General features: G+C 40.9%; 3 protein-coding genes and 1 long non-coding RNA gene across 6 annotated transcripts in view; 1 reads left to right on the top strand and 3 right to left on the bottom strand.

Annotated features, from left to right (window-relative positions):
• Nucleotides 1-16,267: 16,267 nt before the first annotated feature.
• Nucleotides 16,268-23,437, bottom strand: CYP7A1 (cytochrome P450 family 7 subfamily A member 1). Its single transcript, XM_076329669.1, has 6 exons — nt 23,306-23,437; nt 21,734-21,974; nt 20,454-21,067; nt 18,982-19,112; nt 17,847-18,022; nt 16,268-17,221 (listed from the first exon to the last, which is right to left on the bottom strand). The coding sequence occupies exons 1-6, from the start codon at nt 23,383-23,385 to the stop codon at nt 16,922-16,924; spliced, it is 1,542 nt and encodes a 513-aa protein (XP_076185784.1). The 5' UTR covers nt 23,386-23,437; the 3' UTR covers nt 16,268-16,921.
• A 15,808-nt stretch (nt 23,438-39,245) lies between these two features.
• On the top strand, nt 39,246-58,270 carry SDCBP (syndecan binding protein). Its single transcript, XM_076329668.1, has 9 exons — nt 39,246-39,367; nt 43,567-43,632; nt 49,683-49,761; nt 52,359-52,468; nt 52,788-52,946; nt 54,411-54,586; nt 55,840-56,011; nt 56,581-56,672; nt 57,552-58,270. Exons 2-9 carry the CDS (start codon nt 43,582-43,584, stop codon nt 57,604-57,606), a joined length of 894 nt encoding a protein of 297 aa, XP_076185783.1. The 5' UTR covers nt 39,246-39,367; nt 43,567-43,581; the 3' UTR covers nt 57,607-58,270.
• Nucleotides 58,271-61,833: 3,563 nt separating this feature from the next.
• NSMAF (neutral sphingomyelinase activation associated factor) lies at nt 61,834-102,877 on the bottom strand. Of its 2 annotated transcripts, XM_076329665.1 has the most exons (31): nt 102,796-102,877; nt 92,204-92,293; nt 92,027-92,105; nt 91,867-91,934; nt 91,741-91,777; nt 88,900-88,950; nt 86,016-86,087; nt 85,586-85,633; nt 85,437-85,489; nt 84,790-84,919; nt 83,743-83,814; nt 82,811-82,919; nt 80,171-80,347; nt 79,157-79,236; nt 77,620-77,710; nt 77,457-77,520; nt 77,287-77,338; nt 76,123-76,243; nt 75,687-75,818; nt 73,837-73,879; nt 73,228-73,391; nt 71,674-71,782; nt 70,227-70,285; nt 69,445-69,512; nt 67,687-67,754; nt 67,327-67,450; nt 66,662-66,745; nt 65,468-65,618; nt 64,958-65,060; nt 63,837-63,946; nt 61,834-62,209 (listed from the first exon to the last, which is right to left on the bottom strand). In XM_076329665.1, the coding sequence occupies exons 1-31, from the start codon at nt 102,846-102,848 to the stop codon at nt 62,115-62,117; spliced, it is 2,757 nt and encodes a 918-aa protein (XP_076185780.1). In that variant the 5' UTR covers nt 102,849-102,877; the 3' UTR covers nt 61,834-62,114. The 2 variants fall into 2 exon arrangements, with proteins under 2 accessions (XP_076185780.1, XP_076185782.1); XM_076329667.1 differs by lacking the exons at nt 70,227-70,285; nt 73,228-73,391; nt 73,837-73,879; ... (17 more) ...; nt 92,204-92,293; nt 102,796-102,877 and having other exon boundaries at nt 71,674-71,769.
• Nucleotides 102,878-142,424: 39,547 nt separating this feature from the next.
• Nucleotides 142,425-144,179, bottom strand: part of LOC143157378 (uncharacterized) — a 5,669-nt gene continuing 3,914 nt past the window's right edge. The window contains exons 3-4 of one of the 2 annotated variants that reach the window (XR_012994774.1): nt 143,766-143,980; nt 142,425-142,728 (exon numbers count right to left, since the gene is read on the bottom strand). This is a non-coding gene — a long non-coding RNA (uncharacterized LOC143157378). The remainder of the gene's footprint in view (nt 142,729-143,765; nt 143,981-144,179) is intronic. The other variant, XR_012994773.1, reaches the window with a different exon arrangement.

Genomic DNA, 144,179 nt, shown 5'->3' with positions numbered 1-144,179 from the left:
CTGACAATTCTTTGACATCCCCCCCCCCCCCCGCCCCCGCAAGGGACTCTTAATAATATATGAGGTTTACTTAGCTAGTGCTTTTTGTATTCCTGTTGTTGCAGAGCTCAACCTTTGGAATATAGTTCTGCCTGTTTTTTGTGGGGTTTTTGTAGTATCTCATGGTCCAAACTAAAAATAAAGCTTAGGTTGCACATATGATAAAGGTGTGGAGTAGGTCACAGTGTCAGCAAATAAGTGTGAGAAAACTAGAACCTTGAAAGAATTTTGGAAGAACCTTGATTCTCCATGTTTCTCCTCTAACCTGCACTGACCTCTTCCACACAGCAGTTTTTACTTATTATTTGCTCAGCTAAACATCACCTCATATGTGTACAGAAAGTCTCTTTAAGTTCTGTATCAGAAGCTTGAGCCTGCAATGCTTGATGCCTGTCTTCCCAAGCAGCTCCTTGGAGACTCTTTGCCTGCCTGTAGGGCACATGTGAGAATAATTAACTTAAGGTTTAATGCTCAGATCCTAAGCTTTTTGTGGCTGGTGCCATGTCTCTCAGTGTGTCTGCAATTCTTAAAAATAGTGGCTGCCTAGTGCTAGTTGCAATCTTCAGGCCCTACTGCAGTAAAACTTTGAAAAAATAAAATCAGTTTAATGACTACATTATTGGTTTCTCCAATTCTAGGTCCTAGTACCTGAACAAATTCTAACTCCTAGTGCCTTGACTGATACTGCAGTATCAGTCCCATGGATCTCCAAGTTGATGCATTGATGGATACAATCTGTAGCTTTGGTGTAAAGAAAATGTATGGAAGAGAAAAATATTTGTTTGCTCTTCCTTTCTCTTTTGAAGTGGCAGTTTAGCTGAACCCATAAAAAGTCAGAACATGTCAACCTGGCAAGGTCTGTTTGCTTAGTTGTCTGTATAGGCTTTATTACCCAATCGACTGCGCAAGAGAAGGTAGGCGTGACCTGGAGTTAGTGATTTCCAAATAGCTTTTACTCATGGCCAAGGCCACCAACAAACACGCATTTAATTTTATGAATTTTCTTAGAATAGTAGCATATGCAAGCTCAGATAGTGCTGCTGTCTTTGTACAAGCACAGTAACTCAGTACTTGTTAAATGCTGTTACAATAGGAGATATCTTTATTATGGAGAAAACTGCATTGTGCTAATAGACTTGTTTAAGTCTACTCTTAGATGAACAAATCGGTCTCTTTTCCATAGAGTAACAATGCGGTAGTCAATAATATGGATTTTTGTAATATATTCAGAAGAACTTGAAATTTTGTGTAGTAGCATTAGCATTGTTATAGAGAGCTTGTCTACAGTTATAAGGATATTTTAATTCCTGCAAGACAGGATAGAAAAATCTGTAACTATAGTATCAGATAGGAAAAATTTATTCAGATTAGGGTTTTATAGGTGAAACCAAGTAGGGGTTGCCAAAGCTGCTGGTCTGATGAAATCAGACTGATCTTCAAGAATGAACTATATTATGGTTTGTTCAGGATGTGGTTAGTATTTTGTCTAAATTCCCTCAGTGAAATATGGATGTAGATTCTGCCAATAGCTTGCACTTCATAACAACAGGAAAGTGTTAGGCTTTAAAAAGAAGCCTGAGTATATTAGAGATTTGAAAGCCAGACTTGAATGTTAGTTAAGCAATTGAGAAGCAGCTGCTAATATCAGTAGAGCCCAGTTTTCCTTTCTGGTTTGCCCTTATACAGAGCAGTTGATTATAAACATTTTGCAAGCTGGTCACAGCAAATGATTAGAGGGAGATTTTTTCTCCTTTATCTTGTCATTCTGAGGGAGGAACAGATTGTAATCTGTATCAGGTATTTCTGCTAGAAAAGCTTCAACAGATGTGACAATAAAAGACACTGCCTTCTTACTGGAGCTATCATAGCACTCACAGACTTGCAGTCTTCACTTCCCACGCAGGTGGCTGCCCTTTTCACAAATGTCATGTTTTTCCTTGTGTTCTTGCCTACTTGAGCATCTGTGACCGAAACTGAGGGAGTCTTCTGACAAGATATTTTCATTCTGTACTCTCAGGGTCTCATCTATTATGTTGTACCTCATCCGTTTTATTTGGTCTTCTGCAGCTAATGCTTCTGCTTGAGTAATGAGTTGCTTGGGTGGCTAATTAAGCTGATCATGTAGCAGTTTCTTTTCTGCTGAAAAATTACTTTCTTGAGGATAGATCATAATAGTTTGTATCCCAAGGATTCACCTTCTTTCTGAGAGCCATATTTTTGTGCCTATTTAAGAAATCATTTGGAAGACATGTATTAAAGTGGAAGAAAGGAAAACAACTCTTCCTCAACTCAGTAGTGGAAGATTGTCACATTTGATGCAAATGTCACTAATGCATTCTGCTTTCTACACTCTTTGCACTTCCTTTTTTTGCCATAGCTAAATTACGTTTTTCATATTAAAGACCTTGAATCTCTTTTGTGTTGTTTTTCTTGTGTTGCCGCTGCTCTGAAGGTATTGGTATCTGGATGATTCTCAGCCCTACTCTAGTCAGAATGAAGTCCTTTAATCCGTAGATAGAGGTAAAGGGCAAGATCTACACTGGAAGCATGAGCCTACTCCCTTAGTGAGCTAAAATACTGTGAACACAGGGGCTCTTTCTAGTGAAATACCATAGTGGACATAAGAAGTGAATGGTAACAGCAAAGGACCTTGGTTAGCATGAGAGGGGATGGTGGCTGGTTCTCACAGCAATATGTTATTATGGACTTCTTTTTTCCCCGTTGCCTTTCTGTCTTTTGTATGCTAGAATATGCCTCTCTCTTTCCTCACCATTTTTGACTAAGTGGACGATTATCACCTTTAACCTAAGTTCAGAGCACTTTGGCAGTATTGCCAACTTTCGTAGTTTCAGCCCAGTTATGGGATTTTATCTGTCGTTGCAGCTGATCTATCAACCCATGACATGCCAAAGACATCGCAACCTAGCTGTGGGAGAACTTCCCCTTTCTGTTGTTTCTTCTCTTATTTTTTTCTTGTTTCTCTGTTTCCTAAAGTAGAACAGTCAGACTGGATTGCTGCAGAAGTCAGCAGGAGTTTCTTCTCATTCTGTGAGCTCATGGGGTTTTCTAGATGAGGAAGTTAAAAGGAAAACAAACAAACAAAAGCTCCAGCAGCAAAAAGTGACTCTGCTTATGAACCTCTTCCTATGAGCACTGCATCAGTCCCCTTGAAGCTTTCCCTTCCCTGCTGCAGTACCAAGACTGAGATAAAAGAGGAGGGATGAATCATGGAATAATTTAGGTTGAAAGCTACCTCTTGTTCATCTGTACCCTAGGGTTCTTTCACCCTACTCTCCAGACTTAGTAAAGGACAAACAGATCAGGTTGCATTTAAACCCATGGAACAGGAAATCTGTGGAGTTGCAGGTGAGTGGAGTACAAAGTAATGAATTAGGCTTCACCAAGGGCAAGTCTTTCCTGACCAAGTTAGTGGCCTTCTGTGATGGAGTGACTACATCAGTGGACACAGGAAGACCTATGGATGTCGTCTCTCTGGACTTCTGTAAGGCCTTTGACACGGTTCCCCACAACATCCTTCTCTCTAAACTGCAGAGGTATGGATTTGGTGGGTGGACTGCCCAGTGAATGAGGAATTGGTTGGATGGTCGCATCCAGAGAGTAGTGGTCAACAACTCAATGTCCGGATGGAGATCAGTGATGAGTGGCATCCCTCAGGGGTCTGTATTGGGACCAGTACTGTTTAATATCTTCATCAATGACATAGACAGTGGGATCGAGTGCACCCTCAGCAAGTTTGCAGATGACACCAAGCTGAGTGGTGTGGTCGACAGGCCAGAGGGACAGGATGCCATCCAGAGGGACCTGGACAAGCTCGAGAAGTGGGCCCGTGTGAACCTCATGAGGTTCAACAAGGCCAAGTGCAAGGTCCTGCACCTGGGTTGGTGCAACCCCCGGGATCAATACAGGCTGGGGGATGAAGGGATTGAGAGCAGCCCTGACGAGAAGGACTTGGGGGTACTGGTGGATGAAAAGCTGGACATGAGCCAGCAATGTGCACTCGCAGCCCAGAAGGCCAATCGTATCCTGGGCTGCATCAAAAGAAGCGTGGCCAGCAGGTCGAGGGAGGTGATTCTGCCCCTCTACTCTGCTCTGGTGAGACCCCACCTGGAGTACTGCGTCCAGCTCTGGAGCCCTCAGCATAAGAAAGACACGGACCTGTTGGGGCAGGTCCAGAAGAGGGCCATGAAAATGATCAGGGGGATGGAACACCTCTCCTATGAAGAAAGGCTGAGAGAGTTGGGGTTGTTCAGCCTGGAGAGGAGAAGGCTTTGGGGAGACCTTATTGCAGCCTTTCAATACTTAAAGGGGGCTTATAAAAAAGATGGGGAAAAACTTTTTAGCAGGGCCTGTTGCAACAGGACAAGGGGGAATGGCTTTAAAGTAAAGGGGGGTAGATTTAGACTAGATAGAAGGAAGAAATTGTTTACGCTGAGGGTGGTGAAGCCCTGGAACAGATTGCCCATAGAGGTGGTGGATGCCCCATCCCTGGAAACATTCCAGGTCAGGTTGGACGGGGCTCTGAGCAACCTGATCTAGTTGAAGATGTCCCTGCCCACGGCAGGGGGGTTGGACTAGATGACCTTTAAAGGCCCTTTCCAACTCAAACCATTCTATGATTCTATGAATTCCCTGGCTGAGGAAAAACAGACAGATGTGATGCACGTGTCAGATGAAAAAATGGAGGTTTGTGGACTTGTTGGGACCATTGCCACCAGTGACAACTCTTAGAACAAGGACTTGATACACCTTATTTCACAAATGATGGAAATAGGTGTCGAGAAAGGGAAAGACCCCAAAGACTTAAACATAATCTTTGCCAAAAAAATCATAACTTTATAAGTTTTCGGAATATGACTCAGTTTTCAATTTTATATTAGTGAGGTGGTCATTTAGGGTAGAATGTAGTTCTTACCCAGAAGAGGTTTCCAGGTGTCTTCAGGTTTCTTTAGAATTCTTCCTTTGAATGATATGATTGATGTAATTTCTTTCTGAGGTTTGGGGGGGGAAAGTAATAATGGAGGTAGATTTGACTTGCACCAATGAGCCTAGCGAGACAGGCTCTTTTTCCTCCTGTGAGTAGAGATTATTCTCTATTGCTCTACATAAAACAAGCACATTAATAAAATTTTCATGTTTATAAGAAACATCTGCAGCATCAAACATAAATATGTAGAAGCTTATCAGAATAAGCAGCAAACAAAACAAAAAGGTAGTACAAAATGACAGTGTCTTTGATTTCTGATTAGGAATTTGGATAGGTTTTCTCTGTTATATTTTAAAGTAAACAAAAAAGATGCAACCCTGTGTCTGAAAATTTACTGTAAAGGGTTTGTGCAGTGTACATCTGACCAACTGATTTGAACAGTGTGGCTGTGATAGTCATGAGACACTGCATACCAAAATTTAATGTCAGCAGATGGGAACATCTCTGTAGTTTGATAGATCCATATTTGTGCATACAGCAATAGATAGACAATAATTCTTGGAATCTGCCCTGATATATCTCTTCTGTGATTTCAAGTTAATAGAAATACACAAAGCCACTTTCTGCCCTTATAGTAAAAGTTACAGAGGAGACTTTCAAGAGCAGTACACATTGGTTTCTCTTCCTACGGTGGAAGTTTTAGATTAAGTTCCTACTGATGTTGACGAGACTGGAAGCACTCCAGTGCCAAGTGTCTTGGGTAACTTTTACTGTGTAAGAACTCCAAAGAAGTGGCTGGTAAATGTTTTCAAAAGAAAATGCTATATGAGTCTACGTAGATTTCAATACATGAATGCATGGTAGGAGAAAGTTAACAGTTCTATGGTTAAAATGGAAAAAGCAGACATTTTAGTTACTAGGGAAGCTAGGAAAATAATTCATTTCAGAAAGAGTTGGATGATAGCCATTTAGCAGATCTGACCTAAGTAAAATGTATCAGAATCTTTCAGCAAACCAAAACATTGTGACAACCAGTATAGATCAAATGGAACAAAGTGCTATGCTTGCCATCTTTTAATCCTTTGACTTGAAGTAATTTTGAAATGAAAAAGCTTTTTCAATGAGAAGAAAACCAGAGATGTGTCCTTTTGAATACAGTGAAGGGAAAGAATTAATTTGCTTATTTCCAATCCAAGCGATTCAGGAAATACAAACCATATATAATTGTTTTGACTGACTACAATTCGCATTTTTTTCCACAAAAGTTGTTGGCCAAAGTGTTTTGCCAGATCTGTGCAATCTTGACTCCCTTGGCTTATGCATAAATTACATTATAACGATGCCTAAACCAAGAACACTGTCTCTCCAGGATCTCCTTTCAGAGGGTAATTGAGAGCAAAGTCTCCAGGGCAGGTTTATTATTTTACGTGATTGATAGCTATTGTTCCTGTAGAAATCTAAATCTGTTTTAAAAGCCGATGACCAAAACTCAATTCAAAGCCTGCATTTCTTTGGCAGTCCTCGAAACTCTGAGAATGGAATTCAGTTCAAAAACGAGGAAACTTAAATGTAGGTATCTACCTGTACGCATTTACGTGTGAGCAAGGTGGACAGCTCCCATTTTGGTCAGTGGAGGTTTAGGGCTTGATCGGGCTGCCATCCTACAGTCAGATCCCAGAAGCTTTTTGGTCTCTTATGATATCATGAAGTTGACAGATTTGATACTTGACTTATGGGATCCACATGCCTGTATGAAGTGAGCCTAGAGATTACATGGGATACCACAAGGCATTTCACATGGCTCTACATACCTGTGTGTGGATAAATGAGTCAAACCCCCTGTTAGTGCCATCATTTCAGTTTAGAGATTTATGTGGTTTACCCTAAAGTAGACATGCATACTTTGGCAGCTGCTGGTCTTCAGCTTGTGCTGACCAGATCTCCACTGGCTATATTAGGAGTTTTGAAACCTAGTTCGCATATGGACACCTATGGATAAGTTTCTTAATCTGTGAGCTGACTCTGTCAATCTCAAAATAGGACTTTAAACTTTTTTTTTATTTTATTTTCCCATAGTCTTTGGTGGCACAATTTAATATTTTATTTTTCAGACTATACCATAAATTATTTTCATCTATATATGTGGCACCCAATTATTTTCCTTTCTTTCTTGTATGCTGACCATATATTCATTGCAAAAATCTATATTACACTGAAGCTAGGAGCTTAAAGGCTGTAAACTAACAGTTACGAAAAACACTTGCCTCAAAAATATTTTAATTACCCCCCAAATAAGCATAACAAGCAATGAAAATTCTGTATTTCACAGAATCATGGAATAGTTTGGGTTGGAAGAGACCTCTAAAGGTCATCTAGTCCAACCCTGTGCCGTGGGCAGGGACATCTTCAACTAGATCAGGTTGCTCAGAGCCCCGTCCAACCTGACCTGGAATGTTTCCAGGGATGGGGCATCCACCACCTCTCTGGGCAACCTGTGCCAGTGTTTCACCACCCTCAGCGTCAAAAATTTCTTCTTTGTATCTAGTCTAAGATAGTTTCCTATTTCCTTAGTTCCTTCTTGTTGCCCAGCATGTTTTTGACAATACATAAATTGTAATAATGGTTCTATAGTGCTGGTGATAGCTGCATGTGTGTTTTATTTGGCAGGCTCAAAATACATCATTTTCTGTACGTTTTCATTGGTAGTCCTCTGCACAAAGGTTCAAGGCTGATTGACGGCGCAGTTTGGTGTACTGATCTTTAGCAATAGTCATAGTATTGGAACACCTTAATAAATGCTGTTCAAGGCCAGTTTCCAAGGCTGAACGTTGTCACCTAATAACTTTGATCAGAGTGGTAGCAAATATTTGCATAAGTACATGCATGTGGATTCAGTCTGCTGTATTTCATTTACAGCAGTAACTGTTTGAAATAGAGTCTGTCTGAGGTCTACTCTGGAAATTGAGGTTCATGGTTTCCACTAAGCCGGCACGCTTACTGGGCTCTCCTCCTCTTTGTCTGACTCCATCCTATCATATCACCCTTTCTGTCACTCCTTCCCTTAACCTTTTGTTCTCCCTTGCTCTTTTGTTACCTAATGCAAGCTTACTTCAGTCGTGATCGTGCCACATTCCTTTCTCTCTTGCTTCATAGCTTGCTGAACACACCACTTATAATAACAGTCTGGAGTGCTGCTTAAGTGCTGTTCTGGCTTCCCATCAATTGAATTTACACCTGCTTCACTCAAGTGATACTTCTTCCCAACGTCTTTAGCCAGGTCAAGTCTCAAAATCAACCTCATCCTCACCCTTGGCCACCCATCAGCAATCTCTGTCACAGTCAGTGGTGCTCCCCTTTTAAAATGTTCCCTCTTGGCTTCTGCATAACTGCTGTTAAGATACAGCCCTTCCTAGCCATCCTCCTAACAAAATACTCATCCAAGTGCTCCCTTCTTGCTCTCTATCACTGTAGCAATTTTCTAGTGCTCTCTTGTCCTACTACATCCATTTGTATTTTTGCTGCAAAGGTCGTTTATGTATACTGTGATCCCTTCTCCCTTGCCACCTTCTCCTGCATCCTTTTTAGCACTAAAGATAGACTTTTTTCACTTTCAAGGAGCTTCATAGCTTAAACCTCGCCTGTCATCTGGTATTAACTGTCTAGTTCTCATGGTTTAGATCTGATCAGATCAAGATGCTTTAGTGTCAGTGATAAACTTGACATTAACCAACCTGTTGGTCTCTTCAGACCACTAGCTGGCATGCTGGGAACGCTGCCTCGTTGTTTACTTGCTCTCTTCTAGATGGATGGTTTTCACCTTCTCTTGTTCTTAGATTGTGACCTCCTTGGGAGAAGCATGGTGATTTTGTTCTGTGTTTGTATGATTCTTACAACAAAGTCCTAATCTGTGTGGAAATAATATCAATAATAAACAACAATAGTAAAAATGTTCTTAGCAGGGAGGCCAAAGAATGAGCATGTAACTTTTGCCATCATTTAGCTTTAGAAACCACTCCTGAGGTGAGATTGGGCTGGCCCTTCAGCTCTGCCTGCGCCAGGAGCCTCAGCAGCTAGCTTGGGTCTTCTGAATTGCAGCCAGGCATCTACCTTCTGGTATTGCAATGCCTCCACTAGGAACCTGATGTCAGCCATCTGCAGATAGCCCTGCAGTGTAGCATACCTCTGTATAATCTGTATCCAGCACCCGTAGCATCTGGTTATGGTTTCTGCAGATTCTGCAGAATTCCTAATACTTCACCATATCACCAGATTTCAGGAAAAGTCCTTTGACTATAGTCTCTTTACAGACTCAGGAGAATCTCTTCCAACTCCAGACTTGAACTTCAATGGGCAACAGTTGTTTTGGTCTGTTTACATAGGTTTGCTGTGTCTGAATAATGCCTGTAAGAAGCTAATGTACCAGGTGTATGAGGCACAGTTAACAGAACCCATATAATTGACTGTTGCTTGCGTCTTTAATGGTTTCCCTTGTCATTTTTAACATCAGCTTTTAATCCTCATAAGGATATTATTCCTTGTTCTAAGTTCTTACATCTGGGAAGTAAAATATCCATAGCCATGAAATGAGTCAGTTCAATGTGGAGGATGTATTTTTAGAGAGCCCCCGCCTTGACTGTTTGCCTTCGCTTCCTTGGGCAGAGCAGCCGAGCTGAAATGTCGCGTAAAGCAGAGAAGTAGTCTTTCCCACAGTGTAAGGAGCAATTATCATTAAAGAAGGGAGCAGAGCTGAGGTCACGGTAGGTCAGCAAGGCCCAGATCTCCTCTCGCCCGCTGATGCAACCCTTTGGGCAATGTTCCTCACCCTGTGCTTCAAACCAATCGTGCAAGCTCGTGGTGGTGAGTGATAAAGCTTTCGCAGGCACCAAATGTTTGTATCTGTCCACAATTCTCTTGCAGGCTCTGATTTGCCTTTTGAGGCGCTCCATGCGATATAGGCCGGACGTCTGTATGGAACACGGGCTGAGAAGAGACATGGGAGCTGGCACAGATCTCTATAAACCGAGCAAAAGGTGAGACTGGCCACGATGCAGCTGGCACAGGCATGTCAGAGGGGTGTCAAGGACTGGGCCCCGCGCTCCTGCCAGCAAGCACTTCCCACAGGGTGTTCGCCAGCAGCTAACACGAGGATGGAGGCCTCCCAAAGCCCTCCAGAACCTTACAGAAAATCAGTCATTTTCTTGAAAAGTGCTGAGCACTTGTAGGTTGAGCATCTCTGAGAACAAGTCCATTACTTGGGAGCCTTATACAGATCCCGAGGAAGCTCCACTCGTGCTTGCCGTACTCCTGTGTACTTCCATCGGCACCTGTGGGGCATTATTCAGAAGAGAAACCTAGGGTCAAGTGGACCGCTAGCCTGACCTTTTCCAGCCTATGGTCTTTAACGACGTTCTTGTGGGTGTTTATATGTCTCAAGTCTGCAGTTACTGAAGACTGTGAGACATCTAATCCCCTTCCAATCAACTATTACACAAATGTTACTGAGAAATAATTACATGGTTCCTCACGCTGAAGAGTTCTCAAAACAAGAGTGATTCAGTCAGCCAAGGTGTTTTAATCTTTCAAAATCTCTATGGGATCCTGCTATCTGAGGAGATGAATTTCAGAAATTACTGTTACCTTTAAAAAGATAAGTAGGGTCTGTAGAATCTTATTTATTTGTGAATTATGTAAACCGAACTTTTAATTTAAAAAATCTGTGTCTCTTTAGTGAATTGCTCTGAAGTGACCTCTCTCTCTTTTCATGACACGTGGACCCCTGAAGATCATTTGATTTGAAGTGTGTCCCACGGAGTTGTCTGTCTTGGCAGAAAACAAATTAAAGTCAACAACAGTTAGCAAGCTGGGTATTTACACTGACAGCAGTCCATTTAATAGTATGTAACCTTTTTACTGTTTAATTCTAAGGTTATTATGAGGCAATGACTGCTTTTACCACCAAACCTCCTGTATGCAGCTACCTAAAGAGGGACAGACTGCGGGCATAATTATGTTCAAGCCTTCTCTGTGTGCTGCTTAACTCTGTTGACCTTATTGTGGTGTAAATGAGAGCAGATCTTGGCCTTATCTTCAGGCTGCTGACGTGTGACTTTAGTACTCTGTGCAGTTCATAAATGGCAAATACCTATTTACGCTGCTACAGCTATCCATTTACACCAAGACCATGAACAATATCTTTTGAAGCACCCTATTGACAACTAAGGTATAGTTATCACTAAAATTTATTTTATGCTTTCAGGAAAAAATATCCCATGACTTTTCCTCTTTTTGCTTTCTTTTTTTTTTCTGCAGAAACTTGCATGAAAGGTCTTGTTATGAACACTAGTTTATCCTGATATTTCTACAGTAAAATCCAAAAACAGTTTAAAAGCTTTAGGTAGGACTTGAAAATCTTTGTTCAAAACCACAGTCACCAAAACCACTGTTGACAAGTTGAAGAGTGGCTGCCTGAACTTAGCGGCAGCTCTGTTAAAAGGTGCCTACAGTTCTGCTTCTGTTTGAGTCCAGAAGTGCTGCAGTTTTGACTGAGAAGAGCAGCACTTTGCACGTAGCTTTGACCCTCAAGCCCATCAGGATCCATAGACCAGGAGGTCCTCTCCCTCTGCCATTGGGGAGCTCCTCAAAGCAAGCCTCGCAGGTCAACTCCCCACACAATGCAGTGGCAGCTTCTTCCTTTTAAAATTTGGCTAGGATGGTTTTAGCTTCATTCTGTCAAGCAGTTCCAGGTTGAACCTTAACCTTGAGAAAATCACCAGTGTGCTGCAGCTCACAAGGGCCCCCTCCACGCTGCATCCTCCTGCTCCCAAGCCTGCCACTGCTGCCTCCAAGTGTGGCTGCTGCTGCTTCATGCTCAAGTTGCTGGAAAGGAGCTGGTTCAGCCTGCTGGAGGCAGATTACTCTGTCCAGGGTAGTTTTACATGACCCTTACCATCCAGCAAAAGCTTATCTGGGGTAGTTTGTCTGTGGATGAATCCCAGCTGGTGAACAACTGCTATGGCCAGCATGGTTTCAGAAATGTAAAACTGTCTTGTTTTCTGATAAGGTGTCTTGTTTCATTGGTAAGGTCATCATGTCAACTCCAAGAACCTCCTGATGAGGTAAAGATTTCTTTTAGCCTGAAAACTGTAAAACATTTTCACTACCTAGATTCCATCTGCTCAGCCAAAATGCCTCCTTCTGCTGGGTTATGAGCCACCTGCTTTCACTCAGCTGCCTGTGTCTTGCTCATAATCCCAAGATCACTGTGCAGAAGCACCTGGCTAGCCCCATGCAGAGCTCATCTGGGTCCAAAAAAGCTTGAGCACTTAAACTCCTTGGTGTGCCTAATCTATAAGATGCTTGTGCCTCCCTCAGGAGGTACCCCTCGCTCTTACTCACCCTTTACAGGACAACCACAAGGTTAGAGGGGTGTGGGAGAGACTGGACTTAGCTCCCTCCTCTACCTCAGGGACTTCAATCCCATGTCAACATTGAATCTTTTCTCAGCTAAGAGAGCACTTTAGCTATAAGGGTACTGTCAGGGAGTCATGCAAATCGTCTTGTTGAATCTATTCTGTTTTTCAGAGAAAACAGGCTACAGTTTCCCTGAGAAAAGGAGTGAATGCCTGAGCTAATCTAACGGTTAAGGTTCTCACCTGGGGGGTGAGGTCTTTGCCCCCCTTCTGCCTATCTCTCTTCATGCATTTTACCTAGTAAGTACGTAATGTGAAATACTCACACAACCCATGGCAGAGGCTGCCTCCTTCCCACCAGCCTGGATCTGCCCAATATTTTTCTAACCGCTCTTATGGTCTTTAGTCTTACTTTTTTTGGTCTCCTGTCTTAAGAAAAGTACTGCTATTAGGAGACGCAGCAAAGAGAATTGCCTTATTATAACCTTGTGATGTCCATGATCCTGGCAAGGCAGATGACTATCGATTGCTGAAGTATTTGATTACATTAGCTGAGGCATAGCAGCCACAGACTTTGTACTCTTTTCTCCCCTCACTTGTGTCTTTGTGACCCCCGGAACAGGGGTTTAACTGAGGTTAGAAAATTAGCAGCCATGGCAGCAAACCGAAATACTTTTATATAGCCCAATATAAAAAAAGAAATCCCTATCGCAAACTGTTCAAACTGTTCATCCGTATGTCTTTTGTCACAAAGTGGAAGCATGCTCAGGAGGTTATACTGCATCTTTTCAGCTGCATCACACTAGTTCAACATTAAAAAGTGGCATCACTCCGCAGAGTCCTCTGAAGATGTGCTGATATACTGTTCATGTTACAGGAGTTCAGAACTGGGCAGAAAGAGCTGGTTGCCTCTGTTGTTTTATACTTCTTCCCCACTGAATATCAATCCATAGGTTATGGGTCCAGCCGTCCATTGAGAATAGCTACCCCAGCAACAGAGGAGGGATGGGGGGCTGAGTGGCGAGGGCCGCACTCCCGCAGGAGTTTGGGCAGGAGCACCTGAGCCACCCCTGCGGGACCCTGTGGACAGTCTGGCAACAGTGCTGGCTTCTGCCAATTTACAATGGCTCTGCAGTTAAGGCATTGGACTTGGGTGGGATGGATACGGACCCTCGTGCCTGCCTCTGCTGTGGTTTGCTAGCCTGAGAATGGTCTCGCTGCCTCTGTTAGGAAATCTTTGAAGTAGCTCTCCAGGAGAGCAATGAGAGGTCTACTAAAGCTGGCCATTTAGAAGTATGCAGATCTGTATGGTTATTATTACAAGATAGTTGTGTTGCATGAACATTTGGGAGTTCTGGCCATTCCTTAGTCATATCTGCCCTAGCAGGAGTACCCCTCTTTTCCGTTGGACTTGGATTTATTAAGATTTCTTTGAAACTTTGTACTTTGCATATTGGAGTAAATAATTTTTAAAGCAAAGTTGTTCATCATGTGCATCAATATGTATTACACATTTTTAAAAAAATAGTTATTTTAATTGCAAACAGACTTTTAAGAGCATCAGTTTAGATCACTTCCATTAGAAATCTGTAAGGATTTATGCAAGTTGCAATGAAGCACTTTTTGTTCTAGAATGTCAACAATTTTAGCATTGACTTCAAAGCCAAACATAAATTTGTTAATAGCAGTCCAGCCTGACAGAACTTCACAATTTTTATTTGCTTGCTCTTCATCTTCTTGGTGTAAAACTGGCTGAAGGCTGTGGACAAAACCTAACATATTTGTAGCATTTATCTGGTACAGTCTGAACATTGAAGACTGATCTAATCCTCACTGAAAAAAACAATACGAAAAAGTAAACCTCAAACAGAAACTGAATCTTCTCCCTGTATACCTGCTGCAATGAAAAATGTGGCGTGGTTCCCCGTAGCTGAACTTCTAGTTAAAATGCTGAAGTCCCCATGAAGGGATTGAAGGACCAGAGAGGCCACACCAATACCTTTCCTAACACCCTCTGTAGATCTGCCCATGTGGCAAGTATCCAGAAGGAATGGAAAAGGAATATAACAAGGGGAAGATTTAGTAGCTGAGGGAAGAGTGGGTTTCAGAGTCCCAGGAAAGAAAACAGGCATCTGACCTAATGCACACACTGTCGGCATAGTGGGGCAGACTGGGTAATGAGATTAGGTCAGTCAAGCAAAGCCCTGAGAACGTAATTCCAGTGGACCAGGATTATCACACAGCAGGGGAAGGAGGAAGAAATGCCAAGTAGTCAATGCAAACATGGAGACGCTGGCTTTTGTATCTCCTGTGCTGTCTCGGAGAGCATCGACACTTGGGAATAAAGCCAGTAGCCTCCCCACGATGTTCAGAACTTGATTTTAATCTGCGGGGTGAATCCTGCGGTGTTTTTACCTTCCCCTCAGTTCTCTACTGTTGGTAGCCTTGGGTAGCTGAAAGTCAGATCAGCTCTAGAAGCTACTGAATACTTCAATTTCTCATAGACCAAGGGAGCTGAAAGAAAACATTAAACCACAGTCAGAGCAGTCTGGAGCAGTCAGTCTGAAGGAGACAAGAGGATGTAAAAGAAGGCTTAATTTTCCAGGGAACCTAGAATTAGTTTAGCAGTCGTCTTCCTATCTTTTGTTATCTGCTGTTGTAATTCTATGTTGAATTCCTTTTCATCAAGGAAGGGTATTTTGCTTAAAACATTACATAGCCTTGCTACCCTCAGAAACTGTTTTTTTAAGCAGGATTTGTTTAAGAAAGAGGGAGTAGATACTCTAATGGTAATAGTATGTGCCAGGGTACATGTAGCTATGGTAATGTCAGGCTTTCATGTGTTCTCTGAGTCACTGCTAACTTACATAGAATGTGCTATAATTTATATAAATCGTACAAAAATATAATTGACAGAAGTATGAAAACAAGCTGTACCTAAAGACTGGATACTTCCCTTACCAAGAGAATCAAAGTAATAATTCAAAACCACTTGCATTATACCTAATAGATTAATATTATACGTATTGCATATGGCAACGAACGGGTGTTCTCTGTTACCCTTTGAAAATGAGAAAAGGTTAAATAAAATTACAACGATAACACACAGGTAATAAATAATCACACACTACAGAATCTTTTTATTTACCTTTGAATATTTAGCACAGTGGATAGTGAGAAGAGAAATGGATACATATTTTAAAGCAGTTCTAGGACTCAATCCAAAATTCCATGTTTAGGAACTCTATCAGCTAGACTGGATGTCTTGCCAGAATGTGAAATTTGAAAATATCTAATAGTCCTGTATCTCATCTTCTGTGAGATGATGAGAGGTTTACTTTTGAGTCAAGAACAAAAGGTCAGTTCTTAGAAACATAAAAAAACAGGATAACAACAATATTTTAAGTCCATTTGTTCTTTTCATTGGCAGATGATAAGAAAGCTATTTCTTTCAGCCTGAAGTAGTTTCATTAAAAAATTGACTTTTCTGACATCTATCCATCCATCCATCATTTGCAGCAGAAAAGGACAGGGATATTACAGAGAACCAAATTATATTATCCCTGGAACAATTGTTCTTACAGACATGCCACCACTAAAAGTGAAATGTGTGGGCATACTACCCATGGTAACTTTAATGGAATTAGACTAGGAAGACTTAAGGAGTATGACCAATGGAGGCTTATGGAAATACAGAGTTCAGAGAATGGTGCAAAATCCAACCAGAACCACTGGTGAATATATGGTGGCTATTTATTTATCTCCATATTGGCGTTTGAGCTGGCTAGTTTAAAGCTGGCTTCGGTGGTTTGGGTGTAAATCTTTGAGAATGTTAAGACATTAAAATGACAAATAGTCTCGAGACGCATTTGGTTCAGCCAATATCATTTATTTTAATAGAGTTACAACTTTCTGAAGAGAAGTATATTACAATGAACGTAATACAAGTTTTGCAGTTTCACTAGAACGTGAACATTTTTGTAGATTTTCTTCAAGTCTTTTTCTTGTTTTTCATAAAACCATAAAGGTACTTCCCCAGGAAACTCTCCCCTCCCCACCGCAAATCTGCCTTTACACAACAAAATTTTTATTTCACCTGTGGGGAGAACCACCGTCCCCAACATTTCAATTATAAAGAAGAATAAGTTTTAACTGTAGTTGAATTTTGACAATTATTTTGAATTAGTTGATGAAATTCTAACTAACTCTGGGAAAGTATTTGCTGACAGAAAAAAAAAAAAGAACGACTGCACATGCACAATTCAGAATCTTAACTTGCATTTCGAAATGGTTGGTAAAAGGGGAAACATTTGTATCAACACAGGGCATTAAACCCACAGCATGCTGGTGCCGTAACGGTATACATTATGCATTTTCCATTAGACTGATGAATTAGCATCTTCATATAGATTTTCCCCCAAGACTTGCAACGTTTCATTTGCATATATATATAAAATATATATAAAGTATATGTTATATAGTGTACTTATATAGTACATAGTTTATATGTATAATATAAAATATATATTCATAGACATTTCAGTCTATACCTGAAATCGATGTCATTGGCTGGTTGCAAAATACCCAGTCCTGCACGGGATTGATCTAAAGAAGGACATTGCACATTATTGTCCACAAGCTCTATCTCAAAATATGAAAATATCAAAGCCAAAAATTGTTTAATTTCATGGACAGCAAATAATCTGCCAGGGCATTTTGCTATGCCTGTCCCAAATGGCATATAGTAATACTTTAACTTGCGACCGTTGCGGTAGAAGTCAGTCTTTTCTTCTCCATTCTCATTGAGAAAGCGATCATATTTGAATGTCTGTAATAAAACCCACAAAAGAGTTACTCGACATTTGAATACCTCCGAAGACTAGATAATGCCATTAAGACACAAGATGCAGGCTGGGAAAGAAGAGCCTCTAGCAGTAGGCGTTGTACCGTAGCACCAGGCCCTGTGGTGCTGTTTTGGAAAGGGTAGCCCCTGAGAAGCGCTGGTATGTGGGACATGATCCCAGGTTCTTTGCTGATAACTCTCCTTTTCTTTTCTGACCTCTTAAAATAAGGATGATAACCTGCATCCTTGTTCATGCAGCAGAACTGGAAGATTTCTCATTCTGTGCCTTTGGGAAAATATTATCCTTACCCTTGTCCTCCATCGAACCCTCCCATAATGGTGATCTTTCCTCACTGAGGAAGGCAGTAAGTAGAAGGCTGTCTTGGGCTGGCAGCACGCTTTTTGGTTACACTAAAACATGTTTTGCAAATAGTACTTGCACTGACTTTATTCTTTTTTTTGCCTATCATTACGGCTCCAGGTGTAAGAACAGACTGTCTGGAGTACAACAGAAAACCAGCTGTGGGGTCACCCCTGATAAATGCTCTACTAAAAGGCATGTTAGCTTCTGCTAGAGCTCAGAGTTTAATGCACTTTGATAAATACTTACCAAGGGATCAGCATAGATTTCTGGATCAAAATGCAACAGCTGAGGATAAAGAGCTACAATATCATCACTGCGAATGTTGTAAAAATTGTTCTCTAAGTGCAAAGTGAAATCCTCCTTGGCAACTCGGAAAGTCATAGACGCACTCGATAGCCTCATTGCCTCCTTGATGATGCTGTCTATAGGGAGAGGAAAAGGAATGATTACCATGGAAATAGAATGTGCATGTCCTTGTGGGAGGTCATGCATTTTGAACTATTTCAAACCCATTATCAAACCCTGCATCTATTAGAAGAAATATTTTAACAATAACTTTCTAAATGCCTAAGAAAGTATCTTTCTCATTGCCTTTTAGCATTATTATCCTTTCTGCAGATAACACAGAGAACATAATACACTTTCCCCTAGTAAAACAGTTACAGCTGGGGCAACAGAATATTTGAAAATGAGACACGTTTTCACTCTGAGGTAAAGAACAAACCAGTCAAAACTGGAAACATAACAAAAAAAAGAAACAGTGCAGTGATCAGGACTTTCTGGAACTTTAAGAGGTAGTGCATAGAAACCAGTACTCAGAAAAAGTAACTTGGGGTTTTTTTGCTTCAATATAAGCTGACTTTTTTTTTTTTTTTAAAGCAACAGCAGTTAAAGGGTGACATTTTCAAAACTCTCTGTAACTTGGACACTTTGAAAAATGTGCCAATATTTCAAATATTTGAAAAATATTAAGAAGAAATAAAAGTAATGGTATTAGAAGATATTGCTTCACATCATAAGAATTGGGATATAAAATTTGGCAACACCCTTTTATTTGATCTAAAGTCATTACCAAACAAAATATTGTTCTGAATTATCCATGGGTCTCCAATACTATGTTATGTAGCTGTGTAGCAGTATTGAGACATGCCATTACCCACAAAAAAAGTGCTATTCATGTGAATTTTGTTACTCTCAGTACCACCTGGGACGTTGGGATGACTGATTGTGTTGACTATTGCTAAGGAACATACAGTTTTTTGTTCTAGTGTTTGTTGGCTAATTCCATTGTAATCCTGTAGCAAGCATTTATATGGTAACAAAGAGAAGACTGTGAAAATTGTGGGGTGATTTCTGTTACTCCTGCATAAAATAATCATACCTAGTACTGGCATATTATCCAGCTGTTTTCGGTTCAAGGAAATATGTTTGCCACCTAAGCTGATCTTCTCTCCGGCACTTTCCAAAATACGTTGCACTTCTTTGGTAGCAGCTCTCATTGCTTCTGGACTCCTAAGATCAAAAAAGCAGAAGTATAATATAATTTTACACTTAAGAATGCTTTAAAAAGGGATTTTGCCATTAACTTTCTTCCTGACTAAAATTTAGTTTGTTAGCTGACAAGTACAACCTTCTAAAATGAAAATGTTGCGGCAAAACGCTGCAACCACATTTTTTCATGTCTTGGCAAAGGTACGATAGCTTCAAAAAAAGGAAAAGAACCCCAAGTATTTGATTCTGTCTCCAATGACAAGTGGGACAGAACTGATGTGCATAACTCAGGTAATAAACAGTAACATCACTAAAAAGCAATGCCAAGAATAAGAAATAAAACAATCAGTTGTAGATTAGGAAATAGCCCCACTGCAGGTAGAAAGTTTAGAAACAGGATCATAGATCAGTTTTATAACATCACTTATCCTGGATGATGTCCTATTATGTGGCAATATTCTGTCTAGCTAAAAAGAATCTTCCTAATACTAAGTGTCCACATAGCATCCTTCACTGTCTACACGTTCTTACAGACATGGAATATATGAGCTATGGGGAAATACATATAGATAATAATACAGGATGCAATAGTGTCTTGATGTAGGCACAATCAATCAGGGTGTTAAAAGACTCCAAGGCCAGAAGACCTAAAGCCAATGCATTCTTGGAATGAAAAGTACTAAAGAACCTCAGGTAATAGCATTGGCAGGTAGATATCAGGGTGCAAGCCACTGGCTAAATAAAAACCTCAGCAATTTAGATATATACTTAAGAGTTAGTCACGCTGAGGTAGATTATATTCCACAGAGGCCCACTCTAAAATGGACATTTAATAGTATTATCTGAACTGTGCACTCCTCTCATGAGTAACAAGCTCAGCAGCTGCAGTCTACACTGCAGCCTCAGAAGGATCTATCAACGTAGAAACTATTTTCTATTAAGTATCTGTGAAAACAATAATGAAGTTAAAGCTCATTTTGCCTGCTTTAGTGAGAAGGTCTAAAAATGTCTGATTATATTGGAAGCCTTCAGTACAATTAATGTTCTGACTGCAACCAGCACTTTTAATGTCATGTCATATAGGTTTACCCCAAAGCTTTCTTGACAAAGTATAGCATTGCCCTGGAGTGGGCTTTTTTGAAAACCTTCTGCAGAATTGCTCTGTGGTACCACTACTTGGTCTCAGACGAGTGAAGGGGGTTTCTGTGGAAGTCCAGAACAACATGCCATTTCTGTTGTAATCAGTAAGCTTTTTGACACTGATGAGGTATCAAGCAGTGGAAATTGCCTGTATTCATGAACTGGTTTCTGAAAGATAACAAACATTTTTCTTGTTTGGAAACAAGAAGCATTGGGACTTACTTAAGAAGATAGAACAAGCTCCAAAACGTGGCAGGAATGGTGTTGGCTTGTGAGGCCCAGAGCACCGCCACATGGGTCTTTGCTTTTTCCATGTCATCGAAGGTTGACAGAGTGTCATTCAGGAACATGCGGAGGGTGACAAGCTCAGAAAGGTTGTCCCTCTTCAGGAGGTTCTTGTGGAGGAGTGCCTCTCCCAGCTTCTCACGTGCACTGTGGGCACTCTTGAAGAGGTGGATAGGCAGCCCCGCCACGAGGGCTGGAAAGATCCTATCAAATTCCTTGAAGTTTTCGAGGGCATTTAGGATATGAGCTCTCTCAGTTTCCTGCTTTGATGATAGATTTTTGTCGTGATTTGAATTAAATTCTTTACCAAAAAGTGTTAAAAAGCCAGACTCAAACATCACCTGGCAACAGAACATATAAAGTCCTTCTGTCACCCAGGCATTAGACTGAAGTTTAGATGTTCTTGACTGCAGCATGACGTACTGTAGGTTTTCCATCATTGCTTCAATGAGGGCATCTAGGGCATTACCTTGAAGGGTTCTAATGAAAGTCTGATGAAAATTTTCAGTGGTGTTTCCCTCTGCTGGGTCAATGCTACCATGCCCAAAAGCCTGTGACAAAAAAAATTGTATGCATGATAAATAAGGCCTGCCATAACCTTGATGATAAAGTCTAACAGAAACTAAAGCCAAAGTATAACTTCATAGCTTACTAGAGGGAAGGGCTATTAATACTAGAACTGATACTTTCTCAGTGAACCATAGCAGTTAAGTAGGCAAATGAAAATAGATTCTAATAGATGCTTACAAATAAATGGACATGGTTACCTAGACCTTCATTCAACTCCCATTGACATCAACAGGAGACTTTTTGCTTACTTCAGTAACAGTTTGACTGAGCTCCTACTGTGTTGCATCATTTTTTAAGGCATTAGGACCAAATCTTCTGTAGTGGTGAGCACCTCCTGAAGAAGGTTTCAGCTTCAGCAAGCTATATGATAATTTTGCAGATGGTGCTAACTGTATTTTTTCTTTAGCAATTTGGGATACTACATGACTAAATAACGTCATTCTTAGAGAATCCAAATCACTGCGAATTTCCTTTCCATTAAGGAAAGGGAAAAAAAGACCCCAATGTTTTAAACCAATAGAAGTGCAGAAATGTGAACCCAATGATATTTCAAAGGCATAGTTATGCTATAGGGATTAACTGGGTACATCTGTCCTGACAGCAGATACTTTGCTTGTTAGATATTAAAACCATTTTTAAAGTGGTACCTTGGCAGAAGTAGCAAAATGGAACTTTTTCCAGTCCAAGTGTTTTCCCTGGCGTATCAATGCATGGTATGAAAAAGGGTCAGTGAGGAAATGAATGTATTTCCCTGCTACTTGGCAAGTGAAAATGTGGCCATGCTTCTTCTGCTTTTCTCTGAGGAATTCAAGGGGGTTGGCACTGAACTGCAAGGCACAGCCCAGGTATGGGAGGAACCCATTTTCAAGTGGTGGCTCACCTCGTCGCCTACAAAACACAAACAAAAGCTGAATTTAGAAGTATGTATAAAGATCTCTCCTCCAGGACTACCAGGTAAGTAAAATGATGATGCTAGGCTTTCTGTAATGTGAAAAATTGTAAAAAAAAAAACCCCAAGCAAATAGTATATTGACAAATAATTTTCTCCCCTTTAAGGAGTAAGCCTATTGTGAGGTCTATGGCATACAAGAAAGAATAACTTTAACAGCCTGTATTATAATAAACATAATAAACCACAGCTTGATGATGTCATTTTTCTTTTCCCTAGATCAGGAGTGTATTTTTCACTTGTTTAAATGCAGCATTGTTGCCACTAGCTAACATGCACAGTTATGCAATTGTCCCACAAATTAATAATCCATCCCACTAATATTGTCTGATACATTTTTGGGCAACGGTATTCACAATTCAATTTGAATACCAAGGGGAATAGCCTTTTGAGTGTAGAAAGCTTGTTGTGATTGGCATATCCCATTTGGACCAAATCCTGCTGAAAACAGTGGGAATTTTGCCATGATCTTCAGTAAGCATAAGAGTTAGTCTTTCAGGCATAGTGTCATTAAGCACATGCTTTAAGTTAAGCATGTGCTTAAAGTAAAGCATATGCTTAAACGGTATTTTTTATTCTCAGTCAGAAAACTACTTTCCTGCATAAGGACACCATAGCTGCTAAAATAACTTTCAGATAATACTTTAGCTTTTCTAGTAAATTCCTGATGGTTATTATCTGAAGTTAACTATTTTCACCTTTTTTATTAAACTTTTTCACGTAAAACAAGAAAATGACTGCTGAAAAAATACAAAATTACAATAGGTAAGCAAATTACTTGCTCCTTATGTAAATGTGCTAGTAGGATAAATGCTTTTAAGGAATATGTATTTGACATAGTAAGGTACAGGCATATTATCTGTATTAAACTGTGTAACTAGATATGATAGACTGATAATATAAAAATGTTTGTAAGTAGGTATTAAACTATAATTAGATATAAGTAGGTATTAGCTGTGATCACAATGCAGGTAAAACAATAGCCCAGTAGTTTAGGAAATCAGAACACGCATATTCATATTTTAATTACCTCATTTATGCATAGATTTGTATCTACAGCTATGTCTAGGCATTACCTCACTATTATTAAAAAGCCCATACACAAAAATTCTGTTGTAAAATAAATCTCTCAAAAGACCTAACTACAGTGTTGCCCATGCTATCCTGCACGATAGTCTTAAGATTACACTTCTTTTAGTTATGTACACAGTATATTTGACAGAAATAAAGGCTAGGTACACTGAGATGCATTTACAAACAGATTCCTTACCTCCTCCTCCTCCCTAGAAGAAACCAAAGCCCACAGCAGAGTATTATCACTGTTCCCCAGATCCATGATGCTATGAACATTTCTGGTAATGCCCAAAAACTTCCAAGTGGAAAACTGGTGACTACCAGTATGGCAGGAGAGGTGACTGAGAATGATACAGAAGACAGGTCACGATTTATATACAGTAGCTGCACCACTGTATCTAATGGCATTCAGTCAACCTAGCAAGCTATTGATTAACCATTTCTGGAGAGAGCCTGTTTTGTCTCTGTTCTGACATCTTTCTGCAGAGAGCTTCGCTGGATTGATGTAGACAGTTGCAGACATGGCCTTGAGCTGATGTCACATATCGGTAGCGGTTCCAAAGTAATCAAACAGCTGTAATAGTTGATAATTTGAAGGTCTGTCAGGTGTGTTTTGATCTATCCTGCAGATTTACCAATTGCAGTTTATAGTTCAAGTTTAGCAATATATGAAATGGCTACTGACAGGTGTCCCCAGGACTCAGACTGGGCTAAATGGTGGCTGCAGTTCGTGTTGTCCTTTATCTGCCACCCTGCTCATCCCCTCCCTTATCCTTCTTGTGGGACTGCCCTGGCTCTGAGGTAGCACCGCGAGAGGGAATGGTGGTGGGTTCGGCTGCAGGTAAAGGGATGGCTGCAGTGATGGACTTACTCTTTCTAACAACGTTTCTCTGGTAGAAAGGGAAAAATGGGCTTTCTATAATGCAGTGTGTGAAAGAAGAAAGCAGGATTTGACAACCATGTTTTTTTTCTTCAATGTCCTTGGATCACCTTTTACACTCCCATTTAAATCTTCTGCTTTCTACCTCTGCTCCAAGCTGTACAGCACCACTTCAGTTAACTTTGCTGCCTTGGAATATGGTCTCTGGTCCTGTTTCAGGAAAACCCTGAAAAATGTATTGAATTTTCAGCACCTAGAGGAGCAAGCCCCTTTTTTTTTCTCTAATTCAGTCCTTTCTGCTTAAATGTATCCCTAGGTACCCATTTTCTGTTATCATCCACATTGAGTTCTGCCATGCTGTGTCCATACATTGCTAAGTCCTTTCTAATGTGCTGTGTAGGCATATTCCTAGCCCTGAAGAGGTGCCACTTCAAGTATAAGTGCTGCAGAGTGGCCAGGAGAACAACAGGAGAGACAAATATTGCTAATTCAGGGGGAAAATGATCTAGGTGGGAGAAGGAGAGAAAGGAGTAAAGAAGACCTGTGTGGGAGAGAGGACTGGGTTAAGTGGGGGACCAGCTGCAAAGGGCCAAATGGGAGATTGGAACAAAAAGTCTACTAGCTGTGGGCTGGAGATAATCCAGGCATAAAGTAACTGCAGGAGGTATTGCAGCTGCCCAAAGGTCAGTGCTGGGAGTGCTCCTGGACGTGCTCCTATTTGGTAGAGAGCATGTCAAGCTTCTCCTTGCTGTTTTCCCTCAAGGCTAAGCTGTGGGGAGTAGGAGAACACTTTTAGTGCTCAGAAGAGGGAAAAGGGTAATCTGGGATGAATTTAGTGATCATTAAATAGAAATCCGCTCTTGTGTTCCAATTAAAGACTTCAAGAAAAGTTAAGGAAAAAGTCATGAGGGCTATGCTGCTTCTTGTTTGAAATGAGTAAGTACCATGACTAACTTGCATAGTGAGGGTTGTTGGATGGCCATTGAAAAAAAGGGAATGGCTATGTTATTTCTCTTATGATGCTAGTTTAATCACTTGAGATTAAACTTTTTTCCCTTTCTGTTGGTAACTTGTGAGAGTTCAAACTGTGGCTTGCCCCTAGCATCTGGCATTAAGCCATTGAGGAGGCAGCTCAGGTAGCATATAGTGATGTCTCATTAGTCATTCAGGGCCTAATATATTTCTAAGAGAGAAACTGATGGGTTTTAGTCACTTTTTCAGGCCCACTTTTGTACCAGTTTTTGTTGGTGTCCCTACAGCTGTATGATAAAACAGTAGAGATTTGGACTTTTCACCGAAGTCTGCCACTTCGAGCACTACACTGAAGGCATTGAGCTGCAAATCTGGTAGATGGGAATATTGTCCTGGCTTCAAACCAAGGAAGGCAGTGAGGCATGGGATAGCTCTGTGCAAATGCCATTGGGTTTGAGGCAATTTTTAAGTTTCTATATTGAAGAAAAAAACTTTTTACAGCATTGAGATTTGCCCTCACTTAATCTAATAGCCAACTCCTTTTGCGTGCCAGCTCAAGATCCAGTCCCCCACCCCATTTCCACTTAGGCACAGGTGTTTCTTACATTTTCCTAGAAAAAATGCTTTTTCATCAGCTGAATTTAGCCTGTTATAACAGAATTGCTTTATAAAATCCATGCTTTCCCATTTCCTACTTTTTTCCATTACGGGAAATTTCAGTTCTGGGTCTCTCATCTTTGACTACCTCCTACCTTCATCCTAAACAAGCGTGATCATTTTATTATGTTTGTGCCTAATTCTTATTGCATGTGTAGGTCTCAGCCTTTTTATGTCCAAGCAACACTGAATAAGAAAGTTGGAAGCTTCTGCCAGTTTTGTGTCTAATACACAGGAATAATGTTTAACCAGCAACAGGTACCTGTGGCTCCTCACACTCTCATGTGTTGCACCAGGTAGAGCTGCCAGTCACACCTGCCTTTTCCTTACATGCTTTGGGTAGTTGTGCTGCAGTGTGATGGTAACATCATTTATAAACGGCATCCTGCTGCCACAACAGGAGTAACTTCTCTAAAGCTGCCTGCCTTCTTTCTCTTTTCGATTTGTACATATATAATAGTACTAAAAGTGTAACCAGAAGTAGGCAGAGAACAGGAGCTGCTTGGCAGCCTACCTTAAATAATTGCTCTTTCTGTCAGGAAAATCAAATGTGCCCTCTCTTTTCCATTTAAGAGACCTTTATGTGGCAGCACCCTTGGTAAATAACTATTATGACAGAACAGAGTCACTCTCACATAGTTTGAGGTGCTTCCTAGTCCTAGATCATCTCCCACCTAATTTCTTAAACAGGCCAATCTATTGCCCCAAAGCCAGCCAGTACTATAGTAGGCTGCAGCCTGTGACATATGTCCTTGTGATAACCGTAAGCAGGAGAGTTGTCTGCCACAGATACTCCCCCAAATTCAGCAGATGAGCAGTATGATTCTCCTTTCACTTATAACAGTGGGCATTAGGCTTCCCTGATTTTTCAGCAGCACCAGTTGGGTGCCCTGATGTTCTGGATGTGGTATTTTGGCATTCTACAGTTTCAGACAGAGAGACACACGACATCTGGCTGGGTCCCATTTCCCACTGCCAAAGCTCAGGTGGTTGTCACCAATCTGTATAGCAGGGCTTGAAGATACCGTGTTGTCCCACTGATTGACAGATATTACATTTTCTACAGCACATTGTGTGTTGTGTAGGAGGTTGGTTCTCTTGCCCCAGTCCAAAAGAGCAACCCATAGGAGTTATGGATGCAGTCAGAAAAAACATACTGATTCGTTTTGCCTTGGCTTTGTGAAGCAGACTCCTGGCATAAATGGTAAGAAGAATATTAGTGCAAAGAACTGACATGATTTGGGCTCAAGACTCACCTCAGGCCAATGACACCAGCAGGAACAAAGCACCACGTATCTCTGAATGTATAAGCCTTTGTCATTGCAGGTTTAAATATGGGTGTTCATCTCTTAAGAACAGTGGAGAACCTCAGCAATGCATTGGATGGTAGTTAGAGAATGGAAAACATTTTAACAACTGTCATTTGATCTTTTGGTTAAGCCCTAGTGCATACTAAGCTAGAACCAGTCCAAAAAGAGCAACTCAAGAGAACACGGATGTAGGCAAAGCAGAGTGCTGACATTTTACTCAGTAAGATGTGTTTAGCACCCACTCCCCCCTCAGCCCAGCTGCCCACACTGGCTGCAAGGTCAGCAGAGATACGGCTCTGCTTGTGTCTTCAGGGCCAGGACTTGTGTCGAGACTGATGCAGAGTTACATTGCACCACTTTCCCCAAAAGGGCACCATGACATCTTTCACCTAGATATGCCCACTGGCTGTGGGCAGAGGCTGCCAGGACCACTGTCTATCACCTCTGCTCCAGCCGGTGAAGTGTGTTTGGTCATGGCCTCCATGGAGCCAATACTGTTCCCATAAAGCAAACAGGCCCAGCTTACTTCTGGAGAGGACCTGCAGTGATTCCTGAAGCCTAAGAGAAACCTTCTGGCTGGCTTCGTACAGCTGCTCAGAAACAACTCACTAACCATCGAACCCCAGATTCATCTCATATGTTGCAGCTTTATGGCTTTTATTAGTCATGACCCACGCATGGTATTTAAATAGACAATAATAGATAGGCCAAGCTGAGGTGAATCATTTTTTCCAGGGTTACTGATGGCTTCATAACTCGGGATCACTGGTGCGCAGAAGGATGTGATGGGGTTACGAGAGGCTGCTGATTACATTTGGCAGTAAATAGCAAATTTGCACACAGCTAACTATAAAACCTGTTTATTCACTGGAAGTAAATAAGAGGTAGACCCTATAAAGAAATGATTGACTTTCTTTCTCTTGCACATATTGCAAGAACTGGGTTAATATCTTTCGTCAACAGATGAAAAACAGCTCAGCAGTGCGAAGGCAGCCCTGCAGTTCACAGAGCAGGAGCAGTCTGACGTGCTACAGCCAGGAGATGCAATTGCAGCTATGAACCATTTCTGCAGCTGTGAAAAATGTAAAAGGTATGTCAGAAAGGTGGAGCAATATGAAAGGAAAACCTGAACAAAAAGTTGCACAGCGTAGCTGATTGTAACTCAGAACCTTTTGCAGCCAGAAAACTGCTAATAAATAATTATATGTCACCACCTACTGGTAAACCTCTTCGAATGGCACTTGTTTGTTGTGTTCTACAGCAGTCATTGAACTGTGCTAGTCAATATCTGTTTCTTGTTTCTATAAAACAAAAATGGTATTTGTTCTACATGCCTATGTATTTTTCTTTGTATTTACATACAAGTATAGCTTTTGTGAAAGCCATCATACTACTAGTTTCTGGGGAAGAGTGACTTAGGTTTGTTCAGAGCGTGGGTGTTTTGGAGGCTGTGGATTGCTGTCTGTGCTGATATGCTGGGTAAGACCGCTGAGGTTCCTGAGGGCCAAGCTGAAAACCTGGTTTTTCTGGGGTCACTGTGAATGTTGCTGTTGACTTCAACAGAATCAGGGTTTTACTATTCTCTAGCCATAAGAAGCAGCTATTTTTAGAGAGGAATGACGGCTGTTGTCACACAGGATCCTGTACTGAGGGGACAGTCCAGAAATTGAAGGTCCTTGTCCAGCATCAGTGTTGACTTGACACAGCCACCATACGTCTAGAAACCGGAAAGCATCAGCGATGCTCCAGGCACAGAGGAGAGAACGCTGGCTGCCGTGTCCGCTAGCAACCACAGACCTGACCTCCAACCACGGCATGCCATTGCCCAGCCTGCCTTCACTGCGGTTTCCAGAGATCAGCACTGGTTCCCGGCTGCGCTTTGGCAAAGACCTGCCCCCACAGGGAGCAGTTAACAGCAGACAAACCATTAAGTCCTGTGCCTCATCTCCATTGCACTTCAGTTTTTCCGTGCTTCCCCTTGAGGAAAAATTACTACTAGGAAATGGAATTACAGCACCTCTTGATTGCTGCCTCTTCTGCTCCCGTCTTATTTTCTCCACCATTTTAGAGCTCTGTTGAAAGAGCATAAACCAGCTGCTGTTATCAAGTGATCATGCCAGAAATGTAGCATCTTCCTCAGAGAGACTGCAATCCCAAAAATAAATCCAACAGATCCCTAACTGGATTTTCCCTGGTTTTCTTGGGTCAATGGAAAAGGTGGAAGTCTTGTATGCCTACATAAGAATAGAGTATCTAAATGCATACGAGTAAAATGATATTAAAGATGCTGTAGAGAATAACGCCAGTCAGTTTAATCATTTAATGATCTACACAATCTATAATAAATTCATGCTACTACAGTATCACTCTACAGCTCTATTTTAGCAACTGTCATGGTTGTTCAAAGGGCAGATTTTGTCTACATTGTAGTCTGCCTTCTGCAAAATTTGTGAGTCATCTGGCTCCAGGAAAATAGTGTGCTCAGATTTCTTTTTTATTATTATTATTTATTTTTCCGTAGATGTTTGAATGTAGTATGGTAGAGATACAACTCTTGTAATCTGATATCTTTGTGATATCTTTGACCCTGTCATTTTTTTTTCATTATGAAGCACTCTGCATATACAATGCCTTGTATTTGCATAAGGATAATCAACATTGGTGGGTTATAAAGTTGGACAGGCTTGGGAACTGGGTTTATTTTCATCCTGTTTCAGGACAATTGCCCCATAGCATTTAAATAATAGTTTGGACAGATGTTTCCTCTAATGACCAAGTTAGTATTTACATATTTATTTCAGAGTATCCTCTGAATGTGCTCGTATATCAAATAATGAACTTTGCTTGCTTACACGATATCAGTTCATTTTCTCTCTGGGATTTTCTTTGTTCTTTTGGAATGTCAATTCAAAATTTAGTAACCTTTCCATGAAAACCTGAACTTACAATGCCACTTTCTTCCTTTTAATATCAAGCATTATAAACTAAATCTCATTAACAAATACCATCCTTTCATTTGAATGAGAGTATTTTAATAACATGTTGCATTCTGGCATGACAGGTTTCCTTAAAACTGTAGAAGAGGGAACTACTAAACCTGTGGTTGCTGGTAACAATTGAGAATATTAAGATTTAAGTAAGTTACTTTTTTTCTAGGTATTGCAGAGAAGAAACTTTAAAGAAAGAGAGCAATTATGAAAGCGGAGACAAAAAGAACTGAGATGGGAACCCAAGCAGGGAAAGGAAATGGATGCAAAATAAACCATGAGGAGTTATTACTACTCACTCAGTGCAGCAAACTGCATCTTCTTAAAGCAATATTTTTTTTTAATATTCTGGAGTTGAATCGTATCATTTGACAACAAAACAGCAGCTTCTATATTATTCTATTACACCTAAAAGCCTAATTGCAGATACTCAAAACACTGAACAGGGAGAAATTAAATCTCAGACGTGATTACAAAAATAATGCAGCTCACTACTACCAAATAATTATTTGGAGAAAGAAAGTTAGGTAACAAGCCAGTAGAGGATTACTGCAGTACAATTGTCTGGATGAACATGACAAGCTATTCTGGGCTGCCCCAGCAGATGGAGCAGGGAATGTAACAGCACCTTCTGCCTCGCTTTGCTTTCCTTTGCTTTTCTTATGCTGCTGCTTTTTCTTTCTTTTTTTTTTCTTTTGGTTCTTAAAAAGAAGTGCACCGTCCCGTCTCCCACATACCATTGTAGCTTACTAGTTGCTCTTTTGCAACTCGTTGCATGGATTCATCTGTCTGAGTTAGCCATCCATTAAGTGTAGCTCTTAATTTATGTCCCCTACTTCATCATATTGACAACTCATTTTACATCTCCATTTAGAAGCCACAGAGATTGAGATGTTGGAAGGTCCCTATACATCCAAATTTATGTCAGCAGTAGCAAGTAGTGTGAGACAATAGAAGTGGATATGCAGAGTGAAATGGTGCTGAAGACCTGATGTCCACTCTATCCATATTTTTTTCTGTTTTTTCTTCTGTCTTCACACTAGTTCTCTGGCCCGATGAACTGAATACTCGCCAGCAGAACAGACTAGATATCGTCCTGTATTGCAAAGGTTTACACTCACCTAAAATCGAAAAATGCACTTTGTGAAGTCCAAGCCTCCCTCACCAAATGCAAACCAAAGCATTGTGAGAGGGAACATCTGGAAGGTTTGCTTTGCACTCCTGATCCAAACTAAAATGCTATGGTATGTATGTCCAAGTTTATTTCTACAAACATACGTAAGACCTTCCCCCTTTTTACTTACATACTCAAATAAGATACTATTGCATGTGTCTTGCTGGACATCTAAATCTCACGATTGTCAGGGAAAAGATAAAAAGTTGGCCAAGCAAGTCAAAACAAAGGCTCCAAATCAGCAAAGAGGCTCAACCACCAACAAGAAAGCATCAAACACTTTCACAGACACCTTGGCTGTTGGTTTAGCAGGCACCTTAAATGGAGACCAAAGGACAGTAAGAGAGAAGGGTTGTTTTGCTGTTCTCCCCTCCAAGGCAGCCGTCTAGATGAAATCAATCTGGTTTTAGCTTTAACAGACTGGAAGAGAGCTGTAAGGCTTTGGCGACATAATAGGAGAAGGCAGAGACTGGCTGGCCAGTTTGAAAAGGACTGGGCGGGCATGTAAGAAAATACTAAAAATAACCAGTGACACCAGTACTTATTCTGTGGGAAGGATAGCATCTTCAGAACCACTCTGCTGTTTACAGCTATTTCCATCTTCTCTGTGCAGGTGCTGGTATCCCTATGGTCCTGCAGCTTGGGTTTGTGCCAGTTCAGCAAACCTCACATCAGGTTGCTGAGAGGTTGGCTACGTGCTCCTTTCGCTCCTGAAGCGATCACCCTGTGCAGTGGCATCCTCCATCGCTGCAGTACGGAAAGAGATCAAAAGGTCTACCGCCTTACTGGCAGGATGCCATTTTGGCTGTGGCCAGCTTGGGACCTGTAGCCACAGTGGGGACTCTTCCTTCAGGCTATGGCCACTGCAGATCTAAGGGGAGACAGAGGCCAACAGGGAACCAGTAGTTGGAAACCATCAGTGAGTTCCCCTTGATGGTGATTTCAGTGGCTATTGTGGCCACTTTGGGATTGGAGAAATCTCCAGAAGTTTGGGGGAAATGGAGAAGCTGGATTAACAATGCCAGCTGGAAGGGATCCTCAGCCTGGAAACACTGGAGGCTGCCTCGTGGGCAGAGAGAAGTTATCATCACAGCTTTCCTGGGACAGTGTCTCTCTTGTTTCAGGATCCTCTATCACTTTTCCTTTGGATCTATATACAAACACAGGGATTGCTCTCTGAGAGCATCCTTGGTGGATTGCTGCTAGCCTGTTGCTTAGGTATGGGAAATTTTGCCTAGAACAGTTGTACATAAATGTCTTTTAATGTAAATCCAAGCTTCATTGGACTGTGCAAAATGCGAAGAACTAGATGAAGTGTGGTGCACACAGCTATGTGACTGGGCCACATTTTACTCTTCCAAGGGAAAATACACATGTGCTTCTACTACTAGAATTACTTGAATATTATATTTTCCCCATCTCTATGTGCTACTTTTTATATTACAGTATTTATTGGAGGATACAAGTGAAGAACTGAGAAGTGAGAGCTTTTCTATATTGCAGCAGAAATCTGCCAGTCATAGCTTCCATCCTTTTCTGTGATATATATTCCTCTTCATGATCATATTTCTATGCAGCAAAAGCTTTTCTCTTTTTTTTCTCTCTCTTTCTTCTTCTTTTTTTTTTTTTTTTTTTTTGCCAGAGAGGGAACTGTGGCAGTGAACAATGTCTTCATTGTGCAGAGGAAATAAAAAATAAGGCATGGTGTTGTAATAGATAAAATATATAAGCAACTTCAAAGTGTGAGGCTGCTCAACTGTCCAGATTAGATTAAAAAGAGATGAATATGGGACTACATAAACAAGCTGTCCAAAGCACAGCCTACTAGCTTTACATGTGAATCAGCCTTCTGGCCTGAGAAAATTGAATTGCAACTGAATGCAGACGGCTAATTTGAGAAACTATCTACCTGTGCTGATGTTTAACCAGTAATTCTGATTTTCCACTACCAGAATTGCTGTAATATTGCATTTTATCCATTTTTTCTATATGTTTTTATATTATTTTTTAACTTAAATAGGCAAAGACCAGAGATCTACCTCTTACAGCTTTGCTTTGCAGATAAAAAGACTTAATCCACAAGTAGAAAGACAAAAATGAAAAAAGAAATACAAAAAAAGAACATGGTAACGTGGGAAGAAAAACTGATGGATGAGGGATAACAGGTAGATGTTGCAGAGAACAGGAGCTGAGGAAGATAAAGACAAAACACAAGGCAAAAGACAGAAATATTGAAACAGCTGGAAAGTTTACAAATGGGAACAAATTATTGCTTTTCTTAACAAATTGACAAATATCGGTGCTCTTGTAGCCATATGGCTCAAGACTCTGATCTCATAAGTTAAACAGGTTTGGTGTAGTCAGAAATGCAGTGGCAGACTTGCTGAGTCAGTGTGGAGACAGCTCCCCAGAAAAGCGAGGGCGCTGTGCCAACGCCAACACGTGCCTTTGGACGAGCCGCCTTCTGACGGCTCGTGGCAATTCAAGTTCCCGCGACAGTCTCCCCCAGAATTTTCAGGTTGGTCTAAAGACTTCCAGTGGTGACAGGCGTGAAAAGGAAATTCTAATTATAACTGCTCAGCTGTGGTAGTTTGTGACTGAGGAATGATCTGGCACGGAGGGCAAGGAGGCTGAACTGCAAGAAGGGGTTAAACTGGCAGGAAGCAGGAATGCCAGAGACAGAACAGACTCCTCGCAAGGGAGTGAAGTTTTCCTTGGTGATAAGAAACAGCCTCAGCATTGTCTTGTAGCCATCCTGGAATGGGAGCGGTCAGGGGCCCAAGCTCAGGGGCCACCTTTGGCCAGCAGAGCTGGGCTGGAAGATGGACCCACGGTGTGGCAAGGTGCCCCATGCAACCGCTCTCAGGATTGGTGCTGGTGCAAGTGTATATAAGGAATCTGCTTGTGACACATCTTTGCAGACTCCATGTAGAACCGCGTATTGTGGTGGGACTCCGCCCAATGCATAGTTCATTAATTTTTTCTTTTATATTTAAGCGCACAGCTGTGTTTACTTCGCCTCGAGGGGTACCATAAAAACTCTCCAACAGACGCCACTGGTGAGCCTTGCTGAAGTGGTTGACATTGCTGTGAGCCCCAGCTCCCCTTCGCCTCTTCTGCCAGAGGTTAGTTACAGCCCCAGTAGCCAAGGCAGCACAAGAGAGGCACCCACCTCCATCCCACCACCCCAAGCCACAGGCCGGTGTCTGCTCAAATTTATCCTCAGTGGCCAGGCTCCCATCGAGGCATCAGAGCTCATGTTTTCTGGTGCCACTCTTGCCGCAACCACTTGTGCCCTGCGTTCGCAAAGTGCGAAGGAGAGGTGGCCGGGGTGTCCTCCTCGAGCATACTGTTTGCCTAATGATCTCAGTGGAGCTCCTTGGGCAGTGGCACTCAAGCCCATCTAAATTCCTGCTGCATTTTCACTTTCAGCTGACTCCCGTGTATCACTGTGACCCAGTAAAAGCAGAACACAGAGGTATGCTCCACCAGGCTATTTTATTTACGTATTTTGAGGGCAGAGGGATCTGTCTGTCTGTAGTCCTCCAGTCCGGCTTCATGCTTCATCTAGATCACAGAATGTCACCTAAATCAGAGACCGTAACCTCGCCCTGAATCAGACTATATCTAACATGAATGTATGAAATGTTGATTTAGAGACACTGGGAGAAAGGAAAAAACATTGAATCCCCGGGGAAGCAGTAAAACAGTAAAAATTACCGCTACTGTGAAATATACGCCTTTTTTCTACTATGCCTACCTTCTGTTTCTAGTCTTTACAACATGAAAACAAAGAATACAGATTTTTAAACATTGAAACATGTACGTCAGAGATAACAAAGAGCTCTTCAGGCTATTTAAGTCCTTTCCAGCGAAGTCCCACTTGTGGATTAGGCACAGGAAGAGCACAGTCACCCCTCCCGCCTGCCCACGTAGAGCACAAATCCACCCCTTCCTCGGCTCTCTTTCCTGCCTCCTCTCTCCTAGGACTGACTCAGGGGCGTGCATGAAGGAGCCTGTTGTCTGCAGGACCTCTGCTTCATCTGTTGTAAAGGTTGGAAGGTGTCTAATAAATAAGGAGGAGAGAGGAACATCTTACTGCTCACGCCCTGGGCCGGCAGGCTGCGGAGTTGGGTGCTGTTCCCACCTCTGCTGCAGAGCTCTCCTGCAGTGGCAAACAAGTCCTCTCACCAGGCTCTCCACAAGCAATTCCTGTGTTTTCCTCATTTTCCAGTTGCCCCACAGAGGCCCTAAAGTCTAACTTGCAGAAGAGTTGGGTGCACGCAACCGTGAGTGAAATCAGGAAGGTGGTGATTTAACAAAAAATCTCCTGTATTCTCACAAACATGAAACAAAAGTTCATAGAACTGAGGGCTCAGAATAATGCAGTATGAGCGTATTCCAATTAAGTGCCTGAATTCCCTGTCTGTAACCTGGGAATTATGATAGAAAATAAACAAGCCATTGTTTGCACAGCACTCGGACACTAGAGTGTTACTTAGAAAAGATGGTGACAACGTTAGTATTTCCATCTTTAGAGCAGAGTTTGAATAGCAGACAGGAAATCAGGCATGAAACTGCCAACTGAACAGTGGAAAATTATACACTCACCGAGTACTATCCACCCTGTGGGCTGAGGAGGGGACAATGAAAGTAATACGTTATATCGCCCTTAAAAGATGGGATCAAACATGTATGAACAGGGAGTCAGAAGAAAAGTGACCCAGGCAATTTTAATTCCAGCAGTTTCTAACGTTAAGTACCTTACTGGAGCAAAGCTCCTGTAATGTAATTTCTTCTGTACAACAGGGTTTTATGCTGAAATTCTTGTTTCTATATGCGAAGTCCAAAAGTTCTTGTTTACAAAGTCTAGAGGTGCTCAGTGCAATGCAGCACAGTTACTTAAGCTGTCTTTGGGCGGGTTTGTTCTAGAAATACAAACAATACGTCAGGACACTCCCTGCACTTGGCTTAGAGCAGGACCTGTTAACTCCCTCATAACTACCCCAGGTACAGAACCACTTTAATACAACTATTCTACTTCCAGTACTGACAGGGTGCTATCTTGCACAGTTTGTACATGTTTTGAGAGACCATTGATAACATCTCATTGTTGAATGGGTGGAGAGTTTCCTAAAGAACAAAAGCACAATTTGTTTCCAGCTTCGAAGGAGATGTGAATTTTTGGGTAACGACCATGTATTATTTTATTAAGGTTTTTGCAACTGCTGAGACTGATACCGATCAGTAGGTGGTTTCTATTAGTCTTTAAAAGTTGGCACAAGACTAGTAAAAAACCCACAAATAGTATATTGACAATGGAAAATTGCCATGGGTGTTCTAATTTAAACAAGCAAAATCTGGTAACTTGGCCATTTGTTCCACCTCTTTCAAACAATAGATAATCTTTTTGCAAATATCTCGGCAACTAATAAAGAGCCATTTTTTTGCGTGGTTGACCTCCACTCCTTAGAGCTCCCCAATCTCAGTGAAGTTCTTAGAAAGGTACAGCTGGTTCCTTCTGCTGCCCTCCTCCGAACTCGGGGGCACAGAATTATCTCCCTTGTCCCAGGTCCTCAGTTCATGTCACAGAGAGAGACTGAGGCGTGTGCCATCCCCTTCCAAGTTTTGGTTTTCCCGGGAAGGAAACTCAGACCTGTGGGTTAGACCGCAAGAGTAGCTGGAATCGCCTTTGGTCTGTGTGTTCGAAGGATGAGGGCCCTGAGACGTGCCAAACTGCGCTGGTTGCATAGATTAGACATAGCCATTTTCAAGCAATTATCTTTCTGTTTTTGCTATGTTTTGTTCCTACACTGAAATGAACAATAACTTTGAGACAGCTTTTCAGTACAACAAGGTTAATTTTCTCTGTCCAAAAGCTGTTTTTAGCAAGGATGCATCCTCATATTGTTCTTCAAAATTTTTATTGAAATTATGTTTCATGATACGTTTGGAGATGAAGATGATGAGATTCGCTTTTGTTACCAAGGTGGATGTCCCCAGGCGGACACGGTGCCAGAGCTACTGCCTGTAACCTGGATTTTGCTTGTTCTTAGATTACATATTGTTAATAGTGCACACAGAGTATGCCCAGCAAGTAACAGACTACATGAAGCCACTTTGTTTATGATGATGTCCTAGCGAAAATGAACGTCCATTACAGTCTCGTGGATAAAATCAGGAAGTGTGCATTGACAGTGCAGGTCTGACATTCACCAACAAACGCTGCTACCTTGATAGCAGGCTGTCTCAAAAGACCATGACAAGAGATAAAGTAATGCAGAAATAGCAAATAACAACCTAGCTTTCTGGAGAAAAGAGCAGTGTCTTCGCAATGAGAGGGGCATTCAACGTCAAGCCAAAAGAAAACATTCCCCTTCAGTTGTCAGCACCAGCGTCCAGCAGAATTGCACCACCTGGACAACTGTCAATCGCACACCTACAATTTCCATGCTATGTGGACACTACAGTGGTCTTGATTCTTCAGGGTGGGTACAGGGCTTCACCGCACTGAGCTCGTTGCAGGATGAAGAGTTACACCCTTGTTCTGAGCATGCAAAGTTTTAAACCTTTCACTGCACTTATGTTAAAAATCACTTTTGGCTACGCAGAAAATTTACCACTACAAAAGCAGTAATCATCTGCTGTTATTAAACCAGAGCTAGATTCCCTCCCTCCCTCCTGGTCCAGAAGGCGCCTAACACAGGGTTTTTATGAATTCATACCCTAAGCCCAAAATTGTACTTCACATATATTTGATGATCTGTAGTTGCATGACTCAGTGGCCAACAGTTCAGACGCTCATGCAGGAAGGTGCCAGGCCTGGCTGATCGTTGGATATGGAACGAGAAGCCTTCTGAGCAGCTGGAGAGAGGCTGTACCCCTGTATTCAGCACTGCTGCGGCTGCTACCCCAATCCTACACACCCCTGTGGTGCTCACCAAAGATGCTGGCAACTGGAGAGGATCAAGAAACTTATGAGGATTGGAAAAATATACCTTGCAACAAAATCTCTGTTTAGCTTAACTAAGGTTATAATTGCACAGGCAGCTCAAATGATGAAACAACCTGTTAGTGCCAGAAGGAAGGGAATCACCCTTCCCTCTCATTCCCATTTCTCCTTCCTCCTCCTCCTTTCTCCTGTTTCCAGCCACACCCTCCCTTCCCTTGCTCTCCCTGGCACTTGTGCTTGTGAGATCCTTTTGTTGCTGGTTTGGCTCACTAACCCAGCAGAAAAACGTTCGTGGTTTTTGGTGGATTTGATTTCTGTTGGACCAGCGAGTTAAGCTGTCCCATGGAAGAGCCTGACAACTGCTGGGACTGGCTGAGGACAGGAGAAAGAGACTGGAGGTAGGAGCAAACCTCCTGCCTCAGTGCTGGCGAACTGTTAAACTCTTTTAGTGAACACTCTGGTTTCTTAGCTGAAGAGAAGCTTTAGGGTGCTCAGCACATTTAATTATCTATATGATGAACAAGATTTGACAACAGGCAGCCTAGTGCAGAAGGATTTTAAGGACTGAAAATTGATGCTAGAGAAGTTCATGCTACAAATAAGGCAAATGTGGAATAATTACGGTAATTGAGTATGAAAACCTCTTTCTGAGCTTGTTACGGGACTTCCCTGTCACTGTATGCTTTACACCATGGTTTCTCCAGGGGAGCTTCTCCAGGGGATGTGCTCTGCGTCAGGTGGTGACGTGGTCACCCCGGCTCTGGCGTGTCGCAACTCGCCGACGCCTGGCCGGGAAACACACAAACCAAAGCTGATACAAAACAGCTAGCAGAGCGTGCTTTATTACGGGGGGGGGGGGGGGGGGGGGGAAGTTGGAAAATGAATAGAAAAGGATACTTTTTTCCTTCGTGAAGATGGCAGCTGTGAACCAGTAAAGGCAAATGATTGATGAAAAGGCAGTGCAAAAATGAAGAATGCCAGTGGCGAGCCATCGCACGAGTAAAGCAAGCGACCGGAGGGGAGCATTGCCGGCTGCGGTAGGGAGCGGGGACCGTTTCTAACGGAGCTGGGCCACGGCCGCCCGGCTTCCCGCCCCTCCGCCCCACAGCCGCCAGCGGAGGGCCCCGGCCCCGCGGCGCCTCCCTCCCCGCCCGCCGGGCCGGGCCCGGCCCACTCCCGCCGCCGCCGGAGCATGCGCGGGGCCGGGCCAGTTCCGCCGCCGCCTCTCCCTTCATAGAGGCGCTGCCGGGATTTACGGGAGCCTCCGCCGCCGCCCGCCTCCGCGCTGAGGGCCCCGAAGAACGGCAGCCGCCGCCTGAGTCGGAGGTAAAGAAGGGCTGGGGCCGGGGCCGGCTGATGGGGCCCCCTCCCCCGCGGCCCTTTGTTCGCGGGCCCGGGGCGGCGGCCCGTCCCCGGCGGCGTGAGGCGGGGAGGGGGGCTGCGAGCGCGGCGGCCGGACATGGCGGAGCGGGGAGGGGGCGTGGCGGGAGAGGCCGGTGCCGAGCCGGCTGCGGGGAGAGCCCGGAGGAAGCGGCGGCTTCGCTGTGCCGCTTGCGAGGGCAGCGTTTGTCCCCGCTGCCGCCGGGGAGCCATGTCGCGCTCCTGCGGGGCGGCGCTGCCCGCCGGCTCGGGCGGTGCATCGCCGGGCCGCGGGGCGACCGCTCCATGGAGCCGGCCGGGGGGGGGCGGCCGCTGCCGGGCGAGAGGCGCTGCCTCCCCGAGGGGTCCCTCCGGCCGCAGCCAGAGAAGTCAGCGAGTAAATAAACGCCTGTGTGTGTGTCTGTGTCCACGTTCTCCCGCGGTATTGGGTTTGGAGGTGTCTTCTGACCTCTCGATCAGGCTCCAGGGTCATTGCATAAGGACCGTACTTCTCGGCTGGTTCCTGTAAGGAGACTCGGGCTTTTGTAATACCTTCTTTTTAGACTGGCTAAACATTGCTGCAGGGGTGGAATGGATGTGAAGTGCCTTTTCGGGCAAGCGAGCCCTGCTTCAGGTCTGAAATGGAGGCAGCAGATTTCAGAGCTAAATGCATAATGAGAGCAATTGCTCAGAGGCTAATTAGATATGTATCAGAAGGGAAACACTGAGTTATTAGAGGAGAACGAGTGGTGCAAAACAGTTGCTCGGTTCCTGATGTCTCAGCCTGACCTCCAGGAAGTTTTGTCCTGGATCTGCTTTAAAGGTGGATTTTTGGGTTGATAGGTTTCTAACTCTTGGGGAAGTAGAAACCAATGTTTCAGTATAGGTGCTGGCTTTGTGGCCTGCTGTAATCTCTCTATGGACCACAGGCATATAACACTTGTGGTGGGTAGCTGTTTTGTTTTCTTTTTTTTTTTTTTTTTTTCCCCTCCTCTCCCCTAGTATCAGCTGCTGCTGCTTTCAGAGACGGTAGTTGCTACAGGCTGGCCAGGCTTGGGGTTGAGCTGGATCCCACACTGCCTTCGGCTCCTTAGTTTCTGACTTGGAGACTGTATCGGGAAGCCCATCTCTTCCCATCCATGCCACTGAGGGCAGTTTGGGATCACTCCCACCTGCAAGACTTCCTGCTGGCAGCCCCAGGGTGTCATGAGTGCCACCTTTCCATGGGTCTCTGGCCGGTGGCCTGGCACTTCCCTTTGGCAAACAGGATCTGCTTAGTGGGATGTGCTGACAGGTGCCGGCAGTTGGACTGCCCAGCCACGGGTACTGCGAAACGGGGAAAGGTCTTCACCACCGGGTTTTGTGGGTCCCTAGCTGAGTTACGGCTGTCCCTCCTGCCCCATGCTCTTCCTTTGGCTTGCACTTTTGTTTTCCTAAACACTTGTGTTCCTCACAAGATGTAGGAATATGGAAATGATCAAGGAAAATTTTCCTGGTGTCAGTGTAGATTTTTAAGAGAGAAAAGGAGGTGACTCACATTTTGTGGTAGGCATTCCCCAGTGCCCAAAGCCGTCACAGTGCTTGCTGAAACTCTTGTTTATACTGTGAATAACATTGCACAGAAGTCATGGACAAGATCTTCCTGCGATTGCTGGTGATTCCTGACAGTGGCAATTGTTATTAAAAGGTCGTATTTTAAAGTAAATACAGTATTTTTGCAGATCTTGCTTTACCTAACGAGGGTTACTTGCTACAACTGCCTGTGCAGAAATTGAAAATGCTGTATGCAGTTGGGAGCTCACTGAATGCAATTACAGTGGTGACAGTTATTCTGGCTATTTAGCTGGAAAACCAAAAATAGTAACTGGGGAGGTTACAACAAGGGAGCTAGCCCGGCAGCTCCTTGGTAGCTGTGACAAACGCTTGTGTTTGTGAGCCCTCAGATAGGGAGGGGAAGTGGCCGGGGGTTTGTAAAGTGGCAGGATAAGCTGCTGGAGTGTCGTCTTATGTGATCCTAGAATTAATACATGTTTAGCTTTGGTAATACTTTTCTACAGTAAGCAATATGCTCCTCTTTGTAAACTAGAGGAAGGTTGAGGTTGCCCGTCTGTGACAAATGTCACCAGTTATCGCGTGCAGAGCGAGACTGGTCTGTGGAGGAGAACTAAAGCTGGCCGATGTGTAAACACACTGGGGTTTGCGGCATGGAAGTCGGTCTCTGGAACCAGGGACCCAGCAGACCCTGTGCTGTGCTCCGCTGCTGTGTGGATGTCAGAGCTCACCATCTGCAAAATGCGGCTCCTGTGGCCCTCATCACCCTGAAACGGGGTGACTCCTTTGGGAATGCACCGTCCTTGGCCTGCCCTCTTTTCTTGCCTGCACACTGCCGGGGTGTGTGCTGACTTTGAATGTGTGCCAGTGCTTGGACTGCACCTGAATGTACTAGGGCAGCTGTAGCTTAGAAGTAGATGGCGAGTCTGACGCTGCGTGTGACTTGGCTGGTGTTAGCAGCAGAATGCAGCGTCCAGGCACCGCTTACCTGAGCGAGGGGTCTGCCGGGCTTGGGCTTGCATTTGCTCTTACCCATTTTGGATGAGCAAAAGCACTCGATTGTTTCGGGTCAATGCTGGATTAAAACAGAACTTTGAACTGGTTTTAAAGTGTATGTTTAACTTACAAAGCTTCCAGGCTTCAACTATGTTTGGCTTAGTTGCAACAATTAGTCAAAAATGTCAGTGGCAATCAGTTATTACAACACAACTGGCCACGTGTTCGCAGTTTAGATCTCTGTCACATTTAGGGCACACTTTTTTGAAGTTTTAATTGTAGTCTGACATGATACTGGAGCTGTCAGGCATTCTGCTGAACAAGTAGAAAAGCTGTTGATGACCTTAGTGTAATATGAAGAGACGTCTATTGTGTTACTGCAATATCACATTAGGCGTCAGTGTGTGTGTGTGGGTTTTTTTTTTTAAAAACCAACTTAATATCTGCATGTAGAGAAGCAGAAGCTCAAGGATTTGTGTAGTGTCACTTTTATTCTGGAATTATTGCTAAGTTGCTACACTAATAAGGGCCTCTAAACTGCTCTTTGGATGAGAAAATTAATCTCCAAGCTGAAAGCTTTTAATAGGGCTGCCTCATTAACTGTGTTCACAGTGCCTTGTATAATTTCCAAAACTGTATCACATTTTGTTGTCTTCTGTTTCTGTCCCTCTTCCTGCCCACCCCCCCACCCCCCCCTTAAAATGTTCCCATATGTTGGTGTGAAATGTTTTATTACGGTTTTGAAGACTTCAGCTGACCTCAGTGAGAATGTGAGTGAAGGAGCTCTGGAAAATGAGATTTCCCAAAGCCTCAGGTGCCCAGGTGTAGCGGAGCTGGGCGTCAGTGTGGTACCTTAGAAGATCATGTGAAGTGGGCTTTTTGGTTTTGCTTGTTTTCTTTTCCTTGGCTTTTTTTTTATTACTTCCTGATAAGTTGTCATGGGGCTCTCCCAACATCACATGAGAGCCAGCCTGAAGCCTCTGTGTTTTGAAACTCGCCACTGACTGAATCTGGCTGCTTTATGGTCTCTTGCTGCAATAATATGTTGCAAATGGACATGAACTGGGAAGCCAGTTCTCTTTAGTGGCTTCTTACTGGAACATCAGAACTGATGAAAGTCTTTAGATACTTGGGATAACAGAGTGAAAGCTTCTGCAGTTGTATATAAAATGCTGTCCCAGTTGGGAGGAGGAGTAGGAGGAGGGTGATTAGATTTTTTCCTCTTAACCCTCATTATCATTGCATCCTGGCCTCCTAAAGTCTGTCTTTGCAATACTTCTTGTGAAATGGTTTTCTCTCTATAGGCTTTCTCATTGTTGATACCTAAACTTTGACAACACTAAGTATATTAAATAAAGCCTATTATGCAAAGGCTATTATTGATAATAGATTAAATGGGTAGTCTTAATGGAATTATCAGCAGTGCCAGGTATCTGTAGTGCTAAGACTTGCAGGTCACAGATCAGCTGGCTTGCAGGTCACAGATCACTTATCTAATGCTTTGTGTCTGTTTTCTTTCTCTTTTTTTTTTTTTAAGTTGTAGTCCTAAGTAAATATCTCTGATTGTTAACTGTGTTGTTTGTTTGCTTCCCCCTTTTTTTTGTCTTCCCTCTACCCAGTGAGACTGCATCAAAATGTCTCTCTATCCTTCCTTGGAAGATCTGAAGGTGGACAAAGTTATTCAGGTATGGTGGGCTTTAATAAGATGAGTTTTGATGATAATAATGTATCTGATGATATTTAATCCAGAGAATGGGAGACTTTTATTGTAGGTGAGAGTTTGTTTTACCATCGCATTCTAAAAGGGGAAAGACAAACTGTTTACTTTGTAGCTTGATATAATATGATTAATGCTTATTTTACCACTGTTTGGTATATTTATTTTGTTTTATACATTAATTTATAGTAATTTGTCTTTAACGTGTTGATATGTTTGGTTTTTTTGAAGTATAGATACTTGGCCTTAAGTAGACAAACATAGTCAGTCTCTTCTCATACTTCAGCTCTGATGTGATGAATAGGTGTTGACTAAACTAATAAACCTGCTTTGTCTGATTTCTGGTGTCCAAACCTGTGGCAGAAAGCTTTCATGGTCAGTTGGGCACAAAAAAAGAGCACTGGCTCTTTTAACGTCATCTGGAATCACAGGCTTGTCCTCTAGCTATTTCATGGTAGTGACCAGTTGTCTCAGTGCTTCCAAGATTATCACATTTGTGTAAAACCCTTAATGCGTAAGAATACTGGTAGCTTTATTATTAGACAGGATGAGGATGAAAAAAAAATAAGTGAAACAAAAGAATGAAAACCATTTTAATGGATAAAAACTCCATGAGCGTTTGACATGAATGTATTTTACGAGGAGTTTCCTTGCTTTCTTCAGTATTTTACCTAGCTCCCATTTTTCTTTCCTAAACTTAAACTAAATTCCCTCCCAGTTAAGCAACAGCAATGAGTTATACTACGTTTTAAGGTGGCTGCTGCTTCTGTCCTTGTCCTTCTCATTGGGAAGCAATCAAGCAAACTGCACAGAACGGCTTATTAACTCTCCTGTGCTGTCCCAAAGTGGAGTGCCTCAGTCTCACCTGTGTTTGTATGTGTGGGGTGGGGCTCTTGAAGTTGTGGGTGCTGTGTTGGGATTTTTCCTTGTCCTATCTGCCCACCCCATTCTTCTTATCTTACTGAAGTCCTTTATCTACAGTTAGGTAATGCTGAACTGGAGGGGGAAAAAAAAAATAGCCTGGAGCCAAGAATGTGCTCCTTCAGCCTTTTAAAGACCAACTGCTGGAGTTTATGTATTACAATTAAAAATATTAAATGTGGTCTTTCTACTGTTTAACTTTTGTGACCACTAAATGAAGCAGTGAGGAAATGGAAGTAGGGTATCTCTATGCTGAGTCCTGTAAACCTTGAACCATAGATACACGAAGAGCAGCACAAAGGAACTCCAGCCAGTAAGGCAGCTTCATCAGGGGCCCGACTTAAATGCCTCTATGCAAACGCACGTAGCATGGGGAATAAACAAGAGGAGTTAGAGATGTGCGCACGCCTGCAGGGCTACGACCTTATTGGCATCACAGAGATGTGGTGGGATGGCTCCTATGACTGGAGTGTTGGGATGGAGGGATACAGGCTCTTTAGGAAGGACAGGCAGGCGAGATGAGGAGGGGGTGTCGCCCTCTATGTCAATGACCAGCTGGAGTGCATGGAGCTCTGCCTGGGGATGCATGAGGAGCCAACCAAGAGCTTGTGGGTCAGGATTAAAGGGAAGGCAGGGACAGGTGACATTACGGTGGGGGTCTGCTACAGGCTACCCGACCAGGAAGACCGAGCAGATGAGGCCCTCTATAGACAGGTAGGAGCAGCCTCATGCTCACAAGCCCTGGTCCTCATGGGGGACTTCAACCATCCTGACATCTGTTGGAGGGACAACACGGCAGGGCATAAGCAATCCGGGAGGTTCCTGGAATGCGTCGATGATAACTTCCTTCTCCAAGTGGTAGAGGAGCCAATGAGGAGAGGTGCTACGCTGGACCTTGTTCTCACCAACAAGGAGGGGCTGGTGGGGAATGTGAAGCTCAAGGGCAGCCTGGGCTGCAGTGACCACGAAATGGTGGAGTTCAAGATCCTGAGGGCACCAAGGAGGGCGCGCAGCAAGCTCACTACCCTGGACTTCAGGGGAGTGGACTTTGGCCTCTTCAGGGAGCTGCTTGGTAGAGTGCGATGGGACAAAGCCCTGGAGGGAAGAGGGGCCCAAGAAAGCTAGTTAATATTCAAGGATCACCTCCTTCAAGCTCAGGAGCGACGCATCTCAACAAAGAGGAGGTCGGGTAAAAACACCGGGAGGCCTGCATGGATGAACAAGGAGCTCCTGGGCAAACTCAGACACAAAAAGGAAGCCTACAGAGGGTGGAAGCAAGGACAGGAAGCCTGGGAGGAATACAGAGACATTGTCTGAGCAGCCAGGGATCAGGTTAGGAAAGCTGAAGCCCTGACAGAATTAAATCTGGACAGGGACATCAAGGGCAACAAGAAAAGATTCTGTAGGTACGTTGGGAATAAAAGGAAGACAAAGGAAAATGTGGGCCCTCTCCGGAATGAAATGGGAAACCTGGTTACCCGGGATACACAGAAGGCGGAGGTACTCAATGACTTTTTTGCCTCGGTCTTCACTGGCAAGTGTTCAAGCCTCACCACCCAAGCCGCAGAAGGCAAAGGTGGGGACTGGGAGAATGAAGAGCCACCCACTGTGGGAGAACATCAGGTTCGAGACCATCTAAGGCACCTGAAGGTGCACAAGTCCATGGGACCCGATGAGATCCATCCGTGGGTCCTGAAGGAATCGGTGGATGAAGTTGCTAAGCCACTATCCTTCGTATTTGAGAAGTCATGGCGGTCCGGTGATGTTGCCACTGACTGGAAAAGGGGAAACATAACCCCCATTTTTAAAAAGGGGAAAAAGGAAGACCTGGGGAACTACAGGCCAGCCAGTCTCATTTCTGTGCCTGGGAAGATCATGGAACAGATCCTCCTGGAAGCTATGCTAAGGCACATGGAGGCCAGGGAGGTGATTCGAGACAGCCAGCATGGCTTCACCTTCAGGGCAAGTCCTGCCTGACTAACCTAGTGGCCTTCTCTGATGGAGTGACTACATCAGTGGGCATGGGAAGGGCTACAGATGTCGTCTATCTGGACCTCTGTAAGGCCTTTGACACGGTTCCCCACAACATCCTTCTCTCTAAACTGGAGAGGTATGGATTTGATGGGTGGACTGTCCAGTGGGTGAGGCATTGGTTAGATTCCAGAGGGTTGCATCCAGAGGGTAGTGGTTAATGGCTCAATGTCCAGATGGAGATTGGTGATGAGTGGCGTCCCGCAGGGGTCCGTACTGGGACCGGTACTGTTTAATATCTTCATCAATGACATAGACAGTGGGATCAAGTGCACCCTCAGCAAGTTTGCAGATGACACCAAGCTAAGTGGTGCGGTCGACACGCCAGAGGGACGGGATGCCATCCAGAGGGACCTGGACAAGCTCGAGAAGTGGGCCCGTGTGAACCTCATGAGGTTCAACAAGGCCAAGTGCAAGGTCCTGCACCTGGGTCGGGGCAACCCCCGGGATCAATCCAGGCTGGGGGATGAAGGGATTGAGAGCAGCCCCGCCGAGAAGGACTTGGGGGTACTGGTGGATGAAAAGCTGGACATGAGCCAGCAATGTGCGCTCGCAGCCCAGAAGGCCAATCGTATCCTGGGCTGCATCAAAAGAAGCGTGGCCAGCAGGTCGAGGGAGGTGATTCTGCCCCTCTACTCTGCTCTGGTGAGACCCCACCTGCAGTACTGCGTCCAGCTCTGGAGCCCTCAGCATAAGAAGGACATGGAACTGTTGGGGCAGGTCCAGAAGAGGGCCATGAAAATGATCAGGGGGATGGAACACCTCTCCTATGAAGAAAGGCTGATAGAGTTGGGGTTGTTCAGCCTGGAGAGGAGAAGGCTTTGGGGAAACCTTATTGCAGCCTGTCAGTACTTAAAGGGGGCGTATAAAAAAGATGGCGGCAAACTTTTTAGCAGGGCCTGTTGCGACAGGACAAGGGGGAATGGCTTTAAAGTAAAGGGGGGTAGATTGAGACTAGATAGAAGGAAGAAATGTTTTACGCTGAGGGTGGTGAAGCCCTGGAACAGATTGCCCATAGAGGTGGTGGATGCCCCATCCCTGGAAACATTCCAGGTCAGGTTGGACGGGGCTCTGAGCAACCTGATCTAGTTGAAGATGTCCCTGCCCACAGCAGGGGGGTTGGACTAGACCTTTAGAGGTCCCTTCCAACCCAAACTATGCTATGATTCTGTTCTATGATTCTATGTTCTGTCACTTTCCAGAGCAGGGACTCTTCTTGTCTTGCCCATACGCCTAGCAGGGTTTATGAACTTGGGCAGAGTGCCTTGTTCATCTGATTACACCTGTAGTCTATTGTGGTGTTTCGCAGTCAAATAAGAGTAAACCCTATAGAGGTTTCTATAGGGAGCATAATAAACTGTTCTTTTAAGCTAGTTTAATCGTTGGTGACACTGTAGTCTCAAAGGTCAGCTTTCTAGAAATCAGTTCATGCAGGACAGGTGCTTGCTGTCGTACTTAAAGATGACTGTCCACTCAAAGTTTAAATTAGAATTTCACAAAGTTCTACCACTTGTTGAGTGGGATGTCAAGCAAGATGGCCTGTGAGAAAATTCATGTGGGGGTGGGAGAGAAGGGAGCTAAAGCCAAGAGCATTCGGTTACAGATCCCCAGTGTAGAGTCTTGCGTGTTCTTATTGCCATCATCAATGGGGAAGATTGCCCTTCAGCAGTTATGAGACAGCGTCTCCCTCCTACCAACCGTAGCAGGAACTAGGAGGGTAATGGGCTGTCTACCGAGTATAGCTGTGAGAGAGGGGAAGTAAATAGGGTCGTTGCTAAGTACCATTATTTCAAGAGCAAGCCATTCCATTTTTCACTGATGTTTTTGGTAGCAAAGGCTAAATCATTTGCCTCTCCCAAAAAGTGCATTATAAAAATGCTGTCTCTTTAAATATGTCCGAGAGCCCTCTTAGGGGAAAAGGGGCAGAGTACTGAAAGACAAAGTCTGTATCCACAAGAAGTGAGTGAGATTAAAATGACTGCTGGCTAAAACAAACAGACTTGTTACGTTAAATATTGTAACCTGTTCTTTTTGTCCAGCATTTGAGTTGGAGGCTATTTTTCTAAATACATCTGATATCGGTAAATAATGAGTCATCCTTGCTCTGAAACTTTTTTCTAAAAAGAACTTCCTGGACAGTACAGGACTACGAAGTCTTCTATTTTTAAGCATGACTTCCGTAAAAACATTAAGTAATTTGACCGTCATGTTGTGTTAGATGATTTATTTGTCCTGTTCAGCATAATGTTTCACTATGCATTTAGTAATTTCCCCCCACCTTTGACATTCAACCTCAGGAACGCTATTGGGATAGCTATTTCCATCACACTTAACAGACCTCTGTAAGGCTGTGTTTTTCACTGGTCACGATTACACAAGGCCAAAAAAGTAGTAGCTGAGGTATTGAGAAGGAAGGAAACTGGCTTACTTTAATACTGTCTCTTATATTTGTGAGTCAGTAAGCAATATAGAAACTAAGCTTAGTGTGTTCACTGTAGTGGGAACTTCTGTAGAAAAATCATCTTAGAAGGTCCATTTCTTTCAGAAGGTATTAACCTAGCATTGGACTGTGTGGAACTTAACTTGCAACCTATAAAGGACTGTGGCAGAATTCATGAATAATGTCTATAAATGGTGAAGAGATAAAAATGGCTGCTATCCAGCTGAAAAAAGTAATCACAAAACACTCTGCCAAAGATCTTACCTCAAAGCTTAAAGTTACATTAAACTTGGCTGACAAAGCTTTGTCTTGTAAGATGTTATGCTCTTTAACTTGCTTGATGACAAAACCAGAACAGATTGATAGTAAAGCCTTTCTGCATTATTACTGTAGCCTCGTCTCTGAGGAAGATACAAGTTGATCTACCAAAGTAGTTTGATACTGCTACAGCATATTGTATTGAAGTTACTTATTTCAAAAAAACCCATGGACTTCAGAGCTTCAAGATGAATAGTAACTAGCATGTACAGGAAAAAACCAAAATATTTAGTCTTCTGGCTGCATAATAAAGATCTTATACGTTATCTTGTAAAAGAAAAATCTATGAGAGTTTCTTTTGCTTTTAGGCTCAGACTGCCTTTTCTTCAAATCCAGCTAATCCAGCAATCTTGTCTGAAGCTTCTGCTCCTATTCCTCATGATGGAGGTAAGCTCATGTACTGTATAGTATCCTAATGTTGTGGAAAGCAGTTATGAAAGCCTAAAGTTACACTACAGGATTACATGTTTATAGGTATTTTTGACTATTTACTACGGGTGAGACCATGCCTTTTTGGAAAGGCCAACACCCCCCTACTTGCCCCAAACCACCTGGGTAGAGGTGCTATAGGGGTCAAAAAAATGTTTGCTTATAAAAGGAAGTTGTGGCAAACACTAACCCTTCTCCGAACTTTTCAAAACCTTTTCCAAGTGAGCCTAATATGACAAGATCTGCTGTTGGTACCATTTGAGCTCTTTTTAACTCTTACCTCAAAAACTTAGTTGTCCTTATTTATTAAGTGTATTTTTTGTAAGCTTTAGAGAGCAGCATGAGTCTGAGTGCCTTTCCTCTCTGTGTGAGCTTGCTTGGGAACAAACACAAATCTCTGTCAACAGAGAAGTGCCCAGGAAGGTAGAAATTAATCTTGTCAGGCTATCAACGTAAAGCTTCCAGCAGATTTTGGGATCAAATATCTGGTGGGAAATCCATCAGACTTAAAGCTGAATGACTTGTACCCGTTTCTCTTCCTTTTCTCCCATGCACATGTACATCCACAAAGGTGCACAGTTATGTTTGAGTTCAGAGCTCTGGGTTAGTGAGTTACGCTTGGTCTAAGGCCTAAAGCCTCTAACCAGTATGACCAGCAGCAGTGCTGGAACAGCTGTCAATAATGCTGGTGGATCAGATATTAGAGCTTGGTGGATGTAACTTTGTCTCCAGTTCTCCTCTTGGCACTGGTGTGTCTAAGATGACTTTAAGGCAGGAGTTTGCGTAGCTCACCCGAGAGCCACCTCTCGTAGATCCTTTCTGGAATAGATACTTACCTGGCCTAACCTCACAGACCAGATTTAAATTTGCTTCAGCAGGCCCTTCTCGGCAGCATTCTTTCTGCTGTCCAGAGTTTGAATTCTCCTGCAATTTTTGTGTGTGCTGGTCAAATGATATAATTTTGACATCGCCTTGTGTGTGAATTGCTCAGGAGCTGTGTGTGGCTGGAGTGACTAATCACTCAATATATCCCAAAGGAAGGGAGGCCTACACCATCTATAGGATGTGCCAAACCTGCTGCGAATACCTCTGTCCTGGCAGAGGCAGGAGAATATACAACATCAAGAGCTTTTAGATGTTTTCTGCTATTTGGAGGAGTCTCTGTTTTGAATGAGAATGTAATACAGCCAGCAAAGATGCATCCTGTGTGGTGGTCTTCGATGAAGAATAAAAGAAAAATCGAGTAGCTGCAGAAGTCTTGTGCAGTGTTAATTGTGTATAATTCTAGGGGCTTGAAAACACAAGCAAAAATAGAAGAAATATTCATTAAAAGCTTATTAATCAATATTGGTGAAACTACAAGCTGATAGATCAATCTGGAAATAAGATCAGACAGCTGTCATGTGAAGCAGCATGCAAACATGACCACTGAAGGTATTAAGGAGCAAAAAAGTCTCTCGTTTATACTGGAATTCACCTTGCAATGGCCTTTGTTCCTTTCCAGAAAACTTACTTTCCGTTTCTGGTCAAATGTGGATTCTTATAACAGCTGGTTTTATACATATACCCATAAATGAACACTAGAAACCTGAGCTTTGTGAACTGGGGGGCCTGCGTGCTTCCAAGGCCGTCCCTTGCACCACCTTGCTCTCCGAGCAGCCTTTTCTGTCCCCACTGATTCGGTGAGAACAGCTGGTGGACTCTTAAGAGTCCTTGTAACTGCTGCTTGTTAAATGGCACCAGTTAATTAGCTGTGGAATGTCAAGAACAATAGCACGCTTCTTTCCAGAGTGGTTTGACTCAAGGTCTGACAAGTCTGTCAGCTTAACTACCTTTCCTCCCACTCCCTGCACCCCGCTCCTCTCGGGCGTAGAGGAATCTCCTGCTGGATACTTTAAGGGCCGTGTTTGGTTTGTCTTGTTGTGAGAGGCATGTCTAAAACAACTTCATTTTGAAGCTATGAGAAAATGACAGCTGCTTTCTTATGAAGACTATTAAAGCAGACTGCACTGTGGACCTTACAGCGAGGAGGCTGTCTTCTGCAGAAACTTTGCCATGCCCTGGGATCTGGAATGGCCTTGGCATGGATGCCTCTTGCGAGCACTGTCTTTACTTGGTGGAAGGTCGCTCTGTGTGTGTTTGTGTGTGTTCTCCAGCATACCTGCTTTGGGGGTGGGAGGGAGAGTAGTTCCCTACTAATTGCCCAAAAGCTTTGGAGTGAGGGCATGTCTTCATGGACTGCAGCACAATATTGCTTCTGGAACTTATCACCATGCGTCTAATGTTTGTGCTGTAAAGGGTGAATTAAGAAACTGAAACTAGAAGTTCTCTGTAAGTTCTTTATCTCAGAAGTGCTGCTTGTCTGATTGCTTTTCTAAGCTGGGCTAGAATAACAGTCCTGATTCAAGTGGGTCTTCCATCACAATTTTCAAAATAAATACATTACAATAGCACAAGATTTGTGGAAGTAATTGTACATATGAAAGCAGCAACTGCTTGTTCTGTTAAACCAAGAGTTGTTTTGACGTGGTTTTTGTTTTGTTTTTCTCCTATAGGCTTATACCCCAGACTGTATCCAGAACTTTCTCAGTATATGGGCCTGAGCCTCAATGAGGAAGAGGTGCAGAGAAACTTGGCAGTGGCAGCAGCTGCTCAGCCACAAGGTGTAGGTACCACTCAAGCATGTTTTAGAAAGCAAAAGTATATCTAGCATTCTAGAGAGTAGACTACTGTTTGTCTGAAGTACCATACTTGACTGCTAAATGAATTGTTTTAAGTAACAGTGCCTATTTTTCTCTGGTCTTAAACTGAGCAGTATATTTCCAGTGTTGGGGGTGGGTGGGGAAGAGCTGGTGTTGGGACTTAATTTGTGTGTGGTTTTTGTTTTGTTTCATTTTTTTTTTAAATATCACTTCATATAAACTGATGTATAGCTATTTTAAAAAAGTTGAAACTAAGTTGTCTGGCTATTTTGTTTTAATCAGCAACTGGTAACACGACCTTCTACTAATTACATGGTAGCTCCAGTGACTGGAAATGATATTGGAATTCGCAGAGCAGAAATTAAGCAAGGCATCCGCGAAGCAATTTTATGTAAAGATCAAGATGGCAAAATTGGACTTCGCCTTAAGTCTGTTGACAATGTAAGTGTAGAAGCTTGCTTTTGCCTATAGAGATACTACTGCTGGACTAAATTAGTAGTGAAATTAGTGTATGGTCACAAAACTGTCTTCTGTATAATGCTCGCTTATCCATTATCAGAATTTTAAAATCCTTCATTAGATCAGTAACTAGATTTCCAGCTGTCTGGACTAGGATCTAAATTTACAGCAGCAGTTTACTTCCAGGTGTTTTGTAATGCCTGAAAAATACTTGTAACTTTTTTTTTTCACTTTAGAGCATGAAATTGTCCTTGCAGAGCTGCTGTGATACTTGTTAGCAGTTCAAGACTTCTTGTCTCTATCTTTGTGGAAACACTGGGCAGTACTTAAAGTTCAGCAGTATGCAGAGAACTACCCATGGCTTAGAAGTAGCTCCTCTTTTATAGATTCTTGCAGTGTGTTGCTGGTGAGAAAAGTAAGGATAGTGAGGGTGTCATTTTACCTATATGTCAAGAGTAATTTCAGAGTAGGCTTTTTCGAGTTTCCCTTAACATGAACATAGCTGCAAGAAGATCCTTAAACCTGCTCTGGAGCTTCTCTGTTTCAGTATCTTTTGATTCTCAACATGGAAAATGCTACTCTGTTCTGGTTTGTTTGGGTTTTTTTGGTTGTTTTTTTTTTTTTGGCAAGGCCATTTAATCTGATTATTTAAAAAAAAAAAAAAAATTGTACTCAAGGTTTCATATAGTGTTAAAGTGCTTTTTGTGGTTCTCCTAACCCAGGAGATGCTGGGGTTTTCTTGGAGTGGCATGTGTTTTGTGTGTGTGGTTTTTTTGTTCGGTTTTTTTTTATGCCGCCCCCAAGTATTATCTACAGTTTGCCTTGATATGCTTTACTTGGTTTTTAGGGGTACTTTGACTAGAAATAGTTTTTTTTAATACCTTGGGTTTTTTTACCTGAGGTGCTAGCAAGTCATAATTGATAAAAAGTTGAAAACTAATGGGGTTGTGAAAGAAGGAAAAATCTGCCACAGAGTTCCTAGCATTGCTGATCTATTTCTCCAGCTATATATAGACTCTGTCTGGCAAAAGAATTATTAGTTAAATGCACGAGGAGATATGCAAATTTACCACTAGTCTGTCTTGATCCAGTTGTTCAGATTTCTTGTTATAACAGAATAGTATTTACCCCTTCGAGTAAGGCTTTAATGTTATTCTCGTGTCTCTTTTTTTTAAAGTCTAGAGATCTAGACAGAACAGATTTGCCCATTTCCGAACTTTATTCTAGTGTTAATTATCTGTCAGTCTCTTAAAGACATCTAGAAACAGACTGAAATTTCAAAAATGCCTCTTAAGGAGAGATAATTAGCAAGCCCTTCTGTCCATTTGGTTGGTATGACGTAGAGAATGGGAAACTTTAAAGGGCTGTGTGTTCTGTCACTGGTCTCCATCTTTAAGGAAGAACTTCCTTCCCCACCCCTCCCCCCCCTTTTTTTCTCTCTTGTAGGGTATATTTGTCCAGTTAGTTCAGGCAAACTCTCCAGCATCCCTCGTTGGTCTGCGGTTTGGGGACCAAGTTCTGCAGATCAATGGTGAAAACTGCGCGGGATGGAGTTCTGATAAAGCACATAAAGTTCTGAAACAGGCTTCTGGAGAAAGGATTTCAATGATCATTCGGGACAGGTAAAGCCAACTGCCGATACGGATTGTCATCCATCTCAGAGTAATTCTGTGAGGTTTGGGTCTCCCCTTGCTTGAGCAGGACCGCAGGCATAACAAAAACTGTTTGTCCATGTACTTCAATAGTAAAGATCCTCAGAAATGTTCCCTTTTGTGGGGAACAGTCAAAGTAGTTGTTAACTTGCAAACTTCCAGTGGACACTTGCCTGGGCATGATGAGACAGAACATTTTTCAACATAAACTAATGAGTGATAGCACAAGTCAAATTTAAACTCTGAATTCAAGAGTTCTGTGCTTTTTTCGGACACAACTTGGCTTTTGCTTATACTAATTGAAAAAGCAATAAAAGATGGTACCAAAATGTTCACTGTATTAATGAATACATTTACATTTTTATTTAGCATGATAGTTTTCTTGTGAACTCTGTTGCTTATGTATGACTTAATGACAGTTTCACTAAAAGTATGCTTGATGAACCAATACAGATTTTTAATCATATTAAATAATGAGCTTGTAGCTAGTTGTATGTGGTAATAATAGGTCAGATTCAAGGTAAGGTCTGTAGGCTATGAGAAGACAGATGATACATGATATGATTAGGTATATGTCTCAAAGCCTTTTCAGTATTCATTCTTGTTTAAGAACCAAGTTTGACCCAGTAGAGGACATGCTATTTCTATCAGGGCAGCTACTTCTATCATGTATTGAATCAAAATACTTGGGTAGTAGATTCCCTGCTCTGTCTACAACTTCTGTGCCCAACTCTCCCCCCCCTTCCTGGATTTACTAGCTTTTTTTTAAGACACAGTTTAAAGGTTTATTGTCTGTAAAGCAGTAGAAATGTTGTTGGGGAAGCCTTGTACTCCCGAATCCTGTGGTCTACCCACAGTTGTTAAAACTGCCTGCGCTATTTTATCTACCTTGTAACGTTTGTAGAGAAAACTTCACTTAATTTTTAATGGACACTGGTATTCCGTTGGTTGTGGTGGGTGGGTGGATGTTGTATGGGATTTTTGTATTATTATTAATCCAGATGGTGAAATGTCTGTAGAACAGGGAAAACAGGTAAGATTTATAAACAAGTATATATTAATATAACAATATTAACAAAGTGAAGTTAAACCCAATGACTTCTCATTGTAGTTGATGTATGAGTCTTTTAGAGTACAATTACTTTTTTTTAAGTCAAAGATGCTGAAATAGTGTGTGGTTCAGTAGACTGAAAACATGGTTTTGCACTTTAAATGTCTTATAGGCCTTTTGAACGAATTATTACTATGCATAAAGACAGCACAGGGCATGTTGGTTTCATATTCAAGAATGGAAAAATAACCTCAATAGTGAAAGACAGTTCTGCTGCGAGAAACGGACTTCTTACAGAGCACAACATCTGTGAAATTAATGGCCAGAATGTAATTGGGTTGAAGGTAAGATAAGTAGTATGTGGCGGGTGTGGATAGCTGTGAGCTTTTTGTGTGCATATAGTAATTGTGTTCTAGAGAGGGAAAAGGATTGTAATATATTGTTTAATGTTCATAAAATAAGAAAGTAAGTCATAAGAGGTAACTTAACTTGATTGGAGAGACATGTATGTTTTGAGGCTTCTTTGCAGTTTTGTATCTGTAAGCAGGGCAACTCATTTTCTTCCTCTCTGCCTCTACCTGGCTAGGCTGACCCTCAGTTTTTATCTTTAGTCCAACTTTTCTGGCAAAACAAAGAATAAGCTTCCTCCTGCCAGCCTGTGTCAAATTCTAGTAGGAATTCTGTGTGTAACATCTGTATCCCTTCTCTAGTCAGTTCATGCAAGATACTGATAACCAAACGTCTATGAAGTGGTATTGCAGGTTCAGTGATTTGCCCTGAAGGTTAAATACTCCAAGCAAGGAGCTGTGGGTCTCTTAAGCTGCATGAAATGTGTCTAGAAAAAGCTCTTGAACTGCTGCGTTGTTAGTCAGCTTGAGCAATGCTGCTCATATGACTTTTTGTTTAATTACAGGACCCCCAGATTGCAGACATCTTGGCAACAGCTGGAAATGTAGTGACCATTACTGTCATGCCTTCCAGTATTTATGAGTATATAATAAAGAGGTAGGTAATAAATAAAGCAGCTGTGGTGTTAATTATAATCAAGTTGACAGTGACTTTTTTTTTTTGGTAGGTTAAATAAAAAGTCCTCATGATAAGACCTAATTATAAACTTAACATGAAGGCTGGCAAGGGCTTGGGGGGAGCCTGAGAATTTGCTTAATCTGATGTTTTAGTCAAGCTGGTGTGTTTTGGTTCTGTTTTTAAACTAATCATGTTAGTGATGCTCCTTTGCCTTTTCTCTTGAAAAACCCTTTTCTAAATGTAATTTGACTAAACTTGGAGTTTCCCAGAACTTTCAAGCGCTTGGATAACACAAGTATTTGTTACCTTGTAACTAAAATGTTGGTTTTAGTGCAACTAATTCTGGTGACGTAAATGTGATTCTTGGCAGGATATAGTTGGTTTTTTCTAATCCTTTGGCGGCAGTGGCTTTCTACAGCTAAATCTCTCCTGCAAAAATATGTTTTTGAAGTTGCTAGAAATTAATAATGCTTCAGGTATAATTGAGTCTTCCCCCCCCCCACTTGATACGCTCTTTCTACAAAACAGTTTTCAGTCTAAACAGCCGCCTTTCCCCCTGCCCTCCTTCCCTCATACTAGTGATACTACTCTGCTTGCACACTTGCCCACATCCTGAAAGATGTTGGTAACACAGCTCAGTTACTAATAAAAACGTTGAGTATCGTGGGCTTCTCTTCTGTGTGTGCAGTTTGGTGCACCTTTCTGCAGCAACATATTTGTTGTCAAAAACAGTGGAGTAAAAGGCCAACTTTTAAATTGTATTACAGGGCTAGCAATGACAAAGATACAGTGATCAGAAGCTTTAAGTGGTCTTCTACAGTTGTCTTGCAAAACTGAATGCCTTTTCCTTTTCTTTAGGATGGCAACTAGCATTATGAAAAGCCTGATGGATCACTCTGTTCCTGAAGTCTAAACTTGCAACGTGTGTGTACATATACATAATGATGATTCCACTAAACTTGGGCTATTATACTCAGTGATTTCTCTCTTCTGCACATGAGCCTTTCTGGAGGCTAAGAGAAGATATGCTGCATCAAGCATTTGCATCTATAATGGCTGGGAATGTTACAGTTCAACATATCTCATTTATTCACAAACTGTAAAACTTGTAGCCTTATATGCTTGACAAATGTGAAATTCCAATTGTGTTAAGACTTCTTCCGTAGGTCTTTTATTTAGTTTACTACTACTATAAGCCATTGCAACTAAAGGAACCAGATATCACTTGCAAAGTTACGTGTTGTTACCTAGAACAATGCTGTGCTTTGTACGTTTAAGACAAATGAGTATTTTTACTGCTTTCTGTTTGCAAGAGTAGATTTGAAATAGTGTATTAGAAGTGTGGCTAGTACTAGTTAAGTTTTTGTTCTAGTAAATACTGTTTACACAAGAATGCCAGCTCAGCTGAACATAGCTAAAGGCATCATTCAGTAAGTAAGTGTATTAAATCAAAGTAGTGTACAGATACTCAAATCTTTTTATTACTTGTTATACAAATTGTAACTAATATGCTTATCTCTCGCCTTAACCATGTTCTTAAGGATTCAGAAATAACCAAATAAATGACTGAAACTTTAGATACTGCGTGCGTGCATACTTCTTAAGATGAGCTCAGCCAGGCTTGTTCAGTTGAGGTCAGTTTCAACCAACAACAAAGGCAAGGTAGGAAATGCAGTTTAAATAGTTTTCTAAATAGCTCACTGCCTATAGCGTTGAAAAGTTTTAAAAGGGTAGAGCTGGGATACATTAGACAAGATATCCTTAACTCTTTTCATACCTTCAGCTTAACATGTGGGACAGCAGCCTAGCTGTTCTGTAAGACGTACTAACTGTATAGTGGCAATTTCATTTTAAAACTGGTTGGAGCTTGCTGGGTGCACTGGGTCTGGTTGGGACGGAATTAACTTTCTTCATAGCAGCTGGTATGGTGCTGTGTTTGAGACTTGTGACTAAAACAGTGTTGATAACACAGCAGTGTGTTTGCTATTGCTAAGCAGTGCTTGCACAGTGTCAAGGACTTCTCTGCTTCTCACTCTGTCCCCTGCCCCCAGCGGCCAAAGAGGCTGAGAGGGAACACAGCTGGGACTAATGACCCAAACTGACTGAAGAAAAATTCCATGCCATTTGACATTATGCTCAGTGATGAACTGGGGGGAGTCTTTCCAAAGTAGCTGTTGCTTGGAGACTGGATGGGCATCAGTCTGCTGGGGGGAGGGGGTAAGTGATTGCCTTTGCATCACTTTTTTCTTTTTTTTCTTTCCTCTTCACTTAGTAAACTGTCTTTCATCTTAACCCACAAATTTTCCTAGCTTTTGCCCTTCTGATTCTCTTACCCATCCTGCTGTGGGGCAGATGAGTGAGAAACTCAGTGGGGGCTCAGCTCCTGGCTGGGGTCAATCCACTGGACTAAGGCTATAGGCTTGTTCAACTGAAACTTCAAGAAGTTAAGTAAGTGATCTGAAGTTAAATACCAGTTTTGGCAATTCCCTTTTTTTATGCTCTGTTCCAGGTTTCAGCTGTGCAATCCAGGATTACTTAACTTCAGGGTACTGTTAAGTTTAGCTGAGTTTAGCTGTGCCTGTCAAGAGTCTGTCTTGTAGTTTCCTATTTCTCAAATGAATTTCTCAGTTATGGTAACCAAGGGAAAACAATTACACTACTTCAGGCTGTAGTGGAGCCATTTTAATTGGATGGATTGGTTACTAAATGATATGTTTCTGGAACCACTGTGGCAAGCACTTACTGGCAGTAATGGGTGACTTCATGTAGCATTGGTATGATTCAGCCTTATAGGGCACAGGCACTGTGGCCTGTAGCAGTCACCTCTAAGTTTCTTGGCAAGCTAGTTTGCTTAGCTATGAAATCCCTGGAGCCCAAAACAACGTATTATTGACATGCTGATCTCTGCCTCTAACCAGTTTTTACTTAGGAGCAGATGATTCAGCTGGGGCCAGCAGAGATCCATTGGAAATAAGAGGGGCAGAACTTCAGGACAAGTATTTAGTGTTTTCCTTCCAGCTGTAGCATGTAGCAACCAGAAGTGCAAGAACTAATCAAAAAACTCCTGTTCTCATGCAGAAACTAGCTTGCATTGAAAAGTAAGCAAGCTATGGTTAAATGTATGTACATACATAAACTTAAGAGTTAAGCTGCAAGAAAATATTGGTCTATATGTAATTCCTTGCATACATCTGATTGATTAAAAAAAAAGTAACATACTGACAATATAACCTAGTAAGTGGGTTAACTTGATTTTCCCTTCCCCCCCTCCCCCTTAAAAAGCTAAGGCTGCTTTAGGCAATGAAATTGTATGCATCCATATTTAACCAAAAGAAAGTTAAGTGTATTTTCTCTGAGGTAGCTTAAGTCAAAATTCAGGGGTCATAGACTTCAGGGTCATTTTCCTCTGGTTTAGATCAGTAGGGGGCCCTCTAGTGACAAAGGAACACACAGCTGTGCCCAAAATTTGGGTAAGACAGTGTCAAGAAAACAGGTGTGAAGTTTACTATTGCTCAGGTAGTTCCTTTGTGATTTTCAAGCACACTGGAGTACAACTTGAGTTGCAGAATTGCACAATAGGAGGAACAGAATACAAAAATAGGATGTGCTAGAAGGTAAAACAAGTTACAGTGCAATTCTTAAACTGAGGCTGGTACCATAATGCAGAAAACCGAAACCTTGTGGGCCAGGGACAAAATACAATAGGGTGGAGGTAAACAAGCAGTGATAGGCACACTTAAAACAACACATAAAAAGCTTTTAACACAATCCAGAAATCACCTAAGACATTTCCAGGCAAGTGTAGAATGTGGGTTTCTGTGTCGTCTTTGCCTACGCACAGATAGATATATTTGGGAAATAAATACAATGAAAGGTGAAGAAACAGGGTAGACACCAAACATTGTGCTGCAAGATTAAGACTGGTAACAGTAGGCATGCATGATAAGGCTTAATCTATTGCCACATATGCCTTCACCAAACACACTCATTGATTACACAAAAATTTAGTTATTTGCTAAGTCAAGTGAGTAATGCAGCTGAAATACCATTTGCTTTAACATCATGCCATTACCTTATTGAAAAATAAGTTCAAACTCCAGCATAATAGAAAGAGGAATGGAAAAACAGCCCCTAACCATAAAACAATTGTTTAACTATGCTAAAGAAACAGCTGTGCCCTGAAAAACCTAGACAGGATGTCTACAGACAAAGGACTGACTGAACATAATTCAGGAGAATGCTTGTCCTGGACACATTGACAGGACATCTTAATACCAGCAGTAGTCTTAATACCAGCAGCAGAGAATACCATCAGAGAAGAAATACTGGTCTTGGGTCACACTGGGGCAACATCACACCTGCAGCTGCTTGTTGCTGTAATAAGCCATTTAAAGATTATTTCAAATCTTTAACTTCCGAACAGCTCCTTGCAGGAAACCATAGCCTTAAGTCCTACAGAGAAAGCAACGCTGCTTTGCCACTGTGTTAAGACAACAAGGGATTGGATAAACCCAGGAGCTGTAGCTCTGTTTAAATGCTGTATTTAAATTTCACCCCAAAGATGATTTGAGCTGAAAGAGGTTGAGAATACCAAACAAAACATGAAGATGCTGAAGATTAAGAGAAGGATAGTAAGAGAAGGGATGAAAGGCAGTAGTAATACAGCATAAGACATGACAGACTAACTTCAGGCGCAGTATTAGGGGAAGATTTATATCAACACATTACATGTATGTGTAACTGTTCTCTGCTAGGGGATCAATTTTATGCTTGGCTTCCTTTCAGGCTAATACATTAGTGCTGTTTTTCAATAGGAAAAAGCAATATAGTCTTCTATAGTCAATCTTAGTCTTCTCTATGCCTTTGCAAATAGCCACATTTGGAGACTAGATAGTAGACTAGACTGACCACTGCTCAGAACAACAGCTGTCTTAGTGTTCAAAGCGGTATTTACTATCGTATGCATCTTCACTAGGAAGAAAGGTTGACGACACAAGAGGTACATACATTATGTCATAAGACACGGCGCTAAATTGCAAGCATCCTTAAAGACTTCTTAAGTTAAGAATGCAAATGCTGCTTCTTTGAAACCAGTTCTAACAGCAAGCTATGATGCATTCTACATAAATCAAACAATGACTGCAAGTTAAGAGCTCTTTAATTAGAGAAAAATAGGTCTTTAATTTCATCTCAGATATCATTTTAGACAAGCATTTTCAGTATGATAGTTCATGAAAAACAAATGCATACACTATGGAAGTTAAGAGCTCTCAGTGAAGTCACCATAACATAGAAAGTTGTAGTTGAACAAAGCTTCCTATCTGGTTGAACTTCAGCAACCATCATTGCACACAGTTAAGTTCCTTTAAAAGGTTTGGTTTAAAATAAAAGTTCATTTAAATGTCTGGAGGGAAAAGGCACTTAGTATTGCAGTTTCCAGAACATGATTTGTTTGTCTTCCCCTCCTGTAATAACACTGTTGCACTGTTCATTCATCCACATGGACATTACAGCACCTGGGGGAAAAAACCCCAAACAAACAAGTAAATCCAAATGCAAATACAAGTGGTACTCGAGATGATGGAACAGATCTTTTTAAGAGAGTTTAGGGTCGTCTGATCATTAGTTTGGACTACACTGACACCACCTATGCTAAGAAGAATTTTAGTAGCCTTCTAGGTGGCTGCTCTTATTCACAGTAATGATCTCATGCTACATTGCCTCAGCAGACTTTGGGTACTAGAGGGACAATGTCAGTTGCAGTGTAGAATGCAGATGGCACACTGGCTAAAGGATTCATGGGGATGAGGGGAGGAGGTTACTCTAGAAAGTGAGATTTTTCACTCTGCCATTTGGACTTCTCACATTAAAACTGTATTCACATCTAGCATATGCCTAGACGCCCACTTGAAACATTTCTCTAGCTACAGAATGATCTCTATACAGGTCAAGTTCCAGAGTATAAGCTTATAGCATGTAAGTTTGAAATAACTGTTCACGAAGGCAGCCTTAAAAACCAAACTGAATAAAACTGAGATAGATAGTTTTTCTCCTTCACACATTTTGGTTGCTAATGTACTGAAGACTATACAGATACATTGAAGAAGCCTATCCAAAATCCCCATCCAAAACAACTTCTCTAGTGAACTTCACTTAATTTGTTGTTAGACTCACAGTCTGGATGGACTTTGACAAAGTATACAACGCAGTCTACACTACACTTCATTAGGGCTATGAGGTAGAAAAATGTTGACTTTTGTGATGTTGTGTGAAGTAGAAAAATCTCAAGTCGTTTACCTTTGGTCAGTCTTGTAAACAGCAATGTTCCTCCATTGTTATTAAATTTCCTAGGAGGCTCGTGTGGACCTACTTTTAGAATCATAGAATAGTTTGGGTTGGAAGGGACCTCTAAAGGTCATCTAGTCCAACCCCCCTGCCGTGGGCAGGGACGTCTTCAACTAGATCAGGTTGCTCAGAGCCCCGTCCAACCTGACCTGGAATGTTTCCAGGGATGGGGCATCCACCACCTCTCTGGGCAACCTCTGCCAGTGTTTCACTACCCTCAGCATCAAAAATTTCTTCCTTCTATCTAGACTAAATCTACCCCCCTTTAGTTTAAAGCCATTCCCCCTTGTCCTGTCACAACAGGCCCTGCTAAAAAGTTTGCCGCCTTTTTTTTTTTTTTTTTTTTTTTATAAGCCCCCTTTAAGTACTGACAGGCTGCAATATGGTCTCCCCAAAGCCTCCTCTTCTCTAGGCTGAACAACCCCAACTCTCTCAGCCTTTCTTCATAGGAGAGGTGTTCCATCCCCCTGATCATTTTCATGGCCCTCTTCTGGACTCGCTCCAACAGGTCCATGTCTTTCTCATGCTGAGGGCTCCAGAGCTGGACGCAGTACTCCAGGTGGGGTCGGTCTCACCAGAGCAGAGTAGAGGGGCAGAATCACCTCCCTTGACCTGCTGGCCGTGCTTCGTTTGATGCGGCCCAGGATATGATTGGCCTTTTAGTTCTGGTGTTCCAGATAACACTAACATCAAGAACAGCCCACTGACTGAGCAGATGACTCAAACTTTTCAATACTAACAGAGCTGGAAAATAGGAGTCTTCCATTCAATTTGAGAATCGGAATAGTTCAGGCATACCTGTATGTCCTTTGATTCTTTCAATAACTTTTCCTCCAAGAAGGTCCCAAATCAGTAATTCACCAGACTGACTTCCTGATAAGATGGTATTTCCATCCCATTTGAAGCACCTGCAAGTAAGTCTGAAATCAGCTCACTTCAAGCTTTTGTATAATGAGAGCCGAACATTTCCAAACTGACTAAGCCAAAAAGCATTGAAAATGGAGGTATGAAACTGAAGGAAACTCTACCCTTTAACACGGTCTTTCCGGAAAGGTTATTCCCAAATTATTTTAAAGGGTCATGACCCAAACTTGCTTCTCTGACTGCCCTAGACCCAGCCAGACCTTCCCCTGGCAGAAGGGTGAAGCCTATTCCCATAACAGAAGAGGACCCAGTCAGCTGTACATGTGTATGGTACCCAAGTGCTCTCATGAACCATCACTTTCACTTCTGTCACTTCAAGTTCCTGAAACAATCACTTGAAGTGCAAAGAGGACTTTCAGGGAAATAACTGAAGAAAAAAAATATATATGCATATATATTTATGTATATACACACACAAGAAACCAACAAGTGGACTCCATGTATGGCTGCTATATTTTTACTCTAATAACTGAGTAAGCATTCCATCTGTTTACCTGATAAACCATAAAGAACTGTATGCATTTTGGTTTGTGAAAAAAGTGATCACTCTTTAATTATAATAGCCAATCTTTTCTTAGATTATCAAAACAAAAAGGAAACATTGAAAAAAAAAAAAAAGGACAAATAAAAAAAAATATCAAGATTGACAGAGATGATTCACATAAGATAACTGTCTCCTTGTTAGAAATTTCAGTAGCTCAGCTGCTGGAAGAACTGGTTAGCTACAGCTCCCATCATCTTTTATGGACGTTAAAGTTGTTGTTAAAAAACCACATGAGTTATTTACTTAGATACTTGTTTGGTTTTGTCCCAGTTTGGAAAGCTTGATCATAATGCACACAACAGGCAGCCTTTGCACTTTAAAAAGTAATTCAATAAAACAAAGTTGCTGGTGTTATTGCCCTTTCCATTCTGCTATCACCAACCATCAAGCATCTCCACAGTTAACTAAGTTGGCCACACAGCTTCATAATCTGTATTGTTCTCAGAATTACCTCTGTGGCTCATCCGCAGTTACAGAAGATATAAGCATTCCAGTTTGTACATCTATTACTTTAAAACAACAGTCCTCTCCTGCGCTGAGTAGATGTCTGCTGTCTGCACAAAAGAAAAAAGCAAACAAAAGAAACAAGCAAACAAAAGAAACAACAACAAAAAGCATGTTTAGACATTCAGTTCTAGCTACCAAAGCAGTCTGTGATACAGCATGTTGGATGTGACATTGCCCGACCACTTATTTATAGATAATTTACTGTAAATTAAGTCTCTAAGCAAGCAATGAAAAACAAAATTGGTTTAGAGTCTAGACCACTGGTCTACAGCCTAGTACGGCCTTGTGTACAATTAATGAATTCTTTACAATGGAGATACGTGTCAATCCAAAGCGTTTCACCATCCCCCTTAAAGTAGTAATTCCAATAACAAGGGTATATTACATGGTATCAGGAATAAGATTCCCTTTGAAACTCCCAGTGGTGCATATTAAAAACTGAAATCCAACGTACCGGGACTAAAAGCAGCATCAAACACAGTCCCAGAATGACACTGCAACTGGTGCAACATTGTTGCTGTAGTAACATCCCAAACGCTAATGGTACCCTCTTTGGTTCCAGATGCTAGTATAGTATTTGCAGCATTAAGGTTGATTGTATTCACCTAGGAAGTTAAACATCCCATGATTTTCCTATTCCTTCATGTGAGCCATCTTGAGACAGGTTTTAGACATACACAAAGCAAGCCCATTATCTGTAAGATGATTTTTTTTTTTTTTTACAAAAAGCTTTTACATTTAATTCTGCAACATCCTTAATTAAGTACAATTATTAAAAATCCTGCCTATAAAAAGTAAAAGATAGGTCCCTTTGATGATATTTTAAAATGCTTTTTCTTTGCAGAATGAGAAATGCAAATTGACATTTCAGACTACTTTTAGTACCCATACTCTCCATCTAAATGCAAGACTTTACCCTTAAGGGTAAAATAATTCTTTACTTCTAAAGAACTTCCTAGCTGTCAGTTGTTTCCAATTCTCTTGGGTACAGTTCTTAAATGTTATCAGAACTGTTTCAGTATTTGCCTATGTTGTGACCTGTTAAAAAACTAACTATTAAGAAGGTTTAAAACACAGTAATTCTAAATATCCTACTAGAGTGACATTAGAGGCTATAAATAAAAGTGTGCATTTACACATTTATGATTTACTGCACACAATGTGTTTATATATTTATAGTGAAATCCAGTAATATATTTTATAGCATGGTAAACAACTCAAATTCTTTTTCATTTGCTTGCCTTTGGCAAAGATATATTAAGAAGCTGTAACAATGAAAATACTTGAAAAATGTTAGTCTGTTTTCAAAAACAGAGAAGCAAACAAAAAACCCCAGTCCTGCCTGTCCCTCCCGGAATTTGTGCATACAAGCTGAGCAAGACAAATTAAGAGACCTCTGTTTATACTGTTGCCTCAGTCCCCAGGAGTGGACCTTTCAACCAGGGAAGCAGGAGACACTGGCGCAGGACACATCAGACAAAAAAAAACCACTGAAACAAAACACCCCTACACACACACTCCCTGAAAGAACACACCCCCTCAGCCCCCTAACCCAATCCTTGTGCTTTACCACTAGATCTTGACTTTGATTTTAACGAGCAATTAATTTTCATATTCTGAGATACTATGTCTCTATCCACATACTTACACTAACATCGTGTTCTAACTCTGCAAGCAGTTCAAAGTGGTGTTTTTTATTGCTCAAGGTCTCTCCAGGAACACAGTGCCACACCTACAACACAGATATTTAAGTTTGCTCAAGGAAGCATTAGTATAACCCTGGATGAGTTTCTTCAGTCCCGAATTCTCACATTTCAAGGAGGGCTGCTTGTGTTAACTGTGGGCCTTGCCTACGTGGCAGAATACAGCAACAATAAATGACACCTGAACTCATTTACCCTAAGCAGAGCCACATATTAAACATGACTATACTGATTCCAGATAGCTTACAGAAGCCTGCCTAAGTATGAGTATATCACCGCACTGAATGTATACTTACCAAAAAGCCATATATAGAAGGCTTTGGGAAATTCTTTCCTGTCTTTAAGTTCCAAATTATCTTTCCACCTAACTGTAGGCATGCTCTTTAGATTAGCAAGTTCCTGGTCCACTTAGCTGAAGAACTTTATCTCAACTGTGTTTCAAAGCTAAAGCTAAATGAAGAAGTTATTCTAGAAATAAATTTACTGTGATACTAGCTAAGTTATTAAGCTAGTACAACAGGTACATCCACACCAAAGCATTTGGCTGGCTGAATATTGCTAAGTGCTAGCTATAAATACTTACTGAAGTATAACAAACCCATATACAAACCTTCACAGTGGAATCCCAAGATGCAGAATATAAACGCCCATCGTGCCAACAGATCTTACTGACTGCATCATCATGTCCCATTAAGATGTCTTGCTGTCTTCCAAATGCAATTGAATAAAAATATCTAACAGGAAAAGGTTATAAAAGCATTAAGTCTTCAGAAAACTGAAATGTTTTTTTCAAAATAGATGAAAGTAACTTTGCTTCTATAGTTTCTAACAGAAATCCACTGGAAAAAAAAGTAGAAATACAGACACTGCGTTTTAACAATTAATTTCTGTATCATTACCTAAAACCATAAACATAATGACCGAGGCACTCAATGCAATTCAATAAAGTCAATAGGAAGTAAATACACACATATGATTGTCCCATGAAGAACTTATGACAGTGGTATCTCCTGGTAAGATTAGACAGGATGACAAAGCCTGTAAGAAAAAGAGAAATAAAAAAATTAAAAAAAGTAGTGTTCAATTTCTTACCCCAAATCAAATAGAAGTACATTAACATGCTTTTGGAGAACAAGAAGCATTTTAATCTTCTATACACAAAACATAAAGGTGTTACATAAACACTAATCAAGAAAAATGTTATAGGTTGGACACAGAAAAACAAGAATACTTAAGCCCTGGTAAATATAAAGGTAGTGCTGAAGTTCAGAAACACATGCAGAACTGATGAATCGCTTTTTTCAAGATACTGGTATTTCAAGGACACGGTATGTAATTCCTCACTCAGGAGCAACTGGGTCAGCTCTTCATCTTGTGAGCTACTGTCAATTCTAGCAAATTCTGTTAGCAAACAGCTAACAGAAGCTAAAAATGAAGGCTTCCTTTGATGTTTGTTCTCCATGACAGCTACTTATCAGCTCAGCTCTTTTAAACAACAAATGTAACTAATTTCTACTATTCTCAACAAGAAACATGCTTTACAGACAGCTGCTCAGTTACATTACCATCACTGGAAGCAGGAAGGGGAAAAAAAAAAAAAAAAAAAAAAAAAAAAAATCAGCCCAGTGCTTCTAGTATTATTACTGGTCATGTTTTAGATCTCTTCTAAAAAAACCCAGTAAGCTGCTGGACTGTAAAAAAGACTACTGCTTCTAGTATTGCTGCAACAGATCAGTGCTAAAACTACAGAGAGGAGAAGAATAAAAAACAAAGAATATACAAGGCCTCCTCATGAAAAACTGACTTTTGGCCTAGGATTCAAAGAGCTTCCTCCTTTTTACAGTGTCAAAAAGCGACATTCCTAAGTTTACCTTGACTAAAGCACTAGGAATAGCTGTATCTAGATTCACCTGCTAGCGTGTGCCATGGCAGGCCATAGGGTCTTGATTCTGCAACTTACTTGGAGACCTGTTAGAGCATGCTATGGCTTCTGTCTGGGCAACCCATTTGCCTTTTTTGTTCCTCCTAGAGATGAGGGTACAGAGCAGACTGATATATCCTAGTGTCTTCCCTCAGTAAAGGACTCTGAACATGACAATTGGGAGTGAATCTCTATGACCCAGGTCTAGGCACAGTGCTCAAGCACAGAAAAATCAAATATAGAATCTCTTTCCAAGTTCTGTTTTAGAAGCAGGGGAAAAATGTTGTTCAGAGGTTGCTGAGATCACTGCTCATTGAGGAAGGATGGCTCAAATTCACCCAGCATAGATTCTACTCCCTGTGCTTGGTTTTCCTCTGCCAGCTGACTCACAGCCTTCAACCACTTGGAAGCAGTAAAGCAATGCTGGATGTGAGCACATGGGCGGAATTTAAGCTTTGTAGTTCTGGTCCCAATCCCAGTTCAAGGTTGTTCAGGAAGACTCCTCTGCTCATGCCAGACTACCTTTGTCTACTGCAAGACCTTCCCTAGATAGCAGGGCAACTCAGAACAGAGATAACACAGAAGTAAAGTGCAACCATTTAAGGCTCCTTTCCCATGTTTGCAGAATGCACTCTGCCTCCCTGGAGGCCTGACAGAGTCTCAATTCGCACCGCTAAATTATTCACACACAATACAATTGAGTAGGCAGGGGAAGAAAAGAGGCATTGATGTATGCTAAGAGCCATTTCTGTGAGTACCTTTCAGAAGATTCCCAATGATCTCGTTTTTATTTTGACAGCAACTTACCATGTTTGAAAAGGACACACTTCTCTGGATTGTTTTTGATTCTTTGGAAAACATCTTCAAAGTTGAATCTGGGGATAATGGACAAGAGAGAAGATAAAAGGACTGTTTTATATTATAGAAGCCAGTAATTTTGCTCCTGTTTGAATCTTCAAATATCTTACTATGAAAAGCAGGCACAGATTTCTCATAGTCTTTGAAAAAGTCTTTATAAAGCTTGTGACTTGAGCCTGGAACTAGCCTGTTTTGCACCAGTTACAGATGGACTCCTCCGTGCTCAACAAACTCTAAGAGAACTCTGGTATCTAAAGGGATAAGTTACCACCTTCCCAAACCTAGATACAGATTATATGGAAATCCTTGAGTTAAAGTGATCTAAAACTTAATGAATTCATGTACTTAAGCTATTTAATTACAGGAAATATATATTTAACTTAATTTCTATAATAGGTGACTTGCAAAGGTGACAACCCAAAAGCCAAACAGAAGTAGCCTTCCCAGTTGAATACTGAAATTCCCTCAAACAGTAGAAACAAGTAGTGAAGTGAAAACAAGAATCTTGCATTTGGCAGAAGATTAGGGCCACTCCTTTCATGACAGTAGAAAACCCAGAACTCAGTGATTCCAGAAATATCCCATTTAATGTTGTCTTCATTTTGCTCTCAGTGAAGATATTCATGGGATTCAGTCTTAACTACATTTCAGTTTCATGCTATTTTGTTCACAAAACATTAACCTGCATTAACACTGCAGGTTCTAGTAAATACCTCTGCAATAATACTTACCCTGGGATGTAGTGAAAACAGAAGACCCATTGCAAGTCACTGCTATTCCAGTAATTGCCCTGTTTAATACAAGTAAGCTTATAGGTGATTTCATAGGTTTTGAAACTTAACCACCATACTGTAAATTGACTATAGCTAAAATTTGTTATTTGATCTCTCTAAGAGCTAAGACATTCAAGGAGATTAAAAGTACTATAGTGGTGTGTTATATGCCTAGGGACAAAAATATACCTTGATGTGAAACACTGGTACAGGTTCCCCATTTTGTTCTCCAAGAACTTCATCCTCATCAGAAAGGACATGCCCATGTGAGAGGATAAATAGTTTCACATTCAGTCTTTCCAATTTGGGTTTAGCTACAAAGAGAGTCAGAAACCTGCCTACAAGCAGATACCGAATACCTCAAGTGTCAGGAATCAGAACTTGCATGTCTTTCCTCCTCAAATTTGACATTGGCAAGGTCACTATAGTCTAGAAATTTAGACATATAGCTTATGTCAAGGAGTTAGTTGTTAGGAAGCACAGAGAATTTTGGCTGTGCAGAATGCTGTTATACAGATCTGCTTCTACTTTTTTCTTTAGCAGTCTTTGGGGAGGGGGGGGGGTGGAAATCAGAAGCTGAAGTTCAAGTCTGTTTTCAGGATCAGGACTTCCCTGACCCTAACAACCTGGTAACAGAGGCCCTTTCTCACTACAAATATTACCTTGTTTTCTGGACAAGAAAGTGTTTCTGTTCTAGATTCGGTTACAGTCACCAAGAAAGTAGTTGCACTCAAGGTAGTAAGAAATCCTCCTTTAGTCCAGCCACTAGGACAAGGGACGGGGCCAAAGGAAAATCTGTTCTTTAAAATATATCTGCTGTTGTTCATTGTTACGTATCTTCAAAGTTCACCTGAAGTGCCCCTGCTGACTCACGGCTCCCTAGGAATCCATCAGAACAGTAGTTTGGTACCTGGATTAACTGAAAACCTGTAGCTGGAGACTTGGCAAACTGCTCATACAGCAGCAGCTCGAGGTGTACAGTAATTGAACTTAAGTGGTTTAACCTTTCAAATCAAATGGGATGAAAAAGAAGTTAGGTCCTCCTGGGGTTATAAATAAATAAATAAATGGAAGTCTTTATCTGGCTGCTGCTATCACAGTTTTAGAGAAGGGTAATCAATATCTGCTTCAGGTACTAAAATGATAATGAAGTTAGTCTAGATCTGTATAAGGAACAAACCAACCAACCAAAAAAAAAAAAAAAAAATCAATCTGACCTTTTCTGGATTGATAACTCATCATATACTCAAACTCATCTTGTGTAATCAAATCAATGAGCTGCCTCACAAAGAAAAGTATTTACCTTAAACCCTAACCCATCATTCAGATTGACACGCAGATACCACCCCCCCCCCTCAATTAAATGGAACAATTTTGACTGTGAAAAGAAAAGAATAGTACCTACTCTTTGTGAATTTTATATTGCTCATCTAATTTTAGTTTGGCAATATTGTTCCAAGCAAGCGTTATACTTTCTTCTGTCAAATCTTCAAATGATTCTTCATTTGGAGAAACTGCAATAAATGCCACAATAAAGTTTCATCACAAATAGAAAATAAGAAGATAGATTTCAAATAACTAGGTAGCTGAAGTTGCAAACATAAATATGAGAGTACAGAAATCATGCAGAGCTCCATGAATAAGAATTTTTGGCTAATACAGAGTGACAAGGTCACTATTTTTTTTTCCAAATCTCTTCCTGAATGCACAGGCTTACACAGTCAAAACCATGATTTTAGTCCCAAAACCAGGGCTTTTTAAACCAGAGACTACAGAATACATTTCCAAAATGGAAAAACCAAAACTTTTTCTGCAGAGATGTTTTGGTGTTCCATTGAGATGGCAAGAGCTTTCCAAATGGAAGAGTACTAGGAAAGCCATCTACTGCTACGATACATCATGTGCTTTTATTATTCTATTGCACTCTGTCAGGAATGTCACAACTTCATTTCACTGCACTGTTGCAAAAGTTAAGCGATAAAAAAACGCAACAAAACTGAGACAATTAGATGTGAATTACTATAAAAAGGCCAAACCCAACAGGAACTGTTGATCTGTGAGTTAATGACTTAGGCAGCATGCCACCATATCTATTTAACACATATGAACATTATTATCACCATCTACAACTTTCAAAGCCACTCTTGCCATTTAGATGCTACAGGCTGCCATGCTAAGTACCACTCATCTTCACTTCTCTGTTTAAAAATGAAAGCCATCAAAAGGTAAATGAATTGAAGATAACCAACTGAGAAAAACCTTTCTGTGTGATACCTCGGCTGAAGATTCAGTCCGATTTATAGTAGGCCACTATACATACAATGAGGACCATAGCATCTTAGTTTCAGAGAAATGGTCTAAAGTTCCTCATTGAACAGAAGCCTGTGATGGCATTACATATCCTTTTCTCGAAGAAAGTTATTCAATCAACATTGTCCCTACAGTATTTAGGGAAAACAGAGTAATTTCTTTACAGATTTTCATTCAAGTCATGGAAAAGGAAAAAAATTTGGATGCTTAATTTAAGTTCTTCGGATTTATTTAGACCAAGTCAATCGATCACCCCAAAGTCATCCCTGTTCAAAAACTGAACAAGTCTTTACACCATTTAGAATGCCTGCAGATATGATCAAAATCAAGCTGATATGACAGCAGCTTCAATGAAGTGTCATGAAAAGCCAGGGATGATAGCCCTCCCATAGCTTCAAAAGCAGAGGTTGAACAGTCCCAGAGGACACCACTGGAACAGAAGGCAAAATGCAGGACAACGTCTGTATTTTCTAATTTGAAACTGGCCTTGCCAGTTTTTCTGTAACAGTTAGTTCATGGATTTATTTTGAGTTGGCTTACAGGGAAAGTGGCCAAGAGAGTTGTACAATGAGATCCTGTGGGAAAGAGATACAGAACTTCTCAAAATTACAAATCAGTTACATCATCAGTTTATCTGTTACACATTTACCTGGAGACTCAGTTATGGAAACACTGTGACTAGATGTTCGAGACAAGCTTCTCAACTTCGGTATTATCCTTCGGGGATGAGGAATTGTAAACAACTGTTTTGGCGTCTGTCCAAACTCCAAGATTTGTGTCAGCAGAGCTACTTTTTCATTGGGGTCCAAAATACTTCACAAAAACAAGATACTTAATTAAGCCAAGTAGGCAAGTACTTTTTTCCCCCTCCCCTATCCCGAAAGCATGGCCTGCATGTGCAGTTACTACAGCACTATAGGCCATCACAAATTCTTACAGAACTGATTTACCACAGATGTGATGGACAGTCATATGACAGCTTCATAATTTTGTTTATGTATGATGACAGTATGCTCGTCAATTAAAAAAATAAAGCAATTTCACAAAAGCCAGACTGAAGAAACGTTCAGGTAACAATCTTTCAATGCATGCTAAAACTGAGAACCTGATGCTGGTTCTCTGCCTATTTGGGAGTCTAAAATGGAAGACCTACACCATTCATATAGAGAGCACTTTTACAACCAGCAGAGAACCTGGGGGGATACTGAGAGATTTAGCTAACTGCTTTAACAAAAACATTCTGATTCTTGTTAATTACCTGTTTAAATCCACTCCTCCTTCATAAGTCAATGGGTGAAACACTGGAAAAAAACAAGTTTATTTGTACAATGTAGATATACAAGGCTCATTTTCTCTGTCTTGCATACCTACTAAAAGTTGTATTTCTTACTCAACTTGGTTATATTTAAGCAACTAAGCTATTTCAGCAGGCTACAGAGTTTGAGATCTTGTGTTTTAATCCTGAGTTTCTTGCCTGAAAAACATTTAGGATTTCTAAGAGACTCAGAGAAAGTTTCAGAAGAAATCAGTCCTTTCATAAAGGAATGATGACTTACTTAAGCTTCATTAAGTACCCTCCACACCCCCAATAAAGAAAGAAAAAGGCACAGTTGCATAACTGGATCTCTGGTTATTTTCTAGACAGGTAACAAAATGTAGTAAAGAATGATCATAAAGGTCTACCTATTCACCTGTTCATTTGCTATGAGGATAGCAGTTACACAGTGAATTACTTTGGGGCCTCTGCGTAAGAATACTTACTTTATCTTTTGGCGTAAGTTCATTCATACACAGATCCCTTCTGTCTCTCTTATCTACTCAAGTGTCTGCAATTCATTACGCTAATAAAAATCCACATTGCAGCAGCAGAAGCACATTGTGCATAAAAAGTGCTCTCATTTGAGAGGTAAAAATATAGGTACCATAACTTAAATACTGATTTACCATATTCAAAGCCCCTGGCACATTGTAATTGACACTTATGGTTACAGTATGATTGTATGCCAGACCCTGCAAACCTAAAATATAGCCAATCATGATTTAAGGACATGTGGGGAAGCATACTAAAAAAAAACACCCAACAACAACAAAAACCAGAAAAAAACAACAAAAAACCCCACCACAAAACAAATCTCATTATCTTACCCCGGAAGGAGAAAGCACTGACTGCCAAAATGAAGAGTTGCTTATTCCTTCCCTCCCCACTGTCGTAGGAAGGTTTTCTTTTTAAACTTATTCTATCTTGTTAAGTGCAAACTATCTCAGCATTATCTGTTACTTGTAATCCTCCAAAAGGATCAAGGCTTCTGGAATAAACACCCTATAAATCTGATCTGCTAATCTTCCTTTACCAAGAGGACATTTCCTTATTAGGTAGTAACATACATAGCTAAATATCAGACTGCTGAGTAAGTTAGTCATTGATATTACTGTTAGGTCCAGATAAATTAAACACATTACCATAACAACGACTTAACAACATCCCCCTTTGTAAGCATTTACATGCTCAGAATAAGATTGCAAACAGTGAAACTTTCCACGTGTGCAGTAAAAGGTGTATATACTACTGCAGCAGTATATGTGTACACAGGACAAACCTAGTCACCTGCATAATTTTTCCTTCATTCTTGCTCCTAAAGAGCTATAGCCCATTAGCCCCTTCTTTCCCTTGCTAATTCTCTCAGGAGGAGGGGGAAAAATTGCATTGAAGTACTCACACTGCAATTACAGTGTAGGAAAGTTAAATACATGTTTGTGTGGAGACCCTACAGACTCCCATTTTTAAATGGGAAACACTACTTCTGTACTACTTTGCCACACCATGCTGTGTGAGCAAATAACAGCAATGCTGTAGAATCTTCTTGCCCACCATCTTAAGTACATCTTCAAAGATGCAAATCACCATGAAGGCAATAGATTTTACTAGATAATACACTATTTCCAGTAACGAAGAACTGCATTTCCTTTAAGGATCAAGCATTCAAAGCATACTTATGAACGCTCAAAACAAATCAGGCATTACAGATATGCTGTTATTTACCATTCCTGCCTAATAAAAGCATCCCCCTTTTTTTTTTTTTTTGCTATTTCTATAAAGTGTATACTCACCATTGTGAGCTGCAACTGCATCACTTCCTTTCTGTTTGTAGCCAAATATTATGTCAATCCATTCATGAAGATGTTCTGATACATACTGACTTTCTAAAGCCTCTTGGCTTTTCTGAAGAAAGTCATCAGGACCTGGCAAGTCAAAGGTTAAAGGAGAAGATATGCCATTCAGTATTGGTATCCATCTCTGTTCCTCTTCCTTCTTGAAAAAACAACCAAGCAAAAAACCCCCAACCCCAATACACCACACCAAACCTCAAATTTGCTATAAAAATTAAATGCAGCTATTAATTATGCCAATGTTTTAAAGAAAAAATTCCTCCAGAAGAAAATAGGATGGGCATTTTTGAGAGAAGCACCACCATCCCAGGAATCTAGATAATCTTGAATTAATTCATAATGATACATTCGTAATACAATGTTTGATTATTATTACCTGATGCCCAAGGGGGAAGCTCTACATCTTCAACCATCTTTCCACCCTGCCGTTTTCCCAAGTCCAACTTCAAACTGTTTACTAGAAAACTAGAATCATTTTCGTAAAATTCTGGGATCAACTAGAAGAAAAGAAACAAACAAACAAAACAAAACAGGAAGTTTTGAGATTAGCTTAGCTTTGATCACTTAAGTAGAATACAGTCAGTAAAAGTTGAAAGTTAAAGTTCATATGTCAAGCCCTGAAGTTGGGTAGTAATTTTTCCAGGCTTTCTTCTCTGTTCGTAAAGAAGCACTGGGAACTTCCTCCCATTATCCTTCCAACTACTTTTAGGCTTCTTGATACCTACAAGGCAATTCTCTGAGCTAAATTCAGAGTGGCATAAATATTTTTAACATGTAATGTGTGACATACGAATCCATAATATCTAAGAGTATCTTCAGAACTCTCATTGCATAGCTACCCTCTGATTTTTAAAACATCAGATAAGAGTCAAGACAAAAATCTAGAATAAAACTAGAATGATGACAAAAGTTTCAGAGGTTAAGTCAATTATTTAAAGACCACCATAGCTAACCAACCTTAATTCTATTACCATTAACTATAGATTTAAAAAAAAAAAAAGTCTCACTATATTAAATAATGTTTCTTTGGTAAAGGAGTTTAACAGCACCCACTATCTGACAGTTAATCAGTCTCAACATATTCTACAAGTTATGGTTTTTATAAGGCTCAAAAAACTAAGATAAAACTTCTATAATTTAACCTCTCCAGATGTACTGTTGTAATATAGCCAAATCCTTACAAGATTCCAGCAGACGATACATAAAATTGCATCTTTTCAGCCTTAATCCACTCTGGTAATTCCCATTTATTCCAATAACATTCACAATGACACTTCTGTTAAACTAAATGCCAGAAAGCAGACACAGACAAGCAATCATAGAATTATAGAGAAGGAAGAAGTTAAAAACTTAAAGGATTCATAAAATGCAGTCAACAGCCTTAAACACCCCCCCCCCCCCCAACTAAAAACCACAAATGGCAAAACAAAAAGACAACCAAACACACTCCACCCCAAAACTCTCAAATCAACAGGAGACATCTGAGAACAGAAAGCTTAGCACAGATACCAAGGACTTGAATCATTTTCCAGCCATTTACCTCTTTGAAATCTGTTGCACCATCCAAACAGTTTTTCCAGGTTTCTGCAAGACTAGATAGCACATATCAATCACACATTTGTTAAAAAAAATATTTTTTAAGGCTTTGCACTCCCTTGATGCATATTTGAAAACAAAACCAACCTAGTTATAGACGAAATGTAAACAAACCTGTTGAACATTCTGTCAGCGTGATCAAACTTTCCATTCTGCAGACAGAGCATGTATTCTGGAGCTAAGGAGGAAAAAAAAAAAAAAATCCATCAGCTTGCTCCAAACCTTGTCCACTTTGGAGGTAACTGTCTGCTCAGAGAACATGCAAAAGCTGTCTTACCAACTCTAACGAGATAAAACAAAACATAACCCGGAGATGAATAATGGCTCCCATACATGAACTTAGGCTCTGGCATTTCCTGATAACGTGTCTGCAACATATGAAGAAGAAAGAGAGGTCCGTTTAAAATCAGTACTCCTGCTTTCCTTCAATATTGAACACATACACTTTTTTTTTTTTTAAACACGAGACAGGTTAGGACTACCCTCAGTTTTTTTTTCTAATGATAAAACAAACTAAGTTCTAATAACCATGCAGCTTTAATGAGATCAGTAAATCAATATGACAAAAAAGTTGTTCTGACTTATAATCCAGAATTACCAGGTTTTCAGCTTTTTTTTTTTCCCTTTTCTCACTTTCACACATAACTGCAGTGACTCAACTTCAAAGGAGTGCAAACAAAGACTTCCTTTTTGTCTTTCACATGAAGTTTAATGAGAGTATGGAAGAACATACTGACTTAATTCAACCTGGAGGATTCCCTCCTGTCTTAAAACTCCTACGTGTTATCCCTAAAACCTATCATAACCTAAATAAAATGACTTTTACGGCAGTAAGTATGAGGGAGCTAACAGTTTGAGGAAACAGTCAGATGTTAGAAAGAAAACTTTATTTACTGTTATTGAAAGCATAATATTGATCATGTTCTTACCTTTCACAACCTTAGGAAGCTTTATGATTTTGAAATATTTAATCTTTTTTGTCAATATAATGCAGTTAGTCTTGCAATATTTTTTTTTTTCCTAATGCTTCATTAAGAACTAATAGAGGTTCCAAAACATTAACTATAGTTACGTTCTGTAAATTATTTTGGAATAATTAACTTATGATAGGAGACAATGATTTTATACAAAGAATTAAAAGCCAAGAAATTGAGGATCTTCTAAGCCTGTAACTATGTGTTTGACTGCTTATGACAAGAAAGCCTGCCTACTCTGAGAAATGGAAAAAGTTTGTGCACTATTATCTGCATGTGAAAATTTCAAGTTGGTGCTCTGATCTCCATGGATCCAGACTTCCTCCCTTTGAAGTACTCTCCCTCAAATTCAGCATTTTTCTTAAGTGGAAGTACTTAAGATTTCTACCACTTTGTCTTGTTTAATTCATACACATATTTTACATTACACATCTAAATCCATTGGTCTTGACATTTTATATTTCCATATATATATATATATATATATATAAATAAAATATCTCAGTGCCTGCCATACAAATGCAGTTACAATAGTTAAATGGATTTGGGGATTTTATTTTAAAAGTGAGGTAAAACATTTAAAAGCATATACATATGAAACGGTAGTAAGAGAGAGGAAACAGATTCAAGTAATTTTAAATTAGTACTGACAAAATCAGTACTGATGAAATCAAGCTGAAAATAAATATGGTATGTTTACAGGTAAGTTTGCTCCTGATAAGGTTTATAGTTAGTTTTAGATATCTACATAACCCCCAAAGATTGCTTGACAAAGATCCTTTTATTGCCAATATGTACAAGGCCCAGAATGCATAGTACATAAAGCCAAGATATACATACCAATAATCTATCCAGCCTTTCCTTATTCAGGGCACCAATTGGTTTACTAAGGTCACGGAATGTTTCAGGCTTTGTCAGATCTAAAAAAACCATAGTTAGACTCTGTGCATTGATTCTACTAGACAGGAATGTAATCAGTATTTAAAAACAAAACAAACCCCAAACAGCAACAAAACAAACAAAAACCAACAGAGAACCCCTCCGGTAATTTTCTCTGCTCCCTAACTGCGAAAGAATAAAGTCTTACTGTAAATGGCTACCCCTCTTCTTCCTTCCAAGTAGACGTAATCTCCCACCTCTTGCTTAAGAGCTAGTAGTTACATATACCTGACAGCTATCTTAACTAGCATCCCCTAGTCAATACAGGTCCTGCTACCTGAGGCACAAAAGCAGCTGGTATCATCTTCTTCCTACTCATTAATTATTCTGTCAGGCTATAGTTAAGTTCCACCAAACAATCAGATTGGAGTGTTCGAGCGGGTGCGGATGAATACATGAGATTCCCCTACCCTACTCTTTGTACAGGGACCCAATCCTCAAAAGGACAAGCTTCCAAGACAAATTCCACAAAAACCCTTGATCAAGGAGCCTGTTTAGGCACAAGCCTTGTTAGCCTCTTCCTTTCAACTTGCAATGCTAAGAACTGTAAAAGAACACCTGGATTCTGTACATTTCAATGCATCCAACTCGTTCCATAAAAAGCCGTTTTACTAGTTCTTTTGCATTTATTAGAATCACAGAAAGCGTGTGAATGCTCAGTACCACAGATTTTCAAAGTGACCAAGCAGATGCTTGGTACATACTCTGCATGTGAAGAGTGAAATATTTAACAGAAAAAAGGTGAGGTATTTTGTCCACTAAACTCCAGAGTAAGGGTAAATGCACAAGAAAACCTCTAAGATCACTAATGCCAGGTTCATTTTGATGTACCATGAACTTTATGCAGTGTAAAACCCCTCCGAGACATTTCAGGTTGGACATGATGCACTAACATGACTTTTTGTATACACATACCTAATACTGAACTAGAGTAGTCTGCTATAATCCAGGGAAATACAGGATACTGGGAGAGATCGTTGCAGCTTCTATCAGCGAGATTGTTGAGATGAAGAAGATACTGGTAATTTGATATATGTCCTCGCTGCCATTGCAACATATAACTTTCAGCTGTATGCTCTGTAATATGATTTTCTAAAATAAAAGAAAACATTAAGAGTTTTGAGGTTTGGAGTTCCACCCCCAAATTATACTGTGATTAACAATATGCAAGGTACTATAAAATAATTAAGGGAATAGTTCTTTAAAAGAACAAGTTAGAATTAAGTGGAAACCTCATGTTTCAATAGCTACCATACTTTATACATTTTTTTAAAATCTGTTCAAACAGGCCTAAACTGCATTCAACCAAAAAAAAAAAAAAAAAAAAAATCACACAGAAGGAGTGCTGAAACCAAACATAGAAACAACGGATGGGAAAGAACTTGGACATTTATGGAGGTATAGAAAAATATTTGCAGACCGTGAACAGCTCTCTTGGCAATCAAGCAACTTTAAGATTTCAAATTTCTAGAAGTAGTTCTGCTAGAGTCAAAAAAAAAAAGCAAATATATTTTCCTACTGGACAACTAAGGATGCCCACTAATGATGACTTGTGGGAAGAAGTCATATATGTATGTAAATAGAATTCAGTTTCAGAACCACTGAAACAGGGAAACTAGAGGAAGATAAAACTTGACCACCACTCAAGAAAGTAGGAATTACATACATGGAGCTTCTGTTTGAAGCATTAGGCAGGGCCTCAAGAAATTCAAAACTGCACTACTCTCTACTCAATAGCTATAATATAAAGGTATGCTGCTGGACAACAAAGTGACCTGGGAATACTGATTTCATTCTGTCCCTCCACCTTAAAATGAAATTAAAGAGGTTTCTTTGTTATCTTAGTCTGTCCTGCATGTGGCAGGTTTATCAAGAGAAATGGGGGAGGCAGGGGTAGTTTTGCACTTTTTTGTTTTAAAATTGTTCCTTCCATTGATTGTTTACAGCACCTTGGCAAGTGCCTGAAATAGCAGAATTGAAGGGCTGCAACCATGGCACAATGGCAAGAAACCATCCAATCATCAAGTAATCACAGTGAAACCACATCCTTGCCATACAAAGAATTATATGGCACACTTCTGCATGCTTTTTTTACTGCATCTATGCTACAGGCTGCTCTTCCTCCTACTGAAAAGTCTTTAAATACGTTTTACCACCATTTGCTGCTGAAGGCTACAACACAAAGCTAAAGAATTAGGATTTATATGGAACATCGATTTATTCAAATATTATCACTACAATTATTAACTAGAAGGAAAGGAATTCAGATTAGGATATGGCGGGCTTCTATTTTAGCTCAGCATAGGCTGGAAAACCATATTCCAACTATCCCTTCACCTTAGTACCTTAAATTCTACAAGTAAAAAGTGTTACTACCTTCACAGAGAGGATCTTCTGCTGTCAGAGACAGCTACTGAGGTGCTGCAAACACCTTTAGAGAAAGGGCTCACCCTTTTTTTTATTTCTAAGCTCCAGCAACAACAACATCATCATCATCTCCATCTGTACCTTGAAATTTCATCTTTGAAAGTTATCCAGAAAACAAAGTCTGAAGCAGGGTAACAGCATGCAGTTATTTCAATAACAGAGAAAGTCATATCAGAATCTATTTCCTTTTCAAAAGAAAAATCTAAAAGACTAAAACGATTCTCAAGGGAAGCGATCGTTCCTTTGTGGCCTTTCCACTTTGCTTTGTGAAGTGGGGAAAATGTCAACTGATATTTAGGTAAATTCATTAAAACAGAACTAAAGCTCTGGTACAATAACAAAACAGTACAAAATTTACATAAACACTTTCAACATTGGCAGTAAAAGTGAGCTTCAATGTTTCAGTTGTAGTAGCATTACAGAAAAACTATTAGCTTTTTCTCCTTGTTTTTCCAGGACGCACTCTAGCCTTTTAGAAAGTTTCTGTTCACGATCTACAAAAAGATATGTATCACCTTCTAGGAATTAATGCATACAAGATTTAATAGAAATGAGAACTTAACTGTTTCAGAACGGTAATTTTCATCAACCACTGATAAGACTGAGGGAAGTTCAGGTATTTATGTGTGCACTGGAAATCCATCCATTACAGGAACTTTCTCAATAGGATTTTTATTTGGACTTAATCGGGGGCCAGGGGGATCCATCCACAAGTCAGTCTATATTCTTTCAGCAAAATACAATTTAGCTGAGTGGATCTTATTTACCCTTTGCTTTGAAGGTAAAGCGTTTTGTAGGTTTTTTGTTTGTTTGTTTCATTTGTTTGTTTTGGGTTTTTTTAGGGGGTTGTGTGTTTAAACAACAGCGCATATCAAGTTGCAAATCAAAAGAATTAGTTTCACCTTAATAATGCTATCTCAGCTTTCATACTCAGCTCTTCAAACACAAACAGAATATATGCAACTTTGCAACATTCATTCTGCACTTCACTTATTTCTATCAACAAATTTTAGGGCTAATACATCTGTTTATTCTATTCGTTATTCCCACAAATCAACAGAGCAAAACCCAGACAAATTTCCCCTCACAAGGTACTACGGACTACATTAATAAATAAATACTGCAAACCTATATATGTTGCAATAAGGAAATAGAGCTCATCTCGATCTTGACAGTTGTAGAATTTCAAGTAGATGTCAGAACATAGATCATTTTCTGTGCAAAATACTTCAAGTCCCTTAGAAGTTAAAGGGGGGGGGAAAGTAAATGACAGCAATTACTGACAAGCTGTAATATTCATGTTTTTTAACAGAATATTCCAGTTACTAATATCTAAAACTTAAGACTCTAAACTAGGTAGCAGTTTTGCCTGCAAAGTCTAACATTTTCATCTTTCCTATTTCCAATCATAAAAATTTACACCCAACTGAGCAAATAGCTTTATAGCTGTCCATAGATTGGCTCTGTCTGGATTGATTAAGCACAGGTAATATACTTTTTTGTCCTAAGTGAATGGAGTGAGGCAAAGAGTTAAATGTCTATTTAGTTTAAACGTCTTTTGAGACAAAAAATTTGTTCAAGACTGAAAGCATACAACTGAGGTTCTACTGCAGCACTCTCATCATCCCTCAGTCATGTACAGCGGGACTCATCACTCCACATTAGTCTCAATCTAAACCAGTGATCAAGCTCCCTCCATGAATCAATCCAGAGAGAAAATACACCATGAGCGAGCAATTCATTCTATCCCAAGATAGGTGTTTGAGATAAATGGAATGAATTGCTCCCTGGAGGTAGTCCCTTCTCCCTTCCCCTACAGTGACTGCTTATGAAAGAAATTTTTCATCCTTGACAAGGGTTCTGTCTTCCTGTTTTCATCTTTTTGACAACACAGGGAACTAAACCACTTAAAAATCAGAAAGGATCTTTGAGTGCTGTTCATCACTTAATCCAGAGTTTTTAAAAACATGTAGCTGTACCTAATGATGCACACAGTTTCAGCTGGTCATTTTAAGAAACGATATATACAGCAAGACATGAAAAAAAAAAATTGAGCTTACCAGTGGCATTAGGCCATGTCTTCTTTTATAGATGCGACGCACATTTTGCAGTGTTATTTGTACTACTGGTTTCTGGGGGGGGGGGGGGCGAGGGAGGGGGAAGAAAAGATGGAGATTTTCCAGAAGGTATGTGTTCTTCTACATTAACCTCTCCAGTCAATCTGAAGTTTCTCTTGACTAGAGATACTAGTAATATGAAAACATTATCCATTCATGTCATTTTAGCAGTGGAACAGTGGTGCTAAGCAGTTATGCTAAAAAGAGGAAGCTCGTCTTTGCTGTTGGTTCTTGTCTGAGTAGCAAAGCAGTTTAAGAATAAATAAAGAATAGCATATAATCACCCGAGTCTGTCACCAGTTATAACAATCATGCAAGAGAGGAGCAGAACGCAATAAACTATTAAAAATAAGGAGGCTGCTGGGCAAACTGTTTGCCAATGGTGCCACCTGGTGGACGGATATTGAATGGCATTTTGTCATCTTCAGCCGTGAAACACATTTTCATTGTCTGGACATACTTTTAGTGTATTAGTGGCCTGCTAAGACTACCGCTGTTATTTCTGTGACAAAGTTCCAAAGCACTAATCTGTCTGCGACATGCACTTAGTTTCCCTCTAGAGAAAGAACTGATCAGTTTAACAGAAAACCTAGCTAAGATCTTCCAATATAAACTAAATTTATATAAAGCTCTCACTAGGTAAGAGCAGCATCACAGAGTAAGACTAAGAAATTCATCTTAAATGAAACATGACAAAAAGATCTTTAAATATTAATAGAGAATGAGCAAAGGACTTTGTGCTTTGTCAGTAGGAGGTCAACTTTAAACAAGTTAGCACAGAATAAAGCCTCAGAAGTAGAGATACACTGAATGCAACAGAGCAGCACAGATCAAAGGAAAACTAAGGAGCTTCTGATTATAACTGAAAATAGAGTCTTCTTGGGGATGTGCTCCATGTGCATTTAAGAGGAGTAATACAGAAAATGAAAACTGTCCACTAGAGGGGCAGCGTGCTCACATCATATGCAAGACCATCTACGAGGCACTTACAGGATATCCATTAAGAGGCTGGAAGTACAAGTTAGCATCAGTAACACACACATGCCCTGGATTAGTCACCAGTGGTGTCACCATTTCTGCTTTACATTCCATATGCAGCGTTTCAGAAATGCTTTGAAATCTACAAGTGAAGAAAGGGAGTAAGTTTATCTCTAGTTCTTACTTAGGTAGAGCTACCCTTAAACTCTTTAGAAAGGTTTTAGGTTAGCTTATAACCTTGGCACATCAGAATGGGGACTTCACTAAGCCTATTTTAGACATGAAGAAAGTTCTTTGTTGAGACCTCTGCTTTAACAGACACTCCAGAAGGGAAAGTTGCTACGTTCTGCACCAGTCTCAGAGCAGTAAGCCAGTTGACTTTTCCATACAGAGCTTTATTTGGCATATACTGATGACCAATTTGCAACAAATTCATAGATAAACAGAACAGTCTGGAGAGAGAAAAAAGTAACACGTTCATCTTCACAACACAGAATTTCCCATTCTCCATTCCAGATGGTTCAGAATACAAAGAAGATAACTCTGAATTAGAGAACTTATGCTGCCCCAAACAAGCACCTATTAAGTACCAATGCAGTAGACTAATCAACCAACAAGCTGAAAAATCATTTCCCAGTAGAAAGTGATTAGAAAGATACCTGTTTTTATCAAATGAAGTTCTAGCCAAGCGCGATTGCAATATAGCAGTTATCTAATGTGGAGGGAAAAAAGTTAATATGGTCTATGATCCAAATGCAATTAGAATTTTATTATTAAACAGTGATATGAGAAATAATCAGATACTTACCATGGCAGCTTGATCTCCCATCTTATCTAGACAAGAAGCCCTGTAAAGCTAAAGAACAATGAGCTTTAAGTGAAATAGCATGGAGATCTCCCACACAGCTCATAAGTCAATAGAAACTGGGGGGGCTGTAGCATTCTTGGTGACAGAGTACTAAAAGAGCTATTATTATTTCTTTTTAAAATAGGACATGTTTGTTCATTGCTATTGTCATGTTATTACTTTGTCTATATACTACCACCCAGCATAGTAAAAGCTAATATGAGTAGCTTACGACAGCTGTCAGAACTAGATGCTGTGTTCAACTGCTTATTTTAAAAATAGATACTCCAAGAATTTTACCTTGAGAATAAATATTTAAAGAAAGCTCTCCATTAAATATCAAAAAAAGACGCTGTGATAAAGTGTGTAGTGATATCAAATAACCACATACCTGATGCAGAGTTTGCACAACATCTCCTAGTTTCCCAGCAACATCCAGTTGGAAGAAGTGTTCTGTTCTACCCTAAACCCAAAAGTACATTTACTACAAATGAGTTTAAAATAAAGCTCAGTGAAAACAAAAGTTAAAGCTAAAATCAAAATACTCTAAAACCTGGTCAAAGTATGCTGTCAAAGGTTGCAGTATACCTGAAACATTCCAAAGGCAGATGTTAAACCTGATTTTCTTTTCTTTACAAATATATCTTCCCTGTGGTAAGCTCTTTGTGCCGTATTTAGTCCGTTATTTAAGACAATGCAACATAATAGCTTCAAAGTGAACAAATTAATACAGTGTAGACATCAGTAAATGTAGAACTAGTACTTACTCTGTCTATTTTAATATCAGGTAAAAACATGTAAATATAGAACTAGTAAATGGCATGTTACATTTAAACAGCTACTGTGTACCTTTTAGACAAAAGATACCAGCCCATCAAATCTTTAAAGACTAGGCTATAAAAGTTACCATTCTCCTCTACATAAATAGTTTTGAGCTGAAAAGATCCCAAATCCAATCACCACCTGTTTGGAGTAGTCATTTATAAAAACCTCACTAACACATTACCCAGCATATGTGGCATACTCATTTTTTACTCTACAAAGTTTTCCCAGCTTCAAGTGTCCTTTCATAGCACATATTTCTCGTTTTGACTAAGTATATTAAAAGTATGTGCATGGATCAACTGATATTAACTCTTACACATAACTCATATTTAGCAAAGGCGGTGGGATCCCTTGATGACCCCTGAATGTAGTATAAAACTGTATCAACACATTTCTGTAGGGTTTTGTAATTTCTCAGGCTAGACTTTAAAAAAAAGTGATCAGTAAGACTACATCAAGACATTGATCAGTGGAATACAATTGGATTAATTTAAAACTGAAGGAAAGAAGACATGGAAATCTAGATGATCTTCAGTGTAATGTATGTGATCTGAGCTGAACTGACAGCAATCCAAGAGGAAAGCATGCTTCAGGAAGCAAATGGAGCTGGAGTAAAGGGCAACAAGAAATTCAGTAGCAATTTAGATAAAAGCCTTGTAACATTTCACCCAGAGTACCATTTTCCTTCAACAAGGGAAGCACAGCTCTCAGAAATCCTAGTGGATTGGTCTACAAGGACTGCTTACAGCCAACAATGTAAAATCTTTTGTGAGCGGTTCCCTCTGGAGCTCTCCAGCCATGTGCAAAGACAATAGCTCAGTATTTTGTAATTGATCTGAAACAATCAATGCAAGACATGGAAGATCGAATGCACTACCAAATTCCAGTACTCAGTGATGCATCTGGAACTGGCAACGATTCAAGTAGAAGATATTTAGCAGCAACAGAAAAAATTCTGAAATGATTGAAGGCAAACTAGATTTCTTGTTTTAATATGCAGAAACATAGCTGCACTTTTGCGAAGTAAATTGTAATGCCTAACTGTCAGGAATGTTTTAGGTATGAATGAATATTGACTTCGGAGAAAACAAAAGTAAAAAGCCATCCAAACAGCCCTTTTGATTCTTTTCTTTTTCACTGTGTTGGCAATGTGTTAAGATATTTGTATGATACTTAATAAATCTTGCACGTGGAGGCAAAACAGAAGAATAGAAGGACTAGAAAAGAGGTTCAACACATCAAGAATTAATGGCAGAAAGCAAACAAACAAAGAAAATAAGAAAAATACTAGTTTAGAGACAGAACTAATCACAAAACCAACCCAAAACAGTTGTTGAGAGAACAGAGATTATCTCTTGTCTCTTTGCTGTTCATTACAGTAACGCAACTTTATGGACTTCATCATTCTTGAAATTTCTTATTTGAACAAATATGTTGAGAAAAATAATTCTGTCTGTTTCAATCCTTGGGCAAATACGGTGTTTAATCACAGAATCATAGAATAGTTTGGGTTGGAAGGGACCTCTAAAGGTCATCTAGTCCAACCCCCCTACCGTGGGCAGGGACATCTTCAACTAGATCAGCTTGCTCAGAGCCCCGTCCAACCTGACCTGGAATGTTTCCAGGCATGGGGCATCCACCACCTCTCTGAGAAACCTCTTCCAGTGTTTCACCACCGCCAGCGTAAAACATTTCTTCCTTACATCTAGTCTCAATCTACCCCCCTTTAGTTTAAAGTCATTCCCCCTTGTCCTGTCGCAACAGGCCCTGCTAAAAAGTTTGCCGCCATCTTTTTTATACGCCCCCTTTAAGTACTGATAGGCTGCAATAAGGTCTCCCTGAAGCCTTCTCTTCTCTAGGCTGAACAACCCCAACTCTCTCAGCCTTTCTCTGCATTTTCATTTTGTGTTTGTGTCTTAACCTATCTCGCATTCCAGGTGAAAAACCTTTACTTCTATGCCTTGAAGCCTCCAGGCTCAGAAGCAGAGCAGACCCACCCCATCAGCAGAAAGCAACCAGAAGTAAGCTCTGATTTCTGCTGTGAGCAGCCTTATCTGCATGTGTTTGAACTGTGAAGCACTCAGCTGGGAAATATCAATTAGCAGTCTCTCATCTCGGGTGTGAGCAGAGCTGAGGAGAAGCCATTTAGCTAGGATGCAGTGTCCACTGACTACTAGCAGCCAGCTGACAGTTCTGACTGTTGAGCCCACAGAGCTGCACACCAAGGTAAATAGCAAGTGTCAAGTCTGCAGTATGTCCTCCAAGAAATATCGCAAACCCATTATGGAAGAATTCAGACACTTGTTTTATCAATATGCACAATTACTTTTTTTTTTAAGCTTTATTGTGATATTCCTCAAGTTATAATTATCTTATTCTTTCAGAAATGAGAACATAAATCCTTATAGAACATTAGTTTGCTAAGAATAGTGGAAAAAACATATACTTACTCTTACTGTTTTGTAGGGTGCAATAATGTTTCTTTCTTTAATGAGAAAAACCTGAAAGGGTAAGAGATGTTACCGTTTCAGTCCTTAAAAAATAAAATAAATCAGAAGTACTGATAAAGACAAAGCTAAGAACACTGTTTAAGCAAACAAAACACTGGGTTGCAATATCCTGCTTTAGCTACCCCAGATAAACTGCAGAAAAACAATGACCTTTCATAGCAGCTAACTACAAGAGGGGCAAGTGTCCAATTTAGTTCAGAGGCTTACATACTTTTGTAGTTTATTAGTGGGTTTTTATTCTAATCATACGACCTTCAAGGAGTTGCAACATTAAAGCCAATAAGAACAGCCATCCGTCTAATCCCATTAAATGGAAGGATCCTCCCCCTCTTTTTTTCTGGTGGCTCATGCCCTTAGGGTTCTGTCCTGATGGGAATTACCCCACAGGGGCAACTCACAACATAAACTACTGTGTAAACCTCCTCAAATGAACCCCTTCTTCCACTGCTAAACATTTCACTTCCAGTTTCAAGCGCCATGAACACCAGGTTTCCTCTCTCATCCAACAGCACATTTTTGAAGTTTTGTTTCTCTGATGCTATTCTGACATGAGAGGATCTTCCCTCCCCAAAACCCACGTGAAACTGCTCTCCTTCTTCAGAACACTGTCACAACTCCTATAGAAAGACTTAACTGCTAGCACGTTGGTTTGTAGATATCACCTTACTATCTGCTGTCTGAAAGAAGACAAGCCAGAAGTCAGTCATGGTTTTGCTCTGTTGTAGGGAAGGCTCAAACTTGCTAAATCTCAGGCCTCAGTGTAAGACTCAGGATTGGTTCTGAACTGCACAAGAACACACTGGACTGCACTACCAACTGTCTTCTACTCCATGGCCCAAGAGACTTGGCCAATCAAAGGGCCTTTTCCAGTGCCTCGATTTGCTTCCTACAGCTAGCATACCTGTGGTTCTACACTCCAAGGCATTGTAGCAGCAGCCTCAAACCAAGAGCGAATATTAAACTTGCAAGAACAGATGCTGCACCATGCTCTAGCCAGAAGCCTTCTGGCTGGCACGTACAGCCTTCCCACGGGCTGACAACAGAGCCAACCTTCACCAACAAGACCACTCACAGCACTGTCCAGCCAGAAGAAAGTGAGCAGTATGCTTAGAAGCTTACAAGCTCAGCATGCCTCTCTAAGTGCTACATCAAAAAATAATGGCAATTAGTGCCTTTCATCTGACATCAGCATGTACAGACCTGAATCAGGCCATAGGAGAATAAGAATCAGAGTAAGAGACACATGCTTTACACTCAGATCGCTCTTCTGCAGAATAATTAAACACTTTTCTACACTGAGAGCCCCAAATTACATGAAAAAGTAGACAATACAAGTAAAAAAAAAAAGTAAGCCGAGCAAAAAACTTTAGCATACTGTATTCATTTCCTATTTTGGAGGATTTTTCCCCAATTTTATCTTGAGAAAAAATACTGAAATAATCTCCAATTATTATTTTCATTTGCTGTATTTTATAGCCATTGGTTTCTAAGTTGCCTGTTACGTAAAGCAAAGCTTCTTATCCAGCTATGCATTAACAATTTTTTTTTGAGCCTGAAAAGGCAAAGATGTTTAAGATGTTCCAATTATTTGCTATGTGCAGTTTCCTACAGGCAGAAACTCTACTTAGAAAAAATATTTATAATTAGATCATGATTTGTCATACGTGTAACTAGCGAGTACTTCACACTCAAAAGTCCTTATGCCTTTTATATAAAATGCCAGCATTTATCATGCCACCCAACTATTTCAGAACGTTTCCCCAGAGACAGGAGGATGACTGGCAAGCTACACACGGGAGGGGTGCGGAGTGGGGGGTGTTAACCACACTTGCCACTTTAAAAGTTAATTCTCCTTTCCTATGAGATGTTTTTATAATCATTTGTTCTTCAGAACATATACTAATGATGTCATACACTCATGATGTATGGTGGAACAATTGCATGGAACAATTAGAAATACCTTTTTTAAAAACATTAAATATACTGATTACTTTAACACAGCCCACAAACTTCTTCAGCATAGATAATATTAAATGCTTGAGTTCGTTTTTGACTGCAGCAGTACTTAACTGAACAAGGCTATCAGTTTTAGGTATTACTAAAGACAGATTTTACAAAGATGCTAGAATGCTTAAAAGGATATTTCCGACCTCATCTCTGTTCTTTCCTGAAATGAAAATATGAACTTTTTTTGGAAACTTTTACAGCTTTGGAACACCTACCAGCTGTGATTTATCAAAGCTTGAAGTATATTCCCTTGGTTAACATTAAGTATGAACATATCCAAGTTAATCACAACTTACGATTGAAACTTGAACCCAATATTTCAGGACAGCTACTGAAAATTATTTGGTGGACATACAGCACAGTCCAATGCTTTCACAAAGCTGCACTGTAAGGATCAGGATGGCTTTGCCATTACCACTACACGCTGCAGAAAGTAGGAGAAAGCAATATAGCAAGACCAAAACAAAGGTGATTAATAACCCGTTTAATTTCAGTCTATTCTCCTTTTTCATTCAATTCTAAAATTGCCCTAAGCTCCATTATAAAATGCACAGTGCAGAAAGTTCACTTTATCAAATTAATGACTTAATGAACTCATTAACAGTTTGAAATTTCCAGCATCAACAGCTTCACATTAATGCTAAGTCTTTGACACTAATTAGTTTTGTTTCCAGTTAACCCCCCACCCTAAGACTCCAGCGTCAAGAAAGGCACCATTAAAGAGTGTAACCTCGCTCATTTATACATCAAGAACCTGTTATATGCCGGTCTTACCTGGTTACATACAACAGAAATCCCTCCAGATGTATCCCTAAAATGTAAATAAGATATTTGAAGAGATGGGTGTTTCAGCTTTTAAAGGAGTTAAATACATACATACAGTAACTCAAATTCACATACCGTGTGAAAGGGTTATTTGCTTCATTGTCTTCTGGTGCTTTTATACTAATGCAGTCTCTCAGTGGTATCTGCAACAAGTTATAAAAATACATACTCCTCCTTAAAAGCTTTTTAAAGAGAACCTTAAGTTACCACGAAATTGTAAGTTTGCACTGCTTACCTTGATAATGGGTTGGATATTGTCATCAGCTTCAAAAATGATTGACTTTGAACAGATTTTTAGAGAGCCTCTGAATTTTCTAAAAGGAACAACAAAAAAGAAAGTAGTTGTGTATGTGTTAGAGATACATGAGACTAGAACAACTCCAGTAAATGAACGTATGTAAGAGTTTCGTACCTTTCGTCTCTGCAACCTTTATTTATAATATGATTAGCTGTGTGCTGTTCAAAGTAATATTCTTCCAGGTTAAGAAGCAGCAGTGAAAACCTACAAATAAATAAAAATTATTTATTCAAAAAGAAAACACCATAACAGTTAGTATTCTTAATAAAATATATCAAGTGTTTGGGAAGTCTTCACTGATTACTGTGCCATGCCCCACACCCCAAGAATGAATTAATTTAAATTAACTTTTTAACGGACAAACCCATATGGAAAATCTGTGTACACATGAAGATCGATTGATGGTCTTCCAACATATGTAAGGTTAGATATTTGATGCTGTTCATATGTCTCAGGTGGGAACTATCCTAACATAGCCAGGCTTTCCCCCTAGTAAACATTAGTTTAGCCCTGATCAGTGTATGCCAGTCAAAATATGCAATGACACAAAAGGAGGGGCAAGAACTAATCGCTTGGAATGGAGGAGATTAGATCTTTCTGAAGCAAAGCCAAATTACATTGGTCTAAAGTGTTAAGAGAAAACACGGCCACAGTTTTTACAACACGGCTGAGCCACTCAATGGATACCCTCTGAGGAAGCATTACCTTCCTCTCCAACCCATTTCTGCACCTCCTCTGTACCAGTGCCTGTTCAACCCTACAGGAAGCCTGTTTATGGACTAATCCAATAGACAACAAACCTCAACAACAAAAAAATTAATAATAATAAAAAAATTGAAGTCTTCTAAAGTATTTAATTGCAGGATCATAGTAATGCCAGTGCTGGTACGAGGTAAATGCAAATAGGCTAGGTTAGATAGACAACACAGTTCCATGTTCTAATGACTTAACTTAAAAAACTGCTACAAGTGATTAAAACTCACCAACTTTACTAACAGGGTGAACACACGGTCACCTATGCATTTCAGCTGTGGGGAATGCCAGTGGGTACTGGCACAGCAGGAGGAGCAGAAACATCTTATATCACTTCAGTTGGAAGTACAACAGCTTGTTTGTGTGCAGTGCTGGTCTGATCTCCAGAAGTACTTAGTATTTATTCACATCCACGCTTTGAGCTTTTGGTACTGTGTTCATGATGTGTTTCACGAGAAATGCCCGTGACAATGCTAATAAACGTCAAGTGTCCCCAGAGCAGTATTCAAATAGCAGTAAACATGTCAAGAGTTCACAAAATGAACTGAATGTACTGAAAAGCCTGCTTGTTAAGAAAGCGTATTTTACAATAGAAAAAACAGCGTTATTGGAAAATCCATCTTGTTCACGTAAGATTTGTGTTGTGTCTGTTACATTAAACAGAACATAACAATAAAGGTTTACTGTAACTACAAGTAACAGTGGGTCCATATACTCAAAACTGCTTTTGTGTCCAAGACACTTTGTCTTAATGCTCTGCTGCTTTTTCAAAACAGCATTATCTCTACCTCTCCTTTCCTGAAAATAGCTATTTTATGATGCCATTAAGAAACAACTGATGTTAAAATGTTAGAAAATATAAGAGTTAGAACAGTATACGCCATACAAAACTCCTTAAGAAAATTGAACACAAATCTCAAAAAGTCTCTTCAGCGTCTACCCCAGCTGCTGTTATTGTATGGTTCTTGAATATCTCTAGTTTCCAATGGGGTTTTAGGGGCTTTGCCTTCACGTATCCTTTCTCAGAAGACATAACTTCAGTTGCCTTCTGTTTCTCATAGAAGTCTGTTCTTCAAACTTACTGCCACCTATGAAAGCATGTCCTATCAACAGGTGTAAACTGAATTTCCAAGTTTGAGGCCTTTGAAGGAGCCAAAACACTCTTTTCATATTTATTTTGATCACTCACCTTCAGGAAGCTAAAATAGAAGGTCTAGATCTGCATTTTGAGGAAATAAAGCTTTGCTAGGAACAGTCTACAAGCCAAGGGGGAAAAAGGAGTATGAAACCATAGCAACTTCCACACAGTTACCATTAAATCCCATTTTTCAACACATCCAGTTGAAATCACCTGGGACAAAATTAAACTTTCTGGGATTTTGCAAACTCAGATCTAGCAAGGCCCATCACATTTTGATTGAAAGCTTTTTAATAAAGCTATGTTAGGACATATAAAGAGCAATTCACCATCAGAATGTTTTTCTTTCTAGTATGTATAAGCATGTACATTCAGCTTATTATCTACAAGCCAAAATATTTAAATAAAAAAAAGTTAAGAACAAAGGTAATACCCAGATTTGTTTAAAAAAAAAAAAAATCTACTCTTTTTCATCAGGTAACAGACACGATTGACATACGGAACAATCAGCTTCACAGCAATGACATTCGTGGTCCCACAATTTTTCTTCCAAGAAAACTAATTCTATCGACCAGGTTTTACCAATTTCTGAAATTCTTCATTCTTGGGCTCTGTCCTTTGTCTCCACTTATTCTTTTGACAAACTCCCCACATTTTTATACTCTTTCCAGATTCACTTGTTGGCAGCACTGGTAATTACTAGACTTTCCTTTTAAGTTTTTGATAAATGCAGGAATCCTTCATATATTCAAGATAAGCCATGTTTTTACATCAAAACATTGGCTCTGCTATTCACAGTAACTACAACATGCTTACATAAGCCAAAATACATAAACCAAGAGAGTTATCTTTCAAATTTTTCAGGATAACCATCCCCTAGAAACTATTGTATCTTTATACTCAAACACCTTATGCATCAATTCACCTTCCCAAAATCAGAAGCTGTGGGCTACTGGGAAGGATTTGAGGTACACTTTCCCTGGCATAATCCTCACTCCTGCTGAATCAGATGATTTCATAAAAAAATAACGCACAAGGTACGCACAAAAACTCAAGATAAACACTTCATATAGGCTAACTAGCTACTGTGGGAAATTGTAGGTTTCTTCCTTTTTAAATACAATATTTACTAGCAGCACCCAGTTTACCCTCTTGCTACTAGTCTCTGTGGCTCTTTCACATGACCACTCACTATCCAGTTTTATAGAGACAGCATCACCGTAGAGCTCCTTGCTGGAGACCAGCGACCTCCTGTGCCATAATTTCATGCTCACTTTCTGATCTCAGCTTTGCTGTCTTGAAAAAGGGTTGTATTGCTGGCAGCTGTTAAAGCATTTTTCTCCAAACATCGTATGTCATACAGGCCAAGTGCTTTTTCCACATTTTATCTTTCCCCCCACATTCTCCACAGAGCATTCCAGGTGGTTCTGCAGTCTCTTCCAAGCATTTCTGTGCTTGTTGCTACTCTCCTACTTGCAAGTCCATTTACTTTAACTGCATTTTCCTGCATTTTCAGGCTGCTATGAGTCACTTCTGCAGGCAGACAGAGCCAGACATCAAATCTCCACAAATGCAATCACCAATCTCTACTCTTCTCAAGAGCCCATTGCAATTGGAACAAACTTACAGCCTGTCCAAAGATTCTGTCATAAAAACTGCACCTTCCAAAATTCCACCTTTCTTGGCCATAAAGTATCCCTCAAACCATGATTTCACTGTCTGCTTCTTCACCAGGACAAAAGAACATATGATTAAAGACATCATTAGCTAAGAAGAAATATTGCTATTCTTTTTCCTGGAGTCTAACTGTTTACGTACACATATCAAGTCTATCTTTAACTCTTCTTCATGATACTGCCAGTGTGTTCCAGCTCCCTGGAGCTTTTCGCGTCTCCTTTTCTTGTGCTGTTCTCTTTCATTTGCTCATGACAATAGTCCATCTTACCTTCATTTCTACAAATAAGTTTTCAAGTTCTAGTTATGATACCATAAGTGGAACCAAAATTTTCAGACTTGCATCTCAACTACTGGCTAAAAAATCTAGACCAGTTCAAGTTACTGCTAATTGCAAACTTTGAAGATTATGAAGCATGATCTCTGGAATAACCTTCTGGAATTTCTCAACTCATCTCAGCCCTTACTGCTTAAGTATTTAAATTTCATTTGTCTGTGTTAATGATCCATAGGGTTGTCAAAAAAAGGAAAAGTCAAGTTTAATCAGATGTTACTAGAGTACAGACAGAGCTTTTTATCTTCACACAACAGACTTCCACATAAATAAGTAGAGCCACTGATAGTTACTGTATCAACAGGGTCCCTCTTAAAAACCATCACTGAACAGGATGATACTTCAGGCTTGCCAGGAGGTTTAACAAGTATTTACAGATAGTAAGGGAACAGATCAGTCTCTGGTATGTTGCATGAGTAGGCAAACACAGTGTTGTGAAGGCCTGAAAAAAATAGAAAATCAATCACAATAGCTATACAATTAAAGCAATGGGGATCTTCAACATGCAACTAAGCAGTTGGACTTTAGGCTAACTGTCTTCCAAAGAGCTAAAGAAGGTATTCTAAAGACAGTTGTGATATCAAGATGACTGACATACAAAATTTATATACTATCAACTGCTATGTAGTCCTACAACAGGAGTTTGTACACACACAGTATAAATCTAAAATAGTAATTTAATTCTTCTGCACATGACAGGAGGAAAAAAAAACCCAAAACACAAACAAATAACAGTAGGAAGAGAATGCATGATACTCTGTATAAGAAACTGATTAAATCTGTAACAGTTGAGAACTGTATTTTGGTCTTCAGCCACTGAGCAGCTGTACTGTTCCCTGTGCTGAGTAATTAACAGCACACGCTGTAAGCCTGTGACTTACCACACTGCCCTGGAAGAACAGCCTGGATCACAAAGCCAATGTCAAGTCAAGTAAGACTAAGCAAGTCTGTTCCCAGTCTACCCTCCCTTGCCTTCAAGTCTGACCCCAAGGCATAAAAAAAACCCCTCAACCTCAGCAATTAGTCAGGCAAACTGGTCTTCCAGTGAGAAGGACTGGACAACTTCAATAATGCAATTGGCTCCCCCCCCCCCAAAATAAAAGAAACCTATAAAAAAAAAAAAATCTCCCCCCCCCCAAGCAAACCATAAGTATTAACTGGGAAATGTACAAAAATATACTATCATATCTAAAATGAAAGAGAATTTTATTTGGTCCTTTTAAGTTATCAGCAAGAACTAGTATCCAAAAAAACCAGTTCCAGTTCTAACACAAACAGTTGGGTTTTTTAATAAAAATCAGAGGGATCTTCTACATTTGCCTGCTGCTCTCAAACTTTGCATTCCTATAATACAGTAATAATCAAATACCAGAAGCTATTCTGTTTCAGGCAAACAGAAAAGGATCAAGTTTGAGATATTTTTCTTATCATCAGCAAGTGGTTCTTTTTAATCCATTTTCAAAATGTATAACCCAATTTACTTGAAACTTCCCAAGTATAAATGATTTAATCAGCATTTATTAAAAATCTACTTAGAGAAGAGTAATGCTATATCTTCTCTTGGAAAGCAACTCAACCTGTTGACACAAAATCCTTTGAAATCAAGCAATAAAACTCACACCTTAAAGCGTATTACAGGGTATTTTCATGCTGGCTTTCTAATAAAGACACATTTCACAGGTTTACGTTCACAAATTTTGTGGTCACCATGCTATTCAGTGGCTCGCAACAGAAAGATGAAGTTAGTAAGTCACAGTCACGTCTTCAGGGATCATTTACCATTTTCTCTTGTATATTGAACTTGACAAACTAGACTAATAAAAAAAAAAAACAAAACAATATATTCTTTTGAAAATGACAATGTGAAGGGGTCAGGGGCAAGAACAAGGTGGCCAGGAACGAGACCTTACCCTTTGGAAGGCAGCAAGCCTGCGCAGCAGCTCTGCTGTCAGAGATGCTGAGAAAGAGGCAGTTTCACTTTCCAGGATGAAATGAATTGATAGCCGCCATTGCCACCAGGGCAAAACCTTGAGCTTTAGCGTGGGTGAAAGTGTACTTAAGCTGTTACATCTCAGGTTTAATGCAAACCCTGTATTCAAAATCAACAGCAGAAGCAGCTTGGAAGGGGGTGGGAAAGAAGAACATGCTAGGTAAGGGAACATTTTCTATTATAACAACTCACATAGCTGGGAAAAGAAACAACTTTAAAGAACATAAGGAGTTTCCCGGGTCTGAAAGGAAGGAAGATTGTTCAGTCACAGTTGTGTCTGTCTGTCTGGGGGTGTATGTTGGGGGGGGGGGGGCAGGAGGGGAGGCAGTGGATAATCAGTATAGTGTAGTCACACACACCTCCACTCCCCCCTAGATCACTTTAATGAAGGCTCTAACAGCTTTTGTGTTGGAACATCTTCAATTCTCACCCAGTGTTAGACGTATACAGAACCTGGTGGAGTAAAGAGTTAATCTTTTAATAGCGTATGACGGAGCTGTTTAAGCTTAAAAGGTAAGCACCTACACTTAAGGGGAGAGGTAAATTAAAGCATGCTAATATAATTTTGCTTGAAGACTTATTTCAAACTCCTGTCTTTGTATTGTCCCAGAAAAATTATATTAAGAAAATCTGAAAAATTCATATGGAAGTGATGTCAAAGGTATTTTCTTGTGAAGGGAATCAGTATTGGTTTGTGAAGCAGCTTCAGGCGGGGAAGGAAAAAAAAAAAAAAAAAAAGGCAAGCACCTTACCAAGAAAAACAGAACTTAACCTACAGCAGCAGAAAGATAGGGGTGACACAGGTAAGGCTGGTAAATGAACAAAGCAGTGAAGAACTCTGGTTGCTCTCTTCTAAATACAAAGTTGGAAGTGACTTGTTTATTTTTGCCTTTTCCAGAAAGCTTCCACATAATTGCCACTCAGAAGAGGGCTGAGGAATATGAATCAAGAACACACCCAAGGCGCAGCGGAAAACTGGGCACAACACTAAGTAGCAGGAAAACACTTGCAAAACTTCACCTCATATGATGTCATCCCCTATACATAAGGTTTGGGAACCCAAATGGCACCCAAACATTCCTAGCATTGTTCAGAGTATGCAACAAAGAAGCGAATCACACTTTACAAACTACAACCTGGGGTTTATAAGTCCTGCCAAGATGCTATAAAATATCCTCCAAATAAAGAGCGTATTGTTATCAGGCTTAGTCTACTAAGCAAGTAGACTACATTACAGTCTACTGCATGTTCCTCTATACTTCAGTTTGAAGAGATCTCATCTGAGATCCAACAACACAGGGGAAGAAACCAAAACAAAAACCAAAACAAACCCACAATTTATTTTATATACCAATGTCACCTACCAACTGAAGCACTGGACTTGTTCAAATTGGACACAGGAGTAAATGTGGACACAGGGACCAGTATCTTGGCAAAATCCCGTTTATGCCACCCAGAGAAGGTACCCCATTGATCCTGCTTTAAATTCTTAATCTGTGATTGAATTCTGACCATTTCCATCACTTCATCAGGAAAACACATGCTGGAAATCGACTTGGACACAGGGGTTTCAAGTGGCTGATCCAACACACCTTGCATAATCACTTGACTCAATACTGGAAGTACAATCCTGATAACGGAAGGACGTTGCCAGGGATCAAAAAGCAGGCCAGCCCAACCCAGCAGCAGCCGACAGCTATGTAAAACCAATTCTAAAATTAAACCTCCTCCTAACAAGAGCAAAGTATCTATAGGCCAGCTGTAGGACTCATTTGCTGATGTTTGAATAAAAGCCCTCATTATGTATATTTTGTCCCAAGAAAGTAAGATAAGGCTACAGATTTAAAAAAAAAAAAAATACCCAAATGCCCAAGCAACCGTCACGCAGAAGATGCATCCGCAGAACCTATGTGCTGCCAGTAGGTTGCTTCGCGTGAGTGATGTTCCCAGTAGAAGAGATGAACCCCTCAAACAGGAAGCCGAGCAGTGTGCAAGACAAACCAGCAGAACTGTATCATGAAGAGCCTCTGTAACAAGCGTTAGACTTGGCCATCTTTGGGCACACCACCAACAGAACCGAGAACTTGATTTGTAAAGAGAGCAACAACCTGAGCCAAACACCACACCTTTTAATTCGAAGTTTTGCAACTAAAACTGTTTGTAAAAAAGGATTCCTACTCATGAATGCTGAATATTTTAAAGATTAAATTATGTAAGCGTGCACACAATACTAATTAAAAAGGGACATAATAGCTCATCTTCCTTTACTCTGAACACCTGGGCAAAGTGAAAATAGATGTCTACCAATACAGATGAATTTGAAGGGAAAATTCCTGCCAGGATGAACCCTTCTCAGTAGGGACATGGATTTGTTTAATCACATGTAAAGTAAAACCTGCTGCTTGTTCTCAGTGTGCGCACACAAGACATTTCAATGTTTTCTTCTAGAAAACTGCATACAGTCAGAAAAGTGGGTTTATGTAACCAGACATTAAAGCGGTCCAACTAATTAGTTAAGAGGAAATAATTTTTTTCAGATCACTTAAAAATGATCTGATCTTCCTCCCCCCCAAAGCAACTGCATAAGAAGATTAACTTTTTACCTACTAAGTTTCACAGTACTCTTAACCAGAACTTTCATAGCTTACATTTTTGTAGAAAGCAATGTACAAGTAACAACAACAAAAAACCCAAACAAACAAAAAACCAAACCACACATGAAACGCAGGTGCCATAAAGTTTCAGAAGGTCCTGGTCATCTCACTAGGAAGTATCTACACCAAGATTACGTAAACCAAAAGAAGCTTTGAAGCAGGAGTTGGCATCTCTAACAATTACCCAGAAAGAAGGCGAAAAGAAAAGCTCTCAGAGGCTATCCCTTCAATTAAGTGATATAAAGGGCTTTTTTTTTTTTCCCCCTACTGTTTTAAGGCAGAAATATAAGGAAAACAGCAGACAGAATTTGATATTTCTCACTCGATATTTCAGAGCCCAAACCCTTTTAAATCACTTCAATGTTTTTAAGATTTCCTAATTTAGAAAAGCACAGGAAGAGAGAGAGGGGAAAAGACCTGATACGGGGTACAAAATATATGCAAATTTACTTTTATTTTACACAACTATCAATTGTTAGGCAAGGGGAAGAAACAGAGAAATGAGTTTGCAGATATTTAGATAGGAAAAGCTACCAGTGCGAATGAGAACAAGACTCATCTTTCACGAAGTGCTCAAATTACAAACTCAATAAGATCCTAAAATGCTTCCAAATACGAGCAAAGAAAAATATTTCTCATTAGAGACTTTCAATAACTGCAAATCAGTAATGCTGACAGACATTGACATGTTGGTTTTGTTTTCAGGGCTTTTTAGGAGAGATTTAGGTCCCACTTGGGTTCTTTGGGACAAGTCTGATGAGTTTTGGCCTTTTTCTCAGCTTCTCAAAAAAGGAGACTATTTACAATAAATCCTTAACAGAGCTAATACAGTCATTCTTCTAGCTTTTCCTATACTTAAGATGTTTTACTTCAAGATTAAAAATCCTTCTCTTTTCCCTTCTACAAGGGAAGTTTATCCATTCTCCCTGCAGCCCCTCGTACATAACTGAAACCACAGCAGCCCCCAAAAGCAGCAAGGAAGAGATATTCAATAAAACAAAAAGCGATCCAGAATATGTCTGTACTTTGAAAACACTTCAAAAGTTGCAGTAGCTTCACAGGCTGAACAGCTATGAATCAGAATTTATTTGGACAAAGTGAGCCGAGCTCTTTGTCATGTGGTTCTCTCACCAACAATAAACAGCGCTGAGTAACTGGCAGCATCAGGAATTTGCACAGGGCTCGCACGGGACCAGCCTGCTGTCCGGCCCCTCTGCCTGCTGGCTCCCCGGTTCTTGCAGCGGGAGACAACCGGGGAGCCCTGCTCCCCCAGAGAAGACACCCGTGTCCCTCCACGGCACCACCCTCGCTGACCTATTGCTCTCACCTCATAGAGATTTCCCACATGGCAATATTATTAAGATTGCAAAGGGTTTTGAAACTTTGTGACAAGCCAGGTGCAGATAAGCAGGACACTAGCTAAAAATAAGAGAGTAAATACAGGATATACTCAAGCACGTGTGATAAGCCTTTCTTGTATGTGCAGTTAGCCACAGGAACACAAAATAGAGATCAGTCAGAAAGCAGGAACAGGATAATTGAATTTAACACTTTAAAGAGCTGTCACAGAGTCTGTAATGTAAGGGCTGACAATACGCTAATTATAATGTTCAGGAAAAAAAAATAATAAATCCATCTATAGTGATGCAGAGCTGTAAGTCCATGCCACTAACACAACTGAGAACAAACAAATAGAAATCTACAGACACTATTTTCATGCAGTTTATGCAAGGCGAGCTGCATTCATATTTTTCCAGGTCTGTTCTACAGCCTTTTCAGCCTTAACTCTCGGGAACCATTAGCCATCTGATTAAAACAGTAACAACAACGAGGGCGAAGCCCAGCACAGCAGCTAGCCTCTGACTCCGGCGCTGCGCCGGGGCCAGCTGCCTCCCCGCAGGCGGCCCTATTGCCCGCGGCGCTCCGCCGGGCCCTCCGCCTCCCCGGCCCGGGGGGCCCCGCCGCCCCCACCCCGGCGGAGGGGGCAGACCGGGGAGGAGGTGGGTGAGGGGGTAGGCCGGGGCACCGCGGCACCGGGCCCCCCCTCGCCGGCGAAGGAGCGGGCGAGGCCGGCTCAGCCCCGCGGGAGGCGCCCCCACCCCCCCGCCCCTGTGGCGGAGGCCGAGCGGGGTTGGCCGGGGCCGGCGGGGCAGGGCCGCTCACCTTTCCTTGGAGTACAGCTCCCGCTCTAGCCGCCGCTTGCGGATGAAAGCCATGGAGCCGTCCGGCCTAGGTGCCGCCGCCGCCGCCGCCGCCGCCGCCGCCGCCACAGCAGGCCAGGCCAGGCCGCGCCGCGCCTCAGGGAGGCGGGGAGAGCGGGCCGGCCCGCGGCCGCAGGCAGGCAGGCAGCCGGTCTGGCGGCGCCCGCCCCGTTTATACCGCCGGAGAGGCGGGGGAAGGGTGGCATAAGCAGCCGGGGAAGGCAGCCTGTCGGCGCCGAGGGCTCTGCGCCCTCGCCCGGGCTGCGGCGCCCCTGAGGCCCTTCAGGGCCTGCGGGGCGACGGGGCCTGGGCTGGGCAGGGGCCGCCGGCCTGCCTCTGAGTGGTCTCGGGGAGAGCCCTCACTACGGGAACGCAGCCGCCCACCCACACCCCTCCCTCCATCCCTTTCCTTAAAGCTTCTGCCGTTTTATTTTAATTGTTGCTGGCACGGAGGTGGCACCCGTGCCCACGGCTCACGGCAGCAGGGGCTGGGTATGGAAACGTGGCCCCCGGGGGCCCGGGGCGACGGTGGGCCCGGCTTCTCGACCGCGTCCCGGGGGGGCCAGGGAGCGTAATGCCTGGGCCGAAAACCGTGTGCACGCGGAGGGAAGCACACGCTCTATTGCATAGGGAAAGAGTCTATTTACTTGCATTTAAATAAAAATTGCAAATATGCCATTGCAGTGAAATTCCTTCTGCCCATAATGTGTGTGACAGATGCTGCCCGGGCAGGAGGTGAAGTTCTGCCAGGTGTTCAAACCTAAAAAAAACCTCTATGGAAGGGGGAGGTAAATAAAATCCCTTGGTTTGTATAAAACACTTTAGTTCACATAACTGCCATTGTATCCAAACAATTTATAATGTGTTTACTGACATGATCTCTTGTGAGGTAGAAAAATACTGCTATTTGCATTTTCATAAGTAAAAAAATTGATTCACAGAGGGGATGTAATTTTTCACATAGGAATAAAAAGAATTACAGGCTTGTAGGCCTCACGAAATTGTCTAATCTCTGTGCTGAGGCTGAATCAGGTATGTGTTGATCAGTGTTACTGGAACATTTTCAATTTGTGGACCCATAAACATGAATATGAGAAGTGTTGTATATACTGAGAAAAGGTTTGCTTTTGGTAATTGTCTTTCAGGGACCTATTAGGAGTAGTTCACAGAATCTAAGGAGGTGACAGTCACAGTTTGAAAACCAGTGATATCATCCACAAGAACTATTTGTCTAATCGATTTGTAAAAGCACCTATTTGAAGGAAATCTGCAACACTTGCATGTAGCTTGTACAAACGCCTAACAGCATTTATGAATATGTATTTGTCCAATATCCAACCTGAATTTTCTTTGCTGCATTCCTTGTCATACTCCCGGTGGAAATGGACAATATTTGTTATTCACATATTTTTAACAAATACGTGTGTGTAAATATATATGTATTTATTTATACAATTGTTTATATGTGCAGATATGTATATCGCCTTCTCATAGACTAAACAATTTTGTTCACTTTCCTCATAGACTGCACTCATAAATGATTTATTCTTACAGCTTTACTCTGGCTTCTTTCCAGTATGACTTTTGTCTTTATCTTAAGGTGTAAGGCCCCTTACAGCAGTCCAGTTGAGGCATCAACACTAACTAGAGTGCAGTAATTATGTCCTATGTATTACACAAGAGGAACCTCTATAAATACATCCCAGAAAGCAATAATTTGCTTTTCTTCTTGTGACAGAAACTTACTTCTGCTCAGAACCTTTTCTAACATATTGCCACCTAGTTCTCCCCATTTTATTTTGTACGTTTGAGTTCTTCTCAGGTGTAATATTTTGCCTTAGCCTGGATGATTTCGTCCTGCTAACTTTAGACATTTATCCAAGTTATGAAACTAGTTTTGAAATCTGATTCTGTCTTCTAGCTCCCAGGCTGGTGAAAACCAAGATTTTAAAAATGTATCTGTGTTCTGTTGGGTCTTGCAGATCACTGATGAAAATATTGATTAGAACTGAAATGACAACAGATCCTTATGGGATCTCACTAAATAGTTTTTAACCCATTCATTCTCTAAATTCTACAGTAAGATAAATTTAGCTAAGTATCTGGGCAGTTCTAATATATTTCCAGAACATTTTCTTGTTGCCCTTTATACCCCTTTTTACCTGTCACTCATTTTGTACTGTAGGCTTTGTGATTTTATTCTTTTATTCATATTCTTTTATGTTACTCTTCAGGTATATCCCCTTATTGTGACTTTTTTTTTCAAATCTTTGAAAAGCTTTTAATGTGATGTTAACACAGTCTACTTAAGCTTCCCCTGCTTCCTTTTGTTCACATCAAGATAGCTTGCTATTGTATGTTTAATTAAAAATGAGTCTATTGTTCTCTGTAGAAAATCTAGGTTAGCTTTAAATGACTGAGCTCAGGCCTAGACCATACAGAAAGGAGGTTAATTAACTCATAGAATGGCACGCTGTTATGATGAGCCTGCTTTTAGTACCCAGACTAGCGTGATTAAAGCTAGCTTAACTATTTCTACATAACAATGCAATCCACAGTTGGCAATGCAGACATGCTTTTTCTTCCTCTTTTTCTTAGAGTAGGGAAGCCTATTTTGGTAACGTGTCATGACCACTTTCACCCAGTTTACCTTCTGCCTTTAAAATCAAAATGAGCTCCTCCCTACTTGTCATGCAATTCCAGCTGGTAATGCCTCTTATAACTTCCTCTGTCCCGTGAAGCAAAAGACCATCCCTAAAATATTACAAGAACTGGATGGATCTTTCATGTCCTGCTGTGATGTTTTCCTAACTGGTATTAAAGTGATTGAAATCCACTGTTATCTCATGGGCAAGCTTTTTGAATACCTTTGTTAGTTGCTCAGAATAAGTCAGAAAAAACATTAACCTTCTCCTTTTGAATACAGCTATAGTCTATTATGAAAAATAGACCCCAATCATGACATACTTTTACTTCCTCCTTTTCATTTTCGCCAAGAACAGTATCTTTTGTCTCTTCCTGGATTTGAAACAAAACGAAACATGCTCCCCTGATTTCCTGTGCCCATTTTCCTTAGCATGCTTATAGACAACTGTCACTGAAGTGTGCCACCATATCTCTGGGATGCTGCTAAAACCATATTTTTTCCATAGGTTCACTAGATCCCTGGCATTTGACTTCAAATATCCCAAGATGTTCTTAATGATTATCTTTTCTCTCTTAATGCCTACTTCTTTTTTCTCTCTTCCTCTCTAAGATTCCTTATTTCTAGCTCTTTGTAACTGGCCTCTTTCAAAATCCCTTTCTAATGTTGTTAAAAGGTCACCTCCCCATGTCTGTGAGTCACTGTCCTCAAATGCTTTCCTGTCCTTGTTGAATGGACATCATTTCTTCCCAATAATATTATGGAACAATACCTACCCCATGGTCAAGTAGTTCAGACCCTCTGCCAAGCCATCCACAAACCTGTGCCGTTAACCCCTGTATTTGTCACAGAGTGGCCAAAACTCAGTCCTCCCCATAGAGGTATTAGTCTTTCTTCTGTCAAAGTGCTGTTATAACCCTGTCAATCTGGCTAGTTTCCTCCATTCTAGATTTGTGCCAGCATCTTGCTAATGATGTCCTCGTCTTCGCTTGTATTTTCCAGGTAAGCACCCCTGCTCATTTTCCTTTTCCTGAAGAAACTGGTGGAGAGTGAATAATTGAAAGAATGAGAATGACAAGACCTAGAACCATTGTATTTTCACACCGGTAGTGCCACCTTAAATAAATAAAGGGTTCAGTTCAAGCCCACATGTCAGCACAAGCTTAAAGACGTACACAGATTTTTCTTTCAGGAATGGGGGAGTACATATGAACGTATATTGCCCAATATATACATTAATGTCATTGTGAATACAAGATTCATGTCTGAGGTGTAGTACTATACTTACTGTGCCAACAGTTTTATTAGGGAAGGTTTTTACAATAGTGGATTTCTGGCAGATATTTTTCAGGGTATTTATCCAGTAAAGCTTTGTCTTTCAGGTACCTAAAAAGCTTCATGAAATACAATGCTCAAGTGTTCCATGTCAATCCGTTCTATTATATGGAGAATTTTTAGACATGTTCAGAATAGGCTTAACCTCAACTGTTGAAGTCAGTGGTGAAGTTCCCACTGAATTGTTGGGAGCATAAAAGACTCCTGAGTGTATTTCAAGGATTCATACAATACTGTATTTATTCTGCAAGGTATGTCAATGGCCAACCCATGACACATTAACCAAAAGCAAAGCTAATAAAAAATACTTATTGTTATTAGAGCTAGTCAGAAAACAGAAGCACATTTTTTTCATTGACAGTACCATAGTCACCTGTCAGTGTTTTCCAATGACATTTAAGCTATTTTAAATAAGTTTGCAGTTTTGTAAAGTTAGCATTTTTTTGAAGATGTAAAAAATAGTTTTGCTTTCAGCAAAAGTTTAGAGCAGGCTAAATTCTGCAAAGCAGGTGCTAACCCTAAGTTCTTTGTGGCATACGCTATCCTTTCATTGTATGTGTACTCACAGCCTAGAATAATAGATCCTTAACTGGTACATCTTCCTTCTACCACAGTAACAATAATAGAATCAACAACATCAACAACAATAACAATTAGATGTGCCATGGCTTACCTATTGCCCTGATCTGCTTGATGACTTGGAGGTACATGCAGAAATTCCACTAATTTAAAAATAATCATTTAAAGTTTACCCTAATCATACCATTGCAAGCTCCGTTGTGAACACATTTAAACTAGTTTGTAATCAGCTTATTCTTACTAAATTCTAAGGTTTTTTGAGCTAGTTGTAAATCAATTTATATGTGCACACAAAGAAGTTTGTAAGTGTTTAACTGATTTAAAATCAATTTTAATTAAACCAATTTTTGTCAATAAACAAATGCATAATTTACCATTTTACCTGCAGCAAAACAATCCTAGAGGGAGATTTGCAGTGTCAGCAATTAAAGCTGTTCTGTAAGTGAAGGCAAGGAAGAGAGAATTTGTACAATTATTTTACACAGCAATTTAAATTGACGATTTTATGTCAAAGTAATGTTTCTAGTGAAATCCCTCTGAACTACACCCATGATTAAATGCAGTACTTGACTATAAATTGTTTTGATTTTAGTACTCATTGAAGGATTAGGTAGTTAATACATCTCCTTTAGGTCTCTCTATTCCTTTGCTAACATTACTAACAGCTCTTTTTCATAGGTTAAGCCATGTAGAATTTGAGGGCTGGATTCTCAGCCTCGGGTTTGGTATACACTGCTCAGACAGATCCCTGCACTTCATTATGGAACTGTCCTGAAGAGGACTCCTAAAATAGTGCAGGGCGTATGGTAATCCAGAAATAATCCAGTACACTTTTATATATCCGCACTGCTGGGGAATACTAACATGGTCTCTTTAAAGGCATGTAAGATTTAAAGATCAGAGACAAAATTTTAACAGAAAAGAGTATATTTACTTTATTAAAACAGATTTAGAATTCATGCTAACTCTACTGGAAAAAACGGCTGATTATGTTCATCGAGTAAGATCCCTCCTCACACCTTCGGTGTCCCAGCTACTTTATGAAGCTGATGACTTGGCTCCCCGCCAACACCCATACATCCTTCATGTCGTTAGATGCGTAAGAGTCACTCTGCTCTGCTGTATAGCTACTAAATATGGTACCACAAATGTTAATTTGAAAAGTGGATGAGCGGTTGAATCATTTCCCTGTATAACCAGTGTTTGAAGGAATGGCCTTTTAGTGAACTTGATGCGTATAGTCCACAGGGCAATGGAGCTGTATTTCATATAGTAGTACTGAAAATAAATATGGATAGTGATGGTGAGAGAAAACCCAAAAAGTCAAGGGGAGGGAGAGAACATCTATTGAGGACAGATACATTATGCAAAAGTAGTATGCAGATACAGCCTTACAGATTAAACTCTGATTTCCATTTTATCCACAACCATAATATATCACTTAAATGGAAATTTAAAAAGTAACTTGTAATGTCGTTGGGTTTTCCCTATTTTTGTATGGGCAAAGTTGATTTGTTAGCAGAACATTAGTTCGCAGATTCATACATTGTTTTATTTCTTTGCTTGTGAGCAAGTGCATGTGACTATATGTTTAAGAATATATATGTATAAAACTCTATGGCAAAGGGAAGTTTAAATCCTACTCTGTAAATGCTAAAATCACAAGTCTCCCTTTTTTGGTCAACAGGTTCAGCGTTCTGTTAGGAAGTACCTTCCCTGGCAGGGGGTGGTTTGCTTAGATGTGGGGGAGGGAAAAGAAAGCAAAAGAAGAACTGAGATGCCGGACTAGACTGTTTAATTTGCTTAGGTAGGTTGCCTTTAAAACTTTTAAAAAATTTCAGCTAAGAATATTTTAAATGCCTATGTTTTTTCCATACGTAATAGTCCTAGCTTTGTTAGGCCATTTATTTATTAACTACTTCTACTCTGTATCCAACAGCATTCTTGCTGCAAAGAAGAGCTGTGATAGAATAATATTCACGCTTCCATTTTAGTTCAGTAAAACAAATCCATAATTTAGATTAATTTTTAGACATATGTGCAAGCATGTAATATTTCTTTGATACATATTCTAAATTACTGGTTGACTGTATCCTGCTTTCCATAAATCTGAACCCAGTACAGCAAAGATAAAGAGCAAACCTATGATAACATGAGTTCTAATAAGCTAGTACTGTGTGATGAACTGGGGAGATACAAGATCAGCTCAGCCAAAGCCTGAATAAACAAATTAGGCTGCTTACCCTATATTGAAGAACACACAACAAATGTATAAAGGCCCTTCCTTCTTCATTCCCATCTAGAAAACCTGACACATTTTGCATGATGTGTAATACGGATGTCCTATGAATCCATTTCTGAATGCAAGACCAGATTTTTTCTTAACTGGAAAACGCTGTCTCCTCTGTCACCAGTCAATAGAGCTGTATTTTATTTCAGAGCAGCTGGAGAAGTGACAAATGAACACAAACAACTCTTCTATTCAGAGTGATTGTTTAGAACAGAGTTTCTTCAGGAAATAATTGTACTTGAGGCACTAAGGATGGATTCTTCTCACCTAAATTTAGCCAAATATGTAAGTTAAGCCTCTAGTCTGAGATAGTCTTCCATGTTTCTACTGCACATCATGGAGAGAGGTGGGTGATTCACCGTTCTTATCTCAGACATCACCCCTAAGGAGAATGAATTGCTTCCTATAGGATCTCCGTTCACTATGAAGAGAGTCCAGATGACTGTCTTAAATTAAACATTCAATTTTAAGGTAACTACAGCTGGGTAAAATGAGCCATGTGCCAGGAGGTGCTTTTCAAAGAAAAGTCATGGATTATGTTACATTATTTGTTAACAGCAACCCCAAAATTGCCCCAAAGATTAAACTCACCTAATGCCGTATCACACACATGCAGGAGTAACTTCCAGCACATTTTAAGCATGTCAAAATCTGTGTCCATGCTGATCTCATGAGTTATAATGATCAGGCATGCCTGGACAGGCTGTCCACCAGGGAGCATTGTGGAGGGAAAGTTCACCCGACATAAAGCACGCTGCTCTTATAGCTGCTTTGTAAGTTGTGCTTTTAATAGTGGTGGAAACGTAGCCACTATCAGCTGACTGGTTAGAAGGAGAGAGGAAAAGCAGTCTTTTGCATTTTAAGAGGACTGCTTTTAATTCAGGAGCAGAGGTGAAATTCTAGGTTCTTGTGTGCTCTGAAAAATTTCCAAAACCAAGCTAGCGCTTCTGCTCAGTACTTACAAGCATGTGGTAATTTTTACAGTATCACATATAGAGTTCCCACTTGGTGTGATATGAAAGAGAAAAAATCAGTGTTTGATATTGCTGCCTCATTCTAATAGCCTGACTTCGATAGCCTTCTGTTCCAAGAACTGGAACAAAATAGGGTGTGAGAAGCTACTTAGGACTACATCACTCAGCAATATGCAGAAAATAAGTTGAACAGCTCCTCATGCTGTATGCCTTCCAATATCTAAACATTTTTTTAAAAATTCCTAAAGGGAAAGACCATTAATAGAAGAAGCTGTTCAACTTCAAGGTACCTGATCACTTCTTTCAAAAGGATATTGGAAAGATGGTTTAGGCACTGAAACAGTATTTGGCTTGTCATTCTTGGGTAGTAAAGATTAAAGTTCATATGCTGCAATGGGATATTTCAAGTAACTAAGAATTTTTAAGTCTAAACCAAAAGACACCTACTCTTCTTCTGTGGTTTTGAACCTGAAATCTGTTGCTTCAAAGGTGCCTGCGTGCCCAGCAACTCTAATGGTCAGGCATTAAAAGATGCAGCACTTTGGTCGACAACTTAAGCAATGAGCTGTGGTGGTTTGGGAAGAAGGGAACAGAAGGGAAAAAAAGCCGGGAGTATGGTTTATCATCACTACATGGATCACCGCATGTGTGTCCAACAAGCGGGATGCATTCTTCTAGCCAGGTGTACCTGGGAGCTGGATGGTTTTGACTCTGGTTATTTTCCTTTCACTGACTGTAAGGATTTGTTACCTTTTTATGTAAGTAAACAGTAAATTCTTTGGGAAAGGGAGCGTCTTTTGGTTGTGTGTGTACAATATGTAGCAGGATATTGTGGTCCATGACACTAAATCAATTACAATAGAACTACATTAGTTGTTGATGTTGATGGCAACTGGAACATAAGAAAGTCAAGGAAACCAGCAAGACCCCAAAGGTCTAAATTAAGTTATTGAGACCATAAGCAGATGCCATTAGCAAAAAGAAATGTTATGATGGACAAGGTAAAATTCTACCTGTAAATTACTGACGGCATTTGGTTGACATTCAAGTTTTCCTCTACTCTGACCACTGCTTCTCAGTGAATCACTAGAGCAGTATCCAAACCCTTCCAGAATTTGAAACCTTGTAATTTAGGGGTGATGTTTAAGTGAATTTGTCTCTTCAAAAAGGTTTTTCAATTTTTGCCAGAAAATGCATGTCTCTGCAACTGGTACAGATGTTTCTCTGGCTGATCTCTGCTGCTAGCTGTGCTCTTGTCACTGTCACATGTCTCCAGATATGTAACAGCTCTTTTCTCCACAACCTTTTTCTAGAGACATGAATAAACTTTATTAAGAAGCAAATAGTTTTTAAATTATAAATTTTTATAACTTCATAGGAAAGTGAGAAACAAAGCAGGAGGAAGTATAATGAAAAGACAGGAAGTTGCCACACATTTAAATACACAGTGTCTAAACATACGAATACTGATTACACAGCTCCCAGTGCACTTAGGACACTCCCAGCCAACACATGAAACTACTTTAAAAGCTGGGGGGTATGTGCAGAGGTTTCAATTCTCGCAGGCTTTTCACAAAATAGATCCAACTGTAAACCACAGGCTCTTGTGAAATAGCAACACCATAAAGGTTTGTTCTTCCTTATATTTCACCAGAAGCTACAACCACAAGTGCTAACTGTCTACGCATGATATAGGGATTAATTTGTAAAGGGGGAGATGTGGGGAACTATCAAGGAAAGACTTTTACAAAATCACCTATGGTATTATTTCTGCTTTTGGGACTACCATGTAACAAGCGTGACTCGTAGTGATACTCCACTCTGCTCTCGACCACAGCAAGCCCTGGCAGACCACTATTCTTGAAGCTTGCTTATTACTCACCGAGGCGTGACCTGGGATTTTTAAAATGCTTGCATTTAGTGTCCTGTCCGCGGATGCTCAGCTCTGCCAACTTCTCCCTTCGCTCTCAAGTGTGTTTTATAAAGTGTTTGCGTTTGCCTTTCTCCCAGTTCGTAGGGCTGACGTTCACCTGGCGGCTGATGCACAGCTCCGTCTGCTGGTGGAAAATCAGTACGACGGACTCGGGAGGAAAAGCGCTCACGTCACTTCAGAGAATGGCACTTCTGACGTTGGTTCCACCCTAACAAATCAGAAGCTTAATTTGTATTTAGCTACTACATTAATAGGTGTTTTGAAATTAATTTACATATATTTTATATAGATAAAATCTGGGAAAATAACTTGTAGAAATGTTTTCTTAGAAGTTTACGTTACCTATGCTTGCTTATCCAATGTTTGATCATATAATAAGGACATACTAAAACCTAAACGTTTTCCTTGATGCATCTGTTTCAATCCATTTAGGATGCTTGTTTCTGACAGAGCTAGCTTCTGCATTTCAGAAAACAAAATAAGGATTTATACACCCAGTTTATGATGCCCTTCATTAAAAAATCCTCTATCAGAGCCTTAGGGTACCACCACGTGATAAAAATTGTTATGAGTTTTCACCTAGGTGAGACCTGCTATTGAATTCTACACAGCAAAGGTTTCAGCCAGAGAGGTGTGTGAAGTTCTTCAAACTTTATAAACTGAGAAAACAGAGGAGGTCTTGATTTATCAATGTATGCAAGAAATTTTGAAGCTAACTTTGGGATTCTTATTAGAAATGCCCTAGAAGTAGGCCATCAAAAGCCTGTGAAGCTATTTCCCTGTACTTATATCAAAAAGATAACAAGTCAGCTTTCCTTAGATTAAAAAAAATCTGAAAAAAACCCCCCAAAATAGAAGTGCTGTTTCACATTTTTGGTCACTTGATGGCACTAAACTAACACTGTATACATATTAATCACCAATAGCATAAGAATATTTCTGTGACAGTGTATTTTTTTTTAGGGCTTGACCTGATGAAAGTGCTTTGTTTTGTTGAGGGCAGATTTCAGACATAAAAGAGATTAAAAATAAACAAACGTAAACTCAAGAAACAGTTGTGAAATCTGTCTGACTGTGTTCTGTCTGTCTTGTTAAAGTTCATGACATATTACAAATACCACGACGTCATGGAATACATAGCATTTCTGAGCAAAACAAAAGTCAGTTTTCCAACATAACACCCTAAAGACCAAACCAAGCCTTCCAGCGTAAAATCTGAGAGAAAGATCTGCAAACTTTGGACAGTGGTGTTTCCACCAAAATGTGTGGCCATCAGGTGGCCACTTACGTGAGGCAGAGCATGTGGACATCCTGGCCTTCTACATGTCTCAGTATCTACAGGGAAACTGCCAATATTTCAGTGCTACATGTTGGATTCATTGTGTGAATGCAGAGGGGAAGCAAGGGAGAGCTTTGCTTGGATGGTCTCAGCCATGTAATAGGAAGCTCCAGGTGTGATAGATGGCTGAAGAAGGGATTGCAGCCCACCGTGTCTCCCAGTAAAGGCACCTCCTCACGGTCTGTCCAGCAGAATGTCTGTATTATCTTTATTTGTACTTAGAAATCTGAGAACTGAGAAGCCTTCAGCTAAATGGAGCCTTTTTGGGGGACTTCTCAGGATGTGATTAGAGTAATAAGGGAACATTTTTATTTGATTGCCAGAAGTTTTGAGCTTTCAAAATATTTTCCCCTCCTACAAAGGGAGGAAAAACAAAATTTTTGAAAATTTTCACAGATCAGCAATCAAAAATACTTTCGTTGGATCAAAGAACATATTTCATTCTGATAATGCCTTTTCTCTGGATGTTTTCCACTTCTTTTTCAACAGGAAGTTACTTAGATTTCAAAACCTCCAAAACTTTTGAAAGATTTTTTTACAACCTCCAAAGGCAACCTCTTATTTTGGAAACCTAAAGCAGGATATTTCAGCAAGTTGAAAAGGTGGGGAGGGGATTTTTTTTTCTTTTTCAAACGGGGATTACATTCAAGCCTTTCCCATAAATAGGTTTTAATGATTCAGTAAACATAACAATTCGTGGCACAAAATTCCCAGGCAGCTCTAGAAATGATGCTGCAGATTGCAGCCGCTCTCCCCCTTTCTCACAGCACTCCTGAAAGAGCAGTTGTGACCGACGGAGCAGCGCTTGCAGAGGGACTTTCATAGAGCTGAGTATGGGAAATCCCATGATGTCACATGCGCCTGTCCTAGCTTAAGGGGAAGGAAATGTGGTCATTGTATCTTAAGGCAATGTTTTTTCTTTTGCTAATTTTTACAGTTAGAGCCTTTTTTTTATGTGTTTCCATTCGTCTTTTATTACCCATTACATTTTCATCTACTTGCAGTATGGGAGACTTGGATGGTATTCATCCTGAGGGGAAAAAAACCTCCATGACTTCACCACTTCTGGAGCACCGGAGCATTTATCTGCAGTTCTTTTCATGTTGTTATTGTCTAACTGCTGCAGAGAGAGTGTCATGATGGACTTCACTTTCTCATATCCTCATACTTTCCCATCTTCAATGATTCTACAACTATTGAGAAGTATGATGCTTGCTGGGAGTTTTGTGGACTTTACAATGGCTTCGGTTAAGTGGAAGATTTGCAACTTGCGAGCCAATGAATCCATTGTCAAAGTATTGATTGGATTTGTCATCTCGTGTGTCCTTAACCATGTTAAGCTTGAGGAAAGGGGTTGGCCAAAGCATTGCAGTGATTTCCACAGTATGCAAAGCCAATTTCTGCCATCCCTTCTACTCATGAAAGTTAATGGCTTTCCACAGGAGGTAAATGAGGAGAAATTTGGCTTTCTTGGCTTAAAAATACCTTGTTTTCATGGCTATCTCATTATGTACGCACTAAATTTAATCCAACTTCAACAAACTGAATCTGTTCATGAAGTTGGATAAATGTGAACTAAGCTAATATAAACCATGTGAAAAATCACACTGTTCTATGCAGTACCAGTCAAACAGTGTTTGAAAAATATATGGAAATATAGAAATATGTATGAAAATCTTCTCAGAAATAATAGATGCAGGTCTAGTTTTTAGATGCAGATCTAGTTTTTACATGATAAATAAAAGCATAAGTTCTCAAGGCTAAATTCAAACTCACAAACTCACCGCCAGAGAAACAAAGAAGATAAATAAGGAAAAGCTCAAGAAATCCTGTACATATGATTTTGCTCATTCTCTACTCTGTCAACATTTCCACCGACTTCAGTAGAAGTCTAAATCGGGGAAGTCCAGCTTTAATATCTTTTTATGCCCACAACCTTCCCTTCACAGAGCCTACTCATTTTCACAAATTGACAGACTATATTTTTACTTCTAATAAAAGAAAAAAAATTTAATTACAGACTTCAAACAAATTATTAGTGCATGAGTACTGAAGACTGAATTCAATACAAAGAGAAAAAAAGTTGTGAAGCCAGATACTAAGCTAATGCAGCTTGGCATAGTTCCCCTAACATCAGTGGAGCTCTGCTGATTTATCCAAACTGAGAATCTGGCCAGTTAAAATTCAAAAATAAAGTTACAAGTACCTACAAAATTTGAACTTTGTACTTTGAAATATAAGGCAGACACTTTATCCACAGGACTGAGCAGTCATTGGTTAAAATCCACTGGAATTTAGGCATATTATTTTTGGCCACTGGAAAGTGCTCGTATTGTTCCATGAAAGAAACAGAAGCATGTTGTGAATTCAAAAGAAAAATTAATAGAAAAGTTTTTTTAAAAATAATTAAAATAAAGAAGGCTATGGAGTTGACACAAAATGCATTCCTTCATCCCAAATTAACAGCTGTGTGCATGAAGATCTGCTCAAGAAGTCAGACTTAATTTAGCTGTCTTCCCTCACAAATTAAGTGTGGTAACAGATACAGCGAAGATTTTTTCCCCCCTGTTTGCTATCTGTTCATTTTCCTTTTAATCTCTTAATTACAGTCCTGAATAGTGTGTGCAATTTTGGAAAGGCTTCCTCTTTACCAAAGAGTTGGGTGTGTTGACTGTGCAGTACCTCAGTGACACCCATCCTCTCTGCCTTTGCAGCTCCTCTGCCTGCTGAGGGACCCCCCTCCTCTGCAGCCCCATGTACCAGCTGTGTGGGAGGCTGCGGGGTCCTGGCAGAGACCGCAGCAGTGGGCAGAGAGGCACAAAGGCTCTCTAAAGAATATATCCCTGGAAATGTTACACGGGTAAGATGAACGGACCTGCCAGGCCGTGGAGCACAGGTTGGGCATGTCTATGAGGCCACGCACAGCCCCATAACTTTGAGCTGAAAAAAGGAGTGGTTTTCCCGTTATCATGGATTAAGCATGAAAAAACGGGAGTTTTGACTTTTCAGTCAGCAGTGGAAATCAGGAATAATTAAATCAAAGTTAATGGTGTCAGGTGGAGAACCAAACAGAGGATGTACATGCCCAGATAAACATACATGCCTGAATCCTGCACTCTTCAACCACTGGAAGCCATGGAAGTGTTTAACACACATCTACCTGGCTACATAACAGGAGTCATGGAGGAAACTCATGCTCCGATCATCCACGCTGCTTGATTACTCAGTAGCCTGCTGGCATGATTTTGTCCTGTGCCAACTAGCATGCTCTGCCATAATGGTCAGATTCAGATTTGGGGTTTGGAGGCATTAAGGACCATTCCCAAAAGGGCGGTATGAACAAGAATGACAAGACTTGGCTCCCTCCACCCTTCTTAGTTCTCCAAAACTGTACTAGCAGTTTTAGTACCCTCAAACATGTCAGCATATCAAACCCAAGACATGCAACCGCAATTTTATTTTCATGCTGCAAAAGCACTGTTTTGGTAAGCTGCAATGTGCTTTCGTATTACTGTGAACATTTTGAGCACACGCACATACAATGATAGTTATATGTTAGAGCCTCAGGGGTACCACACTGGGCCTGAAGGAGACCTGAAGGACGGGTGGTATCTAGTGTCGACAGGATCAGGCCAGGCCACTTTGCTTCAGGGCCAGATAATGGTCCCTGAACAGGTATTATTTAGCAGTACAGGCATAGTCACGACGACTGCAGTGTCAGGTTCAAAAAATGAACGTCAGTGCTGCAAAGTAACTTATTTCTGTGAACTGAAATGCCACCTCACAGAACAGAGCAGCAGGTACAAGCATAGGAAAGACCTTTCTCCCATACATGCTATAGGTGAGCACATTAATGTAAGGATATAAAAATAAACTAAAATATCAAAGTATAAATGGCATGTGTTTTTCATTACAGTAATTCTTTTAAATAATGTCCCTTTTAAAAAAAGTCCTCAATTTTTAGGCAAGTGCAACTCATTGATATGCTGTATTACATCTAACAAACCAGAACACAACAATAATAAAGCCCTATGTTTTATTGGACAGAATGCATAATGCAACCTTCTCCATCTAGAGAGGTTCCTCTTTTCTCACTGGGATGAAGCAAGAATATGAATAATAAACTAAGTGGCAGCTCTAAGAGACCGATACTCTTTCTCTCTTGTGGAACTTAGAAAGACAGAAAACAGGAAAAGAATCTTGCAAGAGAGAGATGGCTATTTTTACGAGGATGTTTAAATCCAGGTAGCCATTACTCAGCTATGCTCACACAATTGCTATTGCCCTAAATGTGTAGTTACTGCTGATCTGTGCGCTACAACACTTACATATTCATGTTCAGTTATTGAGAGTAAATATTCTTAAGACAGACTGCTCAAGACTTACTACAGAAAACCCACTTCAAGCATAGCTGAACAAACATTACAAATCATAGAATCATAGAATCATAGAATAGTTTGGGTTGGAAGGGACCTCTAAAGGTCATCTAGTCCAACCTCCCTGCCGTAGATCAGCTTGCTCAGAGCCCCGTCCAACCTGACCTGGAATGTTTCCAGGGATGGGGCATCCACCACCTCTATGGGAAACCTCTTCCAGTGTTTCACCACCCCCAGTGTAAAACATTTCTTCCTTACATCTAGTCTCAATCTACCCCCCTTTAGTTTAAAGCCATTCCCCCTTGTCCTGTCGCAACAGGCCCTGCTAAAAAGTTTGCCGCCATCTTTTTTATAAGCCCCCTTGAAGTACTGAAAGGCTGCAATAAGGTCTCCCCGAAGCCTTCTCTTCTCTAGGCTGAACAACCCCAACTCTCTCAGCCTTTCTTCATAGGAGAGGTGTTCCATCCCCCTGATCATTTTCGTGGCTCTCCTCTGGACCCGCTCCAACAGGTCCGTGTCTTTCTTATGCTGAGGGCTCCAGAGCTGGACACAGTACTCCAGGTGGGGTCTCACCAGAGCAGAGTAGAGGGGCAGAATCACCTCCCTTGACCTGCTGGCCACGCTTCTTTTGATGCAGCCCAGGATACGATTAGCCTTCTGGGCTGTGAGCGCACATTGCTGGCTCATGTCCAGCTTTTCATCCACCAGTACCCCCAAGTCCTTCTCGGCAGGGCTGCTCTCAATCCCTTCATCCCCCAGCCTGGATTGATCCCGGGAGTTGCCCCGACCCAGGTGCAGGACCTTGCACTTGGCCTTGTTGAACCTCATGAGGTTCACACAGGCCCACTTCTCAAGCTTGTCCAGGTCCCTCTGGATGGCATCCCGTCCCTCTGGTGTGTTGACTGCACCACTCAGCTTGGTGTCATCTGCAAACTTGCTGAGGGTGCACTTGATCCCACTGTCTATGTCATTGATGAAGATATTAAACAGTACCGGTCCCAGTACGGACCCCTGCGGGACGCCACTCGTCACCAGTCTCCATCTGGACATTGAGCCATTGACCACTACCCTCTGGATGCAACCATCTAACCAGTGCCTCACCCACTGGACAGTCCACCCATCAAATCCATACCTCTCCAGGTTAGATAGAAGGATGTTGTGGGGAACCGTGTCAAAGGCCTTACAGAGGTCCAGATAGACGACATCTGTAGCCCTTCCCGTGTCCACTGATGTAGTCACTCCATCAGAGAAGGCCACTAGGTTAGTCAGGCAGGACTTGCCCTGAAGGTGAAGCCATGCTGGCTGTCTCGAATCACCTCCCTGGCCTCCATGTGCCTTAGCATAGCTTCCAGGAGGATCTGTTCCATGATCTTCCCAGGCACAGAGGTGAGACTGTAGTTCCCCAGGTCTTCCTTTTTTCCCTTTTTAAAAATGGGGGTTATGTTTCCCCTTTTCCAGTCAGTGGCAACATCACCGGACTGCCACGACTTCTCAAATACGATGGATAGTGGCTTAGCAACTTCATCCACCGATTCCTTCAGGACCCACGGATGGATCTCATCGGGTCCCATGGACTTGTGCACCTTCAGGTGCCTTAGATGGTCTCGAACCTGATGTTCTCCCACAGTGGGTGGCTCTTCATTCTCCCAGTCCCCACCTTTGCCTTCTGCGGCTTGGGTGGTGAGGCTCGAACACTTGCCAGTGAAGACCGAGGCAAAAAAGTCATTGAGTACCTCCGCCTTCTGTGTATCCCGGTTAACCAGGTTTCCCATTTCATTCCGGAGAGGGCCCACATTTTCCCTAGTCTTCCTTTTATTCCCAACGTACCTACAGAATCTTTTCTTGTTGCCCTTGATGTCCCTGTCCAGATTTAATACTATCAGGGCTTCAGCTTTCCTAACCTGATCCCTGGCTGCTCAGACAATTTCTCTGTATTCCTCCCAGGCTTCCTGTCCTTGCTTCCACTCTCTGTAGGCTTCCTTTTTGTGTCTGAGTTTGCCCAGGAGCTCCTTGTTCATCCATGCAGGCCTCCTGGTGTTTTTACCCGACCTCCTCTTTGTTGAGATGCGTCGCTCCTGAGCTTGAAGGAGGTGATCCTTGAATATTACCCAGCTTTCTTGGGCCCCTCTTCCCTCCAGGGCTTTGTCCCATGGCACTCTACCAAGCAGCTCCCTGAAGAGGCCAAAGTCCACTCTCCTGAAGTCCAGGGTAGTGAGCTTGCTGCGCGCCCTCCTTGGTGCCCTCAGGATCTTGAACTCCACCATTTCGTGGTCATTGCAGCCCAGGCTGCCCTTGAGCTTCACATTCCCCACCAGCCCTTCCTTGTTGGTGAGAACAAGGTCCAGCGTAGCACCTCTCCTCATTGGCTCCTCTAGCACTCGGAGAAGAAAGTTATCACCGATGCATTCCAGCAACCTCCCGGATTGCTTATGCCCTGCCGTGTTGTCCCTCCAACAGATGTCGGGATGGTTGAAGTCCCCCATGAGGACCAGGGCTTGTGAGCATGAGGCTGCTCCTATCTGTCTATAGAGGGCCTCATCCGCTCAGTCTTCCTGGTCAGGTGGCTTGTAGCAGACCCCCACCGTAATGTCACCTGTCCCTGCCCTCCCTTTAATCCTGACCCACAAGCTCTTGGTTGGCTCCTCATCCATCCCCAGGCAGAGCTCCATGCACTCCAGCTGGTCATTGACATAGAGGGTGACACCCCCTCCTCATCTCCCCTGCCTGTCCTTCCTAAAGAGCCTGTATCCCTCCATCCCAACACTCCAATCATAGGAGCCATCCCACCACGTCTCTGTGATGCTAATAAGGTTGTAGCCCTGCAGGCGTGCGCACATCTCTAACTCCTCTTGTTTATTCCCCATGCTACGTGCGTTTGCATAGAGGCATTTAAGTCGGGCCCCCGATGAAGCTGTCTTACTGGCTGGAGTTCCTTTGTGCTGCTCTTCAGGCGCTCTCCTGCTGTCCTGTGATCCTTCTCCAGGCTCTGGGCATCTATTGCTGGCCCTGGCATCAAACTGGTAGGAGTGGGATGGATTGAGGTTCCCCTCCCCCAGCATCTCTAGTTTAAAGCCCTCTTCACCAGCTTGGCAAGCCTATGACCGAAGATGCTCTTCCCCTCCTCTGACAGATGGACCCCGTCAGCCCCCAGTAGACCAGGTTTCTCAAAGCGAGTCCCATGGTCTAAGTAGCCGAACCCCTGGCTGTGGCACCAGTCCCATAACCATTTGTTGGCTCGCCAGATTCGACTGGCCCTTTCAAATCCCTTCCCTTTGACCGGCAGGATTGATGAAAAAACTACCTGCACTCCCGAGTCCCTTACCGCCGCTCCCAGGGCTCTGTAGTCCTTAAATCCTGGGCCAGAAGAGACACAAAACATCCCAGCAATGAGAAATATCTGTTCAGAATGGCCTTAAGATACGATGCAAACTTTAAATTAGTTTCTATTGTGATGGACATTCTATTCTAAAAGGGTCAGATTTTCTTAGGAATTGGGAAACTATGGGACTGCTCCCCACGGTGCAAGGTTGATGAAATGGTGTTGACATTAACAGAGAGCCAAAGTCACATTCTACCAATGTAAGGACAAAGGCAAAGGCTCACTAGCTGTGTTAGACAACTGGTTTGGGCAATCATTTAGCTAATTGCTGCATGCATATGTGGAAATGTGCTTAGAAAATGACAAAATTCTGTTTGACATTTTATAAAAGATCTGCCACGTTGCAAGAAAACTGTTCTTAGGACTGCTGTCTGCTCTCTCCATCTGCAACCCACATACAGTGTGGGATGTATGCAGGAAAGTACATAGGGAAATTAAACTTGCTAGAACACTTTCTCCTCTTAGGGACAGACAAATCGTCAATGTTTTCAAATATTGGCTCCTAAAGTTAGGCACCTGAGCCCCCGGTTCAGCATCTGATTTTAAGACCCTTAGTCCTGGTTCCCCCAGTGAATTTGAGGAGAATTGGTGATACTGTCTAAGGATTAGGTGACTGGTCCTTTATTCACCCCATTTTTAAAAATGCAGACACGCTTCTCCACTGGAAGACGGCTCACTGCTCTGCAGATTATGCATTTGCAGCAGGTTGCATTTGGCCTTCAGTTATTGATTACAGAAAGTTGAAAGCCTGTGTGTTTACATATTTAGGTTTAGCTAAAATAACAAAAAAAAATCTTTCTTGATACTGTACAAGGCAGCAAATGTTAACTTAAAAAATTTCCATTTGCCATATGGTCTTCAGGTGATTTGATGTAATTCAAAACAGGCATTCAGTAGCCTAATAGTTTTACCGTACCACAGATGTGTGCATTCCCTTGAAATACATTTTTAGTTTGCTTCTTAGGCCTTGATTCTTCTGCTGGCATTAGAAGCCAAATTACAGAAGCAAAGCAAATTCCAGATTCAGTCCACAAGTCTACATTATCAAAACCCTCTCCACTGGAAAAATATTCATGTCAGGCTTGAAATACCTTAATCATATTTCTCTTCTTCATCCCCCAACACAGTATATGAGGATACGATGTAGAAAAGCTAGAAGCTACTCAGGAAAAGCTCTTCCCTGTGTTGTCCGAGTCATTTCAGAGAACTGTGATTTGAGTCTGAGCTTAGGCTCATGGGTTCGCAGTTTTAACATGATTATGCACATGCATGACTAGCACCCATACTCGAGTGCACATACTGCAGATTTTAATTCAGTGGTTCCAAATACATCTTAGTTTGTTTTGTTGCTGTGTCTGAAGCAGCAATGATAGCTATGCGAGAGGCTTTAGGGAAAAGGGTTTTTTTTCTTCGCTGCTTTGATTTCTCACAATAACAGAAGTATTAGTGTGAAACCTTTGAGCTCGGATGGGAAAATTTTCAAACCGAATGACTATGTTTTCATAGACTGATGAAGTTTAGATACCAATAAAATGTGTGTCTGAAACCTTAGGTGAGCAAGTCCACTTTACTTTGCACAGCCATTTGTTTGGGCTGCTGTCTAGCAGTTGATGCATGATCTTTTCCTCTCCAATCTACCTCATGTAGATCTGACAGATTAAATAGGGGAGGTAGTAATTCCACAGCATGAGCTTCTTCCTAAGTGTGGCCAACGTGAGCTAAGCAGCCTGAAGTTGACAGCTATGAATGTTTTGTTCTGTTTTAACCGTATGGATCAAAGATTAACGTAACAGACATCATAGCTGGCAATCCCCTATTAAATCATGTCTTTTCTATCAATTGCTCACTACTTTTCCCAGCATTATGTCCATTTACATATAGCATATATGTCTGATGGTTTTGTTTTAAATGATTGGATTTTAAATGAGATATTGTTTCAAAAGACTGGAAAGATGATGGGGCAACTGGTTCTTTAAAAGATTTTCAGACTCCCCCCGAAAACGCTTCCAGTATGACCATTAGCGAAGTGGGACTTCACACACACCAACTCACCAGGGGCAGTAGTATATACTAAAGCCACTTATGTTGTTCTTAGCATGGTGAAGGACTAAGCATGCTTCATGAGAACTAGATATTGCCAGAAGGCTGAGCAGACAGAGCTGTAGTGGAGTAGCAGCACAGGACATTAGCAGAAGAAGGGGGACCACACTTCATGAGATATGACATAGACTCTTGTCTGAAATGAGCTCTTGCTTTGCCGAGTTACCCATGTTGCAAACCCTTATAAGGTATCACTGCTCTTTTTACCTTAGCTTTTATATTAAAGCTAATGTGGGTAAGGCTAGTCCTTCTATAATCATACTGTCATGTTGCCATTCTGTTGCACCACAAGAGCCAGCGCATTTTAGACATGCGCAGTGGGCACAACAATTTTTTTGGCATAGTGGCCATTCTCTTGGAGAAGCTGGCCAGGAAGAGGGTGGTGCTTCTCGTAACTACTCAAAGGTGCCAGGATAGCAGTTGTGTCCTCTGTTAGGACCTGAGCACAGAAAAGGGAGAGCCCCTTCATGCTTTCTCACTCTTGTGTGCGTATGGGTAGTTATAAGGCTCTTGACGCGGGAGGGACATGAGTTGTGAATCACCACAAATACTGCTGCTAGGTATCACACACTCCTTTTTCAGCACTAACACAGGGATGCTTACGGGAACTACAATGAAACTAAACACTTTATTAATGAGATCACAGTTCCTAGTTCAAAGCAGGTGAAACAATAAATACTTAGTTTAAGCAGAGAAAAGTAAATGGTATATAGGACTTCTTATTAAATAAAAAGTACAAAATTATATTGCAGGCAGGTTGCTTCTTGCCAAGCTCTCGTTGGTGTTCCAAGAAAAATTAATAACTGACCTACTATAAAACTCTATTCTCTTATTACTTTCTTGAAGCTTTCATCAAAAATAGATATCTTGAGTGTGTTGGATATTTCTGGTTCTTTTGATGATTTGCTGTAATGTTAATCTCCACAATGTGGTTGTGTTAACACCTTCCTGCCGCTAAACCAAATTTCACCTTCAGACACAGGGGGACTGAATTTTTAGACAGGGATAATCCAGGACTCAGCAGTAGTGGATTTTGGAAAAGTGAGTGAAATATAACCCAAGCTGGGCTGACTCGGTTGGCAGGCTGAAGCTGAGACAGCTTAACAAGAAATGAGTCTTTAAATATCCTGTGTGTTGATACTTCAGTAGTATGTTACTTTTCTGAAACTTCCAAGGGACATTATGAGGACTAGAAAGCACTATTTCATGGCTGCACAATAGCAGATTTTTTCCTTAGGAATAAGGGAAGTCCATCTCAATCGGTTCTGGCCCATCAGCTGCTCTGACACCATTGATCATTGAACCTATTAAAATGGCTGCAGATTCCCTTTTCTTCAAGAGTACACAGAAATTAGAGTTGAATGTTTGCTCATGTTTTACAAAGTTACAGGTACTACAGTGATATGAATTGTGTAAGTCCGATAGATGGATACGCAGGCAGAGAAACATAGGAATGTTCTCAGAACCTAAACAAGACCCTCAAAAGTTGATGCCATCGGTATGCCTGTGACATCAATTTGATGTAGGTGAACTTCTCCTCAGGCTGCAGTCTGGGTAAGGGATTGCTTGGATGAGGCTCGACTAACAGAGCTGCAGGATGTTCACTGGATAAGAGCAATTCCTGAAGGGCACAAGGGAGGTGAAATCTGAGCTATGGTTTTCTACAGCCATTGCAAATGAAGTGGGAAATCTGTCCAGTTACTGGTACCTTAGCTCTAGTTACAGGAATAAACTACCATGGTGGTCCATCGTCATGGGAATGTAACTTTTCCTTTCAGCTCTTAGAACAGTTCGTTATGCCCATACATGTATATACATATATGCATGTATATGCAATAGATAGCGATGTATTCTGTGTCAGCCTCTGCTTGGAAAAAAAATCTAAGCAGAAAATTTAACTAGCAAATGTTATAATGATGTGTTTATTTTGTGTACCTTGTTTGTGCAAAAAGGTTCTTGCATTTACTTATATTTTGAAATAACTCAGGCTGTCCTTTGACCTGAAAAGCTCTTTGACTATGCCTACGCCTACATTAGCAAATCTGCAGATGAATAGGAGTGGATCTGCAGACATTCATATTGCATGCGTTTCAGAAGGGTTACTTTGGGCTAATTCTATTCTGGTCATATGGTCTGAATTCCTGTTAGTGACTGGAGTGCACTAGGTGTGCTGCTGGAGTTGTTTCTTTTTTAAAATCATTTCCACAAGTGTCCACAGTTATGAATGTCTAAGCATTATCCTTTAAACATTTGACAGACGGGTCTCAAGGAGCTTTATAAATCTTTGCAGTTCCAAATAAATGCTGCTATCGTTGTTTTACAGCTACGGAAAGCAACATACCGAAGTATTGCATAACTTACAACAAAGAAAGTCTTTGAACCAGGAATATATGGCATGTCTATTGACTTCCAGCTAATTTTTAAACTTCTTTTCAGTAGTTTAAATACAGTCTCTTTCAGAACAACAGATGGCTATAGATTTGTACCTCAACCTGTGCAAAATAGTATTGCTTATCACCTAATGGACAAAATGGGCAAGAAATACCTAGGCTACATCAGGTTTATTCTTTGTGACCACATGATGTGAAAGCAAATGCCAAACACAGCCAAAATAGAATGGTATTTCAGTCAAACCACATTCACTTTGTGGTACTCTAAATATCTATGCAACATGCAGGGTTATATAAATCAGGCATGTAACTTGCAAGCAAAGATATTCACCAGAAAAATGTTGTAACTGTCTTATTTAAAATGAATGAATAAATAAGAACCAGACCGTGCAATACATTAAGACAGATTTTCAACTTTGTAAACAATGGTGACATATCTCTGATTCACACTTATTTTTATTAAAAAAAAACCTTTGTAAATCTTGTCTAGGTTAAAAATATTCATACAGGAACTTTTTGTCTTCTGCCAAAAGCCTGCCCTCTATTAGATCAATGACATTTCCTTTGAAAAACGCATCTGGCTTCTGAGACTACAGTGTCCGTCAATGAAATTCCTGGTTGTGAAAGAGCAACAAGAAGGCGATATAGCAGATAAGGTTACTGACATATCTCCAAATAGGATTTCCTCTGTGGCAATTTTGAATAGTCAATTTTGAACACTTATAAAGAGTTTCACAAATAGACAGTGAAACTTTATTATCTTCAACTGGTAAGGAGATAGGGTATTCTAAAGTAAAATAGATGGCTACCGCATTCAATCTATCATTCTGCCTACAGATGTGTTTGTTGTCTGATTGGAAAAGTTTAAAAAAAAGAAGCTGCACAACAAAACCAAAATACACCTGGCCAGTTGTGAAATGATGATTTCCTAAAACATATTCCTTCCTGACTTCTGTAAATAATCCGTTTATACCAAGAAGCATGAGGTTTCATTATACTTAATTATCTTAGCGTAATTATAAATGTTAATGGTCACATAATTATCTAGATCTTTTAAAAATCCAATCACTCAACTCACTATTTCACTCAAAAGGTCTCTTGGGGCTGTAAATCCCATATTTTGCATGAAATAATATTTCCTTGAATTTGTTCTTCATTTAACTGCCATTAATTACACCATATAACCTCTTCTCATGTTTTGGAATAGAAAAAGACTTGGTGCTTGTCGTAGTTTTATATTAATATCACTACATTTCAGTGCTTGTTTTATAAGTTGAAACCATACAAGAATACATAAAAACCTAATGAATGAGTTGATGACAATCATAGAAAATAACAAGCTTTATAAGCCCTATTACAACCGCTACCTTAAATCATCATGCAAGCAGTCCTATTCAAAGATATATCAGGTCTGCAATCAATCCAAAGTCAAAGTATGTAGGTGAAAACCAAAGAGATGAATCCAAATTTTAGGACTCTATGGTTATCCCATTGTGCAAAAGGTGCCATAGAGAAGTCCTGCACAGTCTGAAACTGTCAGGTCTCACAGACCCCAAGACCCCTGACCACTTAAAAGGCTTCGTAATCACAGATGGATAATTAGCACTTTTTTACTCACCCCTTCATTTTAATGTCTCAATTCTGGACAGCCCTTCTCTTGCACCATTGCAGATAACAGGGTGTTGCCATTGATGCTGGTGAGTGCTGGACTTACACGAGCCCTTCCTCCCCCTGCATGGCTCACCACTGCTGTCATCACTTAATTCCAGTCCATCCCTGCAGGTCATTAATATCATTACATTTTTCATTTCAGAAATCTGTCTCTTACCATAAAGCCCACTATGGGGTCTCTTTTCTTTAATTAGTGATATGGGGAGTAACGCACCTGCATCAAGCAGAGCAGGGAATACTACTTGCTGTCCTGTGATCTGTGTTTTTCCAGCCTGCGACTCCTGTCCCTGATATCCACTCTTGGTAACTACTTTAGCTGTCATCTCCTCTTTCCTGCGTTTGTATGTCTCAGCAAACAGGCTCCTTGTCTCCTCATTCTTCAGCACGCTCCGTTCTTATCTCTTTCACAGTGTGAACCAGATCTCGCTGCTAAAATGTGACCTTCAGCGTCTTTTGGAGTGTTTGTACTCTTATTCCACCACTCATTGAATGGAGGCAGTGGCACTCACGTGTGTGCTGCAAGGTTTTGCTGGTTAGGCAGAGGCGTAAGCCCGTATTTAAAGTTTCACAGGCTCTCCAGTGCTCTTCATTTTCTTGTCTCACACTGGCATCTAACGCTGCACCACTGAAGTTAATGAGAGCATCCATTAATATAAATTCAAACTGTCCACTGTAAGCCTGGGCCTAAATGTCAGTAAAAATTACATGTGGCACTTAATAAAACTGTAGCCTATAGGTCCTACAGCTGGATTAATGACAATACTGGCAAATGAAACAAAATAACAGTAGTTTAGCTGTCCCATTTGAAAGCAAGGATGCACTGGTCCGGCACAGAATCGGGAAACAGACTGCTGTAAGTGTGTGGCTCAGACATATCAGCGCTCTGTGCTATGATGCAAACTATCAGCAGTACCTCGGGTATAAAGGAAAGTGTGGTTAATACTCTGCAGATTTTAGGCACTGAGAAAATGGACTCTACTGTGTTGCCCATTTTGATTTTAGGCTAGCATAGCAGTGTTGTGCAATTTTGCTGCTTGCTATATTGCCTGAACAAAGCAAATCCAAGCAATGATTTTATCAAGACTAGTTCTTGGCAAAAAGAGGTCAAGGAAAAGCATATTTCAGAGGATAAATCAAGATTTATAAGGCTCAATACTCCTGTAACCAGCTAGGAGTTTATGTTACATTTCAAGAGTATCCCAAGTTTTTCATCCTGTATTTTCTCCCTTGTTGTCTTGCCCTTCTCATGTTTAATAATTGGAGTCACAGTTATATTTTAAAAATCACGAAATCGCAAGATTAGCTGAGTTTGGAAGGCACCCCTTGAGATCGCCTAGTCCAAACCCCCCTGATCAAGCAGGGTCAGCTAGAACAGGTTGCCCAAGACAGCCCGGCTGGGTTTTGAATATCTTCTCTCTGCTCTGCTCTCCTGTCTTGTAGAAAGAGAGACCACATTTTTACACCCATAGTCCATGAGCCATCTGGATGCAAAATCTTAACTTAAATCCAACAGACAAAATATTTTGTCACAGATGTCATTTGTGATTGTTTATCACTGTTTTTAATATGATGTAGTGTTTGCACCTATTTGAAGAAGAACCTGCTTGTTATTTTTTTTGTTGTCATGTAAAGTTGTAACACATAAATAAGGGGTTATGTATGTGTGTATGTGTGCGTATATATTCACATGCATATACATAAATATGTATGCATATTTATGTGTAAGCACATATATATACATGTATACACATATAAAAGGTGTTTCCTTTGTATACATGCGAAAAGTATTGGCAAAGCCAATTTTACTGCTTTCTCCCTTTCGTCACAGAAAAAAGTTGCTCCCCTGTACACAAAAGCACAGGAAAAAACACAAACATCTGCTCAGCTGCAAATGTTGAACCAAATAAACATTGAAAACAGTAACAAGCAATACAAATAACTTCACTTCTATGCTTTGAGTAGCACAAAGAAAAAAACAGCCTTTCTTCTTCTGATGTGTCGTGGTTTAACCCCAGCTGGCAACTGAGCACCACACAGCTGCTTGCTCACTCCCCCCCAGTGGGATGGTGGAGAGAATCGGAAGGGTAAAAGTGAGAAAACTCATGAGTTGAGATAAAGACAGTTTAATAGCTACGGCAAGCTTGCACACAAGCAAAGCAAAACAAGGAATTCATTCACTACTTCCCATTGGCAGGCAGGTGTTCAGCCATCTTCAGGAAAGTAGAATTTTCCCTTTTTTCCTAACAGTTACTTGGGAAGACAAACGCCATCACTCCAAATGTCCCCCCCTTCCTTCTTCTTCCCCCAGCTTTATAAGCTGAGCATGACGTCACATGGTATGGAATATCCCTTTGGTCAGTTGGGGTCAGCTGTCCCGGCTGTGTCCCCTCCCAACTTCTTGTGCACCCCCAGCCTCCTCGCTGGTGGGGTGGGGTGAGGAGCAGAAAAGGCCTTGACTCTGTGTAAGCACTGCTCAGCAGTAACGAAAGCATGCCTGTATTATCAACACTGTTTTCAGCACAAATCCAAAACATAGCCCCGTACCAGCTACTATGAAAAAGATTAACTCTGTCCCGGTCAAAACCAGCACATGATGCCAAGCAGATTGCAGAACAGTTATGTAAGTTAAAAGAAATTATTTGCTTATAGACATCATTCCGCTATGAAAACTGCAAGTTAAATAATTAAAATTGGACTAAGCAAAGTCAAATAAACAGCACCAGAAGAGCTATAAAATGTACCATTGATGAACAATGTCATTATTATCATGCTCATGAGTACTTCCATCTACAGGGACGATGCGTCAGATCCCCAGGTAAGTGAAAGAGTATACATTCAATTGAAATCAATGGACCTAATTTGGTTGCATATAAACTGCTGGCTGTTCATTCCCCTACTGCTTCTACCCTTCTTGATGTGGTTACTAAATAAAGCTTGGCAACTCTCATGGCTGATGAAGCTGGTAGAGTGAAGCAGGGAACAATGGTAAAGTGTAACTGAAAATGATAGTATAACTGTAAATCTTAACGAAATTTGTGATCAAAAATTGTCATTTTGAGTGCTCAGAAAAATACAGAATTTCTGAGACTTCTTTCAGATAGTCTTTCCTTGGCCAGCATATGGCATCTAGGAGCATCTAGGAGCAGGTGTCAGCAACCCAGTAAGGTTTACAGCACAAAGAAATCGTAATCCCTTTAAAATTTGTGTATCCCATGGGTTGATCACCACAAATGGTGATGAGATGACCATCATGTCTTCTTTACGGTGAGCAAATCTTCTACACTAATAGTGTGATGATGTAATGACTAGATGACTTCTTCCCAGAGGCAGTCTCAGTACTGGGTTGGGACTTATTTAGGAGAGTTTTTCCCGAAGATCGTTTTCAGTTCTGAAGAAGCATTCAGCTTCATCCAGAAGTTCTGTCGCTGAAGCTACTTCTGATCAACTAATATCTAGTCAGAGTACAAAAATTGCTTTCTTGACAAATACACACACCTCTTGCATACCTGCACTGGCTCCACTTTTTTTTATTACATTGAACATGATACTTCTGTTTGCCTTCATGACTCCCCCCAAATTCTCTTCATTTTAAGGTCAACAATAAACTGATCCCAATCCAAATAAATTGTTATATTGCACATTGCCTGTTTGTTATATTGCATGACTGTGTAAATGTACAGTTTGAGGAAGCCAGAAATACAGAACTAAGTAATTTCCAAAAATTTGTAAAAAAAGTTGTAGTAAATAATTGATGCGAATTATTAATTACAAATGTTTATGAACATTGTAGGAAATAGCCGAGAAGCCACATTTTCCAAGTGAAAAAGAAAAGCCTAACTCACTCAAACAAACTTGCTTAAAGAAAAGATTAAAATTGTCTGTCTATTTATTGGGAGAAATAGAAAGGAGAAATTGTTAATAATAAATATTAATCATAACTGAGAATTTTTGAAACAACCACAAATTAAAGAATAATATGATTCTTTCTGAAGTTTATTAATGCAAAAATGGTAAGTTATGTCAGTCCAACACTACTGTAAGAAAAGGGAAACATTTCTATTTGTATGCATGTACAGCATATAGCGTAGAATATGTCAGTGTCAAATAGATACTCTCCAGTTGTAACTAAAGAATATGTTAGAGAACAGCTGTGGAAGAAAATATTTTCAAACCAGCAATCTGGTCATCCCGTACCCATGAGTTTTAAAAGAGCTGGCAAAGGAACTCAATGGACATTAATGCTGAAATTTAGTCAGTCTCGGAGCACTAAAGAAATTCCATTAGACATTTTTAAAAGTTACCATTGTATTTTAATAGGTAAGAGGAATAGTCTAGGCAATTACGGGCCTATCAGCCTCTTCCTGTTCAAATAATAAACAGCTGACACAGAATAAGGAAACCTAAGTGCTAATATAGTTCTGTGCTACAGTTCCTTTTAAGTGCTAATATAGTACTAATCTAGTTAACAGCAATTCACACGCACAGATGGAAAACAGATCCTGTCTGACCAACCTGATAGGTTTTTTCAGTGACGTTGGGTGATAAACATAATGATGCTTGACTTTTAGAAGTTTTTGACACGGTTCTGCACAACTGTTGGGGTGAAAGCTGGAATGATAAAAAGGAATGTGGCACAAGAAAACATACTAACCACTCCTTGCAAATGTGGGGAACGTGTTGGGCAGAGTTATTTCTTCCCACTGGGAGAGGATCTGGAACCATTTCATACCTCTGTCATTGCTGATTGGGTTTGCAGATGAGAGGGAGACTGTAGGAAAGGCGAGTGATGAAGAGGAAGGGGTGAGCTGCTCAATGTAAGCAAGTCTTCTTTTTCAGACAGTCACATATAATGTCACGCAAGTTAGCCCTCTTTGTGCAAAGGGAGTCGTCAAGTTGTGAAGAAATAGCTCAGCTCAGTACAAGTGCTTATTTTGCGGCAGTGGGCTGCGGTGCTGATGTGATCCTTGGACTGTAAACAGAGTGTTCTTAAGAGCTGAAAAATTATATTCCCTCTTCATTTGGCATGAATCTGACTGTTACTGCAATCCCATGTTACTGTTTTCTCTGCAGCCTGAGGAAAATGTTTACAATTTGGAGAGGATTCAGGGAACAGTCATGACAGATACAAAAGGACAAGTAAACATACCTTGGAGAGAGAGAGGGAATGCAAGAGCTCTGTCTGTTTAGCTCAACAAGGAGCAAATAGGAGCATGCCTTTGGTCACAGCCTACAGCTGACTGCAGGAAGAAAATAGGTCAGAATAGGGCGTTCTTCGGTCTCGATGTAAATGCGTAACAGGATCCAGCATTGAGAAGCTGAGGACACATACACTCTGTGGTAGTTAAACACTTTAATTGTTTAACGAAATCTGTGGTGAAGTCATCTGGAAATATCTCAGTTAAGATCACATGTTCTTTAAAGTGTTTTTCATTACAGGCAGGAATCAACACAGTGAAGTCCTGTGGCCAGTATCTGAATGCTGATCTCCGAGTCAAATCCTGCCCACAACGTGCTTCCTTCCAGTCCAGCATATTTATTTCACTGTCTGGCAGGAGATGAAAACCCACCATTTCGGTACCTTCTCCTGCACACAGAGAGCCTCTTAGAGCCAGGAGCTGTTATATTTGCGTGGGATAAGCAATTAGTACTGGAGTCATCTCTCCTATGCCATCTGCTCATGGCTCAGAACTTAGGACTGTGCCTGCACCTGCATTGGAGTGTAAATCAGATAGGCTTGTACAATACAGGAAAGAAGGCAGGTTAAGTGATCACAATGTTATCTTCTCTCTACATAATCTTTGAGTCTAGTTAAACAAGACTGCGTGACTTTATTTAGTATCATTCTTTAGCAGGACTGTGGATGGCACGCTAAGGTCTATTTAGTTAGTAGCACGAAAGGCAGCCTTATTTAGACAGCCTAAGAGCAGAACAACCTTACACACAACAAAACACTTACTTCTTTTTTATTGGAGTGCACTCTGAGTGCACCAATGGGCCTTAGATGCCCTTAACAGACTTAGTGCCCTGACAACATTTTTCCTGATAACTTTTCCTTAACCATAGCTTGGGAGATGATTTAGATTCAGTGGACAGACCCTTTCTGGGAAAAAAAAAACAAACCTTTAAATCTCCTTCACTTTTATCTTTATACTTCTGTTGTATTTTTCTTTGTTTAGTAGTTCCAGGAAGTGTTTTATGAGAATTTATTTTCCTCTCTCAGTGCCTGTATCTGGTTATCACCACATATAATCTTTGTATAGCACAAGCATAATAGTGTTTTGGGCAGTTACATTAAGGACTTGCTGCTAGTTATCTAGTCCCATCAAATATGAATTTCAGCTAAGCACTTAGCTGTTGGAATAAAAGAAGATTCTTTCGTAATTTCTGTTTTCTGAATATTGTGTTCATAGTATTATAAAAGCCTGTATTCTCCTCACCTATTTGTCTGTACTGTTGTAAAGCCCAGCTGTTCAAAAGACAGCTGGACAATAACATAGTGTTGCTTCTCTAAATCACTCAGATACAGGCACAAAGGATGGCAAATACACCACATTGCTCTAGTAAATGTTTTAATCTCAGAAGGGTGGGAAAGGATCTCTTGAAAAATTCTGCTCTTTGGCCAAAACTGAAAAAAGCATTCAGACTGAAAATTGAAAAGGAAGATTACACTGAATTCTGCACAATTTGGGAAGGGAAGATTAGATGTAGGTAGAAAATTGGGTTAGATTCCCAGTCCAGCTTAATTTCCAAGTGAAACACTGTAGTCAAATATTGTGATAGTGCCATCTAATCCCAAGGGCACCTGCACATTTTACAAAAATGGTTCTTCAGAGCTAGAGCTTCACTTCAGGGGCATCGTCTCCACTACTTCTACTGAGGGAAATCTTTTAGTCCTGTGGTTGGGACATTGTGCCGTAGGGTGGGACAATGGGTTGGTGTCCTCTTTGGAAATGGCAGAAAATGAACTCAGGTTTTCCACTTTCTGGCCAGAAGACTGCTGCTGCTGCTGCTGTTACCTGAGAAGAAGGATTGGTGCCTCCTGAGTCATTTTAAAAAGCAGTTTGGAGAAAACCCAGGGAAGTTGGGAAGTGTCTCCTGGCAGCATCGAACCATGTGCCACAGGGCAGAAGATGGGCAGGACTTCAGACCTACCTCTGTCCTCAGCTTCTCTTAGCAACTACGTGAACTCTCTCAGGTTGCCAACTGCTGTGAAAGCTGTTCTGAGACACCTAACTTGCCCTATGATCGCACTGAGTGCTTACCTGTCTAACTCCACACGAAGGCTTACATTTCAGGAGTCTAGACACATAAAAAGTAGGAACCTACTTCGGCAAGCTGCTGAGGTTTGTAGCCTCAGTCTCCCTCTATACCTCATTAAAAGCACTGTAGCAGAAATCATGCTTGCTTGCTATATCAGAGTGTAGTTTTTGTACTGTTCAGGTGAATAAAGTAAAGCCTATAAATGGTCAACATTTGTTAATATTCTGAGGGAATGCCATGCTGACCATGGCCCTGAAGTGAATGGCCATGCCATTTCCTCAAATATACCAAAGGGCTTGAAATCCTTAGAGCTCTAACAGAACACAAACCAGAAAAGCTAATTCATCACATGGAAAAAAATTCAGGCCTGCCCTTTCCCCACTGTTGTTTTGCTGGGTAGATCCTTTGCTCCAATTTTGCTTTTTGTTCCAGCAGTTTTCAGAGGCTTCCTGAGTTCCCTGAGCTCCATACACTCTTTCTTTTTATGGACAAAACATGAGTGTCCATATAATGTCTCACCTACTAATCATGTTGCTTCTTTCTCATGTTGCTATCAGATTGCCACACCATAGTACAAATGTAATGAAATCTGTTTTGTGATTTTTTTCTACACTGTGGGATACTCAGTCTGAGCAACTTCCTCACCCTAACCTTTCTGAGATATATGGACATCCTTCAAGAAGGCCAGGGATTAGAGAATGACCAGCTTCATCAACTCACCCTTTGTAGACTACTGTCTACATCCTGGAATTAGGTTTATGTCCTATGACGACTAATGCTTCACAAATACACAAATTTCTACATTAATTCTTTGCCCTTGCTGCAACACCGAACCATCTGCTCTTTGATAGACCCTTCAGCACAGACACGGTGCAGCACTGTCTCTCGGTAACAGTGCCATTACTGCATGTGGCGATGTCCCCACTGCACAGCCAGGGAGTTAATTTTTCATTGAAAACTACAAATCTCTTTATTTGGATCAGGCTTGGGTTAATTTGTCAAACCAGACTCTCAGGGCCGGCTATTATCTTTTCCAGGGGATGGTGATTAGATCTGTACATAGGTTGGGGGTCTAATCACTGTCTTATATGGTAATAATAAATATTATAACCTTCTTTGCTTTATGTTTTTCTAGCTGTGCAATCTGTCAACCAGTTTATTTTCTTCACTAATTAGGCTGGGGGCTTTGGGGGAATTATACTGAAACTCCTAAACGTCCTTCCTGAATAGCTCTGTGTTTACTTTCCTCATTTGATTTGATAGTTTTTGCTATTATTTTAATACAGAAGAATACAATTATTAATACCCTTAGTGGGGCATTGGTACCTTGACTGTATAACAATGGTGTCAACTGCTACCCCCCTGCTGTGCTTTCCCCATGCTGAAACTGGCTTTAAATGTCAGTAGGAGAACTGCTTCTCTGTGCTTCCAGTTAGTGCTTATAAGTAGGTGTCGGGGGGACTGCTTTCTCACTTGCATTACGTTTCCAAAAAGTGTAAAGAAACAGATTTGTGTGGTAGATGTGGGGATTTATCCCCTGTTGAAGCACTAGCAGTGGGGACTGAAAGGCTTCTTTATTCTGCCAGAAGAGGAGTTTTCAGGTGGAGTGGAGGCACTGCCCGCTGGACTGCATGGTCCCTGAAGAAAATGAGACCCATCATTTGGATGACCATCAGTTGGTGACCATTGGATTTTGCCCTTTGATGGGAAGTAGAGTAAAAGTTTCCTGAGCAAAACTTTTGCCCTCTTCCTTTGGGAACCGAGAACTGTAAGCAGGGGACCACATGAATACTCATTCTTGAGGAATTGTAGAAGGTGGAAAAAACAGTCTGAGAAATGTTTTCCAAGTTTAAATTCTGAGGTTATGAAAGAAAGTGACAGACTACACATAAAAAAATTTGGAAGAAAATATTTTCTATTTTGCTGATAATAGGTAAGGGCAGTGTTTAGATGAGGTAAGCAAATGGGCATCATAAAAATGCCCCCTAACTTAGGAGTTCATGTCCAAAGAATCAATAAATTTCTCAAATCAAATAACTCCACATAATTTTTTTTTTTATTATTTTTTATTTTAAAAAAACCCAAACCCAACCCAACAACCCAAAACAGGAAATTAAATGCGAACCCACAAAATCTGCATAGGAAAAAAATAAAAATTCAAAGGACATGAAAATTAAATTTCCTACAGAATTAGTGCCTTGGCTGCAGGGGACATTTACAAACTCTTCTGTCTTCTCTTTTTCTGGTTAAATGAGTATCTTAATATGCTGTATTGTTTTTGTGTGGTCAACAGCTATGGGAAAACATACTTCAACTATATTGCAGCCAACTAAAAGGTACTATTGAAAGCTTCATTTTTATATTTGCTGATTATTTTTTTTTTAATTTGAACTGTGGAAACATAGCATAATATTACTACAGCTGCTTGGATTTAATAAAAATCTGAAATGACACGGAATCAAATGAGTTGTGGCAAAGCCCTGTATGTGATGCTGGTCTAGTTTACAGACTAAGGAAATGTGAAGAAGTGGGGGAGCACGGGATCATAAAATCCTAGTTTGGGGAGCTTAGCTTAATTGCAAACTTAGAAGTACCACTGGAGCCAGGGCCACCAGGCAAATGAAGGGTTTGCTCTACCCTAAAGGACGCTCATCTCTGATAGTTCCAGCAGCAAGAAATTATGGTTGGTGGGAGCAGGGTGTGGGAGATGAGGGGGCACAGCTGGGGTCATGGGGGTCTATGTTAGAGCCAGCGTCAGTACATGCAGGAGACGCTGTCGTGTTGTACTCAGAGGACAGAGAAAAGAGGAAAATGAAGGTAATATCTCAACAAGAAGGTGTTGAGTACAGTGGATACTGCAGTAGATTTTAGAGAATTTCTTCTTCAGGTCCAAAATCTAATGGATTTGTAGTAGCTTCAGTCAGGGCAGCTTAAAAGTTGATCAACAAGGTGAGCTTGGGGGTGGACTAATCCTGGAAGGGAAAGAGGAGAAAAAAGTTCCCCAGACCAGCTTGTGTGTACTCTGCCCAGCTCGCTGCCTGCGGCAGGGGCTGAAAGGGAGAAGGGGAGCCAGAGACGGTGCCTTCCTGCAGGGGAGCAAAAAAAGCATCTCTGGGACCAGACAGGCACAGCAGGACTGTGAGCGCAGGAAAGGCGCCAGAGGGGGGCAAGCCACAAGATGCTGAATGTTCAAAACTCTCCGTCTTACTGCCTTGACCACAGCCAGTCAAATCTAGCGGTTTCCAATTAAAAAAAAAAAAAAGAAAGAAAAAAGGAGAGAGATTGAACCACCTAATTCTCAGTGTCCATGATAATGAGGTTTTGGATAAACAAACAGTTTCTGGAACTTAAGCTTCTTAGCGCATTAGGGAGAAGAAATCCTCAGATGTCACTGTAATGTGTCCACTTATTTTTTTTAACGCAATATGTCATGGAAGTGCAGCGGATGGCTACTCTTGAGTGTAGTTCAATAGACTAGCACACTGAGACGGCCGTATGTGGGGAAATAAACATCTTAGTAAACTCCTTGGCATGTGACCAGTATTGAGTATAAATCTACAGAACAAGAAAAAGCAGCCCTTTGTGCCACAAGATTATCTTTAACTTGAGCTTTCAAGTAGCTATCAGAGATTACCTCTCATCTTTCACAGCATGAATTTCATGTCCGTATTGTTAGGAAATACAGAACAATATGGAAAGCATGAAGGAAGAAAGGAGGAATTAAAGTAGCTAAATCAGCTGAGTCATGGTTGAAATACAAAAAGGATTTCTGAAGGGTTGAGATTGAAACAGTAATGAAAAAAATCCCTCATCTATAGCTATGGGGTTACTTACTACAGTATTTTTGATGGGAATTATGACAAGGTTCCTGGGGACTCTCTTGCTTCAATTAATTAAACTCACACCGAGAGGACTACTTCAGCCCTGCAATGATTATTTCTTTTTTTCATGGGAAAGTAGGAAAAGTGATTTGAAAAGAATTTGGTGAGCCTTTTTTTCCATTTTCTGATGTTGAAGGCTTTGAGTGGAAAACAGAGCTCAAACCACAGACCTGAGTCTAGGAGCTGAGCACGAGGTGAGAGGTGACAGGCATGGAGGGGAGGGCAGTACTGCAAGCAAGAATGGACAAAATCTCTCGAATATCATCACCCCTCATATCAATTTTTTCTCCTTTCTTATTTCGTTTCTGCATTCCTGCTGCTTTTTGCTTCTTCCCTCTAATTCACTCTTGTTTCTGAGCTGCGATATGCTTTTTCAAGAGAAATAGAAAATTGTTTTGTTTTGCTTATTTATTTTATTTTTAAGTGAGGGAAAAGGGTAAGTCTTCCTCTCTAGGGAAAAATGAATCACACTAGCTCCTATGAACACTAGGCAGAGTGATAACTAACTCATTGGAGCCGTATGGTCTTTCAAAACAGTCTGCTATTCTCCAAGGTATCAGTTTAACTCCTATAGGAGACACCACTCCCCAGATTTTGCCCCTTTTTCCCTTTTCTCAGAAGAAAACCAGGTTATTTGAAACTATCTTCTCTTTTGAAACAAGTCACTCAGTGCTGCAATATTTTTTTCTCTCTTTGAAGTTGGACATACGGTGGTGCATGTGGTAAGTATGAAAACACCACTGGGTGATAAGAAACATACAATTAAGCCCATGAGTGATAATGAACAGATGCTTCCCTCCCACAAATGCTTTCTCATATCAAATGAAGTCTGGCTGCAAGATTTTATCGATTCTAGGAGTTTGCTTAACTTTAGAGAAAAATGTGACTTACCTTGATAATATCCCATATGGTTATCTCTTGCCCCAGGGCTTTTACCTCTGTGGGTAAGTTCTTGCTGTTTCTGTTAAACTGATTTTTTCCGATCTCGGCAAAATTAAAAACAAAATGGCATGTGACTCCTTGTGGGTTTACCGTAAACAAAGCCAGAGCACACATGCTATCTGGTGGTGGATCTTTCTCTACACTCTTACTAAGTACTGAGATATTTTTCCTCTAGTGGGAGTGGGCAAAAATAAAACCAAGACATTTGTATTAGTAACATAGCAAGGAGATGCTGGCGAAATTAGTTTGTCATCATATTTGATCTCGGGACAGCCAGGATAGGATGGTTTCCAGCAATGATCTGTCTTCAACGTGTTGAAACGTCACTTTGCCCTCTGGTATAACCACTAATATTTATTACTGCACTGCAGGAGTGCCTGGGCAGAGATTGGGACCTTTTACACTGGGACCTGTGCAGGTCTCTAGCAGGCGGGATAGCTGTGAGCCCTTGCAGCTGTGGGGTGGTTGGTGTGGCTGGGAAGGCAGCGTGGCACCGGGGCTAGTGTGGTGCCTGCACCCACCTGCTCTCTGGCTCTGCCACTGCTCTGCTGTAGAGCCACCGGTCAACCATTAACTTCTCTGTGTCTTCCTTCCTTTTTACCTGTCCTGATGTTTTAGATGGGAACCTCTGTAGGGCAAAGGATGCATTTTACCATGTGTCTGTCGAGTGCCAATCTCGGCTGGGGAATCTCAGCGCTCCTGTGATATGAATAATAATTCCAATAATAAAAGCAAAGCCTGACCATCTGGCTGCTATTATGGTAATGTCTTGCTCTGTGACAGTAGGTCGCTCTGTGCAGCTGCTTCTCTGGCTCATTCTGTATTGGAAAAGACTACTCTTTGGCTTTGGCCTAAGTCTTCATGGCTTGAAGATAGAAAAGGCCTGTGGTAGTGCCACCTATCCTAGGTATGGAGGCTGAAAAGAAACCCATCGTCAGGAGAGTATCACTCAGGGTTGCATGCTGTGATATGCAGCTATGAGCAACAATTAAGCCACTGGTTTCACCCCCAAAGTGAGTGACGGTCACCGGTCCCAAGTGATCATCTTCTCAGATCACTCCATCCATGCCTGTCTGGTGTTCAAATAACATGCTCCATCCCCAAAGAGTATGAACTCTCCCTCTTTTATTCAAACATCTATGGGTAATGACAGGATTATGACTCAGTAGCAAACCTTTTCACCTTCCAGTCAGCTCCAGCTCCGGCTCCTGTGATGTGAGCCAGCGCAGCAGGGTGCTGGAGTGTCGTCCCTTCCCACCTCACCCCATTTGCTTCTTGCAGAATTGCTGTGTTCCTGGTTGGCATACAGCAGACCCTTCAGTGCTTTGGGATTGAGATATCACTATGGCTGTCAGTCACAAAATGAATCCAAACATAAATTAGAAATTACTTATGAGCTGTATAATTTATGTTGATCAGAGTTTTCAAACGTGGCCTTTTTCATATTGTAAGATGAAGTGTAGCTCATGTGATGATAATTCACATGGCTGAATATAGTGCTACTGATGATAATACTCAGCAGTGGGAAACTGTCAAATGCTTAGCCTTACTGTTTATCTATTATATTCTCCCATTAGCTGTTTTATTTTATTCCATCTAGGGTTTGCTTTAGCTTGTACAATATGTTTGGCACAAGCTACATTAAAAAGTGCTATTTCATTTGCAAAATGATTTTTACTGTCTCAGAGACATAGCTTGCAAACTCAAAATTGAAATTAAAACTCCTTTCCCCTCATATGTACATACAACTCCAGAATGGACAGGGACCTGAGCATAACTGAATGAGCAAGAAAAATCCCAGTAGTCCTTCCTGCATGGTATGCAAAGACCAGCACTGCTGTATGGCTGATACCTTGCTCATGGTGCTGGCCAGTGTGTCTGCAGGGCCATTTGGTCCCAATGATTCCCTGCGTGAGGCACAGAAAAGCTGCAAGGGGTGGATATGACTCTTTAGCTACCCTGTAGCTGAAGGCACACACCGCAGGGAACCACCCTGGGCCCACAGACCAAGCAGCTTAAGTGTGGTCCAGCCCCCCCCAGACCAGGGCCAGCCTCCCCTCGGGCAGGCTGGCAGCATCCATACTGCATAGCCCTCAGCGCAGGGTCCTGGGCGCTCCCACGGTAAACTGAAGCCGCAATGCACAGATCAGTGTGTGTGAAGCGTTTTTGGTTTTGTTTTGTTTTGTTTTTTCTCAAAACCTGTGATGGAGGTTTTGTAGCCCCCTGGAGTGTATGGCGGGAAAGGGAGGCTGTGCGTGGGTGTGGGAGTGGGCTCCTTGGGGTTGACGGGCATGTGGGGATAGTGCTGGAGTACTGTGTAGGGCTGGTGCCATCTCATCTGTCCTCAGGGACAAAACTAAGGGGTTTCCATAGGGAAATGGGCTTAAAACCACACACAGGCCTGGAGTGAAGAGGAACTTCACTCCAAGAGAGAGCTCAGGAGTGAGCTACCACTTAAGCAACACAGATATCAGGGCCCAAGAGTGAAATAGTGAATTACGTTTTTTGGCAGTGCTGATATACGCTTTAAATCCCAAAGATGTGCTGAAGGGGAATACAGTTTATTTAGCTGTGTTTTTTTTACCACTGATCAGGCCATACTTGCTCATATCCAGAAGTCATCTCAGGCTGTAATTTTTTAAATACCCACAGAGACCTTGCTGCAGCAGTGTCCTCGGGAGAAAGGCAGGTTCTCTGCATGGCCCAAAGCAGGTGGAGCATTCACATGTCACATTGCAAATTGGACGCTTATTCCTCTGGGAGCACTTCCTTTGTGTGAGGCAAATTAAATCTCTGGCTTTTCTGTGGACAAGGAAAGAAGACTCTGTTTTGAGGACAAAGGGGAATGTCAACCCTCAATTGAAACACAGCTTAATTAATTTTAAGTGTTTGCTTCTGTGCCTTTACCTATTTTATCTGTTTTCTCTTTTGAAAAAAAGCATAGCGTGGAATTAAGGCATTCATTCAACACCATTCTGTGCTTGGCTTCACTCATATATTTCTACAGTCTAAGTTGTTTTTCTACTTTTAAAATCATTTGTATTCAAAACAATGGAAAAAGTCCCTTTAGTCCTAATGGTAGAAGATCAGGACTTACTGGAGGAATACCTTCTTAGGCTTCTTGACTTGCATGTGCCTCTCAAGAGGAAAATTTCTGATTCATTTTGGGAAAGGCATGAAAATCTTGAGATGAATTTCTTCTCCCAAACAAGGTAAAAGGAACCATTTGGAAAGTAACCAATGCAGGCAAATCAATTACAACAAATTATTCATACGATGAATTCAATTTTTTTCTGTTTGCAAATATGCACCATGAGTCTCATGTTTAGAGTGATGAACTAGCTGTTTCTTGATATGCAGTTTATTCATGAATGGTTCATTGTAATTCAAGTCATAGCTCTTTTGAGGGCACGCAGGTCATGGTTTGGGTCCATTTTCCCTGACTGGATGCACACTATTGTTTTAGAATCTGTTTCCCTGGTACAAATATTCATTATGACAAAATCATAGTCATGATTATTGGCTGCTATGATGAGAGTTCCTTTCCTTAGAGCATGGGGGGAAGGGAAGGTCTGCTCACCCAAAGCAATGTGCTGAAAAAAACTTCCATGCAATTGGAATACAATTCTATACAATCCCAGCCATGGAGATGGTTCTTATTCCATCTCAGTCGTTTTGCATGTCATACAATGGTCAGGTTTTTAGGTGTGACTGAAATAGTTGGCAATGTCTGATGACCCAGCCTCAGTTGACTTCAAAGCACAGAGAGGAGAGTGGAGATAAGAGCAGAAAAATGTTAGTGGAGATGTATAAATGAAGAGGTAGCTTGGTACCTTTACCTGCTCACCTGCTGCTATGTTGGCGTGTTGATGCGGCATTGCTGGGTGTGGAAATCCCCCAAAAGGCAATTATTAGACTCCTTACTAGCCTGTGTGAAGTATCTCCCATAGTGCAGATGTTTGCTCTGCTCCTGGGGCTGGTCTCTGGGAGGGCAGGGAGCGGGGCCAAGGCATTTTGGTGGAGCGGAGACGCTGAGGAAGGGACGGGCTCTGACCTAAAAGGAAATAAAGTGCAACCTTTAGCTGCTGTCAAATGGAAAGCTGAAGGTGTCATCAATTACAAAAGGAGTTCACTAACTTCTGACCTGGGCAAACGGATCCATACCTCACAGTCCAGTGAGGAGCATCAGATGGGACAGTTACCCACTTCTGGTGTAACAACCATTTTGTGGTGGAGATCTCTCATCCAGCCCT

This window comes from Aptenodytes patagonicus, chromosome 2 (assembly GCF_965638725.1).
Source record: "Aptenodytes patagonicus chromosome 2, bAptPat1.pri.cur, whole genome shotgun sequence".
NCBI classification, from domain to species: domain Eukaryota; kingdom Metazoa; phylum Chordata; class Aves; order Sphenisciformes; family Spheniscidae; genus Aptenodytes; species Aptenodytes patagonicus.
This window is presented reverse-complemented; position numbering and strand designations above follow the sequence as displayed.

Excerpts from the sequence above, each read along its gene's own strand:
- CYP7A1 (XM_076329669.1), bottom strand. The coding sequence starts at position 23,385 with ATGTTCATAGCATCATGGATCTGGGGAACAGTGATAATACTCTGCTGT. Across the intron at positions 21,975-23,305 it reads CTTCTAGGGAGGAGGAGGAG|GCGACGAGGTGAGCCACCAC; the intron begins GTAAGGAATCTG and ends TGTGTTTTGTAG. Across the intron at positions 21,068-21,733 it reads ATTTTGCTACTTCTGCCAAG|GCTTTTGGGCATGGTAGCAT; the intron begins GTACCACTTTAA and ends TTTTTGTCACAG.
- SDCBP (XM_076329668.1), top strand. The coding sequence starts at position 43,582 with ATGTCTCTCTATCCTTCCTTGGAAGATCTGAAGGTGGACAAAGTTATT. Across the intron at positions 49,762-52,358 it reads TCCTATTCCTCATGATGGAG|GCTTATACCCCAGACTGTAT; the intron begins GTAAGCTCATGT and ends TTTCTCCTATAG. Across the intron at positions 52,947-54,410 it reads GCCTTAAGTCTGTTGACAAT|GGTATATTTGTCCAGTTAGT; the intron begins GTAAGTGTAGAA and ends TCTCTCTTGTAG.
- NSMAF (XM_076329665.1), bottom strand. The coding sequence starts at position 102,848 with ATGGCTTTCATCCGCAAGCGGCGGCTAGAGCGGGAGCTGTACTCCAAG. Across the intron at positions 88,951-91,740 it reads TTTCTGTTGTATGTAACCAG|GTTTTTCTCATTAAAGAAAG; the intron begins GTAAGACCGGCA and ends TTACCCTTTCAG. Across the intron at positions 77,521-77,619 it reads GTTTTATCTCGTTAGAGTTG|CTCCAGAATACATGCTCTGT; the intron begins GTAAGACAGCTT and ends TTTCCTCCTTAG.